Source organism: Lynx canadensis, chromosome F2 (genome assembly GCF_007474595.2).
Source record: "Lynx canadensis isolate LIC74 chromosome F2, mLynCan4.pri.v2, whole genome shotgun sequence".
NCBI lineage: Eukaryota > Metazoa > Chordata > Mammalia > Carnivora > Felidae > Lynx > Lynx canadensis.
In genome coordinates, this window is record NC_044320.2 from 63,411,582 (window position 1) to 63,533,477 (window position 121,896).

General features: G+C 39.8%; 1 protein-coding gene across 1 annotated transcript; it reads left to right on the forward strand.

Annotated features, from left to right (window-relative positions):
- The first annotated feature begins 14,418 nt into the window (after positions 1-14,418).
- Positions 14,419-117,457, forward strand: SLCO5A1 (solute carrier organic anion transporter family member 5A1). Its single transcript, XM_030303899.1, has 9 exons — positions 14,419-14,544; positions 25,704-25,861; positions 38,525-38,742; positions 56,206-56,370; positions 86,679-86,877; positions 105,455-105,614; positions 107,732-107,973; positions 110,175-110,239; positions 112,849-117,457. Exons 1-9 carry the CDS (start codon positions 14,419-14,421, stop codon positions 113,316-113,318), a joined length of 1,803 nt encoding a protein of 600 aa, XP_030159759.1. The 3' UTR covers positions 113,319-117,457.
- Positions 117,458-121,896: the final 4,439 nt, after the last annotated feature.

A 121,896-nucleotide genomic window follows, 5' to 3' on the forward strand; every position in this document is an offset into this window, starting at 1 on the left:
TCTCTCCAGTTCTCAGTCTCCTAGTCACGGACTAGTCTTCCTCAACTGCAGTTATGTTTGTGACACCCTCAGAGTATCAAAGGGCATCCTTCACCAATCCCACTTGCCTGCTGATCTGCACTCTTGCCGTCCTTGACTATTTCCTTGATGACCCTCAAGAGACATAAAACTTACTTGCCTTTCAATATCCAGGCTGATTTTCCTTCTAGATTTTTTTTTTTTTTTTTTGGTCACATGTCCAGCACTATTTCCTGCATACATTTTTTTTGGACAGTATGAGTCAAAATTGTTGACAGAATGCAAAATAAATGGACAAAAGGGAAGCCAACAACTGTGCTGACATATTCCCTCCGGATACTGGTTGAGGGTGATTGTACTATATGGTGCTTAAGGCCCATTGGCCAAGAGGCAGTGTGTGTCCCATAACAATTACTACTGCTTGACAACAAAACACATTTCTTGGGGGATGGACACACACACACACACACACAACTGAAATAGATTATTATATGTGTGCAGATAAATATATATGTTTGAGGATATTTCCGAAGCAGATAGTACTCAGTTGAGTCAGCACCCGGTATGCTACCTCTAAACTCAGTATGTGTGTATTCCAGAATCATACTAAACTACTTGCACTCCTAGGGGAGCTCAAACTAAGACACTTGCTACAGCAAAGTCTTTCATATTTTTGAGAAGATAATTTTAGATTATACCAAGACCGTGATTTTAGTTGGAATGCTTTTCTTGTTCTGTAATTAAGAAGCATGGTAGGGAAGCATCTTATTTAAAGAGTAAAATGATCATACATCACATTGTTACAGTATCTGATTCATTGTTTGAGCTCAATGAATACTAAAAATGATAATTACATGTGTAATCAGTTTATACCAGGGTTATTACAGTGAACTGTTCGCCAGAGGTATAAAGGATTATTATCACCATCACTCTGGTCTCAGATATTATAAGGTTTGTGACTCTTGGAGTCTCATGTTTATGACAATCCCACAAGATATAATGTAGGCTGGCAATTCTGAAGCTGAGCTGGCAGGGTTTGGATGAGAACTAATCCAAGTTACTAGGGTAAACATGGAGTAAACATTGAGGAAGACTGGATCACTTAAGCAGCTTAGGTGACCATGGCTGAGGACAGGTAATGAGATTTGCACAGGTTTCTGTATGTTAGTTTTAGGCTCAGCAACTTATGGTCCAATTTAATATGAACATTTTGAGCCCTTTCATAGCCTTTTTATTATTTATTTATTTATTTAAAAAATTAAAAAAATGTTTATTTGTTTATTTTTCAGAGAGAGGGAGAGAAAGAGAGGTGGGGGGGAGAGGGGCAGAGGGAGAGAGAGAATCCCAAGCAGGCTCCACACTCAGCACAGAGCCCAATGTGGGGCTCGATCCCACAACCCTGGGATCAAGACCTGAGTCAAAATCAAGAGTCAGATGCTTAACTGACTGAATCAACCAGGCACCCCTATTTTTTTTAATCAAGTTTTTCCTTGTAATGGTGGTCAGAATAAACACAAATTTCAGAATTATGAGACGAACATACAGAAATTCACTGAAGGAAGGAAAGCTGCCTTCGAGGGATCACTGTTACCATATAATTTTGGTCAGAGGAGCAGAACTGGTGAATAACCTAAGGGTTGAACCTGTGGCTGTCTGAATGCACTGAAATAACTTGAAATTATGTGATTAAAAAAAAAATCTACCTCTGGACTTGCTATGTAGGCCTCTAATGATATTAAAATCTTATAATCAAAGAGAGGTCGAAGTAATGTTCAAAGAGAAAAGACCAATCAAATAAAAGGCTATAACAATGTTAGGTTTAATCCAGGATTTAGGAGGGTGGTTTTTAATCAGTTTGAGTAAAATACCCTCTTGATAATAAAAGTTGTTGGGGGAGATTAGATGAAAGGATGCATAGCTGGAGCCTGACATCTGTTCTCATAAGCTGTTTTATTTTTCTTAAGATTTTATTTTATTTTATTTATTATTTTTTTTAATGTTTATTTTTGAGAGAGAGAGAGAGAGAGCTAGAGAGCGAGAGTGCAAGCGGAGGAGGAGTAGAATCTGAAGACACAGATTCTGAAACAGGGTCCGGGCTCTGAGCTGCCAGCACAGAGCCCCACGCGGGGCTCAAACTCACAAACCCCGAGATCATGACCTGAGCCAAAGTCAGACACTTAACTGACTGAGCCACCCAGGCACCCCATCTTAAGATTTTTATTTTATTTTTTAAATTTTTTTTACATTTATTTATTTTTGAGAGACAGAGCACTAGTCGCGGAGGGATGGAGAGAGAGGGAGACACAGAATCTGAAGCAGGCTCCAAGCTCTGAGCTGTCAGCACAGAGCCTGATGCTGGGCTTGAACTCACAAACCCGAGATCATGACCTGAGCCGAAGTCAGACACTTAACTGACTGAGCCACCCAGGCACTCCTTAAGACTTTATTTTTAAAGCAACCTCTACCCCCAACGTGGGACTTGAACTCACAACCCCAATATCAAGAGTCGCACACTCTGATGATTGAGCCAGTCAAGCGCCCCTTACACGCCTGTTCTCATAACAGCAATTATGAACATTTCCTACTGCTACTCCTCCTCTCCTACTACTTCTTCATTCTATTAAAAGTTTTGAAATCCAAAAGTTAGTTTTGCAGCCCGTTTCATGGCAGACCTAGGCCTGATCTGATAGGGGACTAGTTTTTAAATCGTACTTAGTGTGAATATTCATTCATTTGGTTGCCAAAATATTAATGTGTCTTGATCTTGGAGCACCTTTCCAGACTCCATGGGTAGGTGGGGGGAGTTGCATAATAGACAGTGTCACTCACCTTTTTATTTTTGTAAAATGTGAAAAATTCTTGATTTCACATCACATCCAGCCTCAAGGGTTGGCTGAGGGATTGTGGGCCCGAATTCATGTTATTCTCCAACGTGGACATTCTTGATTAATTATGGTGGTACATAAACAGGTGCAGATGCTGGTGACTAAGACTGTCTGTGAAGTTAATGGCCTCTTTCAGGTCAGTGACTGGCTATGACTCAATACAATAATCATGAGACATAAAGAAAACATTCAATATTTGAAGCAAGTCTGTGTTAGGGCTCTTCAGAGAAACAGAACCAATAGGAGATAGGTGATGATAGATAGATAGATAGATAGATAGATAGATAGATAGATAGATAAAGTAGGCAGATAGATTTATTATAGAAATTAGCCCACATGGTTATGGAGACCGAGAAGTCCCAGAGTTTGCTGTCTGTGACCTAGAAGCCAGGCAAACTAGTGATGTAATTCAGTTCAAGTGCAAGGGCCTGACACACTGAGGGCTGCTGGTGTAAGTCCTGAAGTTCAAAAAGTTGAGAACCAGGAGCTCTGATGTGTATAGGCAGGGAAAGATGGACATACAAGCTTAAGGAGAGAGATAATTTTTCCTTCCTCCACCTTTTCATAGTATTTGTTGGATGGTGCCCACAAACATTGGTGAGGGTGGACCTTTTACTCAGTCTCCTGACTCAATATCCTGCTAATGTCACGAAAACACGCTCACAGACACACCCAGAAATAATGTTTTACCAGCTCTCTGGGCATCCCTTAGCCTAGTTAAATGGACACATCAGATTAACCATCAAGCTTTGCAGTGAGGGAAGTGATATGTCAATTTAGGGCGTGTGTAAGTTTGAAATTTGATTTATCGGATTGTATCAGAAATTAGAATAATGTTACTCTTCATAAGAAGAAGTTCATGTGTTTAGTGCTAGATGCCATGAATTGAAATGATGTAAGGTTCTTTTTGATTTCATTCTTCTGGTGTTGGTTTGGGAGTCAGCCATGTTAGTGGGGAAGAGATGAGGACATATTCGTGGTGGAGCACTGCTCAGTCCTGGGTCGTGAAGGAGTTCCTGTGCCTCCCGCCATAGAGGCAGCTTTGCAAATTCAATCTAGTAACTTTTTTTTTTTTTAAACTCTATACTTGATGTGGGGCTTGAACTCACTACCCTGAGATCAAGAATCACATGCTCTACTGACAGAGCCGGCCAGATGCCCCCAGTCTATTAACATTTTCAATGAATGTTTACTCTTACTTCCAAAATCATAAATAGTCAAAGAAATGTATTCTTATCTATTCACTATTTTCTTGGACTGAGTTGTCATTTACTTGAGGTTGTCAAGCCTTTTATTTAATTTCTTGTAGGCTATTTGAGTAATCAAAGTATTCCTTTTTTGGGAGGGGGGGAGGGGGGAGGGGAGGAATGAGAATCTTAGGCAGGCTCCAAGCCCAGCATGGAGCCCAAAGTGGGCTCAATCTCATGACTGTGAGATCATGACCTGAGCTGAAATCAGGAGTTGGATGCTCAACCGACGGAGCCAGGCAGGTACCCCTAAAGTATTTTTAGGTCAAATCTTTCCTCAAATATTTGACCTAAACATCATTTTCCCTCAATTATCTGGATACTTCTAGGTAAGATGATTTTCTGAGGGATTCCAGATTACCAGATATGTGCTTTAGCTCTCCATTTCTTTGTTTTGTTTTGTTTTGTTTTGTTTTGTGTGTGTGTGTGTGTGTGTGTGTTAAATAATGAAGAGTTTACTGTCTTGAGGGGAATCAATAATTGATTGTCTCTAAATTTTCTTGCTAATTAATAACATTACCAAAACTCCATTAGCTAAGCTGTAAAGATGCACAACACTTATGAAAACTTGGTATATCATATTAATTAAATGTTGTACTTTAAGCACTGAAACTAGCCAGGCACAGCTTAGAAGTCTTATTTTTAAAAATGCTTTTAGGAAGTATCTGGTTTTTCCTTCGCCATGTTTGCCTATTGGTGAAACTTCCTGAAAGTAGTTGAAAATTGACAGATTGGATGGGTCATGGGGTTTAAAAGATAGTGAAATCATTGAGAATGGGCTAAAATATAAAAAAGAGTTGCCACATATCAAATGATGTTATTTATTCAGGCCATCCCTGATAAAAAATGAAGAAGCCTTAAAAAAGAGTATGAGAGAATTAGAACTCAAAGCAATTTTTGAGGATCACAGTTGACATTTTTATATACTAGTTTCTTTGGTATTTTTAGAAGTATATTAACTTCTCATTTTGAACTATTAAATATTACATAATAGCTATATTATCTCTAGTCAGGTCTCAGAATTAATGCTCTATAAGTGATGAGATTACTCTAGAAATGTCCTTGAGAACTTGATAAAGTGTGTGAGTAAATTTGAAAATTTAACATAGTAAATTCATGAAAACACCTCGAAGGTAACTTTGCTCTGAAAATCATAATAGCTCCAATGACAATTCAGGATTTTCATTTCATTTCATTTCATTTTGTTTTTTATTTTAAAAAATTTTTAATGTTTATTTATTTTGGAAAGAGAGAGCAAGCATGAGCGGGGGGCAGAATTCAAAGCAGTCTCTGTGCTGTCAGAGCAAAGCCCAACGTGGAGCTTGAACCCATGAATCTTGAGATCATGACCTGAGCCGAAGTTGTATGCTCAACTGACCGGGTCACCCAGGTGCCCCAGGGTTTTCATTTTAAAGCTTAAGACTTACTACTGAGGTTTCTTAGGTATTATTTGGCTGATGTATAAATTCATATCTTTCTTCTGGGAGAACACCAATGATGGTTTGATTTTTTTTTTTTTTTTTCATTTTGACATTTGTTGGGTGTAGAGTGAGATTTAATTTGTGGCCCATTTAAATCACATGGGAGGCCATGTGCTGTAGTGTAAGTGTTTGGACTGGAGTCAGAAAGACTTGGCCTTGAATCTTCTCTTTACTGGTTTTATGACTTAGGTATATTTCTTGACATTTTAAAGGTCAGAGTCCTTTTGTAAAGTGGGAACTAATTTATCTTTCAGGTATTTTGTTGGGAGAATTAGCTATTGTGTTTAAAAAGCACAGAGAAACCACTTAAAACTATTAGTTTTCTTCTTCCATTTCTCTCCTTTTCTCAGAGCTCTTACGGAATCACAGTTTAGCACTTATAGAGATGTCTTATGTTGTCAATTGTTTTTTCTTGTTTTGTTTCTCAAGAAAGAGTTCTCCATAAACTTTTTAGGAAGGGGCACGACCCTTTTTATCACTTTAATATTTAGCACGAGTTATTTCATATAGTATAATTTCACTAAGTACCTATGGTACTTAGTTACAATAACTGATTGATTAATGATTAGGGAATAAGGTATTTTGAGTAACGGAATATTCTGATTATCTGATCACAAGATATGGGAAGACTTTGGAAACAATAAAATACACATAATACTAAAATAATACTGAGTAGAACATCACCACGTGGCTCTGAAGATACTTTAAAATCTTATATTGTCTCCGAATCATGATTTTAACAATGAAGTTAGATATAATAATAGGAGTAATAATGATAATTGTTATAGCTGACATTGACTGAGCACTTAGTAAGTGTTAAGGGTTTTATGTGCATTATCTCATTTATCCCCTCAATAACTCTCAGAAGTAGATAAATTATGGTCCCCTATTTATAGATGAGGAAGTGTGTCTAGCAGGATTAAGTATTGTGTCAGTCCCTGATTGAGAACTACACAGACATCTAATGCTGAAGCCAGTGTACTTATGAAACATTCAGATATGGAGTTGAATCATAATTCCCCTCAGGACACTGGGCATCACTTTTTATTTTATTTTATTTTATTTTATTTTATTTTATTTTATTTTATTATTTTATTTTATTTTATTTTATTTTATTTTATTTTAATTTTATTTTAATTTTGAGAGAGAGAGAGAGAGAGAGAGAGAGAGTCAGCGGGGGAGGAGCAAGAGAGAGGGAAAAAGAATCCCAAGCAGGCTCCACACTGTCAGTGCAGAGCTTGATGTGGGACTCAAACCCACGACTGCAAGGTCATGACCTGAGCTGAAATCAGGAGTTGGACGCTCAACCAACGGAGCCACCCAGGCACCCCTAAGTAATTACTTTGTATTTTAAAACGAAATGTTTGATATTAGGTCGGTTATTTGCCATATTTCTTTCATATAAAAGTAGACCATAGGGGCGCCTGGGTGGCGCAGTCGGTTAAGCGTCCGACTTCAGCCAGGTCACGATCTCGCGGTCCGTGAGTTCGAGCCCCGCGTCAGGCTCTGGGCTGACGGCTCGGAGCCTGGAGCCTGTTTCCGATTCTGTGTCTCCCTTTCTCTCTGCCCCTCCCCGTTCATGCTCTGTCTCTCTCTGTCCCAAAAATAAATAAAAAAACGTTGAAAAAAAAAATTTAAAAGTAGACCATAGATTAATTTTCCAAATGAGAATTTATTCTACTACTCTAAATGTTGTGTGATAGAAGAAACATAGAATGTTTCAGCATTAACTTGGTAAAGCTGCTTGTGTTTATAAGTTGTCTTTGTTATTGTTAGATAACAAAGAATTGGGGATTATTTTTTTTTCAGATAACTTGATTGTATTCTTTCATCACTGAGGTGATTACAAAGGAAAATGCCCTAAATTAGGAAAATAATAGTGCCTGCCTGATAAAGTTGCTGTTAATACTGAGAGATACATATAAAGGCACTTAGTGCAGTATCATCCATGTAATAAATGCCCAGTGTTATCTTTTAGGAATTGTTCTGCTGTCAGTGACTGTAGACTTTGACCGTTAACACTTCCTTAAATACATGAATAAGCTTTGCAATGAGCCCTAGTGGAACAGTCTTCCTGTACCAGAACTAATGCCTGTGTATTGATGGGGAAATAGGGGGATAATATTAAAGGTGCCCTAAAACATTTATATCACTCGAATGCCTGTAAAATCCAATAGATGACCATGATGATGCCATGGACTGTGGGAACATTTGCACAAGACATTATTTCACGTGTGCCTAAGTGTTACTTTAGACTTGGATCTTTCCTATGGGAATCATGCTTCTTTGAGTGCCTGGAAAGCAAACTAGAGTGGTGTCATACCTGTGCCTGTTTACCTGGAAAGTGCTTCCTGGCAGTGACTTACCCTTCCCCGGAGACAAATGTAATCTGCTCTTCACAGCTGGTACCCTCTTCTGGGTCTTCACTGTAATTATTGAAGTAAATGTCATACAACATATTTGGAATGTATTTTTCTTTTAATGTGCATTTCTCTGCCATCTGTATGGCAGTCAATTAGTGATGAGACTAGAGATGGAAATATAAATAGTGAGCTTCTCTTTCATTTAGAATGCTTTTAAGGTTGCTGCTACTAACAATTCCAAAAATATTTTGAGAGTTTCAGCTCTTAAGGGATTAATTTCTTCAGTAGTAGAGACCTATATACTTCTTACAATTAAACTTTTACTGCCTTTACAAAAAAATATTTTAGAGACTTGTGTCCATAAATGGAAAAAGGATAGGCTTTGGTCTTAGATAGACCCAAGTTCTAATTTTGGTACTATCACTTACTAATTGCTGATCTCCTTAACTTCTTAGGGACACAGCTTTCTCATCTGTAAATTGGGAATGACAATATTCTTTTTCCAGAAAGCAAAAAAGATTTACAAAAGATATAAAGTACCTAGTGTAGTTTATGAAAGATTGTCAATAAACAATAGTTATGATATCATTTTACTTCTCAGTGAATTATACTTCTACTAAAATATTACTTGGGGATGTACTCTTATCAATGGAATCTCTGAGAAATTGCCAACTCCAGAAAAATTGACTGTAAAAGTGAATTTTTATACAAATAATCCTTACTTTTACATTTATAATTTTTAATCTACATAGATAACTTGTTAAAAATAAAACATTTATTGAGAAGTGGCTTTTCCAGATATTCATTTAAACAAAAACCCACCCATACCTCTGTGAGTTATATCCATAGCTTAGATAATTGTAACAACCTAAGCAATAAAAATTAAAAGACATAGTGAATAAGCCAACATTCAGCTGATACTTGAAACAGAGTAAATATGTAGTAATTATTTATTACAAGGGTCATTATTTATCACAAGGGTCAGCAGACTTGTTCTCACCTAAAGGGCTTGTTGTGGTAAATATTTTAGTCTAAGGACCATACTGTCTTTATAGCAACTACTCTTAACTCTGCTGCTGTGATAAAAGTAGTCACACAAATATGTCAATAAATGCACGTCGCTGTGATCCAATAAAATTTTACTGAATTTAGTGAGTCTTTTGTCAACCCTTAATTTATTATAATTTAGGCTGGGAGGAGTCATCATGACGTACTGGGCAGATCAATCTTAAGAAAAATTGAAGTATTACTTTATAAGTACTGTGTATTTGCTTGCTGGACGTTTGCTGAGAGCTCACTATGTGTTTGGTGCTTCTGGGAGGTGCATAGATACAAGAACAAATAAAACAAGTTTATTAACCTGTAAAGACTTACTTCAAGTTAAAAAAATCTATATTCATCATAAGTTTGCACAAAGATGATATATTTGATGGCTGAGCATTAGTAGCTGAAAGAGATAAAAGTACTAATTCCGAAAGGTATGTTAAGTTTTTTTTTTTTTTGCTTATTAAACTCTATGTTTGAAAAACCTGAAAATATGGAGAGTTACAAAGAAAACACCAAAAACCCATTGTAATTTCACTACCCCAAGCTAACAACTTTCGATAGAGGATATGTTCAATTCTAGTCTTTCTTATGGCTTCTTGTTGTATAATTCACATACCATAAATTTAACCCATTTGAAGTGTATGATTCACTGACTTTTAGTAAATTTATAGAATTATGCAACCATCACCAGAACTCACTTTTAGAACAGTTGTACCTTTATCCTGAGGTAAAATTAACATAAAACAAACTGCATATAATTAAAGTATATGATTTGATAAGGTCTGACACCCACCCCACCATGAAATCATCATCGCAATCAAAACTGAACATATCCAACATCGCCAAATCTTCCTTGAGCCTCTTTGTAATCCCTCCCTTCTGCCTGGTCCCCTCCCACCCCCCAGGTCACCATGGACTGTTTTTTTATTACTTTAGATCAGTTTGCATTTTTTAGAATTTTATAAACTGAACCATACAGTATATACTCTTTTATGTCTGCTTTCTCTTTGAGCATAATTGTTTTGAGGTTTATCATGTTTTAGCATGTATCAGTAGTTCATTTCTTTGTAACGCTAAATAGTATTCCATTGTATGACTACACCACAATTTGTTTATGCGTTTATCTCTTGATGGACATTTTGGTTGTTTCAAGTTTTTTTGCTACTGCAGATAAAGCTGCCAGGAATATTTGCACATAAACCTTTAAATTTTGTTTAATGTTTATTTATTTATTTTGAGAGAGGGAGAGAAAAAATCCCAAGCAGGCTTGGCCCTCTCAGCACAGAGCCCAACGCAGGGCTCGATCTCATGAACCGTGAGATTGTGATCTGAAACGACATCAAGAGTCCAACATTCAACCAATTGAGCCATCCAGGCGCCCCTTTGTACATAACCCTTCATATGGACATATACTTTCATTTCTCTTGTGAAAATACCTGGAAGTGAAATGGCTGAATTGTATGATAGACATATGTTTAACTCCTTCAGACACTATCAAATTGTTTTCCAGAGTGGCTGTAACATATTATATTCCACATTAGCAGTGTCGAAAAGTTCTAGTTGTGTCACATCCTCAGCAATAACCGGTATAATGTGTCTTTTTAATTTTAACCATTTGCACAGCATGTTTGGTGATATCTTATTGTGGTTTTAATTTGCACTTCCCAAATGATTAATGATGCTAACCATCTCTCATGTGCTCATTTGCCATCCATATATCTTCTTGGGTAAAGTATCTGTTGGAAAATAGTTTACTTGATTGTTTTCTCCTGGGTTCATAGTTTTAGGTTTTACATGGATATATGGATATCTAATGGATTTCACCATTTGTTGAAAAAACTCCTTTTTTCATTGAATTATCTTTATACTTTTGTCAAAAGTCACTTGTTCTTACACATGTGTGGGTCTGTTTCTGGACTTCCTTTTTAATTTTTATTTATTAAATTAATTAGTTAATTAATTAGTTTTGGTCTTTTTTTATTGCACTGAGGGCTTTCTTTTTTATTTTTAATTTATTAATTAATTTTTGGACTTTCTTTTTAATATTTATTTATTTATTTATTTATTGACTTTCTTTTTTATTCCACAGATATACTTGTCTACCTTTATTATTATTTTTTTTTACCTTTTTATCTTGAGAGAGAGAGACAGACAGCGTATGAGTGGGGGAGGGGCAGAGAGAGAGAGAGAGAGAGAGAGAGAGAGAGAAAGAGAGAGAAGGAGACACAGAATCTGAAGCAGGCTCCAGGCTCTGGGCTGTCAGCATAGAGCCCGATGCATGGCTCAAACTCATGAACCATGAGATCATGACCTGAGCTGAAGTTGGACGCTTAACCAACTGAGCCACCCAGGTGCCCCTATGTGTCCACCTTTAAACCAGCACTACATTGTGTTGATTACAGCATCTTTATAAGTCTTGAAATCAGATAGTTTTAGTTTTCTAACTTTGCTCTTTTGCAAAATTGCTTTGGCTGATCTATGTCTTCTGCATTTCCATATGTTCTTTGACTTTCAGAATCAGTTTGTCAGTTCTACAAAAAGCCTGCAGGGATTTTGAGTGGAATTGGATTGAATTTATTGATTCTTTTTGGGAAACTTGATATCTTAGCAATATTGTTTTTTTTCACCCAGAAACAGGGCATATCTCTCCATTTATTTAGATCGTCTTTAATTTTTTTGGCAATGTTTTACAATTTTTTTTTTAATTTTTTTTCAACGTTTTTATTTATTTTTGGGACAGACAGAGACAGAGCATGAACGGGGGAGGGGCAGAGAGAGAGGGAGACACAGAATCGGAAACAGGCTCCAGGCTCCGAGCCATCAGCCCAGAGCCTGACGTGGGGCTCGAACTCACAGACCGTGAGATCGTGACCTGGCTGAAGTCTGACGCTTAACCGACTGCGCCACCCAGGCGCCCCTACAATTTTAAGTGTATAGGTGTTTCTTATATTTTGTCAGGTTTATTTCTAAGTATTTTATTTTGTGATTCTATTATAAATGATATTTATTTCTGACTGTTACTTGTACATAGAAATTTAATTGATTTTTAAAATATTAATCTTGTATCATGCAACCTTGTTAAACCCACTTATTGGTTCTAGTAGCTTTTCTGTAGACAGTCTTGTCTTAAAATGTATGTTTTTTGGGGGGGCTCCTGGGAGACTCAGTTGGTTAAGCATCCAACTTCAGCTTAGGTCATGATCTCATGGTTCGTGGGTTCGAATCTTGCCCCCTATCGGGCTCTGCGCTGACAGCTCAGAGTCTGGAGCCTGCTTCAGATTCTGTCTCCCACTCTCTCTGTACCTGCCCTGCTCACACTCTGTCTCTCTGTCTCTCTCAAAAATAAATAAACATTAAAAATTTTTTTAATGTATTTTTTTTTACATAATTATGATCACATGGTTAACAAAATTTTGTGTTCTTCATATTCACTTACATTTTAAAAATAAGTATTTCCTTAAGGTATAAAAACTCTGTCAACATTAAAGTCAATAGCTGCATTATGAATCAAAATGTAGTTAGTTACTATTTTTACTGTTTCTATTTTTCTGTCTACAAAACGCAATGATAAATGTCGTCATGATAGATATGGTGAATTGCTGTCCAAAGCTTATTCCAGTTGTAACTCTGTGCCAGCAATGGATGGGAATAATGAATTCACTGACTTGTATCTGCACTAAGCACTTTCCGTCTTTTTAGTTTATTTTAGTAGAGTGGTATCTCATTGTTTGCAACTTCTGTTGCTTTGATAACTAGTCAAATTAGTTTCTCATGGGTTCATTTAGTATTTTGATTATCCTGTTATGCGTTTTCAGTTTGTGTTCTAAAGGAATCCATTTTTAACTCTTAATAAAACTATTTTTGCCTCAAAATATAATTTTAAAAAATTGACATGATTAAAACAATTTGTAATGTTTTATTTATTTTTGAAAGAGAGAGTCAGAGCATGAGCAGAGGAGGGGCAGCGAGAGAGAGGGAGACACAGAATCTAAAACAGGCCCCAGGCTCTGAGCTATCAGCACAGAGCCCGACACGGGGCTCGAACTCGGGAACAGTGAGATCATGATTTGAGCTGAAGTCGGATGCTAACCAAATGAGCCACCCAGGCACCCCAACATAATTTTTTTTTATGCTTTCATAGTAGCTGTCCTCATGGTCCCTCCTAAGGACTGGACTGAGTTTATAGATAGTGGTCACTCATAGGTGCCCAATTTGATGTTTTAAAGCTATAGCACATTAAACACCCACCATGCCCCAGATGTTAATTAAGTGTAAATGGCTCCTTCTATACGCACTTGGGTGTTCCCTTAAAAAATTTTTTTAATGTTTATTTTTGAGAGAGAGAGAGAGAAAGAGAGAGAGAGAGAGAGAGAGAGAGAGAGAGAGCAAGGGAGGAGCAGAGAGAGAAGGAGACACGGAATCCAAAGCAGGCTCCAGGCTCTGAGCTGTCAGCACAGAGCCTGATGCAGGGCTCGAACCCATGAACTGCAAGATCATGACCTAAGCTGAAGCCAGATGCTTAACCGACTGAGCCACCTAGGCACCCCTTTAATTAAAATTAAAAAAAATATATTAAGCGTGTTCCATTTTAGAAATGAACGACTTTGAAAATATTTCTAAAGGAAGATAGTGAACTTAAACCAACCCTTGCTTGCTATGGTAGCGAGGAAAAAACACTCTGAATCTGCCTAACCCTTTTCCCTTCTCATTTGTGACCTAAGATGCTCTCTAGATGTTTTAGCAAAGTGATAGACTATTCCCTGACTGCTGTGGCAGCTGTTCTTTTACTGTCAGGCCTGTGTCACAATAACTGAATCACTTAAGACAAGACAAATTGCTGCTACATATAACTGAGATCAGAGGTCTCTTATCTGCCTGTGCTTGTGAGTGGAAGGAGCGAGCAAGGGAATATTTTCTTTAAACATGGTGCACTGGTGCTGTTAAGTACCTTGGCTAGTTTTCAAGACATTGTGCAAGTCAAATGCGAGTTGGTGTCATTGCTGTGATACAACAGTGAAGTGTGGATTGCTTCTCACGTCATCTTCCTGTCTGCAACAGCTATGCCACCAAACGTATTCAAAAGGGTGACCTCCTATCACTATGTCCCAGACCGGGTTTAATAGGCATGTGTGCAATACATTTTGCTGTGGGACCATTCTGGGTAAATCCCAGCTCCTGGGACTGAGCCTAAATTATGTTTGTAACCCAAACCCCTGTCATCATTGGTTCTTGGCAGCATTTACTGGCCATGGAGGGCAGCTGAGAAAGTGGGTCCTGTGCCAGAGGGAATGTGGAGAAGTGGTGGACAGTGAGCGGCGAAAAGTGGGAAGTGGGCAGCAACAGAGAGCAGAGGCTGATTAATGAGAACCAAGTTCAAATGAGGGCGCAGCACATCCAGGCCAGTTGCAATGAAGCTCTGAGAACTGGGGGAACCCAGCTGGGGAGGGTGGTGACCTCGGAGAGCCTGGCAGAAGTAAGGGTCAGGCCTGGAGGTGTTTTGGAGGTAGGTGTCAAGGCTCTGTGGCTGTAAACCACAGGAGCCAGCTCTGTCAAACCAAGGATGTTCTGGGGAAGGTGAGTAGGGATGGCTCACAAGGACAGGGCAGCCCCAGGGGTCTAGGGAACAGGAACCAATGGATGTTTCTTCAAGGCAGTGTTGCAAGGACAAATCCACTTCGATTGCTTTTGTTACTTCACTCAAGATTAGAAGTCCATGCCTTCATCCCTTCTTGTTCAACAATATTCATTAGTGCTTAAGGTCAGCGCTGCTCAGGCAATGATAAGGCATCAGTGACAAAAGCGGCTCTTGTTCTCATGGAAGCAACATTCCAGTGGGAGAGACAGAGAATAAGCAAGCGGTCAAATGTAATGCCACATGGTGGAATTGGCCATAATGAAAACCCCAGCAGGGCAAGGTGACAAAGAGTAATGGGGCAGGGGAGGTGGGGGGGCGCCGTGTTTAGATATGTGGTGAACTATAGCTTCTCTGAAGAATGATACTTGAATATAGATCTGGAAGAAGTAAGGGAGTGAGCCACCTGGTGTCTGGGAGAAGAGCATCTGATTGGCCTGCACTGGTCATCTGTCTACCAGTGAATCATGGAGGTCATTGAGACTGTGCAATGGAGGGTCCGTGGTTCCTAAAGAAAAACAAAATAGCGTTTGCCAAAAGAGGGGGGCATAGAAACTGAACAGACAGAAAGGAAAGATATCTATCCAGTTGAATTCTGCCCATAAATGAAGAGAATGAATTAGAAGGGGAGATTTTTATTCTCCCAAGAGCTAGGGACAGCAGAAATGAGGTGGAAGGAGAGGCCTTTGGATGTAACATGGTGGCTCAGACTTCTGGCTACATTCCAGTGACTAATGCAGAAGGAAGGGGGGAGGGAGAGTGAGGGGAGACAATCACGTGCTCAGGAGACCCCAAGGACCAGTGCTCTGACTTCCCGTTCTCCATGTCAGGCCTGACCTCAGTCGCACAGTGGAAGTGACTTGCTCCGCTACTGCTGTGTGGAAAACGACAGCAAAACCATCTCTCAGTGTCACCGATGACACTGATGGGGAAGCTGATGCTCTATGCTGCCGTCCCTCCTCACCGTCCTCAGAGAACAGCAACTGAGCAGCCTGCACACAGCTGGGCACCGAGACCCCTGGATGGGACTAGCACAGAGGCAGTGGTGGTCACTGTCCTCTGAGGCAGTTGTACCTCCAGGGGCACAACCACTTGCGACTCCCCGGGCAGGCCGTATGCTTCCAGACTCGTGTGCTTTTGCCCCTATGGGACCCTTAGTGTCTAGTGTCCTCTTTTGCCCATTTTTGTAGGCTTATGTTAAAAGTCATCTTTTCCAGAAAGGCTTATCTATTCTCTCTCCTCAGCTAGTTACAGTGTGAGTCATTCCTCTCCCCCGGTCCCTGGCCTATTGCTGCTACTTGGCACACTTATTCGCTGAGCCTTGAATCATAGCTGGTTTTACCTGTTCCTCTTCTGGAGGACTGGGCATCAATCTTATTGAACTTTGCGAGGCCCCTTCCTTGTCCTAGGGCCTGGCATCACAGAGCACATGGGTGACTGAGTGACCTCTGATCTGGCAATGTGGAGCCCTACTCACCATTGGGGGTTGAGGCTAGGAAGGAGGTAACTGTAGGGATTTGTGATACTAGAATCTTTGCTGATTTTGATTGGGCCCTCAGTTTCCCAAGTCCAGCAAGGCTCATGGCTGGCTGGTCACTATTAGTAGCTCTGGAATCATTTCTTGTGATTCAGGAGCAGGTTAAGTTACCCAACATAGACTCTGTAGGGTTCAGAGAGCTGTTCCCCTGGTTGCTGCTGACCCCACAGAACAATCCTATTTGGGATAATACCAATGCAGTCAAGTTGGGCTTTTGTGATGAGGAAGGAGGAGTGTCTTTTAAGTCTGCCAGAGATGGAGATGTAGGCTTTAACAAGGGGTGAAATAGGTACAGAATTTTGCAGGGTCCACTTATGCCTTTTCTCTCTCCTGGGTAGCCATTGGGAAGGTCAACCCATGGGACCCTCCCTAGGCCAGACTGGACCTGAATGAGGAAGAACACTCTGGCTTGTTTGTTTCACTCTGTGGGCCTGGCTTGTCTTAGAGTCAGTGCTTATTCATCAGAGACCTGGGATTTAGAACTCACATTTTGTTATTATTGGATCATGGGCGACAGCAGTCATGGGGTCCAGCTAATCAGATATGCCATGGGTAAAGCCTTGAGCCCAGGGGAGAATTAACCCTGAATCTCAGGCTACTGTCCTTAACTGGCTGGAAAAGCCATGCAGGGCAGCTGAACAGGACTACAGAGACAGTGTGGGCAATGGCCAGTCCCAACATCTAATGAACTGTTACCAAAACTGATCACAAAATAAGTAAAACATAAGAGATGATTAAGATAAACGAAGACTCTTAAAAGAATATGTTGTTGAAAGGATACAAAAGGAAAGAGAAAGCCCTAAACATGAAATATAACATAAAAATCAGGGGTATAACAAAGTTTAAAATAAAGACAGTTTATAAAACTGAAAAATTAGCCTAATATAAATGGGGCTAAAAACATATGCAAAGTTACTTAAGGTATGAGAAATAGAAGGCAACAGATAATTTGAAAAAAAAATTGATACTTAATTTTAAATTAAAATTATTGAAAAAAATATTTATTGTTAAAATGTTTATTTTGAGAGAGAGAGAGAGAGCACATGCACACGTGGGTGGGGGAGGGGCAGAGAGCGAGGGAGGGAGAGAGAGAGAGAGAGACTCCCAAAGCAGCCTCAGTGCTGTCAGCACATAGTCCGATGTGGGTGGGGCTCGATCTCACAAACCCTGAGATCATGATCTGAGGTGAAATCAAGAGTCAGATGCTCAACCGACAGCCACCCAGGCGCCCAGAAAAATATTTTTAAAAGATTAAAATGCATTAAGAAGTACAGAAAAAGCAGCAGCTAAAACATTTTATGATGTAAAAGTGAAAAGAGGTATTAAATTAGAATAAAGGTTAAATCTACAGGAGAAAAGTTAAAAATGTGAAGGTAAATGGGATTTAAAGTGGAAGTTATGTGCTTTAATGTCGAAAGGCATAAATGATCACAAAATGGGGTGAAAAATAATTTAAGGAAGGTAAATGGGATTAAAAGTAGAAGTTAATGTGCTTTAATGTAAAAAAGCATAAATGATCACAAAATAGGGTAAACGATAATTTAAGAAGAAAATTAAAACGGAATGTCCAAAAGTAAACAGCTTGGGGAAAGGAAGTGAAGGAAGCAGGTCGGAAGCAGGTGATGAGACAGTTACCAAGTTGTTGGTGGGTCAGCCTTGCCCCAGAGTCGTTTCTTTGTCAAACCAGCCGTAATGTCCAGGATGGAGGCCAAGAACTGGCCCCACCCTGCCGAAGGGCCCTTTCAGGCCCACTTCATTTAATAGTGGCTTCTTAGTTCCACAAAAGCTCACCCAGCTGAGGGTGGTTTGGGGTGGGGGCTGTAGTCCTCAGGCTGGGGTCTAGTTCCGTGGAGCATAGGTAATAACAAAGGGTTGAGATAATCTTCAGAGGAATACCCCCAATCAGACATTTGTGGTAGCAGATAGCTGGCATCGGTAAGGGGTTTTTGTAAAGATTTTTTAAAATGTGTATTTGTTTTTGAGAGAGAGAGAGGGAGAGAGGGAGAGGGGGAGGGGCAAAGAGAGAGGGAGAGAGAAAATCCCAAGCAGGCTTTGTGCTATCAGCGCAGAACCCATGAACTGTGAGATCATGATCTGAGCCGAAATCAAGAGTCGGATGCTTAACTGACTGAGCCACCCAGGCGCCCCAGTGAGGGGTTATTAAAGGACGTATGTGATAGCCGCACGAAGGCTCATCATTTAGCTATGACAAATGTTTTAGAAGAATATTTATCGATGTAAGAAATGTTTGAGATATTACGTGCAAAAAACCATATACTTTTTAGTGTTCATTTTTGAGAGAGAGAGACAGACAGACAGAGTATAAGCAGGGGAGGGGCCAAGAGAGAGGGAGACACAGAATCTGAAGCAAACTCCAGGCTCTGAGCTCTCAGGACAGAGTCCCACGCGGGGCTTGAACTCATGAACCGTGAGATCATGACCTGAGCCAGAGTCAGACACTTATCCTACTGAGCCACTCTGGCACCCCCAAAAAACATAGTGTACAATAATAAGTACTGTATAATTCCAGCTACTTAAAAAATTTATACAGTATATGAATAGTAAAAAGTATTTATTAGTATTATTACTATCATTATCTGGGTAGTATGGATTGTTGGTGATTTAGAAAAAAAATTTTGTGTGTTCTTGAGAGTTTTCTCCATAAGAAATTCGTATTATATTTTGTAATCATTAGGAAAAAAACCTTAAAAGTTATTTAAAAAGAATAATAGACATAGGCAAGCAAGGCACATTCTCAGCTTCGGGAAGATACCCTATACTGACCTTTGTGTGAAGAAAGAAAGGTCCGGATCTTGTCTTTCCCCATTCCCATCTGCCAAGCCCATTATCAAAACTAACTCCTGGATCAAAAGTTATGATTCCAGAAAAGATAATTTATCAAGGTAATGTAAAGAAAAGTGTGTCTTCCGTTAAGTAATATATGTATTTGGCCTATACAAACTTAGTATTTAATAATATTTGTTAGAGGATGAATAAGTGATCATTCAACATATAAAAATACAACTTAATATTTCTTCAGTGTTTATCATAGGCTAAGCACTTCATGTGCATAATGGAAGCAGGGATTCGAACCCGGGAGTTTGGAGTCTGTGATTTAACCACCACACAGTACTGTACACGATACAGCTCCTGCTCTCAAGGATGAAGAGCTACTTCAAAAGATAAGATATAAACATTTGAAGAGAGAAGTAGAAATTAAGAGCAAGGCATACTCAAATTTAAATGAACGGAATGGCCCAGGGTTCTCCCAAAGGGGAATGAAGCTGAATTGTGTACGGCCCAGGAGGGGTGTGATACAGTCCACTGGGGTATAGGAAGAAAATTCTTCAGATGATTCTGATGTTCTAAAAGGACAACAGGCAGCAGCTAAATAAAGGGCATGATTTGAAACCCAAATATAAATAGAGGCACAATCTCTAAAGTTCTTTGTTTTTGGATGCTGTTAACTGGGGTTAACTGTGACATAAATATACGACATGACTGAAATTAGACAACTCTTGAAACTTGGAACTTGTGGTTCTTTCTATTGCTGGTTCACTGGATAGCCTGTACTCCCAGTATAAGCTCCTCATTGGGAGAGAAAACCAATAACAGTATCATCACATCTGATGAAACACAGACAAAAACATGGAACTATCAACCCGACAGTGATTAGCTGATATCTCAAGAGCTGATGTATGCTGAAGAAGGCTCTTATCCCTGACATCTACTGTTGTTAATAACAGCAGAGCGTTCACTGGGAGTGGGAAAGTTAATGAATAATGGGAGCGAAATGAGTTTCATGCCTCCTACACTACTTTTGTCAGTGAATACCACTGGCAAGATCCCTGCCCTTCTGGATCTTATGTTCTAGACGGGGAGGACAGGTGATAAACAAGATGAACAAAGGAAATGTAGAGTGTATTGGGTGCCAACGTACGCTAAGGAGAAAAATAAAGCAGAGAGAGGGTGGGAAGCATTGGGGAAAAGGTTTTTAAAGTTTTAGATAGGATGGCCAAGCAAGGCCTTGGTGGGAAGGAACTATTTGAATTCCTATTTGGAGGAAGTAAGGGAATGTACCGTGTGGCTCTCTGGGAAAGAGACACCTGCACACACTTACACACGTGCACACAGGCACGCACAATCCAAGCGCTAACACCCTCAGGTGGGAATGTGCCTGGGAGGGTGAAGAGAGAGGTCAGTTTGACTGGAGCTGAGTGAACAAGGAAAAGGATAGGAGACGGAGCAGAGAGATCATAGGGGGTGGTGCAAAGGTGTGGGCAGGTCCTTGCAGCCATATAAAAGGATTTTGGCTTTTCTTGCCAGCACGATGGGAAGCCACTGGAGGGTGTGAGCAAAGAAGTGACATGACCTGCCTTATGTTTCTGAAGGATTGTTAGGGCTGCTGTGTTGAAAATTCATTGTAGGGAGGAAGAGAGTAGCAGGAATACCACCAGCTGGAAGGCCTGGAGCCATTTTCCAGATGAGTGACGTTGGTGGCTTGGGCCAAGGTAGAGGCATGGGGAAGAGGCTGTGTGTTTATGTGATGTGATGGTAGAACCAGCGGGGTTTACTGATATATCAGGTGCAAGCTATGAGAGCGAGGCTGATGGTAAGTACACGTTGCTTATACAGAAAAGTACACTGTGGGTAAATGTTTAAAGTTTTTTTTTTAATTTATTGGACTTACATCCAAGTTAGTTAGCATACAGTACAACAATGATTTCAGGTGTAGATCCCTTAATGCCCCTTACCCGTTTAACCCATTCCCCCTCCCACAACCCCTCCCGTAACCCTCAGTTTGTTCTCCATATTTATGAGTCTCTTCTATTCTGTCCCCCTCCCTGTTTTTATATTGTTTTTGTTTCCCTTCCCTTATGTTCATTGGTTTTGTCTCTTAAAGTCCTCCTATGAGTGAAGTGATATGATTTTTGTCTTTCTCTGACTAATTTCACTTAGCGTAATACCCTCTGGTTCCATCCACGTAGTTGCAAATGGCAAGATTTCATTCTTTTTGATTGCCGAGTAACACTCCATTGTATATATATACCACATCTTCTTTATCCATTCATCAGTCGATGGACATTTGGGTTCTTTCCATACTTTGGCTATTGTTGATACCTCTGCTATAAACATTGGGATGTGTGTGCTCCTTCGAAACAGCACACCTGTATCCCTTGGATAAATGCCTAGTAGTGCAATTGCTGGGTCGTAGGGTAATTCTATTTTTAAATTTTTGAGGAACCTCTGTACTGTTTTCCAGAGTGGCTGTACCAGTTTGCCTTCCCACCAGCAGTGCAAAAGAGATCCTCTTTCTCTGCATCCTCACCAATAACTGTTGTTGCCTGAGTTGTTAATGTTACCCATTCTGACAGGTGTGAGGTGGTATCTCATTGTGGTTTTGATTTGTATTTCCCTGATGGTGAGTGATGTTGAGCATTTTTTCATGTGTTGGTTGGCCATCTGGATGTCTTCTTTGGAGAAGTGTCTATTCATGTCTTTTGCCCATTTCTTCACTGGATTATTTGTTTTTTGGGTGTTGAGTTATAAGTTCTATATAAGTTCCATATAAGTTCTATATGGATTTTGGATACTAACCCTTTATCTGATATATCGTTTGCAAAAATCTTCTCCCATTCCCTTTGTTGCCTTTTAGTTTTGCTGATTGTTTCCTTTGCTGTGCAGAAGCTTTTTATTTTGATGAGGTCCCAATAGTTCATTTTTGAAGCTTTTTTTTTTTAATGTTTATTTATTTATTTTGAGAGAGAGAGAGAGAGAGCACAAGCAGGGGAGAGGCAGAGAGAGAGAGAGGGAGAGAGAGAATCCCAAGCACGTTCCATGCTGTCAGCATAGAGCCCACCTGACACAGGTCTCGATCTCATGAACTGTGAGGTGATGATCTGAACTGAAATCTAGAGTCTGGCGCTTAACCCACTGAGTCACCCAGGCACCCCTGTGGTAAATGTTTAAAAACTCTTACCAATAGAGATGGCTGATGAAAAAGTGTGGAGGCCGCTGGAATAGACAGAGGAGGAGGTCTCTGAGGAGACAGAGACCACTCAGGGGAGGACAGGCAGTACTGGACTTGGTTAGGCCTTGAAGAACAGGTAGGATTCAGACAGACAGGGAAGCCTGGGGGCACGGTGGGTCTTCAAGGGAAGAGAGGTGGCTCTGCCCAGGTCTGTCTGAGAGTCAGTCTGCCTGGAGCCCTGAGTGCAGTCAGTAGGTTTGAAGAGTAAAATGGCAGGAGGAGGCCAACTCGTCCCACCCTTGAACTCCAGAGCAGTTTGGACTTTCTTCAAGCAGTGGTGGTTGTTGGGTGGGTGGCGATTGAGAATTTTTGACTGGGAGGGTGAGTGATACGAATTTGTGTCAACAATTTGCCCCTCTAATAAGCTCTGAATGAGTTCTACTGGTTAATCAATTAATAAATGTTAGCTCAGTGGCCAGAAGGATTTATTTACTAAATAGGACCATGTCAACGAGTTATTATATATCTCTATCTCTATCTATAGTGTTATATATTTATTGATTTATAGATATATAGTATAGTCACGACACTATTATAGAGAGCATAATATGTAATACAATTATATAGATATATGTGTATATATATGTTAGTGTGAATGATTCAGTTGGCCTAAGTGTTTGCTAGATATTACAAATAAACTTTTTCTGATTACATAGCTGAATTTTAAAAAGTTTTATCTGTATTTGAAAAAGTAGTTAAGTTTGGGCTCCCGAGTAGCTCAGTCAGTTAAGCCTCCGACTTCGGCTCGGGTCATGATCTCACGGTTCGTGAGTTTGAGCCCCACGTTGGGCTCTGTGCCGACAGTTGAGAGCCTGGAGGCTGCTTCGGATTCTGTGTCTTTCTCTCTCTCTGCCCCTTCCCCCCTTGTGTGTGTGTGTGTGTGTGTGTGTGTGTGTGTGTGTTTGTGCGCGCGTGCACTCTTTCTCTCTCTCAAAAATAAACAAAAATTTAAGAGAAGTTAAAGAGTAGTTAAGTTTTTTTGGAGATGTCATTTAATTGGTGTTCCATTCGCCATGTAATTGCGAGGTCTTGCCAGCACACATCCTGCACCGTGCTGCTTGGCATTCCGAGATGCTGCACTCAAGTGCCCCAGGCATAAACAGGATGGCGGAAATACCCTTTTCCCTGTCTGTGTTTGTAAGACAGTCTCTTTCATGCCAGAAGAACTATTTTGGGAAGATGATTCATGTCACATTTTGGCCTCATTACAGTTTTAAGTTGTAAATGGTGCTGATTTGCCTGGAGGTGTAAACATAAATTTTATCTTCATATGCATATGGGTAAAACTGAAAAAGCATTTTTTATTCTCGAGTTCCGTTTCAGGCTATAAACAGAGAGGTTAACAAGATATTTATCAAAATTCTAATTTTGTTTTATTAAAAGCATGCTTCCAAAGGAATACCAGTTACTTGTGGCTGTGCTTCCATTCTCCATTTCCAAACACAGATGGAGAAGTCGAAGCACCTAATGTCTTTTGTTACAAGCAGACGATTCTGTAAAATAAACACGGCACTTTCTCTTATGAAATAGTGTGAAAAATGGGAGCAGGTGTTAAATTACTGTCTGTAGTGATAAGTAACAGGAGGTACAAGTTTATTCAAAGTTTATTTAGGTGCAGGTGATAAAGTAAGGCGGAGCTAGTCTGATTAGTCAAATTTTCTTTTTGGTAAATATGGTGCTATTTATTTTTTTATTTCTTATTTTTTTAATGTTTTACTTATTTTTAAGACAGAGAGAGACAGAGCATGAGTGGGGATGGGGCAGAGAGAGAAGGAGACACAGAATCTGAAACTCCAGGCTCTGAGCTATGAGCACAGAGCCCGACGTGGGGCTTGAACTCATGAACTTTGAGATCATGACCTGAGCTGAAGTTGGATGCTTGACCAACTGAGCCACCCCAATATGGTGCTATTTAAAGGGTATGGAAAACTAGTTATTTATTTATTCAGTAGCTTAAATGCATGATGGCAACAGAAATGAGAAATATGTAACACCTGAGGGTTTTTTTTTTTGAGGTTTATTCTAGAGAGAGAGAGAGAGAATGAGCAGGGGAGGGGCAGAGGGAGAGGAGAGAGGGAGATACAGAAACCGAAGCAGGCTCCAAGCTCTGAACTGTCAGCACAGAGCCCGACACACGGCTTGAACTCAAGAACCGTGAAATCATGACCTGAGCCAAAGTCGGACGCTTAACCAATGAGCCACCCAGGTGCCTCAACACCTGAGTTTATCATGCCTTGCACCCAAGAGTATCTTAAAAGTGTTTATAGATTTCTCCCCAAATAACTAAATTTTAGCAGGAAAAAAAAATGGGTTTGGAATGTGTGGCTAGATTTTTCTACGATTTTCAAGGAATTTCATATCCTACCTCAAAATTTAAAAATTGACAAAATTATTTTTTTATTTGAAATCACAGCAGTCAAAACAATATAAGGGCATGACAGTGAATTTATTGTTATTTTTTTCTAATGTTTATTTGTTTTTGAGACAGAGAGAGACAGAGCATGAGCAGGGAAGGGGCAGAGAGTGAGGGAGACACAGAATGTGAAGCAGGCTCCAGGCTCCGAGCTGTCAGCACAGAGCCCGTTGCGGAGCTTGAACTGCGAGATCACGACCTGAGCCAAAGTCAGACACTCAACCGACTGAGCCACCCAGGCACCCCTAATTTATTGTTATGTTTTGCTCTAAGCCCATTTTGATGGCCAAATTGTTTTTTGGATAGAATGAAAACCTTTCTGATCTACTGACAGAACCCCTTCCCCTCCTGTTTTGGTCATGTGCTTTAAAAAGTTATTTTTTCATTCAGCTGTGGGTTCCTGCTATCCATTTGGACCTTCTCACTCATGCCATTTAACAAGATTTATGAATCTTTAAGGTTCCTCAATTAACAATAAACCAAATGCATTGGAAGCTCTTCTTTGATTCTAAAGTGGTGGTTTGAAAAATATTCATGATTTGAGGGGGCTTGAGCACCTTTGCCAATTCAATTAAATCCAGCTTCATGGCAGAATCTGGCCTTGGTTCACTCGTTCTGTTAGAATCTTCCAGCTGTGACAAGTGACTTCTACTTTTTTTTCCTTCTTATCTTGAAATGACCTTGTATTTATTTATTTATGTTTATTTATTTATTTTTTAATCTTGATACTACGTTTCATCTTCTCTTGGTTATCCAGTGACTGCTCATTAACTAGCACTTTCAGAAATTTAAATTTAGTGGGGCCGAGCACTTACATTAAAAAAACCAAACAAAAGCAACCGAAAAGCTGTCCAGATGATTCTGATGTTCTAAAAGGACAACAGGCAGCAGCTAAATAAAGGGCATGATTTGAAACCCAAATATAAATAGAGGCACAATCTCTAAGTTCTTTGTTTTTGGATGCTGTTAACTGGGTTTAACTGTGACATATAAATGGAATGACTGAAATTAGACAGCTCTTGAAATTTAAATAACACGTTGCTGTATTTCATGTTTCCCCTTCTGTCTTCTCAGCCATCATGTATGTCATGGGAGCACTTGGTCCTGCAGTGGGATATTTATTAGGTGGACTTCTTATTGGGTTTTATGTCGATCCCAGAAATCCTGTTAACCTTGATCAGAATGACCCTCGTTTCATTGGAAACTGGTAAGAATTGTTTACTAAATTTTTCATTTCACTTATTATTATTTTTTTATAATTTTTTTTAATGTTTCTATTTATTTTTGAGACAGAGACAGAGCATGAGCAGGGGAGGGGCAGAGAGAGAGAGGGAGACACAGAATCTGAAGCAGGCTCCAGGCTCTGAGCTATCAGCACAGAGCCTGATGTGGGGCTTGAACCCACAAACTGTGAGATCATGACTTGAGCCAAAGTTGGACGCTTAACTGACTGAGCCACCCAGGCGCCCCTATTTCACTTATTATTGATAGTTCACGTTGTGGTACTCTTATAGTTAAAATAAAAATTTCCCGCAAGGGAATATGAGAAACAGCTGAAAGTCACCCAGGACGGGGTGGAAGGCAGAATAGTTAATCCTCCAGAGATATCCATGTCCTAATCTCCAGAGCCTATGGATGTGTTGGCTTATATGGCAAGACACTTTGCAGATGTGATTAAGGGGTCTTGAGACAGGGAAACTATCCTCATGGCAGGAATGGGCCCTGTGTAATCACAGGGGTCCCTATAAGGGTAAGAGGGAGACAGGAGGGTCTGAGTGAGAGAAGATGTGGTGATTGAAGCAGAGGTTGGAGCCACATTCTTTGGAGATGGAGGAAGATTCTATGAGCCAAGGAACACACTCAGACTCTAGAAGCTAGGAAACCCAAGGAAATAGGTTTTTTCCCCTAGAGCCTCCGAAAGGAATGCAGCCTTGTCAGCCCACTTGAGACTGTTGATCGCCAGAACTGTAAGATACCACGTTTAAGTAGTTTTAAACCCTAAGGGTGGGGTAGTTATAGCAGCAATGGGAAACTAGTGCTGAGGGCTTGGGAATATTGGCTTAATCCAATCCTTCTTTAGGGTTGAGGCATTTTCTGCTATAAATAGCAGAGTGGAGGAGGAGAAGGTGGCTGTGTTGGGGCTTTCCTGTGTCCTAGCTTTCATTATCTTTGCTGTGTCCTAGCTTTCATTATCTTTGCTGTGCCTTTTAAAAAAATATTTTCCTCCCACTTCCTTATTATATCTGTGTTTCTGCTTTGTCAGCCCTCCCCGACTGCCCCAAACTCCAGCCCCCTCTTTTCCATTGTCACACTGTTAGTGAATCTTTTCACTCAGTAATTGTTTTTCCAATGAGTGCTAGAGATTTAGCTGTTCTCTCACTTGTAGCCCTTAATTGTCTTGCTAAATAAGTAATCTTGAGGACTTAGAATGAGAACTCCAACTTTGGATGTTAGGTTATTCATCCACACAGCCAGGACTGTGTTGAGTTCTTCATTGTCCTCAACTTGCACATAAGTTATTTCTTCATGATAGCAAGCACCAACCAAAAAGTACTGGCTTCCTGAGTTCATTTAACATGGATTAAATGTAATAATAGGTATATAATAATAGGTATATAATAATAGGTATACACTGACAAGAAATGCTCATTTTATAGTAAAGAGAATAGTTCACTATTAGAAATTAGTGTCAACTGATTACTTTCCAAAGAGTTTCTTAGAGCATTTTTGTTACCTATGCATTTCATTATAAGATAATCTCATAACTCTTAAGTACATGAGAATAATGCTTAACACTGTCTATTTTCAAAGCAGTTAAGAAATATCAATTAAGTTACATAACACTTCTCTTTTCACAAGTAATGCTCTTTGAAGATGGATGTGCTAAGATCTAGATGAACTTGGACTGGTAGAATTTTTAAATCATACAAAAGGAAGTTCCCTTGTCAGCATTAGGGGAATAACACAGGAGTTTTAAGTTCTTAACCAATAGTGAAATTTTTGGTCTCTATTACTGTTTTCTTCTGAAATAAATCAGACTAAGGATTTTTTTTTTATTCTCGGAAAAGTGGATTATTAAAATATGTTTATGAACATTCAATGTATATTTTGTGTTCTATTTAGATGTCTGTGAAAAGAGCATGTCAATAAAGGGAACATCTAGAGGGAGGGGGAAAGATGAAGAGGACCAAATTGGGGGCAGGGAGAAGGAAAGAGATACGAGCTTCAGGCTCATAAGTACTTTATGCTGACTTTTAATTTTTCATTTCATTTCATTTCATTTCATTTCATTTCATTTCATTTCATTTCATTTCATTTTTTAATGTTTATTTATTTTTGAGAGAGAGGGAGAGAGAGACAAAGAATGAGCAGGGGAGGAGCAGAGAGGGAGGGAGACACAGAATCTGAAGCAGGCTCCAGGCTCTGAGCTGTTAACACAGAGCCCAACACAGGCCTCGAACTCATGAACTGTGGGACATGACCTGAGCTGAAGTCAGACACTTAATCGACTGAGCCACCCATGTGCCCCATATACTGACTTTTTAAAGTTTTCTAGTAGACATCACTCCAATTGGTAGCAAAGTAGAGTGATTAAGAGCGCAGACTCTGAAGCCATATTCTCCTGGGTTTAAATCTTAGTCTGCCACCTAATAGCTGTGTGACCTTGGAGGAAGTTACTTAACTTCTCTGTGCCTCAGTTGTTGGTTTAATTCTTTAATTTTTATTTATTAAAAATTTTTAAAAATGTTTTATTTATTTTTGAGAGAGAGAGCACAAGCAGGGGAAGGGCAGAGAGAGAGGGGGACAGAGGATCGCAAGCAGGCTCTGTGCTGACAGCAGTGAGCCTGACGCAGGGCTCAGACTCACGAACCACAAGATCAAGACCTGAGCTGAGGTTGGACACTCAAGGGACTGAGTCACCCAGGTGCCCCTCAGTTGTTGGTCTTAAAAAACGCCATAAAATAGAAGTAATTGCAGTAGCTATTTCATAGGGTTGTTATGGGGAATAGAAGGGTCTGTATCTGTGGAGCTTTAAATAATTCTTGCTATGGGTGCCTGGGTGGCTCAATTGGTTAAGCGTCTGACTTTGGCTCAGGTCATGATCTTGCGTTCCAGGGGTCAGGCCCCATGTCCAGCTCTGTGCTAACGATGAGGAGCCTGGAGCCTGCTTCAGATTCCGTGTCTCCCTGTCTCTCTGCCTCTCCTCTGCTCTCAATCTCTCAAAAATAAATAAACATTAAAAATTTTTTTTAAAAAAGAGAAAAAAGAATAGTTCTTGTTACATGGTTTGTGTTAGCTATTTTTCAGTTCTTTGAATTTAATAAATGTTCAGGAACTTTTATTTATTTTATTACAAAATTTTTAAAGAATGTTTTTATTTAGTTTTGAGAGAGAGAGAGAGAGAGAGAGCATGAGTAGGGGAGGGGAAGAGAGAGAGTGGGTGGGAGACACAGAATCTGAAGCAGACTCTAGGTTCTGAGCTGTCAGCACAAAGCCTGACAGAGGGTCCCAACTTATGATCCGTGAGATCATGACCCGAGCCAAAGTCGGACGCTTACCTGGGTGAGCCACCCAAGAGCCCCTATTTATTTTAATGGTCCAATATTAGTTGTATACATGATAAAAGTTGTCAATATAGAACTGTATAATAAAGATCTCTTTAAAAATTGAATTTTGTTTATCAAGTAGCTTAGTTTATAATAGACTTTTACCTTGACCAGAAGCGAGGTATTTGATACAATGTTATTTAATCCAATGCCTAGTAGTAATGATGGATTTTTCAATAACTATATACTGAGAGAGTGAAGGAAGGCATGAATAATGCTAATGTTTATGGGGTGATGACTGTGTGTCAAGCATTGTACTAAGTGCTTCACAGACATTTTTGTTTAAGCCTCATATTTAGGCCTACATACACAACAACCATATGTAGTCACTAATATAATGCCCACTTTACAGATGAGGAAATTGACGCACAGTGATTTGAATAACTTGCCCAAAGCCTTGGAGGCAGTGAGAGCTGGGATAAGAAACAGTCCAAGGCGAAGCTCTTAGTCAGTATACTTAACTGGCTCCACTTTGTGAGTCGTCTCTGAGTAATGCTTCATGAAAGAGACTTAGGGACTCTGGTTTCTCAGTTTTAGCTCTTACTGATGGTCTTTTGCTAACATATAGCACATACTTTCTGTCTTCCTCAGCTTTTCTTGGGGTCTTCTTTGGCTCCATGATTAGATCATGCATTTTGTCAATGCTACTGAAGACCACTGAAGAATATGGGCCAGCTTGCTCTGCTTTGAAAAGACCCCAAACTTTTATACTATTTTTATATTATTTTTGTTTATTTGCTATAATTCTTCCCTTCCTTCTGTTATTTACTCTTGCTCTGGACTACTATAAGTGTATTTTTAAAAAATGTTTATTTACTTATTTGAGAGAGAGAGAGCACAAGCAGGGGAGGGGCAGAGAGAAAAAGAGAGAGAGAATCCCAAGCAGGCTCTGTGCTGTCAGTGCAGAGCCTAACACGGCTCAGTCTCACAAACCATGAGACTTTGACCTGAGTTGAAATCCAGAGGTGGATGCTTAACTGGCTGTGGCCACCCAGGTGCCCCAACTATAAGTCTATCTTAAATGTTTGCATACAATTTTCATTCGATATCTCTGCGTGGAGATGGGTAGTGTTGCTGAATACAGATCTACATAACAAAAACAAAACTAGCTACTTTGAATTGATTGCTGATTTGGGGCAGGCATTTTTTTAGGTCCACCGTATGCATTGTCTTATTAATTCTGATGACGTCAAAAAGCAGTTAGTAGTATTCTTCTTTCAGATGAGAAAGCTGGTTTGGAAAAGTGAAATAATTTCCCCAGGATCTTAGAGCTAGTAAGTGGTAAAAGACAAGACAAAACTCATGTTTGTGTGAAGCCACAGCTCTAGAACTGTCCCTTATGTTGCGCTACCTGTCCTGTTCTGGTCTAGGGAACTGAGGGAGTTCAAGGGACTTGAATGTAGTATGTGCGGAAAGGTGGTAGATAAGGAGGGACGGATCAGCAAAGGCCCCATAAGCAGTGAGGTACTACAGGGCCAGGTAGGATCGTAGCCATGTTCTCTGTAGACAGATGACTTTATTTTTTAAAACCTATCTCATTCAATGTTACTTATTCAGGATTTTCAGTACCTAATCTGTGTCAGGCACTGGGTTCTTGATTGTACACTGAATAATTGAAATTGCTAGAAGTCTGCTCTGAGCAATCTTCTCAAAATAAAGCCTTTTTTTTTTCTGATTGTTTATAAATCTTTATTTGATATAACTTTAAGTATCTTTGAAAATAGCACACTGGATTATTAATGACTGGTTTATGGAATCATTTGGAATTATTCTGTCAGCAAAAGTGTGACCTTTGTAGCAGCTGATAACAGTACTTTAATAGAAACGCTATTTTTGAATGAATTTTTACTTTTCTATTGATCTGTATTCTTTTTTAAATATATATATTTTTAATGTTTATTTATTTATTTTGAGAGAGAGAGGGAGCACAAGCAGGGGAGGGGCAGAGAGAGAGGGAGAGGGAGAATCTCAAGCAGGTTCTGCCCTGTCAGTGCAGAGCTCAGCGTGGGGTTTGATCTCACAAACCATGAGATCATGCCCTGAGCCGAAATCAAGAATCAGACGCTTAACCGACTGAGCCACTCAGATGCCCCGATCTACATTCTTAATGGATGATTAATATTCTTAATGGATGATGATTAATGTTGATTTCAACACCGATGCTTAGAATGCTGCTTGCATCCAGGTTGCAACTATAGGAATGTGCTGATACAGAAGTCAGAGTCTGAGCATTAAGAACCTGAAAGCTTTAAGGACAGAGATTAGAGGCAAGGAGTCAATATGTAAGAAAGTGGCAACCCTGTTAGGTAGGATCAGAAGCCTCTACTTGCTTTGCTAAGAAAGGGTTGACAGGGGACTGAGAGATTGCGCCTGAGGAATTATGCAAGCAAGAAGCCCAAGGCCTTAACTAGAATTTGAGTTCTACTCTCTACATTTGCTTTCTGCTCTTTGCAGCATGGCAACCTCAGATGAGTTCAATGACAGACTCTCAATTCTACATAGCTCAAGGTCTGCTTCTCCAAGGTCTGCTTCTCCTGTGTCTGTTTCTAACACACATTTCCTTTATCTGAATGTTTATAGCATTCATAGTCTATACCACATGATCTAACACTTAATTGTATATATTCGTGCATTCCTTGGAGATTGTTTCTTATATTTTTAGCTCCTTTACAACTAGGTAAGTTCTTGAAGGCAGTGATCAAACATAAGTGTCTTCGGTGGCCCTCATGATTAACTATGGTAAGGGCCAGCTAAGAGACTCAATATATTCTGAAATTCTTGCAGAAAAATATTTGAATGCCATTAGCAATTTAAAATACATTTCAGGGGATTCTGGGAAGATGGCGGCGTAGGAGGACGCTGGGCTCACCGCGCGTCCTGCTGATCACTTAGATTCCACCTACACCTGCCTAAATAACCCAGAAAACCGCCAGAGGATTAGCAGAACAGAGTCACCGGACCCAAGTGCAGACGAGAGGCCCACGGAAGAGGGTAGGAAGGGCGGCGAGGCGGTGCGCGCTCCACGGACTGGCGGGAGGGAGCCGGGGCGGAGGGGCGGCTCGCCGGCCAAGCAGAGCCCCCGAGTCCGGCTTGCAAAAGCGGAGGGGCCTGACGGACTGTGTTCAGACAGCAAGCGCGACTTAGCAAGCGCGACTTAGCGTCTGGGAGGTCATAAGTTAACAGCTCTGCTCGGAAAGCGGGAAGGCTGGAGGACAAAGGGAGGGTGAGCTGCGGAGCCCCCGGACGACAGAGCTCAGTTTGGCGGGGAACAAAGGCGCTAGCCAGCGCCATCTCCCCCGCCCATCCCCCAGCCAAAATCCCAAAGGGAACCGGCTCCGGCCAGGGAAATTGCTCGCTCCGCGCGAACACCCAACTCTGTGCTTCTGCGGAGCCAAACCTCCGGCAGCGATTTGACTCCCTCCGGCTGCCACAGGGCCCCTCCTGAAGTGGATCACCTAAGGAGAAGCGAGCTAAGCCTGCCCCCCCTCCCGCCGTGCACCTTGCCTTCCCACCCCAGCTAATACGCCAGATCCCCAGCATCACAAGCCTGGCAGTGTGCAAGTAGCCCAGACGGGCCACGCCAACCCACAGTGAATCCCGCCCCTAGGAGAGGGGAAGAGAAGGCACACACCAGTCTGACTGTGGCCCCAGCGGTGGGCTGGGGGCAGACATCAGGTCGGACTGCGGCCCCGCCCACCAACTCCAGTTATACACCACAGCACAGGGGAAGTGCCCTGCAGGCCCTCACCACACCAGGGACTATCCAAAATGACCAAGCGGAAGAATTCCCCTCAGAAGAATCTCCAGGAAATAACAACAGCTAATGAGCTGATCAAAAAGGATTTAAATAATATAACAGAAAGTGAATTTAGAATAATAGTCATAAAATTAATCGCTGGGCTGGAAAACAGCATACAGGACAGCAGAGAATCTCTTGCTACAGACATCAGGGGACTAAGGAACAGTCATGAGGAGCTGAAAAACGCTTTAAAGGAAATGGAAAACAAAATGCAAACCACCACGGCTCGGATGGAAGAGGCAGAGGAGAGAATAGGTGAACTAGAAGATAAAGTTATGGAAAAAGAGGAAGCTGAGAAAAAGAGAGATAAAAAAATCCAGGAGTATGAGGGGAAAATTAGAGAACTAAGTGATACACTAAAAAGAAATAATATACGCATAATTGGTATCCCAGAGGAGGAAGAGAGAGGGAAAGGTGCTGAAGGGGTACTTGAAGAAATAATAGCTGAGAACTTCCCTGAACTGGGGAAGGAAAAAGGCATTGAAATCCAAGAGGCACAGAGAACTCCCTTCAGACGTAACTTGAATCGATCTTCTGCACGACATATCATAGTGAAACTGGCAAAATACAAGGATAAAGAGAAAATTCTGAAAGCAGCAAGGGGTAAACGTGCCCTCACATATAAAGGGAGACCTATAAGACTCGTGACTGATCTCTCTTTTGAAACTTGGCAGGCCAGAAAGAATTGGCACGAGATTTTCAGGGTGCTAGATAGCAAAAATATGCAGCCGAGAATCCTTTATCCAGCAAGTCTGTCATTTAGAATAGAAGGAGAGATAAAGGTCTTCCCAAACAAACAAAAACTGAAGGAATTTGTCACCACTAAACCAGCCCTACAAGAGATCCTAAGGGGGACCCTGTGAGACAAAGTACCAGAGACATCACTACAAGCATAAAACATACAGACATCACAATGACTCTAAACCCGTATCTTTCTATAATAACACTGAATGTAAACGGATTAAATGCGCCAACCAAAAGACATAGGGTATCAGAATGGATAAAAAAACAAGACCCATCTATTTGCTGTCTACAAGAGACTCATTTTAGACCTGAGGACACCTTTAGATTCAGAGTGAGGGGATGGAGAACTATTTATCATGCTACTGGAAGCCAGAAGAAAGCTGGAGTAGCTATACTTATATCAGACAAACTAGACTTTAAATTAAAGGCTGTAACAAGAGATGAAGAAGGACATTATATAATAGTTACAGGGTCTATCCATCAGGAAGAGCTAACAATTATAAATGTCTATGCGCCGAATACCGGAGCCCCCAAATATATAAAACAATTACTCATAAACAGAAGCAACCTTATTGATAAGAATGTGGTAATTGCAGGGGACTTTAACACCCCACTTACAGAAATGGATAGATCATCTAGACACACAGTCAATAAAGAAACAAGGGCCCTGAATGAGACACTGGATCAGATGGACTTGACAGATATATTTAGAACTCTGCATCCCAAAGCAACAGAATATACTTTCTTCTCGAGTGCACATGGAACATTCTCCAAGATAGATCATATACTGGGTCACAAAACAGCCCTTCATAAGTTTACAAGAATTGAAATTATACCATGCATACTTTCAGACCACAATGCTATGAAGCTTGAAATCAACCACAGGAAAAAGTCTGGAAAACCTCCAAAAGCATGGAGGTTAAAGAACACCCTACTAACGAATGAGTGGGTCAACCAGGCAATTAGAGAAGAAATCAAAAAATATATGGAAACAAATGAAAATGAAAATACAACAATCCAAACGCTTTGGGACGCAGCGAAGGCAGTCCTGAGAGGAAAATACATTGCAATCCAGGCCTATCTCAAGAAACAAGAAAAATACCAAATACAAAATCTAACAGCACACCTAAAGGAAATAGAAGCAGAACAGCAAAGGCAGCCTAAACCCAGCAGAAGAAGAGAAATAATAAAGATCAGAGCAGAAATAAACAATATAGAATCTAAAAAAACTGTAGAGCAGATCAACGAAACCAAGAGTTGGTTTTTTGAAAAAATAAACAAAATTGACAAACCTCTAGCCAGGCTTCTCAAAAAGAAAAGGGAGATGACCCAAATAGATAAAATCATGAATGAAAATGGAATTATTACAACCAATCCCTCAGAGATACAAACAATTATCAGGGAATACTATGAAAAATTATATGCCAACAAATTGGACAACCTGGAAGAAATGGACAAATTCCTAAACACCCACACTCTTCCAAAACTCAATCAGGAGGAAAGAGAAAGCTTGAACAGACCCATAACCAGCGAAGAAATTGAATCGGTTATCAAAAATCTCCCAACAAATAAGAGTCCAGGACCAGATGGCTTCCCAGGGGAGTTCTACCAGACGTTTAAAGCAGAGATAATACCTATCCTTCTCAAGCTATTCCAAGAAATAGAAAGGGAAGGAAAACTTCCAGACTCCTTCTATGAAGCCAGTATTACTTTGATTCCTAAACCAGACAGAGACCCAGTAAAAAAAGAGAACTACAGGCCAATATCCCTGATGAATATGGATGCAAAAATTCTCAATAAGATACTAGCAAATCGAATTCAACAGCATATAAAAAGAATTATTCACCATGATCAAGTGGGATTCATTCCTGGGATGCAGGGCTGGTTCAACATTCGCAAATCAATCAACGTGATACATCACATTAACAAAAAAAAGAGAAGAACCATATGATCCTGTCAATCGATGCAGAAAAGGCCTTTGACAAAATCCAGCACCCTTTCTTAATAAAAACCCTTGAGAAAGTCGGGATAGAAGGAACATACTTAAAGATCATAAAAGCCATTTATGAAAAGCCCACAGCTAACATCATCCTCAACGGGGAAAAACTGAGAGCTTTTTCCCTGAGATCAGGAACACGACAGGGATGCCCACTCTCACCGTTGTTGTTTAACATAGTGCTGGAAGTTCTAGCATCAGCAATCAGACAACAAAAGGAAATCAAAGGCATCAAAATTGGCAAAGATGAAGTCAAGCTTTCGCTTTTTGCAGATGACATGATATTATACATGGAAAATCCGATAGACTCCACCAAAAGTCTGCTAGAACTGATACATGAATTCAGCAAAGTTGCAGGATACAAAATCAATGTCCAGAAATCAGTTGCATTCTTATACACTAACAATGAAGCAACAGAAAAACAAATAAAGAAACTGATCCCATTTACAATTGCACCAAGAAGCATAAAATACCTAGGAATAAATCTAACCAAAGATGTAAAGGATCTGTATGCTGAAAACTATAGAAAGCTTATGAAGGCAATTGAAGAAGATTTAAAGAAATGGAAAGACATTCCCTGCTCATGGATTGGAAAAATAAATATTGTCAAAATGTCAATACTACCCAAAGCTATCTACACATTCAATGCAATCCCAATCAAAATTGCACCAGCATTCTTCTCGAAACTAGAACAAGCAATCCTAAAATTCATATGGAACCACAAAAGGCCCCGAATAGCCAAAGGAATTTTGAAGAAGAAGACCAAAGCAGGAGGCATCACAATCCCAGACTTTAGCCTCTACTACAAAGCTGTCATCATCAAGACAGCATGGTATTGGCACAAAAACAGACACACAGACCAATGGAATAGAATAGAAACCCCAGAACTAGACCCACAAACATATGGCCAACTCATCTTTGACAAAGCAGGAAAGAACATCCAATGGAAAAAAGACAGCCTCTTTAACAAATGGTGCTGGGAGAACTGGACAGCAACATGCAGAAGGTTGAAACTAGACCACTTTCTCACACCATTTACAAAAATAAACTCAAAATGGATAAAGGACCTAAATGTGAGACAGGAAACCATCAGAACCTTAGAGGAGAAAGCAGGAAAAGACCTCTCTGACCTCAGCCGTAGCAATCTCTTACTCGACACATCCCCAAAGGCAAGGGAATTAAAAGCAAAAGTGAATTACTGGGACCTTATGAAGATAAAAAGCTTCTGCACAGCAAAGGAAACAACCAACAAAACTAAAAGGCAACCAACGGAATGGGAAAAGATATTTGCAAATGACATATCGGACAAAGGGCTAGTATCTAAAATCTATAAAGAGCTCACCAAACTCCACACCCGAAAAACAAATAACCCAGTGAAGAAATGGGCAGAAAACATGAATAGACACTTCTCTAAAGAAGACATCCAGATGGCCAACAGGCACATGAAAAGATGTTCAGCGTCGCTCCTTATCAGGGAAATACAAATCAAAACCACACTCAGGTATCACCTCACGCCAGTCAGAGTGGCCAAAATGAACAAATCAGGAGACTATAGATGCTGGAGAGGATGTGGAGAAACGGGAACCCTCTTGCACTGTTGGTGGGAATGCAAATTGGTGCAGCCGCTCTGGAAAGCAGTGTGGAGGTTCCTCAGAAAATTAAAAATAGACCTACCCTATGACCCAGCAATAGCACTGCTAGGAATCTACCCAAGGGATACAGGAGTACTGATGCATAGGGGCACTTGTACCCCAATGTTCATAGCAGCACTCTCAACAATAGCCAAATTATGGAAAGAGCCTAAATGTCCATCAACTGATGAATGGATAAAGAAATTGTGGTTTATATACACAATGGAATACTACGTGGCAATGAGAAAAAATGAAATATGGCCTTTTGTAGCAACGTGGATGGAACTGGAGAGTGTGATGCTAAGTGAAATAAGCCATACAGAGAAAGACAGATACCATATGGTTTCACTCTTATGTGGATCCTGAGAAACTTAACAGGAACCCATGGGGGAGGGGAAGGAAAAAAAAAAAAAAAAAAAAAAGGACGTTAGAGTGGGAGAGAGCCAAAGCATAAGAGACTGTTAAAAACTGAGAACAAACTGAGGGTTGATGGGGGGTGGGAGGGAGGGGCGGGTGGGTGATGGGTATTGAGGAGGGCACCTTTTGGGATGATCACTGGGTGTTGTATGGAAACCAATTTGTCAATAAACTTCATATAAAAAAAAAAAAAAAAAAAAAAAAAAAAAAAAAAAAAAAAAAAAAAAAAAAAAAAATAAAATACATTTCACATGAGGTAAGGATGGTTTTCTGTAAGAAAAATGTGTCTATTTTGGTCCACAAAGCATGCTGAGAGAGTCTGTGTTATTTTCTTATTATACTTATGAGTTATTGATTTATTTTTTATTTCTTGATTTATTGTAAAATGCACATTATAGCAGAACTAACAAATATTTGAATAAAATTCTAGTCAGGTTGCTAATTATAATGTTCATTATCATACTAGTATAATTATTGGGTAGATTTCTCATTTATAACATAGAAAGGGAGGATTCCTGTGCTGTCTTAGTTTGTCCAACTTCCTATTGCTTTACAGTTGTTGAAGGTAAAAAATTTTCCCTGGAGAATTTTATTACCATGAACTTCTACTTTGCTAATTTGTTCTCACTCATAATACAAAGGCCATAAATGCGATTCACATTTCCCAATTTTTTAGGTGGAGTGGATTCCTCCTTTGTGCCATTGCAATGTTTCTTGTGATATTCCCAATGTTTACTTTTCCAAAAAAGCTTCCTCCTCGACACAAGAAAAAGAAAAAGAAAAAATTTTCTGCTGATGTTGTTAGTGACGATGACGTTATGAAGGAGAAATCAAACAATAGTGAACAAGTGGACAAAAAAGTTTCTTCTATGGGATTTGGAAAGAATGTCAGAGGTAAAGTATATATTTTGAGAAAATATGTGTGCAGTTATTTTATTTTATCTTATTTTTATCTGTGTGTGTTTATTTATTTATTTATTTATTTATTCATTCATTTATTTATTTAGTGCATGGTATTTTAGATCAGTGCTACTCAAACTGTGGTCCAAGGCCAGTGCTACCCACCAACTGCTACTGGCTTGTGATAAGTACTGAAAGTTTGAGTAAGTGTTGAGAAACGTTTAAAGATATTTGACAATAACTTTATGCCTGTTGATAACAAACTTAGTTTGCATTTTGTATGGTAAACATTTTATTTTCTTATAGTTCATCTTTAATATATTTTGCAAAAGTATCAGTATATGACAGCCTGGAAACATCAATTCAAAAATAGTTCTTCATCACAGATTGTTTGAGAAGCACTGATATAGACCCTAAAGATACAGATATTTATGTGTGTCATTTACTGTAAGTAGAGATGTCTGATTTTTAAAATACTGCATTGTATGATGAATGGTTTTTTTTCCAGAGGAACGGTGGGTTTGGTGATGTGTGGCCTGATCCTTACCTAAAAGTAGAATCTAATACTGGGTAGCAATCTCATTTAACAGTGGCTCTGTCAGATGCTTGTAAGTGGCCATAGAATGGGCCTCTAAACATCAGTGTAAAAACATCCAGAAAGTTTCAGAGATGTGTACGGGTCTATTTTTTCATTTTTATTTGTCTTAAAATTAAAGACTAGATTAGGCAATCTCAAACCCAAACAAATTAATTTTAACCAGGCAATATTTGTTCAGTGTTCAGTCTATCTGTTGAGTGACAGTAAGTCCCTCTGAGTCAAGAAAACTATAATACCACATTCCCATTAATTTCAGCCTTTTAATCCCTGAGTTGATTTTTTTTTTTCTTCTTGAAATTATGAAGCATAGGATTTACCAAGTGCTTACATCAGTGAAGATTGTTTTAGGTAAAATTTACCTAGGCACATTATCCTCTCACTTTGATTATATACACACTAAAGTCAAAGAGGAACTTTTTAGGCCTAGAAGGAAGTTACTAATATATTATGGAATAGTCCCTGCAGTCAAAGAAAAATAATAGTTAGATCGGACTTTTTTTAAGACCATATTTTTGCAAAACAAGTGAAGTCACATTTCTTTGAAAATGGTCCTTCCCAGTTAAGTTTTAGACCTGCCTCCTCTACTCCCCTTCCCCCTGCAATTATTTTGTGACAGTGTGTACTTTTGGAACTGCAAAAATTACTCTGCTCTAACACCATCAAGGATTCTTTGGATGCTAGTGTGGCCTGAGCTCTTATCATGTGGGCCAACCCATCATTTTCATGGGTGTATTATGGATCCTGTTGGCTATTACCAAAGGAGTAATTTTTTTTTATAACTTGATAGATAGCAAGACTGATATTAAAGAATTTACAACACAAGAATAGACAGAGTCTTTTTAAAAAAATATTTATGTATTTGAGAGAGAGAGAGAGAGCATTTGAACAGGGGAAGGGCAGAGAGAGAGGGATGGAGAGAATCCCAAGCAGGCTCCATGCTGTCAGCACTGAGCCCCCAGGGCTTGATCTTACAAAACTGTGAGATCATGACATGAGCCGAAATCGAGAGTTGGACACTTGATTGACTGAGCCACCCAGGTGCCCCAACTTAGAGTCTTAATTTATAAAGAATATAAAGTAAAGTCAAAGGGAAAATAAAGACATAGGTAAGCTAAGAGTGTATATTTTATAGCTTAGGGGTAGATGCTTAAATGTGAAATATATGCTGTCTTGGATAGTAGAGAAAAGGAAGAGAAGACTGATATCAAACACCAACAACAGATATGACTGGAGAGGGGGATGGCGTTCCTTTGGAGGATGCAGTGTAGACAATGATGTTCATGTCCCATCTTCCTCTGGGACCTTACCGTCTTTGTGGCGGAGGCCTGCTGGCTGCTGGTACCTTCCTGAAGGTCTGCAGGTCTTTCTTGCCTGAGGATTTTCTTTGTGGGCTGGGAAACCTCTTGGCTCCTACTTGAGTCTGGTATCAAGTGCCAGGGAATTAACACTCTCCCACTCTCCACATAGCAGCCTCCCCCCCCCCCCACCAATGTTTATTTATGTTTGAGAGGGTGGGGGAGGGGCAGAGAGAGGGGACAGAGGATCTGAAGCGGGTTCCGCACTGACAGCAGAGAGCATGATGTCGGGCTTCAACTCATGAATCACAAGATCATGACCAGAGTCCACGTCGGGCACTTAACTGGCTAGGCCACCCAGGTCTCCCCCTCCCCATGGCAGTCTTAACCACTGGCTGATGAACACCCCAGCTTCCCTACTTGATGGGTGAGACAGTTCTAAGGTATATTTCTACATCCCTTGTAGGCGACTCTTGTGTCCTGGGCACTCCTGAACAGCTTTGTCTGAACATCCCCAATAAACTGCTTGGACTTGAATCTTTAACTCAGGGCCTACTTCCGTGGGAAAGGGCACTTAGGCATGTGGGTTCAAAAGTGGAAAAAGTGGTTATGGAATTCTAAGATTGTTTTTCAAAACTGAATCTATATACTATTTTATTGTGGATCATCTTGTACTGCTAGGGATTTCTCCTCTCCGTCTTCTCTATGCTCAATATGATAGATGAGGATATTTTCTTGTAAAGAAAAAAAGTAAGAGGAGTCTTTTAGCAGTGATGGGTAGTTGGTTTATAAAATCTGTTTCCTTTCTGATTTTCTGTCAGTGTTTCTGATACATTCCCAGCTTTTTCATCCTATGCCTTCATTGTGATGACTGATCTCGCTTCTGCAGCTAAACCTGATTGGGATACAGAGCTGGTTCATTTTTACTTTCACTTGTGCTGGGTTCTCTAATTGTATCTGGACTGGGACTTCAGGAAGCACTTTGTCCTTTTAGAAAGGAATTCTGTTTTAATGGGAGTATAAAGTGCAAATGTTTTGCTAAAAATGGTTCACATGATGTTAATGATGTAGGAATCATGTTTGATAGAATATTTACGATTAATTCCTATTTATCTTGTACATAGTGATTTTCTCCAGAATATATAATACCTATCACCTATAGGAAATGACAGTCTAATATTTAATCTGCTTTTCAAAAGGGCAAATTACATCTCTGGGAGTCATTCCACTGTGGACACAGTTTGTGTTATGAAAGGGAGATCCCTCATTGAGGCCTTGAATTAAAGAATGGTTGCTAAGATTTCATTTTGAGTTAAGTCTGAGTGTGATTCTCAGATTCTTTTTTCCCTTGTCCAGCTTTCTACAGGAGGGCTCCTTCAGGTCTTAAAAAAAATTTTTTTTTTAATGTTTATTTATTTTTGGGAGAGAGAGACAGAATGTGAGCAGGTGAGGGGCAGAGAGAGAGAGGGAGACACAGAATCCGAAGCAGGCTGCAGGCTGGTCTGGATGCAGGTCTGGAACCCATGAACTGTGAGATCATGACCTGAGCGAGGTTGGGCACTTAACCAACTGAGCCACCAGGTGCTCCATCCTTCAGGTCTTACTTCATATTTGTTTTTATTTTATTTTATTTATTTATTTTGAGAGAGAGACAGAGAGAGCGAGCAGGGGAGGGGCAGAGAGAGAAGGAGAGGGAGAATCTCAGGCAGGCTCGACAATGTCAGCTTGGAGCCCTATGCGGGCTCAAACTCACAAACCATGAGTTGAGCTGAAACCAAGAGTTGGATGCTTAACCAACTGAGCCACCCAGATGCCCCCAAAGTTTAAAATTTTATTTGAGAGAGAGAGAGCGAGAGAGAGAGCACAAGCGGGGGAGAGGAGCAGAGGGGGAGAAAGAGAGAGAGAGAGACAGACAGACAGAGAGACAGAGAGACTTTTAAGCTGTTCCATGTTCAGTGCAGAGCCCGATCTCACAACTCTGAGATCATGACCTGAGCCAGAATCAAGAGTCAGACACTCAACTGATTGAGCCACCCAGGTGCCCCTTTACTTAATATTTGAAATTTGGATACCAGTGTTTGCTTCTTCAAAGAGGAGGTGACAAGATACCCAAGTTAATAACTTATACTTCCTTAAAAAAAATGATTTGAACCATACAAATCCACTGTCTGCCTCCACATTTTAATGATAGACATTGGGGAAATCTGACTCAGTGTTTCTAGATTCTTGTTATAAATTATGCAGGAATAAGACTGTTTTAAAACACCACAAAGGAGAAAGTAGAATTTTTAGTGTGTCTGCATCACCTTTCCATAAAGAGATTAACATTGATTGCATCAAAATCTTACCAATAAAAATAAACACTTAAAATACTTAACTAGATCAATTTTCCTGAGGTTTGAGGTCCAGCATTTTGGTGTCTTCCAAATTTAGCTGGATATCTTCCTAAATAGAAAACTTTTGGTTACAGTTAATCATAAGAAAAATTTTTTTTATTTTTGTGTCCACTTTTAATCTTTTAACTGCTTAGCATTATTAATTAGCATAAAATATAACAGATTCTTCTCTTCCAGACTTTTGTCTATGGTAGATTGCAATATGTTTATAATCCTAACTAAATAAAATAGTTATTCTGAAATGATGAACTGATTTAAAACGGCTACTGGAGGTTATGGAATTTTGATCACTGAAGGATTGTGTTGGCATCACTTAATTCAATGGCTACTCACTTTGTAGAAGTGCTGTACTCCATGCTGCGGCAGAGATAAAGAGGAGTGAGCCATGGTTTGCCCTTAGGGTGCTTGTAGTCCCTGGAGGGAGACAGGACGAGTACAGATGGAAAGACCGGAAAGGAGGACTGACACGTTGGTGTGAGGTTCAATGGCAGGCAAGGAACATCTGTTTGAGGGTCAGGAATGGTTTCATGGAGGAGGTGGGATTGGTGGAGAACCCCGGCAGGCTGGGAGGGTTTCAGTAGGTGGAGGTTGGATGGTTCCAGTCAGAGACAGCAAAGGCAAGATCAGACTGTGTAGATGTGTTTGAGAATGCGGAGCAAGTGTACTGTGGTTGGTTGTACGTGGAGATACCTGGGAGATGAGGTTGGGCAGGGAAGGCATGGCCACATTGTGTTGTAGAGAGCTTGAGTTCTAGTAACTTAAAAAAAATTTTTTTTTTTAATGTTTATTTATTTTTGAGAAAGAGAGACACCGAGTGCGAGTGGGGGAGGGTCAGAGAGAGAGGGAGACACACAATCCAAAGTGGGCTCCAGGCTCTGAGCTGTCAGCACAGAGCCTGATGTGGGGCTTGAACCCATGAACGGTGAGATCAGAACTGAGCTGTAGTCGGATGCTTAACCGGCTGAGCCACTCAAGTGCCCCAAGTTCTAGTAACTTTTTTTTTTTTAATTTTTTTTTTCAACGTTTATTTATTTTTGGGACAGAGAGGGACAGAGCATGAACGGGGGAGGGGCAGAGAGAGAGGGAGACACAGAATCGGAACCAGGCTCCAGGCTCTGAGCCATCAGCCCAGAGCCTGACGCGGGGCTCGAACTCACGGACCGCGAGATCGTGACCTGGCTGAAGTCGGACGCTTAACCGACTGCGCCACCCAGGCGCCCCCTAGTAACTTTTAATGGAATCTGTCCCTAGGGGGCAGTGGGGAGGTTTGAGCAGACCTTTGATGGCACTCCATTTGGTAGATTAGGGAGGGAAAGGGGTAGAATGGGAGGAGGGGCCCAGTTGGAAAGCTATGGCAGAGTCCCAGGGAGAGGCGATGATAGTTTTGAGTGGCAAACAAGGAAAGGACAGTAGCCTGCCAAACTAGTCCCCCTACTTCTATCCCTGTTCCCTCTTGGTTGCTTTCAACTCTGCAGCCAGAAGGATGCCTCTCCTCTGCCAGCTTCTGCGGTCTCCTGTCTCATTTGCAGAAAAGTCTCCTGCCTCTGTGACCTACCAGGGTTAGTATCTGGTCCCTGCTTGTCTGTTTAACCCCATCTCCCTCCTACAGCCCCATTTGTTTATTCCACTTCAGCCACGTTGGGCTCATCACTGGTCCTCAAACTTGCCAGGCGTGTTCTCACCTCACGGCCTTTGCATTTGCCATCCTTGTACTGGGAATGCTCTTCCCCAGAAGTCCTCACTTCCTGCAGGATATTACTCAAAGTGTCCCTTCTCAGTGAGGCCTTGCTTGGTCACCCTTTTTAAAAATCTCCACCTTCCTCTCCAAAGCTTCTTATCTCCTGCCCTCCTCTATTTTTCTCCTTAGTACTCATCACTATTTAACATACTATATATTTTACTTATTTATCTATCTTATTTGTTGTCTCCACAGCGAGAAAGTAAGCCCCACGAAGGCAAGGATATTTTGTCCGCCACGTACCTTGATGAATTTATACCGCTTAGTAGATAGTCAATATTTGATGACTGAATTATTGAGTGATGAGAAGGGAAAGAGAGGTTGTGTCTATAGGATGTGGCAACTGATATGAGGATAATGGGGATGAAGGGGTCAAAGTTGGTTTCAGGATTTCAACCTCAGATATGGGGAGAGGAGCTGGCTGAGAGGAGCAGAAGGAATAAATCCCAAATCTGAGTTGCCCAAGAACATCGAGAACTATTGCATGTGGCCCTTTGCTACGTGTTTTAAAACTAGTATAGTATGGGATATGTTGGGGTCAATCCTTGACTCAGCAAAGAGGGATCACCAAAGCCTGGTCTATGCTATGTTAGCCCTCTTGCATCCTGCCTTTGTTCCTTTGCTGAATTACAGGTTAGTTTTATGTTTGCAGCTTTTATTGAAAGCTGTTGCTTTTGTTTTTTGTTTTGTTTTGTTTTGTTTTGAAAGCCATTGCTTTTGAATTCCCCATATTTGCCATAGGTGCATTGCCTGCTGCCCTTTCTATAAAACCCTGTGTAGTGAAAACAGTGGTTCTCAAACTTAGGCTCTCTAGGAAGCACCACAAGGGCTTCTTAAAACCCAGAGGGCTGGGTCCTGGCTCAGAGCATTAGAGTCAGGAGGCCTGGGGTATGGCCTGAGAATTTGCATTTGTAACAGCTTCTCAGGTGATGCTGATGCTGGTAGTCCAGGGATCACACTGTGAGAATCACTAGTCTACAACAGAGTGAGGAAAAGCACTCAGATCGTATCTGCAAACGATGATTGTACAACTTTTTGTTTTGGTGGCCGGGAAGAAGAGTCAAATTTGAAGCCCAGCAAGGATCTTATAGACATATTTAATTCCTTTTTTTGTGGTTTTGATGTTCTGCTGTATTTATGTCTTCTCTATCTCTGGTTCCTTGTTTCATTTCTCTTTTGCGTTGATTTTGTTGTACATATGTTATCTTGTGGTAAGCCAGACCTTTAGAGTTAGAGCTTAGGAGGTAAATGGTAACAGGCCTAACAAAGAATTCCTGAAAAAGAAAGCACTTTCTTTATATTCAGTGCAAATTAACTGTGGGATTACTCATCAGAGTAGTATCCACTTAGAAAGTTATATATAAAAATACTCATTGATGCTGGATTTAAACAAGCACAACAGTACTGTGGCCAGTAACCACTAATGATGTATCTTGGGCCTTGACAGCTGCTGTTTCTGTCCACTGTTTGTAGGTAAATGGCCACGGAGCTTCACATGCTGGCCCAGAGGGGATTCTGATATGCAAAGTCACCTAGTTCCTTCTACCCTTTTTTTTTGGCAAGCAGGGAATGCCATTTGCCAGAGTGTTTTGGAGGGGAAGGGAAAACTGCAATATTTTCATGGAGACTTATGATTAGGGAACACAGTGGGGGTCATTAGTTTCAAAGAAGATGAGCAGGAAACAGGGACGCTTGGGTTGTATGTTGGCCGTGTTACACAGGAGAACAACTCCCTCCCAGCCCCGCTCTCTTGCTTGCTTGCTTGCTTGCTTTCTTGCTTTCCTGCTTTCTTGCTTTCTGTCTTTCACAAATATCTTTATTGACCAATTACTATAGAATGAAGAACTAGGAGGTAGAAAGGAAAATACACATAATACAACAGAAGTCTTTAAATGGAGGTATGTACATTCTAAGGAAAGTTGAAGGAGCAGGAGGAAAGAATTCCTAAGTCAGCTGCCTGAGTCAGGGAAGACTTGTTCTGGAAGAGGACATATTGTTGCATCCTTTTAAAATTGCAGTTTTTTGTTTGTTTCATTGTTTTTTTTAGAATATAAGAGCAATACATACCCATAGTAGAAAATTTAGAAAGTGCATAAAGTTATAAAGAATAAAATGAAAGTGAGTTCCAATATCATTCCTGAACATAAATGCTTACATTATTTTTATAATAAAATAGTATATTTTGAAACTAGATAGATGTGGTGGTTGCACACCATTGTAAACGTACCAAATACTACTGAATCGTTTACTTTAAAATAGTTAATTATATGTTATGTGAATTTTACGTCAATAAATTGTTTCTGAAAAGATATTTATTTTATTTGAATTTAGACATGGGCTGTAAACTTTAGATAAATCTTTGTTTTTTCCACAAGAAGATATATTATGCCCAAAAATATCTATGTCAGAAAAATTACAAAAAGCATTAACAAGGGTCAGTATGTTTGTTTGGTATTTGATGTTTATCATTTATATCTGGGATTAATGTTAATTTCCAGGTAATAGAATTCAGTCGACAACTTCATAGTATTTCATAGTATTCATCTATTTTATTTATTTATTTATTTATTTATTTATTTATTTATTTATTTATTTATTTATGAGTATAGAATGTATTGTTGAATCGCTATGTTGTACATCTGGAGTAGATTCCTTAGTGCCCCTTACCCATGTAGCCCATCCCCCCTCCCACAATCCCTCCCGTAACCCTCAGTTTGTTCTCCATATTTATGAGTCTCTTCTGTTCTGTCCTCCTCCCTGTTTTTATATTTTTTTTTGTTTCCCTTCCCTTATGTTCATTGGTTTTGTCTCTTAAAGTCCTCATATGAGTGAAGTCATATGATTTTTGTCTTTCTCTGACTAATTTCACTTAGTGTAATACTCTCCGGTTCCATCCACGTAGTTGCAAATGGCAAGATTTCCTTCTTTTTGATTGCCGAATAATATATATATATCCATTGTATATATATATACCACATCTTCTTTATCCATTCATCCATCGATGGACATTTGGGCTCTTTCCATACTTTGGCTATTGTTGATAGTGCTGCTATAAACATGGTGCATGTGTCCCTTCGAAACAGCACACCTGTATCCTGTGGATAAATGCCTAGTAGTGCAATTGCTGGGTCGTAGGATAGTTCTATTTTTAGTTTTTTGAGGAACCTCCATACTGTTTTCCAGAGTGGCTGCACCAGTTTGCATTCCCATCATCCATTTTATATAATAATAAAACCACTCCCCTCATCCTATCTCCAGTTTAAATTAAAAAAAAAAATAGATGTCAAAAGAACAAAATTGAAATCTATATCTACCTAATAAAGGTCCTTAGAAGAACGTAACAGAGAAAAGCTTATGTGGAAGTAGAATGTCAGCAGACAAAAACAGACACCATGACATATCATAGGGAAGGAATGTTCCTGCAACCAAAAAAGATCAGAAAATAAATAGAAGGATTAAAAATATATTAAAACAAATTAGCATATAGATATTATCATTCATAATTGTGACTTTGAATCTTAAAGAAACTGTCAAATTATGCTATAGATTTTCCAGTAATACCAGTTAATTCATAGAAAAAAATGTTTACAGCTTTGTTGCTTTAAGAGGCAAAATGCCAGTTATCTGAAAAATTCAAGCATACCAAACACCTCTTTCCCAGATATGCTGGATGAATGAATACTGTATATTTCCTCCTTCTTCTCTTGTTAGCATTTTATTGTTTTCTTTAATGGAATCTTTAGTTTATAATTTGATCTAAATTCTTTTAGGTTTCTTTAGCTCTCAAAAGCCATACTTTGAAAAGGATTATATATTTGGTCCTTCACTTTTTTCTGTGGTTTTGGTAAGTCTACCACTATATGGACCAACGTTTATCTTATACTTTCTTAAAAACTAGCTCACTCCTCAGGAGGAAATTAGGCATCTTTGGAATAGACTTTATTTTCTTACAAGTATGTGGATATTGTTTTAGTACAAATTGTTGCTATGATCTTATAATGAATATTAATAAACACATTCCAAATATGTTTTTGAGTACCTACTAAATGCCAGATATATGCTAGGAGATGAAGCTATACAGATGTACCACAGTCCTACTTTTGTAGCATTTACACTCTCTTGAAACAGGTAAACACACACAGCTATGGAAGACTTGATGAGTAGCAGTATGAATGGCACGCTGTGGATGCACGGAGGAGGAGCACTTGTCTGTCCGGAGGGGCTGTCTCTTATAGACTAGATGGATGAACTTGACATTTGCTGAGCAGACTGGTGAGGGATACAGTTAATAGTAGAGACAAGAAAGACCATGGCCATGTAGGGAGCTTATGGTGGGCAATCACAGTACTTCAGAACTGGAAGGGTGGAGAGCAACCCTGTCTTAAGGGTCTTGCAAGTGAGGTCAAGTTCATGGCAGCCAAGCCTTCTTATTTTCTTGGTCATTCTCTCTGTTAGTATATCTTTTTCAAATTTATCATTATGTAAGAAAGTCTGTTTCAGTAGTTTAAGACAAAAAGGCGTGATGTGCGCTTTCAGTTTGTAAAGGACAGAAGCAAGTTCATGCCCCCTAAGATAGTGGGGTTCTAGTGTAAGGCTCTCTCAAGGGCCCCTGGCAGTTCTGGGAATGTGGTCCCTGCTTCTGGACCCACAGCCACTCTGCATACTCAACTGCAGGTTGAGGCTCAGTTCCTTTTCCTTACTTATGTTCTCACTCAAATCTTCATACTCACTGCCTAGTTCACTCTCTGTCTCAGGTGCCAACACTAAGGGGCGTGAAATAAAGGGCGTGGCCAGCATGTGGTTCACATGGGGTGTCCCAGGCCTGTTGGCTGCAGGGCTACCTTCCAGAAGCACCTTTGAGTCCAGCCTCTTTGCCTGGCCCAATCGGCTGGTTTTGGGATATCAGGTCACATGCTACAAACCTTGCTACATCAGCATAAAGAACCACTGAAAAGGGGTCTTTCAGCATGGTAGTGCCCCACAGACCTATCTCCAGAATGGGATCCATTTCACACCAGACTAAATGTATTCCCAGTGAGTTTCTCCCTCTGCTCACTTTAAAAGATGCCTGCCACCTTTTGGTTCCTATGAAACCCAGGCTCACTTAAAGCTTTACTCTTCAAAAACAAAAAACAAAACAAAACAAAAAACCCACTTTATTCTAAGTAGATACTTCAAGTTGTAGGCTTATTTTATGATTGAGCACAAAATATTCACACATATTGGGGCACACTTACCTGATGGTCAAAAACTTACACAGATATCAACACCTGCTGCCTCATTTTATGCTGTGAGCTGCGAGGCCTCGGAGAACAAGAAGCTATTGCCTCTGCCCTTAATCAGCTTCCACAGGAACCCAGCCACACCACACATCTCAGATTTTCTGAAACAAGGTCAGTGGGGGACTCCATCAAATTTACTGTAGCAGAGCACCATTATGATCACCATGCAACTCAACACGCGGTCCAGGTGCACATGCTGGCTGGTTGCCTGCACTACTGTGGATGTGCACGTGGGAACAAGCAAAGGATTTTCCAATGACAGTTAACAGGTTTTGTTTTTTTTTAAGTTTTTATTTAAATTCCAGCTAGCCAACAGACAATGCAATATTAGTTTCAGGTGTCCAACCCAGTGATTCAACATTTACATACAACACCTGGTGCTCATTACAAGCGCACTCCTTAAGTAACACTTCTGCTAAAAGTGATTTCTATGTATAGCTTATATTACATGCTATTGAATTCTGGTGCTTTGTATTGAATTTTATTCCTCATTTACTAGTGTTTAAGGCATTTCTGGTTTTAGTGTCAGCTTGCCCTTCCAATAGAATTTGTAACATTTTGTAACATTAAACAATAAAAAAATGAGAATCACTATCATGATCTCATCTCTCTTTCATCAGGCTTTTTATTGCATTTTGAATTTTTAAAAAGTTTATTTATTTATGCACTCATTCATTTATTTTTTAAGAGAAAAGGAAAGAGAAAGCACACACGTGCATGTGGGCAAGAGGCAGGGAGGGGTAGACGGAGGGGGAGTGGAGAGAGACAGAGAGAGAGAATCTAAAGCAGGCTCCATGCCTATTTCTGAGCCCGATGCAGGGCTCTACCTCATAGTGAGATCATGACCTGAGTGGAAATCAAGAGTTCAATGCTTAACCGATTGAGTCACCCAGGCGCCCCCTACTGCTGCATTTTTAATTTTACGATGACTGTTATAAACGACACTAATAAACTTATCTAAAATATATTGTACAGCATAAAAATCAGGTATTTGACAGCATATGTATGGATTTAGCTTATGTTTTTAAACTTCGTGTTTTTTAAACTATTTTAAATTTATGTAAAAGCCACAGAAGTAGCACATGGAGCTGTACTCCAGTTCTCCAATTGTCAATGTTTTGGACCCATCTGAGAAGCTGCGGACATGATGCTCTGCTGTCCTGTACTACTTCAGTGTGTGATTTCTAGATACAAGGACACCCTCCTACATGACCACTGGGCAGCCATCAAAATCAGGAAATGAACATTGATCCAGTGCTACCACCTAGACCACAAGCTCTATTCGAACTTTGTCAGTTATTTCAACAATGCCCTTTATAAATGTCCAAATCCAATTCACAGATCACATGTTGTATTTAGTTATGGTGTATTTTAGTCTTCCTCAATCTGGATCAGTTTCTCATATATCTTTATCTTTTATGACCTTGATCTTTTTAAAAAGTACAAGCTGATAACTTTATAGAATGACCCTCAATTTGGGTTTGATAGGCATACAACTGAGATGATGCTGTGCTCAGTGCCTTAAAACAGAAGGTATATAATGCCAATTCCTAGTGAACTTTTATCTCTTGGGTAAGATTGTATCTACCAGATTTCTCTAAGGTTAATATATATTGCAGTTATAAATCAATACGTAATTTGTAAATATTTTGTGGGGAGGTACTTTGAAACTATGCAAATCCAGTTGAGTCTCATTCGTGGTGGTTATATTTCATAAAATAACATGAACATTCAGTCAGCGAATACGGAAGCATTGCTCTAGGGGAAATACAGGGGTGGATTCCTGTCACAACATAATCGTCAACCAGTCAATACATAACCTTGGTTTATGTGTGTTTCTGTTCAAAGACACCTTGTTTAATATGAAGTAAAACCTTGGTTTGGATGCAGAATTCATTCCAGAAACATGCTTGTAATCCAAAGCACTTGTATATCAAAGTGAATTTCCCCACAAGAAATAATGGAAACTCAGATGATTCATTCCACAACCCAAATATATTCATGTAAAAATGATGACAATACTGTAATATAACACAAAATAATAAAAAGTAAAGAAAAATAAACAAATTAACCTGCACTTACCCTTGGGAGACAAGACAGAGGAGGGTTATTGTGTAGGATGACTTTCATTACCAATAACAGAATGACTGCTATCTATTGGTTCAATGGAATCTTTTTCTTTTTATGCAACTTTAACAAGAAACCTATTCAATGACATTTGCTTTTGCCTCCTTTTGAGGATTTCACAGAAATGTGACATTGCCTTGACGATCACCCACAGTCCTGCAGTGAGCAAGTGAGAGAAAGGGAGAAAGAGGGAGAGAGAGAGAAGAACCATTGGCTCAGTTGTGATCATGTGACATTTGGCGTATTGCAAGACATCGCTCGTTTATCAAGTTAAAGTTTATTAAAAATCTTTGCTTGTCTTGCGGAACACTCATAGAACAAGTTACTCGCAATCCAAAGTTTTACTGTATATTGTTGATTCATTAACATTGAGCCCGTGGCCAACAGCATTATGACTTATGCCTGAAGGAAGTGTATCTAACACATGTATTTTCTCCATAAGACACATGAAAGCCTCTTAGGAACACTAGACAGCACTTCAGCACTATGCTTGGAGGCCATTTGAAAAAGGGAGATCGCCAAAGGCACAAAAATGCTAAAAATGTGACAATATCTTGTGAAAAGGACATTTGTTTGTAGCATGAAAGCTGACCCGAGAAGGCAAAGTGAGAGGCCTCATGCAGCCTTAGCCAAGAATGTGTGTGTCCTGCAACTCTGTGCATGTCCTTGAATGAGACCCCCCCCACCCCATCACTGGCGAGTACTGATTTGGGAGTTACAAATAAATTTTAGTGAGTGGGTGAATTTGCAAATACTAAATTTATGAATAATGAGGACTGACTGTGTCTTATTTCTATTAAACTTTCACTTACCACTTTTAGCATCCATTGACCTCAAATTGCTTCCAGTTTGCCTATTGAGGATCCTTCAAACTGTCTTTGGTATCCTTCTGGCAAGTCTCCATCATTCTTTGAGCACTTTACTTTCTTGTTTAACAAGATTTTCCAGGCTCATGTTGTATTTTCTCTGCCTCAGCTCTGAAGTTAGACATTTCTCCAAGGAGCTTTGGTTCCTTTTAGTGGAAGATGGCCTTTAAAAACCAAGCACTGGTGCTAGATGGGCTCATTGCTCCTAGGGTGTTATACTACTTCTAAACCCTGTAGAACAGAGAATTAGGAAATATATGTATGTACACACATACACAAATCTATCATCTATCATCTTTATCTGTCTATCCATCTATTGTCTATCATCTTATCTATCAACTATCTATCTATCTGTCTGTCTGTCTGTCTATCTATCTATCCATCCATCCATCCATCCCATGAATTCACACCATTACCTTCAGTTCCAACCTGATATGTAACTATCCCCTGTCCATATTTGTAACTCCCTTCTCTGGCCATTAGAAACTGATTGAAATTAGTCTCAATGTACTTACCTAACCCACTCTTCCTATATTTGAACAAATTCCCTGTCCCAGCAGCAAAAGACACAACCCTGGATATCTGGTCCCCCTGCTTCTGTGGGACATGTATGCTGAAGGTTTAGCTCCAATAAACAGAAGGAGGAACATGGAAGAAAGGAGGAAGCTAACTTGAAGTTGTTGAAAGTCAACTTTTGCTAAATCCTTCTTGAATAACACTTTTTTTTTCTTTAATGAAAGAGAAGACAGAAATGTCACACATAGTTTTTTTAAAGTTTATTTATTTTGAGAGAGAGAGACTGAGCAAGCAAGGAAAGGGCAGAGAGAGAAGGAGAGAGAGAGAATTCCAAGGAGGCTCCATGCTGTCAGCGCAGAACCCGATGCGGGCCTTGAACTCATGAACCATGAGATCATGACCCGAGCAGAAATCGAGTCTGATGCTTAGCCGACTGCGTTGCCCAGGCGCCCCAACATCACATATATTTTTAGTTAGCTTTGAAATTAGTGGGCTATTTTATCATACCAAATGAGTATAAAAGAAAATTCAGTTTTCTATAACTAGTATCTTAAAACATTCATGTGATGCATATGTTATCTTCTTGGATTAAAAAATGTACAATTTCACCAGATGTTTTAGATTAAACACATTGCCTTTTAATATACCAAATAAACTTAGTTTGCATCTCCAAATGTTGATAGAAAATCTTCTTTAAAAAAAAGAAAATCTTGGGGCGCCTGGGTGGCGCAGTCGGTTAAGCGTCCGACTTCAGCCAGGTCACGATCTCGCGGTCCGTGAGTTCGAGCCCCGCGTCGGTCTCTGGGCTGATGGCTCAGAGCCTGGATCCTGTTTCCGATTCTGTGTCTCCCTCTCTCTCTGCCCCTCCCCCGTTCATGCTCTGTCTCTCTCTGTCCCAAAAATAAATAAATGTTGAAAAAAAAAATTAAAAAAAAAAAAGAAAATCTTAATTTTCTAATTTAAAAATTTTAGATATAACCTTTTTATTTGCATATTTATAAAGTATGCATATTTATAAAGTATTTTATGAAGTAGTGTAATTATTTTTTTTCTGGTGTGTTTATCCATGTTAAAAAGTGAAGAATGCATCTTAAATTTTATTTTAAAATGTTCATTGAAACTTTAAACAATTAACTTAAGATATAGAACATTAAAATTAATTTGCATTTTAAAATGATAATAGCAGATAGTCTTGACTTCCTAAGTTTTAAATTCTAGTGAATAGCCTATGAATTATAACTTTAATAACAAGTTTTGCTTAATTTTTTGAAATGATTTTATTATGTTGTAGAATAAGGAGATAACTGTTCTCATAACTGAGATGCTGCATATGTCAGAAACAATACAGCTTCTCTTTTCCATGATACATTCCAAGATATATAAATAAAGATCACATACATGTGAGTTAATTCACATTATAAACATGCAAAAATACAAAAGTATATGCACAAGTATCTCCTTTATTCCTCTTTCCCAATCTTATTCCTACTTACAGAATTTCTTGGTGTTGTATATATTGGGAAGTATATATTCAACCACATATAAATGCATTGTTTTGGTTTGTGTGATTTTTACTTAGATATTATATATATATATATATACATGTAAATACATGTATATATATATACATACACATGTATATGTATATTTCTGCAGCAGTTTGTTTTCTTCATTAATAAAAATACTTCTTGGAGTTCCTTTTATGCCAGTACATCTAGCCCTACATCATTTTTTAACTACTACATAGTATTTCATTATTTGGCTGTGCCATAACTTATTTAAACATTTTCCAGTGATGGACATTTAGTTTTTTTCCTTAAATTTTTGCTATTACAAATAATGCTGCAGTGAAGACACCTGGACATACATTTTAGAGCATATATATGGCAAGTTTTATGAAATAAACGCCAAGACTTGAGGATGAGACTACTGTCTCTCCCTTGAGAGGCACCTGGGCAGGTGCTGAGCCCCCACCTCTGGGCTGTCCTTTGGAGATCATTTCTCTTCCTTCCCCAGTCCAGAGTCCCTTGGAGGATCTGACCTGGTGACCTGTCCCTTAAGCCCCTTTAGCTGCATCATTTCCTGTTTCATAATGAGGCTGGAGGATCAGATGTCCAAAGTCATGTACCAGTTCCCCTGCTGTGGGTGTCTGCAGTGCCGGGTCAGGAACATGACAACTGAGAAGTTCATTTTCTCGGGGAAGTGCCTGGTGAATGAAGGGGAAACTGTAATGTAGGACTGTATTGCAGGTACTTTGCACATGTAGTATATTTTTGGGTCTTAACAAAGAATAACATTGTTTTAATTAATAAAAATGTAAATGATTTGTTTTAAACAGTTTTTAAAACAGAAGTCCTAGGTTGGATACCTCCTATAAGGTTATTTGTGTATGGATATGTTTTTTGCTACTGTATCAAATTTCTTTATCCTAGTTGAAAAATTAAAAAAAAGAACACCCAAATCTGTTTAATAAAGGGGCTGGTTTCTAATCAGTCATCAAGTTTTTCTTTTATTCTCTATTCAATAGTCTCAAATATTGCTGAATGGCTATTTCCAGTTCATTTCAAAAACAATTCAATTTTACTTTACTTTCCATCCCTTATTTATAACATTCATTTGTCATTTTTGTCATTTTGTAGACCTACCAAGAGCAGCTGTCAGGATCTTAAGCAACATGACATTCCTTTTTGTGAGTTTGTCATACACAGCTGAGAGTGCCATTGTAACTGCTTTCATTACCTTCATTCCCAAGTTCATCGAGTCACAGTTTGGTATCCCAGCTTCCAATGCCAGCATCTACACTGGTAAGGCACTGCCTTTAGAGCTCCTTGAAAACATGATCATTTTTGACCACTAAACTAAAATGCAATGAGTTGAAGAGAAAGTTCATTCTAACATCAAAGTGTTTAATAAATTCATTAACAGCTACCTGCCTCCCCCCCGCCCCAGACTCCACCCCCATTTTAGGAGGAAGGGGTCCTTGACTGTTTTCTCATTGACTCAGATTGTGTTACTGTGTGACGTTTTTACCGACTGTATTTTGGAAAGGGATAACTTTGCATAATTATGTTTTTAGTGGTTCTCAGTTAAAAAGAATGTTACAGGCAGTGGCTTTCAAATTTAAATATGAATATATCTTTTTATGGGTTGACATGAGTTAAATTTTGAAAAATTAATGAAAACATTTTTTGAATGGATAATATGAAAAGTAGATCAGGTCCATGGTACCGGGATATCCTCTTGATGAATATAAATGGATCTTGATCAAATTACTGGAGATACTGGAACTTATAAAGGAAATCTATGAATTTTGTTTTAGAAGATGTTTTATGTCTGGGAAAATGATTTTTGGAGGCTATGATACATGTACCCATTGTACATAGTACTCAGGTCTTTTTTCATAGTATATTAGGTGCTCAGAAATATGGGGACATTAACTCTCAGATATGGGGGGAATTTTCAGTGCATTATATCATAATATTTTGGATATTTCCTTAGTGGTTTCAAAGATGGTCAAATGACTATATCTTTCTAAGGCTCAATTTGTTATTAAAGTATTACTTAAACAGTTTAGTGGAGACTTATGATACCTTTTCTGATGACTTTGGCTCCCACTTTATCCTCCATGTCTGGATTCAAACTTGGCAAGTTAGAATTATCTGGAAGTTAACAGGCAAAATTATATGATTGTAGAAAGAGAGTTTGGCTTGAAATATTTAGGTGATCACTTTGTTTTCTTATTTCATTTTCCACATGAAAAGACCTACATACTGGGTGGTGGGGCCCTGGTAGCAAATATTTTTGTAAAGGGTATACTGCTTTGGACCATTGTAATTGTCAAAATATTTTTTCCCCATTTGTTTCTCAAAATATGTTTTCCTTACATATTTACTTATACATGTATAAAATAGAATTTACAGATCAAAATCTGAATGATGCATTTCTAATTTAATTTTTACACTAATCCTTTGAGCAACAATTCTTGGTCAGGGAAACAAGTGTTGTCTCGTAGCTAGATCTGACGCCACACAGCTGATAAATGCAGAGTAGTCTCAAGCATTTCCCTAACTAAGTTTCAGTATTAGAAAGTGTTACTGGCACGGAGATTCACAGTCAAATAAATTGGGGACCTGCTGAGTTGAACAATGTATTACAGTTGTTTGCCACAGGACTCTTCATTACCCTTAATATGCCAATCTGTGTGGTGAAACTCCCAGACGAAGGCTCAAGGGTACTGTCTTTCCCAAATACATTTGACTATGAAATCCAACTTTTTAATGGCATCTCTCCCATGAACAGTTTTCTTCAGGACCCACATCGAGAAACACTGCTATTCTATCCTATGTACCCCTGTCCCAGCCAGACTAGGGGAACAGAGCTGTCTGGATCATCCCATTTCCATCCAGAAGTGCCATTTTGACCCCTATAGTTATAGGGGCATTAGTACAGTGCTGAGCCAGGTAGGAATTGATGCATATTGAATCATATTGGCTATCTGTTGGACACTGCTGGAGGCATAGGCTAGACATAAAACTACTTGTGGAAAAATAAAGGTTTCAGTTGGACCTGGGGTGTTTCACTATGGAATCCCACAGCGGTGTGGTCAATGCTGTAGTCACTGAACATGGCACCCTCAGTGAAGGACGGTGCAGGATTAGATAAAGCTAGCTCACGGAATTAGTTCGTCCCCTGTTCTAACATCAGGATTAAAAAAGCAACATCACCCAGTGACAATTCCATTCTGGTTTTGTCATCAGTAGTTTTTGTTTTGTTTTGCTTTGTTTTAATAATCATTGTGAATGCAATGTATATTATGTTTAATAGTCTCCTGTGTTCTGATAAAAGGCTTTTTATTCCCAGCTCATATTCTTTTTCCTTCCTTTCCAGATAGATAACAAATAATAATAGTCAAAAGGTATTCAGACTAATTAAGAGTGGAAGATTGCTTGTCATATAACAATAAGATGAACAAGGATGATAATCCTTTATAAAGCTTACCTTGATTTTTTGAATTTTTGTTAATTGAATCCTTCTTCTTACCCTCTGAGCAGAGATTTATATATTTAAAGAACTTATTTAGTTTAATTTAATCTTTTATTCTCTTTATATGCATGTAAGTGACATGGAGAATTAAGAAATGTATCTGAACAAGAATGTTAAAAATAGTTGTAATCTCATCTGACAAGACTTTCAAGCCAAGGTTCTCTTAAAAAAAAAAAAAATATTTAAGAGGATTATTTGGATAAATACTTTGGCCTTTCCAGAGCCATTTGCTTTTGTTGTGTTATATGGTAGAGATGAAGTTCCATACATGTATCTGTCTCCTATAGTCCTTGAGTACCAGCTCTGTGCACAGCACTGTTCTCTGTGTATGTATGGCTGGGATGTGGGGGGTGGAGGGGGAGGTAGGGTATGGTGGCGTGTCTATAAAGACTCAAACCAGAGCCATAAGATATGTATAGAGCGGCCTGTATTTGTATCTACACAATGGCAGTGAATCCGGGTTCATGTTTCATTCTTCTCGTTTGTGGTCTTTCTGCTAACCCATTTAGGGTCACATTTGTTGATTCAAATGAACTATTATGAGGTTGCTGTTTTAGGAAAGGCTGAAAGAAGGGAAAGAGCCCTGAAGGAGGAGGTAGAGCAGCTTTGAATCCTGCCGCTGCTGGTTATTAGCTGTGTTACTTTTGGCAAATCGCTTTGCTTCCTACACTTCAGCTAAAATTGAAGTTTACCTGTATAATGAAGACAATAGCTCCCCTGTTTCTAGATGTCGATGTTGTGAGGATTTAATGAAGTGGTGACTAGTGATTTGTGCTGAATCTTCCCTAACTTCAAATGGGCACAATATAAATTGAAAAATACAACTTAATCATATATTTTTAAAAAAATTTTTTTAACGTTTATTTATTTTTGAGACAGAGAGATGTCACTGAGCCATGGTCAACAACATTCATTTTCAGAGCATCGGTGTCCTTTAGCATCACCTTTGCTTTTCTGGGGTCCTGCCCTTTTGTGTGCAGAATTATAAAGGGTTAGACAGTTGGTCTTTGCAAGAGAAATGGCCATGGAGAACTCTATTTTGCTTTTCATTGGAGAATAGTCAAAATACTTATTTCTTTGGTAAGGAGATTAGGATGGGGTGTGTTTTTTTTTTTTTTTAATGTCTGTCATTTTTATTGTTGTCAAATTAACCAAATAATTGTCATCTGTCTTTAGCTACTGATTCAAAGTTTTGTCGATGAGATTCAAAGCAGTACCACTGAACTCAGATTGCAGCCTTTGGGAATCCCTGCATCCTTAGAAGCCAGAGAGACGTGCACATGCTTTGATTTGCTTCATTCTTCTGAGGGCATCTACAGCTTTTCTATACCATTTCTTTAATTTTATAAGAATAGTTTAATAGGAGCACCTGGGTGGCTTAGTTGGTTAAGCGTACGACTTCGGCTCAGGTCATGATCTCACAGTTTGTGGGTTTGAGCCCTGCGTCGGGCTCTGTGCTGACAGCTCAGAGCCTGGAGCCTGCTTCAGATTCTGTGTCTCCCTCTCTCTCTCCCTCTGCTCACACTCTGTCTCTCTCTCTCAAAAATGAATAAACATTAAAAAATAGTTTCTTTAAAAATACATTTTATACTAATTTTATAAATGTATACATAGATTTTTTTTAACATTAACATTAAACTTTTAAGTGCAAATGGACCATATTAAGAATGGATGCACTTAGCAGCACTGCCCATTTCCAAGGTCAGGCAATGACACTAGATTCCACAAGATGTGGGTGGACGCTCGAACACGCTGTGCTCTGGGAAAGGAGAGGAAGGTCCCTGCAAACCAACATCCTGCTGCAGTTGCTAGAGTCTTCTCACTTCCATACTTTTAAACAATCTTGAGATAAATAGAGGCTATTAGGACCTAAGAGTGGCAATTACAGGATCTTTGTCTTTTGGGTAGAAAGGTATTTATTACACTAAATTACATGTGTTTTTCTTCAGTGCTAATTAGGACTTTTGTAGAACATAATGATGGACAGTAAGTTAAGATACTCAGATTCTTTTTATTTGTTGATTAGCCAGTTAATTTAAGACATGTTTGAGTGCCTACCATGTGGCAGATCGTTAGCCAATGCACTAATGGTGGTGGTTACACAGAGTTCAGTTGCTTAAGATTCAGAGGACTTAGGATGAGGATGTTTACACATGAATACTCCATGGCAACGGCACTGAAATAAGAGTGTCCTTGTCAGTCACAGACCATCTCTGGGTGGCATGGCAGGACCAGTTTTCTCTCTTATATCTGGCACCACTGACATATAGTTGAAACACCCAGGAAGCAGAGCCCCAGATGGAAGCTCAGCTGGTGTTATATTTTCGTAATACTTTTTATAGATTTCAAAAAAATTTTTAAAGTTTATTTATTTATTTTTGAGAAAGAGATAGTGTGAATGGGGGAGGGGCAGAGAGAGAGGGAGAGAGAAAATCCCAAACAGGCTCCATGCTGTCAGCGCAGAGCCCAACGCGGGGATTGGACTCACAAAACCGTGAGATTATGACCTGAGCTGAAACCAAGAGTTGGATTTTTAACCGAATGAGCCACCCAGGCGCCCCCTATAATACTTTTTATATTTCAAAATATTTTTTTTATTAAAAAAAATTTTTTTTTTTACATTTATTTATTTTTGAGACAGAGAGAGACAGAGCATGAACGGGGGAGGGGCAGAGAGAGGGAGACACAGAATCGGAAGCAGGCTCCAGGCTCTGAGCCATCAGCCCAGAGCCTGACGTGGGGCTCGAACTCACGGACCGCGAGATCGTAACCTGAGCTGAAGTCGGACGCTCAACCGACTGAACCACCCAGGCGCCCCTCAAAATATTTTTTATATATTTTTCTTTTCTGTATTTTGCTGGCCCCGTGAGTTCCTGCTCCATAACCAACCTTAGCATTGGAACTCTCCAGGTGGTCTTAGCGAGACCAGGTACAAATCTTCACGCTCAGTTTTATCAATAAACAGTGCTAAAAGCTGGTACAAATCATCCCCAAACTCCTCAGATCCAGGTTGGGATCAATGATATTAATCTGTGTGTTTCACGTCTTGACTAGGAGTCAGTGCCCTGATTCAGCAGGCAGCCCAGGCGGGTCTCAGGCCTGTGAAGTTACCCCTCAGAGCTAGTCCAGGGTACGTTAGTACATAAGGTGGATGGCATCTTGGCCCATTGTGTAACTGTTAAGTTTATCAGTTTTTCTTTATCAGAGAATAGTTTTTCTTTTTTTTAAAAAATTTTTTTTTTCAACGTTTTTATTTATTTTTGGGACAGAGAGAGACAGAGCATGAACGGGGGAGGGGCAGAGAGAGAGGGAGACACAGAATCGGAAACAGGCTCCAGGCTCTGAGCGATCAGCCCAGAGCCTGACGCGGGGCTCGAACTCACGCACCGCGAGATCGTGACCTGGCTGAAGTCGGACGCTTAACCGACTGTCCACCCAGGCGCCCCGAGAATAGTTTTTCTAATCTAGAAAATCATAGTTTGGACTGGAGTGAACTCTGATTTCTTCCTTTTTGCAAATCTTAGATTAAATAATTTTCCTAAGGCCACACGTACCAAATCAATTTATTCTTAACCATATAACCGATAGAATTATTTTCTTACAAGGGGATTAGTTATTAAGCAAGTCATCATTTCCGTGGTATTTTTAGTAATTTGCATCGCCACCAACTTTGGCCATGTCTGACATCCACATGATCTGTTTTTCTTTCTGTGGGCAGCCTGATGCAATCCACAGACCTCTCTTTGAATCCCAGATCTGTCATTTAACTAAATGCATGATTTTAGCCAAGTCACTTAACCACTTTGTTTCTCATTTGTAAAATGTGAGTGTTCATATCCCAGGGCTACTGAAAAAATGAAATGAAATAAATATATCTTAAAGCATTTCATACCTAGTATGAAAAGCTGCTCAGTAAAAATTAGTTTTTCCCCCTTTATATGTTGTGAAACTGTGGGGGGTTTTCTTTTCTTTTTTTTTTTTTCAAATTTTATTTAAATTCTAGTTAGTTAATATATAATGTAATACTGGTTTCAGGAGTAGAATTTAGTGATTTATTTAGTGATTTACATACAACACCTGGGCTCATCATAACAAGTGCCCTCTTTAATATCCATCACCCATTTAGCTCATCCCACACCCACCTCCCTCTGTAAGAAACTGTTAAATTTAAATTCCTATTAAAAAGTTATCTTAGGTTCTCTGATTTATTTATTTTCTAAAGTTTTATTTTTTACTTATTTATTTTTTCAAGTATATTGTTTTATTTTGAGAGAGAGAGACAGAGAGAGAGCGTGCATGGGCAAGAGAAGGGCAGAGAAGAGAGAGAGAGAATCCCAAGTAGGCTCCATGCTGTCAGTGCAGAGCCCAATGCGGGGCTCGATTTTATGAACCATGAGATCATGACCTGAGCCAAAATCAAGAGTCGGATTCTTAGCCGACTGAGACAACCAGGCACCCCAGGTTTTCTGATTTAAAACAAACTTTGTATTAGTCTGATTTAGAGTGGCAATTTGAAGGCATTTTGTTAAATTCCGCCTGTTAGGCAAAGTAATACATTCAAATGAAATTGTAAGGAGGGATTTTTTTAGTCTCGATCATAGGAGTAAAGCAGCAGAAACCTCCTGGGGCAGGAGACAGACAGAAGTTGCTGGGAGGGTTATTCATATCAGTGTATCATGGATCTCCATCTGTCTGTCTGTCTCTCGAAATTAATTAATTCACCAACTGACCAGCTTCCTGTTTGGCCAGTTCTCCAAATGCCCTTATTTCTTTTTATTCTTTCCCTTTGTTTACCAATTTCCAGAGTAACAATTTATATTCTAGCAGATTTGTATAGTCACCGATAAATTTGAAAATATAATGAACTCATGGTTATTTATAAGCTTGATGTGCTTTAATCCGTAGTGGTCATTGTTCTGTTTGATGCTCCATTTGTCCAGTCTGTGGTCATTGGGTGCCCTTTCAAGTTAGCACCTGTATCCTTTGGCACTGGCTCAGTAGTCTTTCAGTTTCTGGCATGATAAAAAATGACTTGCTTATATTATGTTTCCTGCCCTAGACTTGGGATCAGTCATATTTCTGCAAGGAGCTGTGGTTCCTTTTAGAGGCAAATGATATTTGGAGATCACCATCTGGACAGTAGGGTTGCCCATTGGTACCAGGTTGTCATTGTTGTTAGGCCTTTTTAAAAAAAAATTTTTTTTAATAAAGAGAGAAAAATAGATCATGAAGTTATACTGATATTTTTGCTTCAAACTTAAGAGCAGGTTATTAATTAACTTCTTTGATATTATATTGTATCTCTTTGCTCTAATTCTGAAAGTCTTTTTTTTTCCTAGTGACTTTAGAATAATTTATCCAAGTGTGTATACATGTGTGTGTGTAATAGTTTGACATGTATATACATGTGTGTATGTGTGTGTATAATAGCTTCAAACCAAATATCAGTATTGTTACCAACCATGAAATATGAAATGCAGTTTTAGACTTCTTTGTGGTTCTCTTATCTTTAGGCTATCTCTTAACGGCTGTGTAAAATACTGTGACCTAAAGTTATTTGAAATGATTCTTCTCTGGTTATGCCACTAACTCGATATACTGGGGAGTTTATTGGCTTTAGTTTGTTTTCAGTTTTTAGGGATTATTTTATTTTTATATTTTTAAGTTAATTTTAAAAAGTTATGTAATACATTTTGCAGGATTGGGAAGTCAAAACCGTAAAACAAAGGACATTCAGAGAGACCTTGCTTGCATCCTTGTCCCAGTTCTCTCTCTCCCTATAAAGGTAGCATTTTATTAGTTTATCCCTCTTGCTTCTTTTTGAATAGGTAAGTGTAAATATGCGTATTAAGTACGCAATATATATAATATATGCATGAGCATTTTATATTAGCATCTTTCCCCCTTCTTACCCCAGAATTGGTATACCATACACTCTGTTCAGTACCTCAGAGACCTCGCTCATTTCTTTTACAGACAAATAGTACAGTATGCTATTGTGCGGATAGTCTATTTGCTCCCTGATTTGAGGACATTGGGTTTTTTCCATTCTTTTGCTATAATGACACATATAGTGAAGTAATTTCATACTAAACAGCCCATTTGTCTAAAATAGTTCTTTCTTTTTAACTATTTAATTTACTCATCCAGCTTTCAGTTAACCTTTATTCCAGCAAAAAAAGGCGGATTCCACACAGGGGAGGGAAACGGCGAGCTCAGGGATATATTTGTCGTATAATACTCAGTCCTTACCCCCCTCCCCCAACAAGGCTTAGCATTTTCCCTCAGAGTGCTGTAATGATCAAAAGAGGGAATCTTTCTGAAAGCTCTTTGAAAAATCCATATAGCTTTTGGGAATCCAGATCAAAATGGAGTCTTTCCTTTAGTATGAGTCTGCGCTGTGATGGTAAAAGCAGGTGACCTTCGTTAGGCTTCCACTCTTAGCTAGGTGCAATGATAGACAGGGGCCCTTCTAGGCATCATTTGCTGCCTTTGTTGCAATGCTGCAGTGGAGGGCCTACTCTCTCTAGTTTACAGTGGATAAAACAGGTGTAAAGAGCAGTTTTTGCAAGCTGTACATCAGCAGTCCATAATACAGGTCCATAATATATACATTGGGCTGGTCCCCAGGGAAGCTGCTTATGTTTTAGAATTTCTATTGCACAAATGATTTCTCCTCCCAACTTTTTATGCATTGAGTAAGAGGATCAGTTTTGGAAGGAGACAGGTCTTGTTGAAATTCTTGCTCATCCTTTTTATCCATCCATCCATCGATCCATCCTTCTTTCCATCCACCTATCCATCCATCTTGCACAAATACTTATAGAACTTCTCCTATGGGCCTGGCACTGTGCAAGTTCTAGGAAAACCATGATGAGAATATAGAGCGATCCCATCCTCAAGAACTTTGTAGTATAATGACCCTATACTGCTTCCTGTGTTCTTGGACAAGTTCATTAAGTTTTGTGAGTGGTAGAGATTGTGAGGATTAAATGAGGGAATGTAGATTGTGTGCTTGGCACAGTGTTTGGGAAGTAGCCATTAAGAATAACTGCGATACCCACTTTATGAGATACTCTTGGGAAAAGACATCTAAAGCAGAAAGAAGAGTGAAGGCAGGACTTAGGGCATGGGGAAACATTAATAGCAAAGATGATCTGGGGGAAATGGATTTGAGGAGTAAAAAGAGAGATGAAAGGTGACTAACAGCGGGAAAATGAAAGAGGAGACAAGAGACTTGACACTAATGTGAAAGGCTGAGGGATTATTTTATCTGAACTGAGGGAGGCTTAGAGATGCAATATAAATTATAAAGTGCATTGCTTTACAAGTGTAATACATTGTACGTGAAACTGATTTCAGTTAAATCAGTGTTGAGGTAGGGTTAGATCTTGATATCTCAGTTTGATTTATTCTCCACTTATTGTTCAACTTTCCAATATGTCTGTTTTGCATAACTCTTAGTGGGTAAAAAGACATTTTAAGTATTTTAATTTCATATATTCGAGCACTGTGCAGTGAAATGCCAGATGACTAAATCTCTCAATTAAATGAAATGTTTTTGTTCCACTCATCTTTGATGATTACTAGTCCTTATGTCTGGGATTTGTTTCCCATGCACACCCATGTGTGTATGCGTGCACAGAGAAAAATGAGGACAGGCATCACTTATAAGGGATTTTCTGGGCTCAGAGGACATTCAGACCAGTTTTCTCCAGATTTCTACATCTACATTCATTGCCCCTTGATGATCATTGATGTCCAGAATGGCCCAGAGGCCCCTTGAGAGCCTTAGCCATCAAAAAGAATACATTTTGTTCACAGAGCAGGATTTATTTATGTATAAAAGTTGAGTTGAGAAAGATTAGGGAGCTTTTGAAAAGGACTGAAAACCCAAGGGAGAGAATGAAATGTCCGGCACAGAAGTAAGAGGCTGCTAAGTGCATCGTATCCTTGGTTAAGTCAGCATTGACGTGCACCCAATAGATTTGATGAATGAATGACTGTAAATATTAATCTCTTTGGCTCTCAGTCTGCTCTTTGAATGAAGGATTGAATTAGACAACCTTTCTTCAAAGATCAGCTAGCAAACATCCCACCATTACCCCCCGACCCCCTGCCAACCCTGCAAAATTTTCTGATTTTTGCAAGCAATTTCTTTTTCTAGGCATTCAAGTTAGTCAATGTCTTAATATTTTGCTTTGGTATATGTAAGGTATATATAAGGTGTATGTAATACCTTTTCCTGGCAGTTCAAATTAGACATATTAAATATATATTTTTTCTTTTTCTTTTTCTCTTTTGTTGTATGTGATGGAACTGAAGTAGTTCCTCAGTAGTGAATTGCTACTTTTTTGGGGGTGGGGTGGGGAGGAATTAGCAAGGATTAAGGTAGTTTGGTGATTAACTATACTCCTTTTGAGAGCTCAAGAACGTTTTACCGAGCATGATCCCATTTTGGCAGGTCCGTACCCTGCTAAAGTGAGGTGATCCCCACATGCTTTGTAGTGAGCCAATATGTTATAAGCTGATAAGTTGTAAGGATATGGATTTTGGAGTTAGAATGTCTGGGTTTAAGATCTGCCTCTGCCACTTATTAGCTGTGTAACTTTGGGTGAGTTAACTAATTTCTTTGGCCTCCACTTTACTAGTTGTGAATGATGTAATCATATCCATTTTATAGGGCTGTTGAAGTTTTTAACTGCTTCAAAATCACTTATTAAATAAAAGACAGAGACTAAGGAATATGTCAATGATATAACGATGTAATGGGACAGATGGTGGCTACACTTGGGGCGAACATAGCATGACATATAAACTTGCCAAATCACTAGGTTGTACACTTAAAACTAATGTCACATCATGTCTCAACTATACTGAAATAAAATTTTTTAAAAAAATTTATTAAATGTAAATAAATATTAATTATTAATGGGAATGACCTTGGCTTTCCTCTCTACTCATCAAATATTCCATCATCTGTAATAGGACAGGAGAGTCAGGACTGTTATGGAAGGAGATGAGGAAGAGGGGGCTCAGAGTATAACATTATCCCAGTTTTGTGGATAGATAAGTAGAGGTATAGGCTCTAACTGAAGGATTCTTGGCTGCACAGGTAGTGGCATCCTGGAGAGCTAGAGACGAACTCTTCTGACTCCCAGCTTGTGCCACCATTCCTCCTTTCCTCAGAAATGCTTTCTGAAGATCTTGCCCCTGAGCATGGCCGGTTTATTACCACATAGACAAGGGAATACCTTACTCTTTTCAACTAAACAATAAAACATGGGCTTAAACATTATTAGAAGTGGAAACAATGTCCTTTTGTAACCTGAACCATCTAATGATGGACCACAGAAAATTTCCCTTGCTGTCAGGCTCAACTTGATGTCTTCTTTTCATTGGCCAGAAAGCAAAACATGGGGTTATTTAAATTTGTTACCAACAGTTAATGTTTCCAAGCCATGGTACTGAAAAAATTTTATATCTCTATTTACAATAAAAATGAGTGTAATTCATGTTGGTGTTTTGACTAAAGTGGATGTTTAGAGACATTATAGGTGCATGCTTCTCTTACCTGTGCCAGGAACAATTAATGTACCATTGTTGTGTATTGAGTAGTTCAATAATGTTTTGTAACATCTTCCTGCAGTTCATTTGAAATATATTCTATATAAATACATCTCTTTTGGAAATGCAATTGAGATTGGTGGAATTACCCAGAAATGGACAGCTGTAGGACAGCTGTATAAATGTCCATAGATTTTCCAATAGAACATCTGTCTTCATGACATTACAAGTTCTTTTTGTCCTATGTCAGCCTTGCTCTCTGAGATAGTTGCTCATGTAACCAATGTGTTGGTAGTTATAGCTACAAGAATATGTATGTGTGTATGTTTGTATCTATAAAACACAACATATATAAATACGTATATATAATGTACATATACACTGTATATAAGTACAAGTTGACAGTTTGGTTTTATATATGTATTATGTGTACTTGTATGTCAATTTGTACTTAAAACTTTTCTTTATTTAAATAGTCATTGGCCTTAACTTTGCTAAGCAAAGCATTATGCACATTAATTGAAAAATTTTAGGGAGAATGATTAAAATACTTAAGCAAAACAACTTTTTAAGTTTACCCAAGTACTGTAGAGCATTAAGGGCATTTTCAGTGCTGACAACTAATAATAGATAAATCTTATTTGTCTTTAGATCAGATTCCCAAGAATCTCAGAACAAGGTGCCAGGAAATTTCATGTTAATACAGAATATCTGCCCTTGGGAGAATTTTGCTTTATGGTACGTGCTCCCAGCCTCTCTTAGGCTCATAATCTAGGGATAGGATAGTAGGTCCATTCCCTGAATTCACTGAGTAGTTTCTGAGTGTCTGTCATTTAGCAAACTACTCTGATGCATGTGAAGATGAATAAATGAGGAAATAATATAATTAATAGAGGAAATAGAAGAAATAATGTGCAATGGTCTCATATTATAAAAACTTTTGGGGGTGCCTGGGTGGCTCAGTCGGTTGAGCGTCTGACTTCGGCTCAGGTCATGATCTCGTGGTTTGTGAGTTCAAGCCCCGCATCAGGCTCTGTGCTGACAGCTCAGAGCCTGGAGCCTGCTTCAGATTCTGTGTCCCCCTCTCTCTCCACCCCACCCCTGCTTGTGCTCTCTCTCTCTCTCTTTCACAAATGAATAAACATAAAAAAAAACCCAAAAACCTTTGAATCTCTGGTGGAGGAATTTTTAGATCAACCAGCAATTAGAAAATACTAGAACTATTTTTTTTTAAAGAAGAGAACTAATTTTTTTAGTTTTAATGGGATCATTATTTTATGGAGTTCCACTTAATTGTGTAGATACTCCCATATTGTGATTTTTTTTTTAGCTGCTGTTTTTAAAAAGCCTACTGAAATTTTCCTAAACAAATTAGCGTCTATCTCATGGTTTTTTTTTGGGGGGAGGGCATTAAGAAGAAGATTATATAATTCTTTTTAGTTATCTTTTCATAATCTTGTTCATATGTTTTAAAAATATCAGCTTCTCATGTCAGATCATTTTTTAAGGGATGCAAGGAAAAAGTGAATAAAATGTTGACTATTAGAAATACTTCAGGGGCGCCTGGGTGGCTCGGTCGGTTGAGCGTCCGACTTCGACTCAGGTCATGATCTCACGGTCTGTGAGTTCAAGCCCCGAGTCAGGCTCTGTACTGACAGCCTGGAGCCTGTTTCGGATTCTGTGTCTCCCTCTCTCTCTGCCCCTCCCCTGTTCATGCTCTGTCTCTCTCTGTCTCAAAAATAAATAAACGTTAAAAAAAAAATTAAAAAAAATACCTTTAAAAAAAGAAATACTTCAGAAATGTTTAATTTGTATTCACACACTTGTTATGTACATTACATCTATTAATAAAAATTGCTTTGTAGGTAGAACAAAACAGTTTTAATGTCATGTAAGAACAAATATATCTTTTTTTTTTCAATACATGAAATTTATTATCAAATTGGTTTCCATACAACACCCATTGCTCATCCCAAAAGTTGCCCTCCTCAATACCCATCACCCACCCTCCCCTCCCTCCCACCCCCCATCAACCCTCAGTTTGTTCTAGGTTTTTAAGAGTCTCTTATGCTTTGGCTCCCTCCCTCTCTAGCCTCTTTTTTTTTTTTTTTTTTTTACCTTCCCCTCCCCCATGGGTTTCTGGTAAGTTTCTCAGGATCCACCTAAGAGTGAAACCATATGGTATCTGTCCTTCTCTGTATGACTTATTTCACTTAGCATAACACTCTCCAGTTCCATCCACATTGCTACAAAAGGCCATATTTCATTCTTTCTCATTGCCACGTAGTACTCCATTGTGTATATAAACCACAATTTCTTTATCCATTCATCAGTTGATGGACATTTAGGCTCTTTCCATAATTTGGCTGTTGTTGAGAGTGCTGCTATAAACATTGGGGTACAAGTGCCCCTATGCATCAGTACTCCTGTATCCCTTGGGTAAATTCCTAGCAGTGCTATTGAGGAACCTCCACACTGTTTTTTTGAGGAACCTCCACACTGTTTTCCAGAGTGGCTGCACCAATTTGCATTCCCACCAACAGTGCAAGAGGGTTCCTGTTTCTCCACATCCTCTCCAGCATCTATAGTCTCCTGATTTGAAGAACAAATATATCTTTACAAATAGTCCACCAGAGCTGAAGTCAAGGTTCTGGTCTTGTGCTGTGCTTTTGGTATTGTGGTGAACCTAGTAGGTAGGTTCTTCTGTGAATATCATTTATTGTTTCTTTTTTTTTAAAATTTTTTTTCAACGTTTATTTATTTTTGAGACAGAGAGAGACAGAACATGAACGGGAGAGGGTCAGAGAGAGAGGGAGACACAGAATCGGAAGCAGGGTCCAGGCTCTGAGCCATCAGCCCAGAGCCCGACGCGGGGCTCGAACTCACGGACCGTGAGATCGTGACCTGAGCCGAAGTTGGACGCTTAACTGACTGAGCCACCCAGGTGCCCCTGTTGTTTCTTATTATATTATATGATTAAACTTCAAATGTGAATAATTTGCCAAATAGTATATATTTAACATACATTGAGGACAAATTATAAAGACTCATCACTATCTGCCTCAACCAAATTCATTCATATATGCACACACATGTGTATATACACACATCTATATGCTTTCACACACACATCTATACACATACACAATACATACACACACTTGTATGCACACAGGGATATATTTACACACACACACACACACACACACACACCGCAAATGTTAACAGATTTGATCCTTTTTGTATTGAAGGCTTGAATTTGTTTTAGGAGACAGTGAAATGAATTGAAACAAAGAAAAGTAGGAGTTAAGAGACTAGGTTTCAGTTTTAGAAGGAACAATGGATTTGGAATTCAGATAGTAGCTTTCTCCTCTCAGACTTGAAAGGACTCTGGCTTGGAAATCAGATTTGTGTCCTGGCTGTGCTCTATGAGCCTGCTGACATCATTTGTGTGACTTTCTTTCCTGAATGTTTAATTTTACGGAAAATGAGGATAAATAGTAACCCATCTCATGGGATAAGATTAAGTGTAAATGCTTTAAGGCTTAAAGTACTCTACAAATTTATCATGATGATTATATTGTCATTTCATTTTCCCAAAGTCTGTTTCCTTATGTGTTATGAGGAGATAATACCTGTTCATAGAGCCATTATATTGATCCATTAAATGATTGATATGAATGTGCTTTGAAAACACTATGAAAGTTTATTTGCCTCATATGATTTTAGGTTGTTTCTGCTAATGTTGGTTAAAGTTGAAGACCGCTTGCTCCTACATTTAACCTTTAATCATAGTATTTATTTTTTGATGTGTACCTTATGATTCAAGACAATAATAGGTAAGATTTTTTTAAAGGAATTTTGAGGAATTTTGCTGCTTTAGGTGAGAAATTAGTCTAAAACACTTCCCTTCCTGAAATATACAATTTGGAAAAATTAACCATAAAGCAAGTTTCTAGAAATAAAAATATTTTTTCTTTCACTTTTAGAAAAAACCAAACACCCATTCTTAGGGAAAACAAGTGACTTAAATGGTTGAGAAAGATCTCACAAAGAAAATAACAAATGTTTGTAATTTAAATGTATGTCTATGGGAGTGTTAGCCTCAAACAAAATTTAGAAAAGTTTTTGGATTTAGAATCAAACATTTACAGTCTAGCCCTTGTTTTGACATTAACAAGCTATTGATCCAAATTAAGTCATACATCTCTCTCTCTCTGTCCTTTGTCGTCTATAAAATGAGGAAGTTGAAGAAATGATCTCTGATCTCCTGTGTTACGTTAGGATTACACTTTTCTGAGAATATTGGAGACTCAAAATAACAGAGGACAAAGGAAAATAGATGTTTATTTCACCCTCACAAAAAAATCTGGACATAGGAAGCTCAGGATTGGTATAGTGACTGCAGTAACTGAGACAATTTCCAATTTCTGCTTCATCTGGACTCTTGTCCTCATGGTCCAAAGGAGAGGTGTAGCTGTCAACCCAGCATTCATAGCAGCAGGGTGGTAGGAGAGGGGAAGAAAGGCGTAAATGGATGTACTGCCTTTGCTTGCATCACATTGACCAGAACTTATTTCATGGCCATATCCAGTTGCAAGGGAGTCTCGGAAATGTAGTCTGCATTTCAGACAACCATAATCCACACTACTACTTTAGAATAGGAGCCTTGGGTCAAATGTAGCCTGCTACCTGTTTTGTTTTGTTTTGTTTTGTTTTGTTTGGTGTGTGAATAAAATTTTATTGAAACACAGCTATACTTACTTGTTTACACAAGACTGACTACTTTAGCACTATAACAGTAGTTGTAAGAGGCACTGTCAGGCACACTGAGTGGAAAATATTCGCTGTCTGGTCTTTTATAAAAACAAACAAACAAACAAATAAATAAAACTTGCCACCAGTAGGAGACTATTGGTGTTTCTAGAAGAAAGAAGGGTAGTCATCAGGGGATAAGTAACACTCCCCATCATAGCTCCCAAATTCTGTGATTCTATGATAACAAATAAGAAACTCAAACAATTAATTTCATATAATGTAGGAATGATTTTGAAAATGTTAGTAAAGGCTAAAATATAATAGTAAATACTAAAACACAAAGTCCTTTCTTGCTTTAACAGCTTGCAACTTGAGTCACACCTATTAAATTGCCTTCTTTTTTATTCTGTCCACTTCCCCATCTTGCAATGGTTGCTTTCATTTCCAGCCCAGTTGTCTAAGATGTTGGCTATTCCTCTCCAGCTTTGAATAAAAATCTATTTTATTTGGCAGGTGCCTTGCATGTCCTTCATTTGGTGAAAATAAAAATGTGAAAAGATACAGGGCTACCTTTGATTCTGGTGAAGCCCCCTCAGTGTAATATCTGGGTCTGGTAGTGAACCAGTAACCACAACAGTATGAGAGGCACCCATGGCTATTAGTTGGGAGGTACATTGCATTGACTGTTGCTACACTGTCATTTTTTCTTTTGCTGGTTCACATGTCATTTGGGCTGAAATTTAAAATATTTATTGCATTTTCTTATTTTTGTATCTTTTCAAGATACTTTAGTGTCTTCCTAAAAGAAGTTTTATTTGCAAATGTGTGATTTTATTATTCAAAACAGAGAGTAGATAAGATCAGAACAATAAGGGAAAGAGGCTATTGGTATTTTTGCTGCGAGATTTAAATATGGATCAGTTGGTGGTGCTCGTCATCGCATTGAGAAGTCAGGTGAGACCCATGTCATTTGTTTCTTTTCTAGTGCTTTCTACCCACTGCCTCTTTTTAAAAAGTTGGTTAATTAGTAGATTTTTTTTTTAGTAGATTTCTGAAACCTAAGTTCTGATAGTTGGTTTGGTGTCCTCCAGAGTTGCTCAGACCATTAGATTACTAGAGTATGTTTCTATCTGTAAAACTTATTTTGTGAATATTATTACCTGTTGGAATTATGCATGTCTTTTGAAACACAACAAAGTCTTTAGGTATAAAGTGCAGAATGTATCATACTGGTTAAGATTCCCATTTCACGTGTCACTGCTTTGCTGAGTTCTTAGTTTTCTAGCTTAAGCTTTCTCTTTCAGAAGGCAAGGAAGGTTGATCATTTTTTGAATTTTCTTCTAGTTATAAAATGTTGTGACCTTTAATAATAATCTTGGCTCTCAGTAAACTTACTTCAGTGGATAGATGAACACAGTGTATAATTAGGATATCATGTATTCCCTGTGCATGCTGCACTCTCTGTCCTCCAGGTTTTTGCTCAAATGGCCCCCCATGTCAGTGAGACCAGCATCCCCCATTAAAAAATGCAACTCTTCTCCCAGAAGTCTTGATTTTCCTTGCTAGTCTCAACCTTTTTCTCTGGACTGCTTTCACCTTCTAACATTCAGTAAGAATTGCTTAGTTCTTGATTTATTGTTTATTATCTGGTTTTCCTACAGTATATTGTAAACTCAATGTGGGCAGGGATTTTTGTCAGTTTTATGCACTATTTATCTCCAGAGTCTAGTACAAAATCCCATATACAGTAGGTGCTCAATAAGTGTTTTCTGTTAAGGTAAAAAAAAAAAAAGCTTTTGAAAAAAGTTTATTTATTTTGAGAGAGAGAGAAAGAGAGAGGGAGGGAGTGCATGTGCAAGGGAGAGGCAGAGAAGGAGAGAGAGTCCCAAGCAGGTTCCGCACTGTCAGTACAGAGACTGATGCGGGGCTCAATCTAACAAACCATGAGATCAAGACCTGAGTTGAAATCAAGAGTCAGACACTCAATGTACTGAGCCACCCAGGTGCCCTGATGTGTCTTAAAAATTGTATACTTTATGAGTTTTCTGAAGGTTATACTTAGCAACACATTTTTAAGTAACAACAAAAATGAATTTTGGTTTGACTACTATTTAAATGATTGAAGATTAAGACAAGATGAATTAAAAGGCATCTGCAAGAAACCCACAGCTGACATCATACTTACGAAAAACTGATACTTTCCCCCTAAGATCAGGAAGAAGACAAAGATATCTGTTCTTGCCACTTGCATTCACCATTGCACTGGAGATTCTAGCCAGGGCAATTAACTAAGAGACTGAAATAAAAGACATTTGGATTGAAAACAAAGATGTAAAACTATCTCTATTGAGATTATATGATCTTATGTAGAGAACATCCTAAGGAATCCACTAGAAAATTGTTAGAACTAGTAAACGAATTCAGTGAAGTTGGAAAATAAAAGAGTCACATGCAAAAATCAATAGTATTTCTAGACACTAGCAATGAACAATTTTAAAAGTGAAATTAAGGAAAAAATTCTATTTACACTAGCATGAAAGAATTTAATACTTAAGAATAAATTTAATAAAAGAAGTACAAAACTTATATTCTGAAAAACTGTAAAATATTGCTTAAAAAAAGAAAACCTAAATAAACAGAAAGACGTCTCATGTTCATGAATTGGAGCACTTAATGTTATTAAGATGACTGTATTCCCTAGATAGATTCAGCATAATCCCCATCAAAATTCCAGCTGGCTTCTTTACAGAATTTGACACATTCATTTGGAATGCAAGCAACCCAGAACAGCCAAAACAATCTTGATAAAGACAAAAGTTGGAGGACCTAGACCTTTTGATTCCAAACTTAATAAAAAGCAACAATAATCAAGACAATATGGCACTGACTTGAAATAAACATAAATATCAATTGAATAGAATTGAAAGTCCAGAAACAAACCCATACATCTATGATCAACTTATTTTCAACAAGGATGCCAAGACCATTCAATGAGAAAAGAATAGTCTTTTCAAAAAATGGTGCTGGGACAATTGAATCTTCATATGCAAAAGAATGAGGCTGGACCCATACCTCACACCATGTGTAAAAACTAACACAAAATGGATCCAAGGCCTTAATGTAAAAGCTAAAATTATGATACCCTTGGAAATAAAAATAGGCATAAATCTTTGTAACCTTGGATTAGATAATACAACCAAAGAAAAAAATACATAAATTGGATTTCATCAAAATTAAAAACTTTTGTAAATCAAAGGACACCATCAGAAAAGTAAAACAAAATAAAATAAAACCCCAAAACCCAATAAAATTCCAAAACAACAACAAAAAAGTAAAAAGCAACCCACAGAAAGGGGGAAAATATTTGGAAAATATATATCTGATAAAAGACTTGTATCTAGAATGTATCAAGAGGGCTGCCTGGGTGGCTCCGTTGGTTAAGCGTCCGACTTCGGCTCAGGTCATGATCTCATGGCCTGTGGGTTTGAGCCCTGGGTAGGGCTCTGTGCTGACAGCTCAGGGCTTGGAGCCTGCTTTGGATTTTGTGTCTCCCTCTCTCTGCCCCTTCCCCACTCGTGCTCTGTCTCTCCCTCTCTCAAAAATAAATACACATTAAAAAAAATTTTAAATAGAATATATAAAGTATCCTTAGAACTCAATAGTAAAAAGAAAAATAAAGTAATTAAAAATTGGGCAAAGGATCTGAACAGACATTTCTCCAAAGAAGATATACAAATGGCCACACGAAGATACTCAACCTCATTAGTTATCAGGGAAGTGAAAATCAAAACCACAATGAGATACGAGTTTAAACCCACTGAGATGACAATAATCAAATGTTATCTGTGATATTAGCAATTAAAGATTGGAAGAAATTGGCACCCTCACGCACTGCTGGTAGAAATGTCAAATGGTGCACCCACTTTGGAAAACAGTTTGGCACTTCCTCAAACATAGAGTCACCGTATGATCCAGAAATTCCATTTCTAGGCATGCATCCAGAGAAATGAAACATATGTCCACATAGAAACTTGAACGTGAACATTCATCGCAACATTATTCATAATAGCCACAAATAGGAACAGCCCAAATACCCACTGATGAATGAATGGATAAATCGAACGTGGTATATCAGTGCAATGGGTTGTTTGGCCATAAATAGGAATGAAGAACTGATACATGCTACAGTATGAATGAACCTTATATACATTATGCTAAATGACAGAAGCAAGACAGACATAGTGTATGACTCCATTTATATGAAATGGCTATGATGGGTAAATCCATAGAGCCTGAAAGTAGACTAGAGTTTGTCTAGGGCTGAGGGAGACAGTTTGAAGGAAATGGGGTGATAGCTAATGGATACAGAATTTCTTTTGGGGGTGATGAAAATGTTCGAACAATGATTGTGGGATTGGTTGTGTATGTCTGGGAGTATACTGAAAATTACTGGATTGTACACTTAAGTAGATGAATTTAATGGTATGTTAATTATAGCTCAATGAAGCTGTAAATTAAAAAAAAAAAGAAAAAGAGGCACAGAACATTTGGATTAGTGCGTTGACTGTATTTATTAAATGGGTGCTCTGGTCCACCTCATGAAATTAGAATTAGAATTAATTTGGTAGAATTCATATGGTATCTAATGAGCAAATCTGCACTTGGCCCCAGGAGGGGGGGGCAAAGACATTGTAACAGGTATAGTTAGGTGTTTAGAAGTGTGTCTCAAAATTTCAGATAAATAGGGTTTTAAAAATCTGCTTACTTCTCCCAGGGGGAGGGTAGCTTTGTCGGGTTTTTGTGGCTCAGCTATTAGTGGGCGTAATGACGATTAACCTCCTCCATGGGAAAGCTCTGAGAGCGGCTGGATTTGGACAACAATGGAAAGGGGAGAAGTTGAAAACTGCTGCGAGAGAAAGTGGATCTTGCCCAAAGGGCCTCCAAAGAGGGTTTTGCATTTGGCACTGGCCCACATCTGTAGCCCTTGCCTCTATGAACGGAAGCAAAGTGCAGTAACTTAACACCAAGGGCTTTGCTGGAGGCTTATTATAAAAACCAAAAAAGTTACTAAGACGCCATTATTCTTCTGTGAAATTTCCTCTGCAAGGCTTTTTCCTTTTTTGCAGTAATTTGGTTCAAGCTTTCGCTGTTTTGCCTGAAGTTGTCCAGAGCTGGTGAAAAATGTAAGGCAACACTCTGATTTTTGTATCTCATCATTCCGAGTTGTTCTTGCCCTCTGTGGTTTTATTGCCTACATGCAGAAAACGCTTAGGTTTCTAAGCCATAAAAGATGAAATATTAATTTGATTTGATTTTTGAATCCCTTTCCTGACGCAGCTTGGCATTTGCCGTTATGTATTATCGTAGCCGGGCCTTTGCAAAAACCTGAAATGAAAAGTGTGGTTGTTTTCTTTGCTGAATGTACCTTTCTATTACCTTTCCTTCAGTGCTCCCGAGACCTTGGATCCCCGAGATTGGGAATCTCATGTTTCCCTTCTCCTGTACAGTGTCTCCCTGTGTTGGCAGAGTTGAAGAAAGTGTTATTGTAGGCGAATGAGCCCCCTTTGCCTTAGTAGGGGTTAAATATGAGCTTTATATTGTATCTCCATGATGAAGTCACGGAGGCTGAGGCTTCTAGAAGTGTGTCTTCCATTGAAAGCCTTTATTAGTAATTTTAGCAAGGCCAGGCGAGAAATTTCAGAGCATTCTCTCTTGGTTAGCTGGAAGTGGTCCCATCTGAGCCACACTGTGGCTGTTGCCGGGCACTCGGAGAGGAAGCTGTGGTCGGAGAGGTCTGCTTCTCGCACTGTGTCCTCTAACAGGAGCTACAGAGGGGCAAAACTTGAGACAGGCTGTCTGCAGCAGCCTTGTGTGAGGCGAGCCACCCTGCCGGCGTATCCGCCTCAGGAGGATTCTTAAAAGAACTTCCTATAAATTCTTCCATTTGGCCCATAGGCTTCCCTTTAGAACTGGTAGCTTTGATAGTGGCACACGCTGTTCCCTTCAATACACATGGGCTGCTTCTCCTAATCCAAACAAGGCGTGGTTCTGGGCTTTGCTGCCCCTGCTTTAGAATGTGACTAGATGTTATGCCATGAGATATTGTGGATTTAAAGAAACTCTCTGTTCTCTGTCTTACGACAGCCACTGAATTATAAAAGGGATACCAGACATTCACCCCGATACACCGAATCATAGTTTGTGAAAGGATTTGAGCTTTTTCACAAGGGTGATACTGAGATATGAAGGAGGAAGAGATATGTTGTGCTTCTTGTGACACTTTGTGGATTTATGTATTGTTTGTGAAAATGTATGCTTACTATGCTGTCTATTCTCGGAGCACTTAAAATTTGCTAGCTTTAAGATTTGGATTTTTTAAATATTCTCTTTTATTCCCCTTTTATTCTTTTATTCCTTGTGATTAACTTCCTATAGAAAATGTTGCAAGGAAAAGTAGAAGCTGAAAAGGGTAAACTCATTTACCCTGGATGATAGGAAAAACATTTGTTTTGTATTATAAGATTAGAAGCACAGTCTTTGGAAAAGTTAAGTAAATTTGAGTTCGTTTCCCTGCTCTATCACATCGTTAGATGTTTCCTCATCTGTGATGTGGAAAGAGGCTATCTTTCTTCCAGCCTAAGACACCATTAATTGTACGATGCTGCATGATTTGGAGTCTATGAAAGGAAAATGCTTTTAATTCGATTATGCCACGAGGCTAAGATACTTTTGATTGTAAGACACATTCTGATTTCAGAGCAACTCAAAATCCACACAATTCTGGGAATGAGATGAGATACTATATGTCACTGTACGTGGTATATAGTCTACACCTGTGCGTGTGTATGTGTATGTGTGTGTAAAAAGAGAGGGAGAAATAGAGAACGAATGAATGAGAACAAACTGGACTTCCTTCTTTTCCAGATGCCCATCCTGTTCTTTCCCCTCCTTCCCTGTGCCCAGCTCCCTTCCCCTCCCCCCTTCCCCGTGCCCAGCTCCCTTCCCCCAAGGCAGCAGCAGAACCTCAAAGTCATAATGGCTTATTTCTTACTGACTTACGTTTGCAAACCATTTATTTTTCAACGTAACTAAAGAAAACTTTGGATGTGAAACACATAGGATCAGTGAATTTAGAGAAAAGCGCATGAGGACATCTGAGATTCTGAGTATCTGTTAACTTAGTTCACACCACAGTGGGACATTTTGCACCATTGTGATTTCGTGATAGAAAAGAGGTATCAGAGGGCTGCGGACATCATAGGCATCACGTGCCTTGTCACCTTCAGTGGCTTGCCAGTTACATTTTTGCTAATAACGCTCAACTCAGAATTTTGATAACAGCGAAATTTTTCAGGCATCATTTAGTGCCTGCCAGGTTTAAACTGATCTTTAGCAGCTTATTTTGGTCCCGAATGAGGTCTTAGATTTCCTACTTGTAAAATAGGATATAGCCTAGTTTAGGAATAATTAGAAAATGGAAATGAATAAGCCATTTGAAGTTTTTGTATAATAAATTCTAAATAACAAAGCTTGTTCTTTCATCCCTACATTTCCAGGTCCTGGTAAGTGCTAGAAAGGTATGAAGATCATAAAGATAAAGTCCCTGCCATGTATAAAGACCTGAGAGTCTAGCAGGAAAGAAAGAGGTAAACACAACAGACAGTGGAAGGCCTCCTGACAGGAGTTAGCCCTGGGTACCATGAAAGTAAATTATTGTTCAATAGCAGTAGTGGCACAATTCAGGTTCCCTGAGCCTGGAACATTCTTGATGATGAGTGGGTCACCTAATCTTTTCCTCTTCCTTTTCAGTTTAAGGTTTTTTTGCATCCCAAATCATGCATTAAGCGTAGGTATGTTTTATGTGTCTATTTGCAATACAGATAATTTCTACATATAGACAAAAACTAGAGGGGAGGGGAAAAATTCCACCAGTAGCTTTAATATTTGGCAATTCAGTGAATATCATTTTTCATAAAGACCTTTGGGCTCCATGAAGTTACACTTTATAAGGGCAAGCAATGTTGTGACTCAGAGTAAAAACTTCAAAATTGAATATTACGGGATAGTGCTTGATATAAGAGAAAGAAAGGAAGTAGGACAATTAACATGTTGACTTGCTTGGATAAGTAAGTAGATAAAAGATTTCCAACTGGAAAACAGCAGGATGTTCACAGACCTTTTATGAAGTAAAACAGGATCCTCTGCTTTGTTGACAATTAATGTAGCTATGAGGTCTTTAAATTCAGACATATACACACAGTACTAAATAGCTAACAGAGATGTATGTGTTTAAAACACATAGTAGTGGGGCGCCTGGGTGGCTCAGTCGGTTGAGCGTCCAACTTTGGCTCAGGTCATGATATCGTGGTCTGTGAGTTCGAGCCCTGCCTTGGGCTCTGTGCTGACAGCTCAGAGCCTGGAGCCTGTTTCAGATTCTGTATCTCCCTCTCTCTGTCCCTCCCCTGCTCATGCTCTGTCTCTCTCCGTCTCTCAAGAATAAATAAATGTTAAAAAAAACTACATAGTAGCTAAACCTCAAAGTCTTATATATTAAAGAACACATAAAAGTTTAGTGTTCAATCTTACAGATTCAATCCTATAGATAAAATAGCATATAGAGATTTTTGCCTAATTATAATTTCAATATGTTGATTTGTGCAAATGTTAAACTCATTAATATTAGGTAGATAATAATGATGTTCATATTTATGATGATGATGATCACCAACATTTATTAAGTCCTGACTCATACACTATGAGTCAGACACTGTCTTAAGCACTTTATATCTCTTAACTCACTTAAAGCTAACAACCTATGAGGAAGATACTATTCTTAGCCACATTTTACAGATGAGAAAATCGGAGGCCTGGGAATATTCAGAAATTTGCCCAAGGACACACAGTTTGTAGGTGGCAGAGCTGAGATTTGAACTCCGGGAATGTGTCCATGTGGCCTGTACTCTTACCTGCATTTGTCTCTTAGACATCTGCAAATGCACTGGCTTCTATCCTCTACCGCTACCTTAGGCTGGGTCCCTGAGTTCAGACCTCCACCGTCTCCCCTCATACGCACAGACTTGATGCTTTTTTCCCTTGCCCACTCTCTTGTACCCCTGGGTCCCAGCCATGTCTTGGCCACTAGAGGGCGTGAGGAGCAGAAACTCGGGGACTGCACAGCCATCCCACCAGGGCTGGGAAAGGGGCTGATAGGGAGCAGAGGCTCTGAGGAGCCAGGAGGCAGTTGGAAGAGGGCTCTCTGGGTTCTGAGGACAAAGGGAAGGGGTGAGCACCAGCCAGTGAGGTGGATTTGAACGCAGACACGGTGCGTGGCAGGCGGGCAGCTTCTGCTGGGAGATCCCATCTTATATATTTACATCTTATAATATTTATTTATTGCTATCTGAAAGTTGAGTGTTCCAATGAAGCCTTTCATAAGCCAGAAGGGCATAAAGCGGAGAAGCAGTTATAGTTAATTTATATGGAAAAAATGTTGAGCATTACCAGGCTCAAAATACAACCCCTCTTAGGCTCTTCTGATACCTTAGGAACCTCTTCCTGATGATGCACAAAACAAATGGAGATAAAGCACAGATGCTCGCAGACACTTGAAAGCTGCGGGGCCTGATGCTGAGATGCTGAGTGTGGTTCCCAGGGAAGGGGCTTGGCGGGGCCGCTCTCAGTGCCTTTATAACCCCTTGTTGCCAAACAAATGCTGAATGCTATTTTCACTCTTCGCCTTTTTTTCCCCCCCATTAAAGTGAAAATCCTCTTTGGATTTCTTTTGGTCAGCGAAAGCAGAAGATGCCTGTAATTTCCCCTCCCTACAAGGCAGTGGGGGAGTTGGCCAGGCCTAGGATGCAGTGTGGTGCTGGGTGGGAAACCAACTTCCAGCCCCTCCAGGCTCTGCACAATCTGCTTTCCCCAGAACCAGGCTTTCAGAAGGGGCAGCGAGGAGGCTCTGCTGTTACCCCCGTTCTCCCCAGCACCAAATCTGCCCTATTTATCCCCTGTGCCTGATATTCTAACAAGGAGACGTTTGGGTCTCTTACTTAAGCTGGAGATCTGAATGATGTACAGATTACCATGAACCTATGGTCAGAATTTCTGTTTGGATAGTGCAGTGAGATTTAGATGAGACGGGGACATCAGGAGAAAATTTTAAGGCGTCCTCACTCTGTTCAATATAACCTCATATTTACCGATGACAAATTTGCTGTTTTGAAGAGTTGAATACTAATTAGAACGCGTAGTCAAATAAATGATATTACTTTTATTTTTATTTATTTATTTATTTTATTATTTATTTTTGAGACAGGAGAGACAGAGCATGAACAGGGGAGGGTCAGAGAGAGGGAGACACAGAATCCGAAACAGGCTCCAGGCTCTGAGCTGTCAGCACAGAGCCCGACGCGGGGCTCGAACTCAAACTCACGGACCGCAAGATCATGACCTGAGCCAAAGTCGGCTGCCTAACCGACTGAGTCACCCAGGCTCCCCAATTATATTACTTTTAAATTGTGACTTGAGCTATGAGCATGGAGGTTTGTTTTGTTTGTTATCCTGGGGGTCTAGAACAGTATAAATTATTTAATTGAAATAAAGATTTCATGAATGTGTCATTTTCACTTTAAAGAGAAAGTCTTGCCTATTTATTTGTGTAGATAAAATGCGTACTCTTCCTTAACGATGATGATATTTTATTAAGCAGCTTATTTAAGCCCAAAGCTCTGGTCAATTTACCTAGAAGATTCCAGGGACCTGTTAACTCTCAGAGACCTCTGTGGTGATGTGGACAGAGTGCTGGGCTGCGAATCAGAGACCTCACTTTTCCTTGTGAGACACTCTCTCCCTTGTGTGCACTGTGGGATCAATCACTCGTCTGAGCTGTCAGTTTCCTCATCTGTAAAAAGGTCATTACTGATTTTGCAAAATCAGGGCTGTCGTGGGGATTACAAGATGAACACTGGTTGCCAGGCAAAGCTCAGGTTTTAGATTAATCTAATCCTTCTCTGCTCCTTTATGTGGGTTGCTGAACATGCTGGAGCAAAAACCATCCAACCGTGTGCACTGCTGGAGACTACAGACTTCTGAAAGCCAATCTCATCTGGACCCGTTGGGCTCTCCACTTGCAAAGCCTATTGCATATTCTCATTTTACTCTCCTACAACAATTATTCTAATCCTTGGCAGTATTTAAAATTCTCACTATCCCTGGGGCTCCTGGGTGGCTCGGTTGGTTGGGCAACCGACTTCGGCTCAGGTCATGATCTCGAGGTCTGTGAGTTCGAGCCCCGCATCGGGCTTTGTGCTGACAGCTCAGAGCCTGGAGCCTGTTTCAGATTCTGTGTCTCCCTCTCTCTCTCTCTGCCCCTTCCCCGCTCATGTTCTGTCTCTATCAAAAAATGAATAAACAAAAAAAAATTCTTTTAATAAAAATAAAAGAAATTTCTCAATATCCCTTTCCTCTAAGAGTTAGTTTTGTTTTCAATTATACAGAAAAAACAAACACACCCGGAAATAAAAAACCAAAACCATGTAAAAAAAGAATCTATAGCATGTTACCAATTCTTAAAGAAAAAAAGCATGGAAAAAAGACTGGAGTGAAATATGCCAGGATGTAATCAATGGAGTTTGTTCTTTCATACTTCTCTATGCTTTTCAAGTGTTCTGTTGTAACACGTATTACATTATGTCTGCAAAATAATGGAAAAATTATGAAACAGAAAAGCTACAGTTTGAGGAGCTACCACCCACCTGTTGACTTCTCCCCCACCCCCTTCTCCCCTATCCTGTTCCTAGCTGGAATTAAGGGGTCTCTCTCTCTCCCCATCTAGTGCTAATGTGATCATCTATGCTGTTAATTCCATATTCTCTTGACTTCTCAAGGATCGTGCATTGGTGTCAGATAAACCTTTCCCTCCACATTTAACCTTCCCTTCCTTTTTAGTCTGTTTTTGTCAGTATATAAATATGCTTAGTCCCCTCCAGTCTTAGCAAATGCATGACATTCTCCAAGTCCAAACTCTACCTTAATCCCACTCTTACCCTAGACCCACACCCATTTTTCCTTTTGTAGCCCAGGTTCTGGAAAGAGTCTGAATCTGGCTTCTTCCTTCACAACACCCTTAACATTGCTCTTGCCAATATCTCTCGTGACATATTTGTCTCATTTCAGTCTTCACCTTACTCTCTTCTTCATACTTGGCTCAAATACAAATACTGCCGCTTCTGTGAAGCCCTCCCTGATTTCTCCCAGAGAAGGCTCACATGCTTCTTTTCCAGTATTCTTCCTGCCTTTTGTCTAATTGTTTTATTGTAGTCTAATTTGTTTATTTTTATTTTAGATTATGAGGTTCTTGGGGCAGGCAATATAGCTTTTCTCTTAGCTTTTAAAAAAGCTGTGAAACATAATGCACACAGAAATATGTGAATCAAAATTGAGAGATAATGAATAATCATAAAGTGAACATTTGTGTCACTATTACCCAGGGCATGGAATGGCATGTTTTCAGTACTCCAGGAGCACCCTGTATCCTTTCCTGACCCCACCTGTTCCCCCTACTATCTTGGATTTATGACCCTTACTTTCTCGGTTTTCTTCATAGTGGCGCTGCCTATGTATGTATTCCTAAACAAAGCATTCAGTTCTATCTGCACTTGAACTTTTTACAGATGCCTTCATGTCATGTGTTCTGTTTTGTTTCTTTTATCGAACATTGCATTTGTATGATCCATCCTCATAGTTGAGCATTGTCATGACCTTCACTTTTGTTGCTGTAGAGTGGCATTTCATTATATGAATTTATAACATGAAATGTATCTATTAATGGACATTTGGTTTATTTCCAGTTTTTGGCTATTATGATGCATCAGATTTCTTGTACGCTTCTTTTTTTAAATGTGTATTTATTTATTTTTGAGAGAGAGAGAGAGAGAGAGAGAGAGAGAGAGAGAGAGAGAGAGAATGTGTACACAAACAGGGGAGGGGCAGAGAGGGAGGGAGAGAGAGAATCCCAAGCAGTTTCTGTGCTGTCAGCGCAGAGCCTGATGAGGGGCCCAATTCCATGAACTGTGAGATCATGATCTGAGCCGAAATCAAGAGTCAGAGCTTAACTGACCGAGCCACTCAGGCTCTCCTCTGGTACACTTCTTTTGATCCCCATGTGCCTGAGTTTCCTTAGGGTATAGATCCAGGATTGTCACAGGATGGGTGTATCTTCAATTCTACCAGATAATGGTGAACTGTTCTCAAAGTAGCTGTCACAGTTTACATCCCACCAGCTGTGCAGAGAGTGACCACTGCTCTATGACTTCGCCAACATGTGGTAGCATCGGCCTTTTAAATTTTTATCGACACAATTGGTGCAGAGTAGTATTTTACTATGGTTTTAACTTGTATTTCCCTCTTGGCAATGAGGGTGAGCACCTTCATGTGTTTGTTGGTCAGCTGGATTTCCTCTTTAGTGAGGGGCCTGTTCACGTTTCGTTCACTTTTTCAGTGGGTTGCTTGTCTTTATTTTATTGATTTGTAAAAGTTATTTTACATTCTGGATATGTGTCCTTTGTTGGTTGTATGTGTTGAAAACAAATTATACTATAAAATCATACACATTGAAGATTTATTGATTACGGGATTTTTTTTTTCCTCAGTGCTAATCAGTAAGTAGGAGCAGGAGTAATTAGAAAACAAATTACAGTGTACGTTAACCTTCAGAGTAATCCTGTCCTTCCCTTCTTCTCTCTAGGTGTTATTATTGTCCCCAGTGCCGGTGTGGGGATTGTCCTGGGAGGCTACATTATAAAAAAACTGAAACTTGGTGCCAGAGAATCTGCGAAACTAGCCATGATCTGCAGTGGTGTATCTTTACTGTGTTTTTCCACCTTGTTTATCGTTGGATGTGAAAGTATTAATCTAGGGGGCATAAACATCCCATATACAACAGGGTAAGTATCCTGAAAGAGCCATTTTGTATCGTCCTGATCATGAGTTGAGTGCAAAGCCCTGTAGTGTTGGTACCCAGGGCTGGACCGTCTCCCCGCTCTAGGCGGGTCTCCTGTGCACGTTCCGTCTCCCCGGGGGGGCGGGGCATGCGATCGTGGAGGGCAGTGGCCGTGGTCCCTCCTTGGTCCATGCCCCTTTTGACCCTCACAGAGTGTCTCCTAGTATTTTGGTTATAACAGATGAGGAGGAGATGCTTGTTGGGTTAAAGGAAATGATTCTTCTTTATAATGCAATGTTTTGAGTTGCTAATATGTTCACGTAGTCGAAGAACATAAAGCTCAGTGGCAATGTAACGGGAATGAAAAGTCTTGCTCTTACCCAAGTCCTCCACCTCATCCCCCCCCCGTCAGAGACAAACGAGGCAGGCACTTTAATTCATTTCTTACGTGTCCTGCCAAGGCTTCTTTATCGAAGAGACTATGAACATGTATTTAAAGTTTTACCTGTGTTATAGCCAAAAGGTAGCATTCTATATATGCTTTCCCAGCTTTAAAAAATATATGACAATATAGCTTGGAGATCTTTCTGTGCCAGTAATAATAATACAGAGCCTAGCCTACCCTTATATCGACACTCTCCGATGCTTTACTCATTAATCCTCATGACAACCCTATCAGGTAGGTTCTATGATTATCTTGGTTTTACAGATGGCAAAACTGAGGTACAGAACACACGTACTGGGGGTAATGCTGATAATATGTAACACACAGCTAAGAAAAAGTTCCAACCTGTAGCATTTGCCGATTTCGGAGATTTGACTATCCCCACTGACGCTGATTTCAAGCTAACGGCGTGAAGATACTGAACACCAAGCTGGGAGGAGATGCCCAGTCACGTACCATTATATAATATTTCTATCAAAGAGGTATTTAGACTTAAAGAGCCTGGTGAAGACATAGAGAGTAGTATAATAAAATAATTAGGAGGCAATGAATTGAGTATTTATTATCTTTGTATTATTTATTTAACTGTAAGTTTATATAACTTAACTTTAAAAAAAATTTTTTTTAACGTTTATTTATTTTTGAGACAGAGAGAATGGGGGAAGCATGAATGGGGCAAGGTCAGAGAGAGAGAGGGAGACACAGATTCTGAAACAGGCTCCAGGCTCTGAGCTGTCAGCACAGGGCCCGACGCGGGGCTCGAACTCACGGACCGTGAGATCATGACCTGAGCCGAAGTCGGACGCTTAACCAACTGAGCCACCCAGGCGCCCCTATATAACTTAACTTTTAATAATGGCTACGCTAAACAAGCAGATGACTAAATCCTTGAAAATTGAAGATTTTATGACCCAGGGTGGCTGTGCTGGATGTTACATCAAACTTAATTCAGACTTCACCCCAGAGAATTCAGAGTCCGTGCCGTTAGCACTCCTTTTGACTGCTATGTAACATTCCATTTAATTCTGTTTTGTAATTTAACCAGTCCCCATTTGACAGGCGGTTTCCAATCTTTAGTCATTAAAAATAATGCTGCAAAAAATAATCTCATGCCTATATCACTTCTCCTGTGTGCCATGTATTTGTAGGATAGATTCCCAGAAATGAGATTGCACTGAATATTGCCTCCCCTGGTGTTGTATAAATTTGTACCCTTACCAGCAATGGATCTGAGGGTCAGTTTCCCACACCCTGTCCAAAGGAAGGTGGAAAATTCTTCTTTGAGAGTTATGAAAACCATAACTTACATTTCTTGAGCACATTGGGGTTATTAGAATCTACTCATTGTACAGAATTTCAGTGCCTAGATTTTGGTGCTTGGTACCAACGAGCACCATATCCTTTTGATTTTCAGTGGAGTTTTATCTTATAAAATGTTCCACTTGAACTTTGAACAAGAAGAGCTTTAATTTCACTTAGCCAACCTAGAATATCAGAAAGAAAAAAGGCGGAACTGCCAATCAGAGCTTATTTGGATGACAGAATATGGTCACTTGTCTCAGGAGTCTTTTTTTCACCAAGAGATGTGGGTCTGGGCAATGCACGTACTGATACACAACTTCTTTTCCATGCCTATTACAATGGCGTAGGAAATAAAGTCTTCAAAAATTTAAGGGCAGTTTAGAATAGGAGCCCAGATTCTTGAGTTAAATCTGAATTTGTATCTTCACTCTGCTTGGCCAGTTGCTTAACTGTAAGCCTCAGTATCCTTATCTGTAAAATAGGGTGATGATAATAATGCCTTAGTTCCTTTAGGTGTAACAGAGTATCATAGACTGGGTGGTTTAGAAACAACAGAAATTTATTGCTCACAGTTCTGGAGGCCGGGAAGTCCGTGATCAAGGTGCCAGCAGATTCGGTGTCTTATGAGGCTCCGCTCCTTGATTCATGAATGGCGGTCTTTTCTCTGTGTCCTCATATGGTGGAAGGGGTAGGGCATCTCTCTAGAGTCCTTTTCATAAGGGCACTCATCCCATTCATGAGGGCTCCAACCTCATGGCCTAATCACCTCCCCAAGGCCCAACCTCCAAATATCATCACACTGGGGGTTAGTTTTCAACCTATGAATGCTGCGGGCACCCAGACATTTCATCTACAGCAATAAGAATCACCTTAGAGGCTGCAGGCGGGGACAGCATGAGTAGCACGTGTAAAGCTCTCACCTTGGTGCCTGGCACACAGTAAGCGCTCACTGGAAGTTAGCTATTGTTAATCAGTCATCACAAATACTCTTCTGGTGTTTACCTCTGTATTTTCAAGACATAATGTGTAAATTAACCAAATTGAGACATTATGTATGACTTCCTATCTTGATAAATGAGGAGTTCAGTTTTCCATTCATATATTGTGGTCAAATCCTTCTTGGATATTCTTATGCTTGATCCTGCCAGTATTACTAACTGCTGAGGCACAAGCAGTATGTCATGATTAGATTTCTTCTTGTGTACAACGTTGATTTTCCTGGAATTCATAATTGTTTTATTTTCATTTCCTTTGTTCTCTCTGAATGTGTGTCTGGCTTCCTACATTCTCTAAGGGCTCAAAATATCTCGCTGTGATTTTTCTCCTGTCTGATAATCTCGTGATTCCATTTCCCACCCCTTGGAGTCATCTAATCAAAGTCCTAGCTGCGCCCAGCCGGCTCCCTGGAATCCCGTTTGCCTCTGTATGGATCCTTTGTTCCTCTGAGCTCACATGCCTCTTCCTTGGCTCGTCCCTCATTTTGTGAGAGCACATCCCTCAGTAGCTACAGGAAGGCTATAAAGGCTATAACTTTTTTTTTTCCTGAATATTGTTCATGAAATAGCTTTTTAAAAAAAAGCTGTTATATTTGATTGCCAAGTTGGCTGGGTAAAGAATTTTAGATTGGATGAATCATTTTCACTCAATTTTATTACTCCATTGTCATCTAATTTCTCATGCTATTGTGGAAAATCTGGCCTTTCTTTTTCCCAGTCTTTTACCCTATTTTTTCTTTCTAGGAGCTTTCAGTTTACTCCTGGTGTTCCTGAATTTCATCATGATATACTTTGGAGTGGGTTTCCACCCCTCCCACCCCCTGCTCCGAGCACTTAAGTGAGCTTTTAATGTCTGGAAACTGTGTCCTTCAGTTTTGTTTTTATTTTTACTTAAATTTTGATATTTTTTCTCACCATTTTTTCTCTTCTCTCTCCTTCATTGATTCTCTACTATTCTTTATCACCTATATTGTATAAAACACGTTTTTTCTCCTACTTTTGGAAAGATTTCTTCAGCTCTATTTTTTTCAGTCTTCTGCTAAATCTTTATTTTGAATATTGTATTTTTTCAAAAGTTATTTATTTATTTTTGAGAGAGAGAGAGAGTGCACAAGAGGGGCAGAGAGAGAGAGAAAATCCCAAGCAGGCTCCATACTGTCAGCAGAGCCCAATGTGAGGCTTGAACTCAAGAACTCACGAACTGCAGGATTATCACCTAAGCTGAACCAATTGAGCCACCCAGGTGCCCCTGTATTTTTAACATCCAAATTTTTGATTGTTTTTTTTTGCTTCTAGTCCTCTTGCTTCATAGGTGGAATCCCTTCTTTTACTTCTCCAGCATTATTTAGAGTTTGTTTTCCTTCCTGAATTGTCTGTGTCCTCTGAGTGCCTGCTTTCTATTTATTTTGCTGTCCTGATTATGTTGGAAGCTTCCCTTACATTTCTGGTGATCCTTAGCTTTCTCTTAGTATTGAAGAACATGCGTTTAAAAAGCTAGGTCAGTGCTCTGGTCTGACAGTAGAGCTTGTCATTTGGTGGATCTCACCGTAGGTAATGGGAGATGGGGAGCTGGCATTTTCATTGGGGTAATGCATGTCAGAACTTGAGGCCTTACCTCTGGAGTGCTTTGGCTGCTCAGGAGACGGATTCTCCTGTTTCTTGGCTGGAGCTGTGTTGGGATAGATTCAGGGTTGTAAGCCTAGCTTCTGGTGTTCTAGAGCTGGGAGTGGGATGGTGGTGGGAAGGGGCCTGGGTCCTTCTGTTCATTCTGTAGACTTTTACCTAATTCCCCTGCCATCATTCTAGCATCTCACCAAAGGTCTTCTTTATATGTGATGCTCTTATGTCCGTAGACTTTGGTTTATTTTCTCCAGAAAATAAAGGCATGAGGGAAGAAGTAGTCATCCACTAACTAGAGTGGGGATGGAAATCTGCTTAAAATTGTACATTTAGACCACAGCTTACTTGTGTTGTCTGTCCTTGAGTTCTTTTTTTTTTTTTTAAGTTTATTTATTTTGAGAGCAAGAGAGAGAGGCAGAGAGAGAATCTCAAGTAGGCTTCTTGCTGTCAGCAGATCTTGACACGGGGCTCGATCTCGTGAACCACAGGATCATGATCTGAACCAAAATGAAGAGTTGGACACTCAACTGACTGAGCCAGCCAGGTGTCCCCTGTCCTTGAGTTCTAAAGGCCTATTCTTCTTTCCCCGACTACTAGCCTTTACCATGCTCATATTATTTTTTAAGTTCTCAACATACTTTGTTTTATTGAATTCTTGTTTTTCTGTAATCTTATTTCAGTTGGACTAGTTGCTTTCTAGGCGTAATTTATATTCTGGAAACTTCCTTTCATGTATCTCAGTTGTATCCACTTTTTTAGTTGTTTGTGTATTTATTTATTTGTTAACTCCTTGTTTTGCTGGAGAAAAATACCCAGATACATCCCTAGGAAAGAGCCCGTGGGAAGAAAAACTTTTTGATCCTGTAAATGTATTAAAGCATCTTTATTCTTTCTCTCACATTTAAAGATAGTTTGAGTGGGTATGGAATTATAAGTTATAAATTGCTTTTCGGAGAACTTTGAAACCACTGCTTTGTCATCTAGCATCTAACGTTGCTGGTAAGAAATTTAACTCCAGGCCTAGCTCTCATTTCTCTGTAGCCAACTTTATTTGGACGATTTTAGGAAATTTTTTATCCAAGGTGTTCTGAAATTTCATAAGGAATGCTTTACCATCCAATTTTGTCTTGGCTAGACCCTTCCAATGTCACTTTCTCAGAGAGGCTCTCCCTCTCTGCCCAACCTAAGGGAACCCATTCTCCCCTTTATTGCATTACTCCTCCTTAATTTCCTCGTAGCACTTGCCACTAGCTGAAGTTATCTTGTTTAAGTACGTGCTCTGCTCTTGTCTTCTGTTTCTAAACTATGAGCTCCTTGAGAACAGTTACTACAGCTGTCTATTTCATAACCGCATCCCCACCATCTGAAGCAATGCACAGCGTTTGTTGCATGAAGGAATGAACAGATGAATGAATGTTTTGGCCTAGGGCTTTGTTCGTTCACTACATTAGGCACTCTCTGAACCGTCTTAATCTCACATGTATGTCTTAAACTCCAGGGAGGTTTTCTTCTGCTATAGATTTACGACTCTCTCCATTTCCCATGCTCTCTCCAGGATTCCTGCTAATCTGTTGTTGGAACTTATGGACTGGTTGCCTGTATGTTTCATTTGTTCTCTTGTATTTCCTATGTCCTTTGCTCTGAGAGATTCTTCCATGCTTTGTTTTCTATTCTTTAAATTGTCTTTTTATTTTGAGAATAACTTTTTTCTTTGTTGTATTCTGAGTGTTCCCTTTTCATAACATCCTGATGTCTTTTTTGAAAAAAATTTTTAATGTGTATTTACTTTTGAGAGAGAGAGAGAGAGAGAGAGAGAGAGAGAGAGAGACAGGGCACGAGTGGGGAGGGAGGGGGGGAGGAGAGACAGAATCCGAAGCAGTCTCCAGGCTCTGAGCTGTCAGCACAGAGCCTGACATGGAGCTCGAACTCATGAACTATGAGACTGTGACCTGAGCCAAAGTTGGATGCTCAACCGACTGAGCCACTCAGGCGCCGCGTTCCTGATGACTTTTTATGTAGTAATATCTTCTCAGATCTGTGTATATAATTAGATTTTTTTTTTTTTTTTACTTTGTTTCTATGCCTCACATTTTGCCGTTTGATTTTAAGGGTTAGTTTTTCTGTTCGTTTATTCTGGGCTTTACAGGCTGACAAGACTCAGTCTAGCACCTTTCAGGTTATGTGCTCCACCCTCACCGCCATACAAACATGGTGGGGGGGTTAGTCTCCGTTGTCAAAATCTAGAGTAGAAGCTTAGCTTTTTGAATTTCTTCCAATTTCTTTAGAGGAGAACGTTCTGGAGAATGTCTGGGCTCTGACGTGGGGGTGGAGGTGAGTGAATATGAGAATGGAAGGATCCACTGGTACAATTTTCTCTCCCTCAAACCTCAGCTTCGTCCTCACCTCGGGCTTCTGCCGCATCTGATGAGTTCGAGCTCACAACCTTGTGGAGCCTCATGGAGGGTCCATGGGGCAGGTTGGCTCTTCTCCAAGGTGGTATCTGCTCATCTGCTCATAATATGCGTATTATGCGTATCCACTTTGCTCTTTTCATGAAGTTTGGTGTTAGTCTTTCCATTCCTCTTTGCTGGCATTATTCCTTTTAATTTTGCTCGCTTTAATTTTAAGTGCATTCTCAGAGGTGGGGTGGGGACACACACACACACACACACACACACACACACCCCCGCCTGCCATCTTACTTGCTTTCAAACTGCAGGTCCCCTCAAGAATTTAAAGCCCTTGCTTAGCACCACATCAGTCTTGCCAATCCTGAATCAACGGACTCTGGACTCTCCAGCACTATGGGCAAAAATTACATAATTGTGCTGATTGGCCCCATTACAAATTTATGAGTTCCAATCTTAGCAGGCCCTCGTCTTTGCTGAGCAATCCATTTCCTTGGCCCTACTCAGCTTCCTTTCCTGTGCCCCAGCATGGTTGCATTTTTTAAAATTCTTTTCTTCAAGTATTTTGTCTTACTCTCATCTTGTTTTTCTTGTTGGACATCCCAGATTCTGTGTTAGTGAGAAAACAGGGGTCCCAACAATGAACTTCTTGGCCTTCTCTCCCCTCTCCCCTCAAACTCCTTTGTCAAAGATGGTGTTATTTTCAAAGAAAAGTACCAGAGCCATCAAGTTTCTAACTGTGTGACCTTGGGAAAGAAAAAAAAAAAAAGCTAATATTGAGTTTTGGTTTCCTCATGGTAAAATTGGTGATAATGTCAGTCAAATCTGGTTACAAATGTAATTACATAAAACACATGTGGTTGAAAAAACAAAATACTGCAGACGGGTTAAAAAATGGGAAGCCAGTGTCTCTTTCCTCCGTCCTCAGTCTCCAGTTTGAAGCTTTCCAATATTTTGTGTTTGTAGTTTTGATTTTGAGGACTGTATTAGGGAAGTTTTCTCATATTTCCTACCACGGAGTCCAGCACTTAGTATACGTTGAAAAAGTCAGTTTCTTGTCTCTTCTCCTTTCCCTTCTAGATCATACAAAGCAACTGCCTTTTCTTCTTTACAAGATGAATGAATGTCTGGCATCTATGTCTGTGTAGGGATGTTATTCATCTAGTGATGTTGAACTTTTAAGAACTTGATGAAAATAAGCATCTTAATTACCCAATTCCATGATTTATGGTACACTTCTTCTCATTCAATTGTATCCAACAGAGAAAAACTCGGTAAGGCATGCTGGAGGCTACTTCAGGTTTCCATTCATTCCAGTAGTTGCAGCCTGACTTCATCCAAGTTCATAAATTAGCAACATAAAAACCCAGTTTCCTTGGAGAATTCGTCTGGCTTCCCAAATACTTCTAGGAAGGTAGTCTAAAATTGAATTAGTGTAAACACTTTTGGGGGGGTGCAGCTGCAAAGGCTTGGCACTTTTTTTTTTGAGAGACAGAGAGAGAGAGAGAGCGAGCACGAGCATGGGCAGGCAGGGGATGAGCAGAGAGAGAGAGAGAGGGAGACACAGAATTCAAAACAGGCTTCAGGTTCTGAGCTATCAGCACAGAACCCAATGCTGGGCTCATGACAGCTCAGAGCCCGATGTGGGGCTTGAACTCACAGACTGCAAGATCATGCATGACCTGAGCCGAAGTTGGACACTTAACCGACTGAGCCACCCGGGCACCCCTAGGCTGGGCACTTTAAGAACAGCAGTTATGTTTGTGTGAAGAGTAAGAGGGTCCTTTCTCCAAGCAGGGTGTGGACTACATTTCAGTCTCTCCTTACTCCTTTGGCTGGGTGCTCTTGTGCAGTGTACAACCTGCTTATCGATCTGGCTTGGCCTGTTAAGTAAAAGCTGTTCTGCGTGATTTTGAGGCTTGCATGTGGGACTTTTTTTTTTCTCCTTTAATTCCAATAGAGAGATGAAGGGAGTGGCAGTGAAGAGAGGAGTCTTTGTTCAGTGTCTGTTTGATTCGGGTCTGGTGATAGGCACTTGCTCGTGTATATCTTTTATATATCATGCTTGCAACACCACTCTACTGTGTGTACTATTACCTGCATGTTTTAATTAAAGAAACTGGGCTTACAGATGAAGTGATTTGCCCAAAGTCCTCAGTTAACAAGGAGCAGAACCAAATGAAACCCAGATTATCTATTTCAGAGTTTGTTCTTTCCAAGCACCACGGTCAGTTGCTGCTTTATTTCATGTAGGGAAACACTGAAGCATACTCACCACCTCCTTAGGAAGAGAGCTGGAGAGATTGTATCTGTTTCTGTCAGTGGCGCATTGTTTCTTCATTTTTTTCATACAGCTGGGTTACAGGCATAAAGCTGTGTCTACACAGTGCTGTAGCTCAGAGGCTCTCAAGTTAACCAGCCTAGAATTTCACCCCAGCCTTGCCACATACTAGCCATGTAAGGATGGGGAGATTCTTCAACCTTTCTGTGTTTGGTTTCCACACCTTCAAGGTGAAGATGCTGATAGATACTATGTTGCTGAATTGCCCTGAGGATTGAATAAAATACTTTGCAAATTCCTTAATCTCTCTGTGCGTCAGTTTCCTCATCATTAAGCTGCATCAATAACAGTACCAATCTCTTAGAATTATAGAAAGATGAAATAGGATAAAACCCATACATGCTAAGCAATTGATAACTATTTAATGGCATTTTTTCTCATTTGAAATTTAAGAAAGAAGCTCAGAAAGATTGAATAACTTGCTCAGTCACAGAAAATGATAGAACTAGAATTTGAACCCAGGTTTCTCTGATTCTGAATGCAATGCTTTTAATTATTAAAATGTTCTGAAAGAAGGGGCGCCTGCGTGGCTCAGTTGGTTGAGCATCCGACCTCGGCTTAGGTCATGATCTCCCAGTTCGTGAGTTCGAGCCCCACATCAGACTCTGTGCTGACAGCTCGGAGCCTGGAGCCTGCTTCAGATTCTGTGTCTCCCCCTCCCTTTCTCTGCCCTCCTCTGCCCATGCTCTGTCTCTCTCTGTCTCTCAAAAAAAAAATAAATGTTAAAAAAAATTAAAAAAATAAATAAAATAAAAAGTTCCAAAAGAAGAAAAAAGCACAAAGAAGCAAGCACAACCTATGAGCTACCTCCATTTATTAAAGCCTGTAAGTAAAGCCCCAGGTTCACCAGCAGGATGAATCTTCTTATATTAAAGGACCTGATAACTGATCCATCTTTGAATTTGTATCAAATGCTCAAGAGGTACCTCAATGCCTTATACGGGGTTGAGATGTTTTAGAAAGATGAACTTTTCCTGTTGAGCCAAAATGGAGTCACAGTCTTTTTGCAGAATGAACCTGACATGTTACTGGTGGTTCCCCTAGAAAATTCAGATTTCATAGCCAAGGTGTGGAAACAACCTAAGTGTCCATCAACAGATGGATGGATAAAGAGAATGTGGCATATACATACAATGGAAGACTACTCAGCCTTAAAAAAGAAAGAAATTTTGCAGTATGTGACACAATGAATGAGCCCCGAAGACATCATGCTAAGTGAAATAAGCCAGTTACAGAATGACAAATACTGACTGATTCCATTTATATGAGATAGCTAAAATATTAAATTCATGGAATCAGAGGTGGAACGATGGCTTGAGGAAGTGGGAGATGGGGAGTTGCCAATCAATGGGCATCAAGTGTCAGTCAATCGGGCTCTAGAGATCTGCTGTACATCATTGTACCTATAGTCAACTATACTGTGTAATACACTTAATGTTTGGCAAGAGAGCACGAGCTCATGTTAAGTGTTCCAGCCACAATATACTAAAATAAGAAAAAATTCAGACTTGAGAATTGGATGATTTTTCATTATGAAAGATGCTAGTGCTCCAGTTGAATATCCTGGCCCATTTCCAACCCAAGTAATTACATTCCCAGCACCCACTATGTCCCTGCAGTTTTAATTAGGAAATGTGTTTTGCTTCCCCTCTGTGTCTGTGTTTCACACAGGTATGCCGTAATCATCTCGTTGCCATAAGAGTCAGGATTTACTGTGAACACAGTGGCTTAAATAACACTTTATATAAACACACTACATAATGTGAGTTCTTTCCTCTTTGCCACTTCTTCTTGAAAAGTAATTTTTAAAAAGGGGTTAGATCTGATTCCCATGTACAGAATTGTTCAATAGTACTGGGTCTTGATAAATCATTTCATAATGCTAGCTTTATTATCTTTCATTTATCAAGTGTCATCTCTTTGAACTCAACACTAAGATCTATTATATCATCCTCTGGTTTTGTGACTTGACTTACTGCACCAGAATGTTTCCAGGGGTGATTTCTTGAGCTGTGAGGGGGAATCATTTTCTCAGTTTTCTGTGTTCGGCAGTGACTTGGATGGAGTGGTCCACCAGGTTCAACCAAGTTCAAAATCTCAGAGGTTGGGAATTTTCCCTGAAGTGGCCTCTCTCAGTATAGTTTTATTGACCCAACGTACTGAAACTATGGAAATTGAATACAGCCTGCTAATTCCTACCTTCTCTGAAACTTTTCCCAATTCATGTCATTCTCTTTGTCACCACTTCTTCCCCTGCCGCAGGGTGTATTTGATACTCTATTACCAGCCCTCTGCGTGGCTATCATTTCTGGCCACATCACTTCTAAATTCTCTAATGAAACCATTCATCTCCTCATCTGTGTCTTCAGCTTAACCTACTGAAGTTTTCTCCCATTGTTTAAATCTTTTGGTGACATTCAAGATCTTTTATTTGTTATAGACATTAATAATTTTCAGAGAAATTCCTGAAAAGTAGAGGACAAATAATTTACTTAAAAGATCTTAGGTATGTGTGTCTATGGATTATCCTAGCTACTTTAATTCATAGGCTTACAATTCATGTCTAGCTATATGTATATGATTTGATCTATTCTTGGCTCTGTTTGGGAGATACAAACAAAATTTGCTTTGCTTCACTTTGAGAGTACCAAGGAGATACTAAATATAAGCAAATTTTCCTTCCAATGAGTTTTAAACTTTGTAACAGAGATCTAAACAAATAACATGAAATCTATAAAACTATGGAATACCTATTTAAATATAATAAGCCTTTTTATTTCAAAAATACCTATGAATATTAATAAACCCACGACCAAATTTACCATTTTATAATGTCATATTAGCATAGTCAATAAGAAACGTTCATCATTTAATGCTAGCAGAAAAAATAGAACCATACAAAATCTTGGTAACAATATGTTATCAATGTTATTGTATATGCATATTGAAAAAAAGACCAGAAAGTGATAGACTAAAAGCATAATATGGTGGATATTTCTGGGTGGTAGAATTACGTGTGAGTTTAATTTTTCAGTCTTTTTGTATTGTCCAAATTTTGTACAAAGAGTATGTATTACTTTAGTAATAAATAAAGGTGTTTCAAAAACTATGTAATAGATGAAGGAGATTAAGAGGTACAAACTTCCAGCTATAAATTAAGTAAGTCATGGAGATGAAAAGTACAGCACAGGGAATATAGTCAATAATACTGTTATAACCATTGTAAGGTGACAGATGGTAAGACTACACTTACCATGGTGAGCACTGAATAATGTATAAAGTTGTGAAGTCAATATATTGTACACCTGAAACTAGTATAACATTGTATGTCAACTACACTTCAATAATACGTTTTAAAAAGTAATTCTGGATTTATTTATTTTTAAAAAAATTTTTTTTATGTTTATTTATTTTTGAGGGAGAGAGACAGAACGTGAGTGGGGGAGGGGCAGAGAGACGGAGATACAGAATCCGAAGCAGGCTCCAGGCTTCGAGCTGTCAGCACAGAGCTCGACACGGGGCTCGAACTCACAGACCATGAGAACATGACCTGAGCCGAAACCGGACGCTCAACTGACTGGGCCACCCAGGCGCCCCTTTTTTCTTTTTTTTCTTTTCTTTTCTTTTCTTTTTTTTTTTAAAGTAATTCTGGATTTAAAAAGATGGTTTAGTACCTGGCTGGCTCAGTTGGTGGATCATGTGACTCTTGATCTTGAGGTTGTGAGTTTGAGCCCCACATGGAGCCCCCCATTGGGGCTCAAACCAAAGAGATGGTTTGTATAAGTTGTAGGTCATTATATATAAATTTCAAGTTAAAACTGGTGCGAATTTATTTGTTGACTACAAAGCTCAAGGAAACTTTAACAATAAAAATCATGATTGGAAATAGTAATTATAACTTTCATGAATGTAGTCCTCTAGTAAACCTGTTCTATTACCTATATTATGTAATGTATGATTCCTTGGTTACACTTGCTCTCCTCATACAGGCAGGAGGGGCATTAATAGCCATAGACTTAGATTTGGCCCCAGGTCATATGGCTACAAAACGGTAGGCCTGAAACTAGATCCCAGTTTAGTTCTTTTTCCCAAATCATCTGTAGGAGTAACTTCGAAAATGACTTACTCCTTTATTTATTTATTTATTTTTACTTTTTTTAAACGTTTACTTATTTTTGAGACGGAGAGAGACAGAGCATGAACGGGGGAGGGTCAGAGAGAGGGAGACACAGAATCTGAAACAGTCTCCAGGCTCTGAGCTGTCAGCACAGAGCCCGACGTGGGGCTCGAACTCACAGCCCGTGAGATCATGACCTGAGCCGAAGTCTGACGCTTAACCGACTGAGCCACCCAGGCGCCCTGACTTACTCCTTTTTGAAAAGAAAAACGTCATTGAAGGCCTATTGTGCTTGTGATTGTATTACTTTAATTCATTTATACTTCTTTCATGTGTAGATAAAGACCACACACCAGTATCTTAGTGCCTGTTATGTTCGAGGAACAATGCTGGACACTGGCTGTGCATTTACTCACCTAATCCTCTCATCAGCCACGTGATAGAGACATTATGATCTCTGTTTCACAAGTGTGAAATCTCTTTAGATTGGTTCACAGCACTTGTGAGCTGTAGGTATGGAATTGAACCTGCTCCTTCTGACTCTAATGCTCAGTCACGGTGAAAGGTGAGTGCCAGAAAAGCTGCATGAGGTGAAGAGGAAGGAAATGGGATGAGGTGCCTGGAAGACTCATGCTAGAGAAAGTGAAAATACGGACAGTTACGGAAAGCTGCCCGCCAAGTATAGGGGTTTCAGGGTGTAGGCCACGGACACAGAGATAACTGGGTTTAAACCCATCTTTGATTCTTGTGAACTTTGACAGTATCTATCCTCTCAATTTCCTCATCTAAAAGATGAAGGCACAGTCATAACAACTTTAATTCTTGTGAGGAATAAATGAGGTAATTTATATAGAGATTTCAGTGCACAATTCCTGGGGTAAAAATTGGGCTCTTTACTCATTTAGTTTTAAATGATAACGATGATTATGATTATAACAATAATCACTATAAACCTGAAGTTGCATAGCTCTATACAGCCAGGGAAGCATTTTAATATGAAGCCAAGAATTTAAGTGGAATAAAAAAAAACACATTCTAATTGAAGTCTTCTTGAATTCAGTTAGACTTGAATATATAGTGACTTGAGAGAGATATCACTTTTTTCTAGGTGATTGGTATTTTTTCCTAAAAAGGTACCTGCTATGTTAATCATATTCTTTTAATCCATGTGACTTGGGCATAAGAAGCATGGATTCCCTCTTTTCGTATTTCTTAATAGAGAGCCACTTAAGAGGAGGCAGAAGGATGGTTGGGGAGTTCCTTTTTGATTTATGGGGACCTGTAGAAATATGTCAGATGGGGAAGTCCAAGTATTCTTAGGTCTTGGGGTGGCATAATTTGACATACTCTGTGGGGTGTGTGTGTGTGTGTGTGTGTGTGTGTGTGTGTGTGTGAGAGAGAGACAGAGAGAGAGACAGAGACAGAGACAGAGAGAGATTTGAGAACAACTGTCTTCTTATTTACCCAGCTGTGCTAGCCCCATGGTGGATGTTATTACCTATGTTAAACCATAATCTGTTTTATTATTGTATATTATTTTAAATAAATATTGATCCTTAAGCAATTTATTTAAAAAACATTAGGCAGCAAGCTTGTTCTTTTTTTCCTTTTTTGTTCATTTAGTCTCCCTGTGGCTGGTTTTCTCGAAGCCTCAGTGATTATGGAACACATCATTGCACTTTTTATAGTTTCTTATTTTTTAAGATCCGCAAACTGTACTAGATAATCTCAGAGACTGATCCCATCTCTCTAGTTCTAGAATTCTGCCATTTTTATTTTTTTATTTTATTTTATTTTTTTTTTAATTTTTTTTTTAACGTTTATTTTACTTTTGAGACAGAGACAGAGCATGAATGGGGGAGGGTCAGAGAGAGAGGGAGACACAGAATAGGAAGCAGGCTCCAGGCTCTGAGCCATCAGCCCAGAGCCCGACGCGGGGCTCGAATTCACGGACCGTGAGATCGTGACCTGAGCTGAAGTCGGACGCTTAACCGACTGAGCCACCCAGGCGCCCCTCTGCCATTTTTGTGATAAGATATCAGGTGTGACTCTCAGGCTTGCAACTTGGACCAAACGGTTATTTGTTAGTCCGTTTGTTAGTGAGGCCTTTTTCTTCACTTGGAATTAACACTTACATTGATTCAGAGCTAGCATGAGCCTGATCTGCAAAGCTAACTTGTCAGAAATGCTTTAGTTCATTGGAAGGGGACGCACAGTCCCTTCGCACAACGTGGACGTGGTACACTGTAGCCTGTACGTTTAGTACTCCCACGATGGGCTCACTGCAGGCCGGTGAGTGGTGCTTAGTACTATTCAGGCTTACACGCTTATGCCATTATTACAATCCAGCCTGTTTTCTGAAAAGTGAGTGTCAAGCAAGACATTATTATTCCTAAAATTTATTTTATTTTATTTTTAAAATGAGCGCAGTGTAAAGCATTAACCATGTTGGTATCTTTCCCTTTTTTGTGCCACTGTCGCCTTTTCCCCAGTGACTTTTTTGTGAATACCCACTTCTTTTCACTGCTATTTATTTTTGTTGCCTGTCTTCATTTTCTGAGAGCTTTATTGTATCATTTCTTTGTTTCAGACACCGTGTTCTCATGAGAAAAGCAAACATACCCAGTGGTGACCTAGGAATGTGCCTCTGTTTCTGGAACTTAGGAAAGCTTGTGCTTCCTGTCATCAGGGGGTTTTAAGCATCTGTTTATATTCTCTCTAGATTCATTTTTCTCTCTTTTAGTTCTCGGGTGAGAGGAGGGTACAGAGGGAGAGGGAGAGAGAGAATCTTAAGCAGGTTCCACACCCAGCACGGAGCCTGATGCAGGACTGGAGCTCGTAAACCGTGAGATTGTGACCTGAGCCGAAATCAACAGTTGGATGCTTAACAGACTGAGCCACCCAGGCACCCCTAGCTTCCTTTCTCTTGAGTGGACATACCCATAAAAGAGAGGTGTTTGGAATCTGTGGTGCTCATAAATGAATATGAATCGTGATCTTCATAAGAAATTCTTTGTAACTTCTAAATAACAATAGTAGTAATTATATTGTATGGATTTGAAGCCTGTTGTTTTTAGTGACTTATGCATGCAAACATATAAAAACCCTTTTATCGGGTCATGGCTTGAAATGTCGCTCTTGAGGAACTAGTGAAGACAGTGGCAAGGTACAGAGCAGTTTTCAGATGTACCAGTTAAATGGCACTAATTAGCGTTATAGTGAATCATTTGACCTCCCTGGACATCTATGTCATTGTCTGTGGAATGTAGTAAGAGGTCTAGAATGGGCTTTCTCACCGTCACCCTCAGGACTACTAAGACTTGGGCAGGTTAATTTGTTACTGTGTGTGTGTGTGTGTGTGTGTGTGTGTGTGTGTGTGTAAGGGGTGTTGTTCTGTGTATTGTAGGATGTTTAGAAGCTTCCCTGGTCTCTGCCCACTGGATACCAGTAGCACTCCTGTAGTTATGACAAACAAAACTGTTGCCTAGGAAACAAAATTGCCCCTCAGGAGCATTACTGGCCTAGGACTGCATTTCCTGAAATATACAACAAAATGATAGGAATCCACGAGTTTGTGGACATAATTGTCAGAGTCTTGTGACCAAATTTCTTCTGTGGAATGACATAAATGAAGAACAGAGTTTATTTTACATTTGCCTCTTTAGAAGAGTTTCTTGATAAGGTTTAAATACTGCCATGAATTTGTTCCTTCCTTTAAAATTTGAGGACTCAGTTATCAAAGTGTGAAAGAGGACACAGGAAAGAGCCCTTTGAACAAATAATGCCTTATGTCTATAGATTAACACATATAGTTGGCGTGGGCTATGCTACTGGAGGGGTAGGTAGTCAACATAGGCATTAAAGGTAAGTTCTAGCATTAAGCAGACATTCCAAAATATTTGTTGAATGGATGGATGATGAATAGATGGATGGATGAATGATATAGATCTGCTATTTCTTTTTTTTTTAATTTTTTAATGTTTATTTTATTTCTGAGGGAGAGAGAGAGAGACAGAGAGAGACAGAGTACAAGCGGGGGAGGGGCAGAAAGAGAGGGAGATAATCCAAAGCAGGCTCCAGGCTCTGAGCTGTCGGCACAGACCCCGAGGCGGGGCTCGAACTCACAAACTGTGAGATCATGACCTGAGTCAAAGTCGGACGCTTAACCAACTGAGCCACCCAGGCGCCCCTGGATCTGCTATTTCTAACTCATGTTGCTTTAGGAACAGTATTTCATCAGTAACAGAAAATGGTGGTCACGGGGCACCGGGGTGGCTTAGTCGGTTAAGCATCCGACTCTTGATATTGGTTCATGTCGTGATTTTGGGTCATGGGATAGAGCCCTGCATGGGATTCTCTCTCTCCCTCTCTCTCTGCCCCTCCCCCTTCAAAATAAATAAATAAATAAATAAATAAATAAATAAATAAATAAATAAATATTTAAAAAATTGGTCTCAGAGAAGCCAAGGAAAGAGGTTGTTGTTGAGTATAAGCACTACAGAGCCCCTTTCATTGCCCCTTTCATTCTTCCATGAGCCCCTCCTGGGTACCTGCCTCTGCTCTTCCAAAGCATTTCTTTCTATTTCTCTCCCCAACCCTATATCCTGACTTGCCTTTTTTTTTTTTCCTTTTTATATTTGTTGCCTGAATTGATTGTATCAGAGCTTTTCATATTGTATCGTTTCTTTGAATCAGACATCATAGTCTACGAGAAAACCCACCACGTTGACCGTGAATCCACATCTGGGCATCCTGAAGGAAGGACTGAATCGTTCTTCTCTGACTGTGTGAATCAAACTAGTGATAGGATTCCTGATCTTCTTTGGAAATCACTTCCGATTCATTTTCTAGAGTCCCATGTCTTTCTTAGATAATTTATTCCAGAACAATTAAAGTTTTTGGTCAAAGCGATCTGCGTCGACAACCCCGATGGATGCATTTTGTGTTTGCGCCCTCCTAGTGATGTTGTTGATCTGGCACAGAGTTAAAGAAATTGAGGTCTGGATTTGTTAAAACGTAGAGCTTCGTGTCTACAATAAGTGAGTAGTTAAACAAGGGTTAGAACTGCTGAGCCCAGATCTGTAGCACCAAGATCCAAGATGGAAGGTAGAATTGAGGCAAGATAGATAATTTGATACAAAGATAATGAATTTACAGCCCCAGAAGATTGAAACATTTTTCTTCATGCTTTGTTTCAAAGTCATAATAATTATCGAGGGTGGCTATTTCCGGTATTATAGCTTTGATTTATGGGAACTAGCTTCTCTAAAATGGACAAATTACTTAACGTTGAGAATTTTTTCTTTATAACATTTTAGTAAATGTTGCTCATGACCTGCTTTTTTCTCTCTAGACCTTCTCTCACCATGCCTCACAGGAACCTGACAGGAAGCTGCAATGTTAATTGTGGTTGTAAAATACACGAGTATGAGCCAGTCTGTGGATCAGATGGAATTACATACTTTAACCCTTGTCTGGCTGGCTGTGTTAACAGCGGTAATCTTAGCACTGGGGTGAGTATATTTCCCAAGTTCCTGTACTGTTAATCCAACATCCTGTGACAGGGATGTGTTAGGACTCATATGCTAACACGTGGCTTTGGTCCCTCTTTTCAAGAAACTTCAAATAACCTCCAAAATACTTCCTGACAAAAACCCAGAGGAATGAAAATTATGCAATGCTATCATTTTTTTTTTTCCCAAGGACGATTGGAACATGTGGGTGTAGTGACTTGGTTTCATATCAGCCCTCTCCCACTTTACATTCTATGCCAACTCAGTGAAACATGATAAGGATGAATGCTGGGCTTCCCATTTATTACTCAGCCAGGGCCCTTGTGATGCATTTGAAGGTCAAGATGACCACATTTTGTGCCCATAGAAGAGGACAGGAGAGCACCTTCCCTGATCAGAGTCTGTGAAGATGCGTGATGGATTTTTCATAGACTTATCAGTTCAAACTTTTTTTTTTTTTTTTTTTAACATTCAGAGTAAAGATATTTCTGTCAGTTCAAGAATAGGCTATTTTGAGAATTCCCTTCCCCGTGAATTATAAATAGGCTGTAATACTGTGGGAGGTTTTCATATTCTACTCAGTTCCTTACTGAGCCTGGTTTCATTCTTTGCTTAAGAACGGATTGTAGGAGGCTGCTTTAATCAAAAAGGTTAAGGTGCATTTGCCTGTACTGTGTAGGTGTTAAGGGATTATACTATTGACTGTATGTTTTGGGATCATCAGATTTGATTTCGGAGTTTTAAGCCAGAGTGATAAATTGAGAAATCCTGTGGCTGGCTCCCCAGTATATAATTGGTGAGCTCCAGTGTGTAACCAAGTTGAAAGAGACAATGAGAAGTGTTCTCGGTGGCTAAGTCCTGGGAGTGAGCGAGTGAGTCCTCTAATGCACAGTCCTTATTCTTAAAAAGAGGCCAGCAGTCCCCAGAGCACAGAGGGCCAAACGGTGCCCCATCCTCATATTTGTTGCTACTGCTTTTCTAAGTGGCTGAGAGGTGACAATGGCAGTGAGTTCAGCTTATGTGGCACGGTGAAAACAACATAATAGGCAGAAAGATTAATTGGCTGTTTTTATTTGAAATGGGTTTAAAAGAATTTTTTTTAATGTTTATTTGTTTTTGAGAGAGACAGGCAGAATGTGAGCAGGGGAGGGGTAGGGAGAGAGGGAGACACAGAATCTGAAGCAGGCTCCAGGCTCTGAGCTGTCAGCACAGAGCCCGATGCAGGGTGCAGGACTTGAACTCACGAACCGTGAGATTATGACCTGAGCCGAAGTCGGATGCTTAACCGACTGAGCCACTCAGGTGCCCCTACTTGAAATGGCTTTTTAGTTCCTTGAATTAGCTGGTTTCAAATGAAACAGCCGGTGGTATGTTCACTGGTCCTGGCCCTGAAGTCATCACTATCGCATCATGAAATCTCTGCCTTTATGTAACAAATATTTACTTTGGGTCCTACGCAGTGTTCTGGCTTATGCTAGGTGCTCTGGTGGGCATAAATAAACATAAGGCTTGGTTGTGTTCGGGGGGCTTCTCCAATCAGGGAGTCCACGAATTAAACAGCAGTTGAAGTAGCATATAATTGTGACCAAAAATGAGCATATGGAATGTGAATACTATAGAACTGAGTGTCGAAAGCTCCTAATAAAGGTTTAGGTTAAAACAGTTTGACCAGCAGACATTGTTAGATGCACGCTTTGGATATTTACTGTTAGCAATGAGGATGCATTTTCTTTCTTCTTCTTCTTCTTCTTCTTCTTCTTCTTCTTCTTCTTCCAATTTTTTTTTTAACTTTTTTTAATGTTTACTTATTTTTGAGAGACAGAGCGCAAGCAGGGGAGGGGCAGAGAGAGAGGGAGACACAGAATCCGAAGCTGGCTCCAGGCTCTGAGCTGTCAGCACAGACCCCGATGCGGGGCTCGAACCCATGAACCATAAGATCATGACCTGAGCCAAAGTCAGATGCTCAACCTACTGAGCCACCCAGGTGCCCCAATGAGGATGTATTTTCAATTAAATATGATGCATATTTAAATACGAGAGTTATTTTAGAGCTTTTAACCTTGTCTTGATTTTCCTATGCTTTTGTTGGCTTACAGTCGATCTTTGTTATCCCTCAGATAAGGAATTACACAGAATGCACGTGTGTCCAAAGCCGGCAGGTGATCACCCCGCCCACAGTGGGCCAGCGCAGTCAGCTTCGCGTCGTTATTGTCAAAACCTATCTCAACGAGAACGGCTATGCTGTGTCCGGGAAGTGTAAACGGGCCTGCAATACCCTTATCCCGTTCTTAATTTTCCTTTTCATAGTCACCTTCATCACAGCATGTGCCCAGCCATCAGCCATCATAGTAACACTCAGGTGAGAACCGCACTTGGCTCCCAGGTGGGTTGTACGCTCTGAATTTGCCAGAATACACGTTCCAGACTGGACTGGTGTGGTAAAGCGGAGCGGAAAGCAAAGGTAGATTGTGCAGGAAAGCATTCAGACGTTTGCTTGTTGAACTTAAGGAAGTGTTTACCCAGGTTAGGAAAGGAGAGGAAGGTTGCAACATTTCGTACCCCAGAACGTTCTTTATTCCTGTAGTTTGGTGAAACTTCTTGTGAGTGTCTTTTCTTCCTACAGTCTGTGCCCGATAAGGTTCAAGTTTCAGGAGCTGAAAGCTGTCACCATGTTAGCCACAAGAAGCCTGACTCCAGCGGGGGCAGGAAGTCATTTGGTGAAGTTGCTAAATCTCGCCTATGGCAAAGAATACTATCTCCAACCTTGTAGATAGTTAGTACCTCCGCGGTCAGTGACAGTTCATGCTGGGCCTGCAGTTCAAAATGCTGATTTCATGAGTTTTACTAGCATATACAGTTTGGGAGTTGAGGACAGACTGGGAGATGTGTCTTCTCAGTTGTTCATGCTGTGCTTTATTATATACCCTGTTTGTGCTTTTTTTGTTTGTAAGGGAACACGGACGTTACTTTAATGGAAGTCCTATTCAAAATGTTGACGCGGACACATTCAGATCAGGGTGTTGGCACTTGCAGTAAAGGCTGCAGCAGGCAGAGAAGGACGGGGACGGTATGGGGAAGGAACACAGCCCAGCAGGTTTAGGGGGACGGGGTGGGGGAGGCAGTGCAGTGAAGGAGTGAGGAGGAGAGGGAATCCCGTCTCATTTTTCCTTCACCTCCTCCCTGGCTCCTCAGTACCCCACACTGCTGGGCACCTGGTGGCCACACCTGCTGGGACATCATTCCCTTGGGCTGTTTGCTGCTTATTCTGCATATTTTGGCTTCTCTTCTATGGGATGCTGAGTTAGACATTTCCCAGCCAATTCATTCCTCAACAGTAAGATAACGGCACCCAGTGGGAAGGCCCATTGGTTTATTCACTCACTGCCTCCATCAGCAGATACTTATGGGGTAACAGCAGTGCGTGCCTCTTTGGGGAAGTGGCTAGGGAACGATAAGGAAGATGGGGAAAAGATGGCAAGTGTACTGGTCCTTGGGAATTTGACATGCTATACCTAGAAGTCGATGCGTATGGGACAGAAAGGATGAGGTGCTTCAGCATTTAAAACAAAATGAATCATTAATAATCTAATTCTTTGGACTTTAGTCCTGCAAGAGATGTTAAATAACCCAGAAATGGGCTGCCCATGTTATATTGCTCGAACGAGGCAGATCACCAGCTGGCTTTTAACCCAACACATCAGAAAAGGAGCCCTTTAATCTTTTCTAATTAGAAATCAATAGATTCCAATCTTCCTGCCATGTGGGAATTACTCGGAGCATACATTTCAGGAAAGGAAGAAAAAAAAATGATGTGGTGGGAGGGATTCATTCTTTTTCTAACATTTGATTTGCTTTTTTAATACCTTTTTTTTTTTTTTTTTACTCTATTTCTTTCTTTAACTTTTTTTCCTCTATACTTTTCCTTGAGAAAATATGGGAGTAACTTTCGGTCTACACACCTAACCTCTGGAAAGTGTAAGCAAATAGAAAAAAGGAATGCAGTAGATAGGATAAAACACTATATATGTTTTTTCACAGAACCGGTTTTGGAAGCTCAGAGCTACTTCTGTACCTTAACCATGACCCTTTGGCCCTCTACCAGTATTTACACAGAAACAGAGGTCATCAGAGTTTCTTCGGGGTCTTCACTGGGGAGAACTTATTCACAGATTTAGCTGTATCAGCAGTCTTGTTTGGCTGTTGTTAATAAATCCTAGTAAATAGGAGTGCCTGGGTGGCTCCGTGGGTTAAGCGTCCGACTCTTGATATTGGCTCAGGTCGTGATCCCAGGGTTGTGGGATTGAGCCCCGGGTTGGGCCCCATGCTGATTGTGGAGCCTGCTTCGGATTCTTTCTCCCTTTCCCTCTGCCTCTCTCCCCAGCCTGCTCGCCCTCTCTGTCTCAAAAAAAAAAAAAAAAAAAAAAAAAAAAAATCCTAGTAAATTAATATTTTGGCACAGCAGCTCTTTGGTCCCCAGCTCTGCTCTAAGCGGGCTTGATGTGATGTTCGTTTTCTTGAGGCCAGTGTTTTGAAACATTTCTTTCTTTCCCTTCACCATAGGTCGGTAGAGGATGAGGAGAGACCTTTCGCGCTGGGGATGCAGTTTGTTCTATTGCGAACACTTGGTATGTTCCTGAATTTCCGCACGTGCTTCTTAGTTCCTCTTTACAGATGGCAAATTCTCACTGTCCTTTAAAAATCGCAAGTCAATCATTTGTTACCATTAGTGGTAGCTAGGATTTTATAGGGCACGTCGTCTTTACTCTCTGATTTGAACTAGAAGCTACTCAGTTCTGTCGTTTGATGAAACAGAACAAAACTGACTTTAGAACAGTTTCTTTTTCACAATGAGCATAATAAACTCGGACTAAATTCCCCAGAAAATTTTGAACAGTAAGAAATATTGAACCAAGCAGTTGCGATGGACTCATGGTCTTGGCGTTCTTGTCCCTTTATGCCTTTTTAACAGGAAAGTGATGGCACTCATATTATTTGTGAACATTTTAATTCCTTACTTTTTTACAATAATTTTATTGGACTGGGCAAAAAGTATACCTGTCAAGTTTTCTGAGGAAAAGAAATGAAAAATTCTGAAAAGAACAAAGAGAGATTCCCAAATTGAAGAGAAGCTTGTTAGCACTGTCCATATGTCACAGAGTCCACTGGCGCACGAAGAATATCGTCCTGATTTTGACAAACACCATATCACTCTGTGGTGTTTTGGGACGATGCATGGGAAATACTGTGTGAAATAGCCCACTCCCTGGATCAAAAGGAATGTATTTTTAATTGACTTCCTCATTATCAAGCATATTTTTTTCTTTTGTAAGTGGCAGTCTGTCATTTTCTTCAGCTGTTACTTCCCCCAGTAATCAGTATCATTGTTCACAGGACCAAAAAAAAAAAAAAAGAAAAAAAAAGTTTTTTTTAAAATTTAAATGTTTAATTTCCATCTTGAAGGATAAAATGGTATCCCCTGACCCTTTGAAACATTAATCTTCTCCGGAACTCTCGATTTGTCATTATGTTGTGGTTGATAGCCACGTCTGAGGGTAAGGACTTTCCAGTGACCCTCAAAGGCCTCTAGTTGCATTGAATGGGTAGCATTTTGGTACCAATAAAACTTTGAAGGTCCCGTTTTTCAAAACCAACTGGTTAAAGGAAATTCTGACATCCTTTGATGTAGTTAAGAAGTTTGCCTTATACTTCTCGTGGGCAACTATAAATTTGTTTTCAAAGAAGGAAATTTGTTGAGCAAAGAGTCAGTTAAATAGGAAAAGAAAAAAAAAAAAGTTCCTCCTTTTTGCTCCGCCAGAGGGATGTCACAGCGTCAGTAGCAAGTGGAAGGCATTTGGAACTGAATTTATAATTTGACCATCACTTAAGTTCTGCTGATTATGAAAAACTATAGTTGGGCCAACAACCAATTTCCATTTCCCCCAATTTCAAAGCAAAAAGAGAGTTTTAGGTATTTTAATAATGTTAAATTTTAATTGTAGCGATCAGACCTCATTTTAAATGAATACAACATATTTAAAGATACATCACGTGCAGCCTCCTGGGCTGTTAGCTCACCATCTTCCCTTCCTTCTTCTCTCTTTTCTTCTTCCCTTTCTCCCTTGTTCCTTCCTATCACTTCCTTTTATAAACTCATATTGAGGATCCACGGGCTGCCCTGATAAGTCCTTGGGATACAAAGAATAAAAGGCATGCCCTCTGCCATTGAGGAGCTTATGGATGACAATTCTGCAAACAGTTTAAATGCTGCATCAAAGTTGGTAAAATGGAGACGTATACAAAATTCAGTGTGAATATGGTGGCTCTGAATAAGGAATTTAAAGGAGGGTAGATAATTACAAGGTGAACATTTGGAGACTGTGTGGTGAAGGAAGTGTCCCTGGGTAGACTTTCTCTCTCATGGTGGTAAAGAAATGTCTATCTCCTGGCCCAAACAATGAAGCTGTACTCATGATAGATGTTTCACAAGCTTCAGAGATGAATTTTATGCCTTAATTATTTCTATACCCCAAGTGCCTTTATACAGTTTGCCATTTGATGTGGTTTTTGACTTCTGGGGACACTGTTTTCCTCTTACTCTCCCCGTACCCGAGGATGAGAGTCCAACCCATAAAAACTAAGTGTACTGAATTTTAGTGGATAATAAAGGGCTTTAGTATGGCCTCTTGAGTATTTAATGACAGAATCTGAAGGATGCCTGGATGGCTCAGTCGGTTAGGCGTCCGACGTCGGCTCAGGTCATGATCTCACGGTTCGTGGGTTCGAGCCCCGTGTCGGGCTCTGTTCTGACAGCTCAGAGCCCAGAGCCCGCCTCAGATTCTGTGTCTCCTCCTCTCTCTGCCCTTTCCCCACTCGTCTGTCTCTTTCTGTCTCAAAAATAAATAGAACATTAAATTTCTTTAATGACAATCTGATTGTTAAGTTTAAGAGGATTCTGTAACCGAACTTTTAGCAATAGACATTTTTACGGTCTTAAAAATCAGTAACGCTCTGACTGAGTTGCAAACTGGAAGATTTAAGGTATTTGTGACTTAGTGAACATTTCTATAATAAACATATTATGGTAAGATGTGACGTATTTGAAACAGTCAAGAGACACAAGAAAACCGCCCCGCTCCACTGGTTTTAGAGAAGAGAAGCACGTTGCTAATTTACAACTCGGTGGTCTCTTGCAAGACAGGCTAAATGTTCTTTTTCTCTTTCTCTACAACTCTAGCATACATTCCTACTCCAATTTACTTTGGAGCAGTCATTGACACCACCTGCATGCTCTGGCAACAGGAATGTGGGGTACAAGGCTCTTGCTGGGAGTACAATGTGACCTCATTCCGTTTCGTCTATTTCGGTTTGGCCGCCGGCCTCAAATTTGTTGGCTTTATTTTCATTTTTCTGGCCTGGTACTCCATTAAATACAAGGAGGACGAGTTGCAGAGGCAGAGGTGGAGAGAGTTCCCTCTGAGCACCGTGAGCGAGATGGTGGGCCACTCGGACCATGCCCACAAGGAGGCCCGGACTAGATCCTGCCCAGCTCTCGGCAGCCAGGGGGGCTTCTGCGAAGAGACTGGCCTGCGGAAAGGCGTCCACTGCACAGCACAGACCTACCCGGGGCCCTTCCCCGAAGCAATAAGCCCGGCCCCGGCCCTGGGGCTCGAAGAAAGCCCAACTGCCACGGAGCCTCCCTCCTGAAGCTTGAAAACGGAAGACTTTAGTTTTGTTGGTTGAGTCGAATATGGCAACTTGAGAAACACCCGTGCCTTCTTTTCTTTCTTTCTTTTTTTAACCTCTAAAGACACGATCCTCAGACCAACGAAACTCAGTATACACAGCCACTGTTGATTGAGGGCTGGATACCTCAACAAGACTGACAGCCTTCTCCCCCCTCTTCTCTCCAAGAAGGAGGAGTTTAGATAGAGTTGTTACCATTTCTGCTATGTTAATTTAATGCTCATGTTCCGTTGTGGTATAAGGCTGAGAGGTGCCTGGTTATAACAAAATCACGGGAAGTGTAATGGCGGAGCATATCATTAGCATACACTCCAAACCGAGGTGAGCTTGACCATGACTTTGCATTTACAAATCAAGGTTTTTAGATATGAACACCTACTGTGAGTCCCGCTACAAAGCACAAATGAATTTGCCTCAACTATGCAATTTTGATGGGGAAAATGTAAGTGCAGCATGTTACTTTTGCTTTCAGAGACTTAAAGCAGGTACGTTTTTGAGAAGAGGACAAGAAACTTTCCCTAAAGTACTGTTAATAGCATTTTAAGCCATAGCAGAGTTATAAATCAGGTAGAATTTTTCAAATGCTTCAAAGGAATCATACGCATAGTGTGATAAAAGGAACTGCTACTTTCTTCCATAAGACACGTTCTCTGCCCCATTATAAGGTAAAGAGTCTGCTGGATCATAAATCTGAGAGCTTGAATAGAAACTCCAGTATTCTTTTTGCCAGGGGCTTTAAAACTAGTGTGCTAAACAATGTGGCTAGAGATGAACTCGAGACGTATCGCAAGGAGAGAAACTGATGGCTTTCTCCTCCAAAGAAAAATGCTACAGAAATCCTTTCGGCTCTTACGGGCCCACACAAGGGTAGTTAAGAACTGTAACCTTGACACTCAAAATAGGTGGAAAAAGAAATTCCACAAAGGTACAGTTGAGTCCCATCTGATCATTTTAGTTATATGTCCAGAAGCCCAGCAAGTCTGCCCTGTTTTCTTTTTTATGCACAGAAAATTGCTATGGTTGCCCCCTGAAACTGAGTAGTTAAATCAGGAAAGCTACACCTGTGATATGAAAATCACTTTGAATACAGGAGGAGGGCGATCGGTGACCTGGGCCCAGAGTATGATCCTAAATAATGATCGGAAGTTACTTAAAATCAGCTTGTCTGTCATCCTGAATTATACTTTATCAGAGTTCGAATGATTTTACGCCTCCCTTTGATTCCTTCCTCCTGTAATCTTCCTGAAGCAATTCTGAGAGAAGATTTTTCTGTTCCTAAATGCACTTTGGATTCTTACCCATCATCTTTTTCAGTTCCTCTCAGCACATCACTTTGACTTAGGCACCACACAGAATGCTTTCTACATGGCTCTTAAGGTAGATGCTTCCTGCCAGCACTACGGGCTGATAGCAAGTTAACTCTTGGGATCTGGCGGCTCAGAAAAAGAATCCTGGCAATCCAGATTTAGGAGGGACTGTGGTCCAAATACCAACATAATCGTGAGCAGTTTCTGCCAAGGAGCCTATGCTTATGTAGGGGCTGAGTTGGGAAATGATTTCCTTGGCTGGCTTACACTCTTCCACGGAGGGCAAGTGATTGACAGAATTGTCCCATGATTCAGGCTTTTGCCCTTCATCCTTGGCTGCGCTGGTGGAGTTGTGTGAACGTTCCTGGGGCCAAGATTGTTTTCCCCTCTACCTAAGAACGGCATTGTCAGGTGGTTCTCTTGGTTGCACGCAGTTTGTGGACAGAGTTATCACTCTTAGACTGAATAATGTGTACAAGGGGGGGAGCCGGTGGTCTCGGGTGACAAGGACTTCCCTTTGAGCAGTCTCGTTGGCTGAGTCCTAAGTCCTAAGTTGCCTGGAATTGCACTGTTGTCTGTCAACCTTCGGTCAGTATAGCGTGTATCGAACGTCTTCAGAGAATGTTGCTGATTAACTTAGTGTCCTCTCTGGTGCTTCGGGGCTCCCGTTTACTCTCTGTGGGAGATCTTTGCTCCTTTAGAAGGGAAAGTTTCCTTTTGTGTTGGAGCTAAAGATACACAGGTTGGGGAGAGGCGGTGTTTTCTTACTTTTCCTCTAATTGCTAAGGAACTACATGGAGAGAATTTGGATGGGAGTAGCACTTTTTTTTTCTTTTTCCTTAAAGCCAAGATTGTATGATCCAACACTCTTAGAATCTGTTTCTTCTTGGTAGTATATTTTGAAAAGGAGCTGCTGTCAGAACTCCCAGGTGACAAGTGATAGACTCTTTGGGTACGACTCGAGAGCCCTCTTTCTCTACCTTGAACAGTCATCCAGTTCAGCAACCTCGACCAGGTGCCACTTCTCTATTGGGCACAATTTTAGCCAATTACCATCTGCCGCTCAGTGAAATTGTTAGGTTGACTAGGCCAGAATTCAAAGAAATTGGCCCAAATTATACACCACAATGTTAATATTGTACTTCCTCAAGTATGTGATACTTATAAATAGCAGGTGTATCATTAGTGTGTTGTTGGTAAGTGTAGAGTAAGTAGTGAAAATCATGGAAGACTGAAATTTTGAAATATGTACCAATTAAGAATTGTCCCCAAAATGCTTTGGATCCCGGTAGCATCCTTGGAATATTGCATAATCAACTAACGTGACTATTTTATAAATGGCACCATTTCATTGTAGATACGAGGTTCTTCTCTGCTTGCTGCTTTATAGTTACGGCTTCTATTATAAGTTTAATTCCCACTTTCCATGAGCTTAGATTCTAATCGCCTGTTTTGGAAAAAGGTCACCTTGTTCTTTTATCAACTCTGTAGATTACTGTATTATTTGGCTTTAATATGCAAATATAATATCCATGAGTCTAGCCTATTAATTTAGAAACTCCCAGGGGGAGGGTGGGTGGTTGGAGCACATTTTTTTTTTTCAGTTCTCTCCATTAGTATGGAATCCTTATCCTTTGTAGGTGGATTTAATTCTTGAAAATAGTAAGAAGTCATTCAGAACGAAGGTTGGGTGGGAAGGAGAGCACAGAAGAAACAAATTAGCTTTTGTTGAGGGTTGACCATTTCAGAGAATTCTGTCAGACACCTAATATACATCATTTATTTTAATACTCTTAATAACTTTGCAAGATAACTATTTTCATTCTGTGTTGTTGTTGTTTCTTTTTAAACAGATCATGAAAACTGAGACACAGAGAGGTAAAGAGACTTGTTTAGGATTCTAGAGAATGGCCAAGTCAGGGTTCAGAAGCAGCTTTCTGTCTCCACCACCTGCTTCTTATGTTTTATGATGCCCACAATAGCGTTGGTTAACAAAGACAAGCGCGGCTCTAATTTAGCGAGGTAAAGCATTTCATTTTTTGATGTGTTACTGTTCCTGAAGAGTAGGGAAGTTATTATTTCTTTGTGTAGGATAGAAAACAAAAATCTGTAGGACACCTCAAAATTTAATGTTTAGATTTTCAAGGTAAATTTACATTGATTTTTAGCGAAGTGTTATACTCAAAATTGTCACAACATACCTCACTTATTTATTTATGGTTCATATTTAATATAGAACAAATCCAATGTTGATGTTAGCATTGAGTCCCAGTAGAGTTTCTGAAATGAAACATGAGGAAATGTGGTTCAGAATTTTTGAATCTGAACTTTGGGGAACTTTAAGTGTATGCTTGCTTTCTTTCTTTCTTTCTTTTTTCCTTCTCTTTAAGAATGTTAACATTTCCATTAATTTTTAGTGAATATGGGATTTGAGTTTCCTAATAAAAGTTTTCAATGAATGCATACGAAGTGTTACACAATGCTCCATGTTATACACCAGACAACTGACAGGATTGTTCCCGTTAGTAGCTGCCCTAACAAACGGGGAGCATGCGCTTGGAAATCAGAGAAGGAGGAAGTACATTTTCACCAACTACCAGGAAAATTCTTCCTCAGTCTGCAATACCAGCTTGCATTCTTCGGTGGGCTTGGAGCCAGAAAGTTTCTTTTTGGAACCTGTTTGGCATCAACCTAAGCGCACCAGAGAGCAGCTGTGTGGTTTGAATGGACCCGAAGCGTTTGTGGAAATTCTCGGGTGTGCCCAGGAGCAGCAGGAGAGCCTGACTCGGGGTTGGGGGGCGGGGAGAGCCAAGTATACTTTCCGTGTGTGTGGACTGAAAACATCCTAAATGGCACAGAAACATGAGTAGAAGTATTGATATAGGTGCATATGGAGTATTCTAAGTAGCAGATAGATACCAAAATACTGTATAATCCCAGAATTGCCTAGATGGCAGTTGGCTAATTCTGTTACACAGACCAGTAGGTAGCCTTTACACGTATTCGTATTTCCACTTTCCTGGCGTGGGAGGGAGTGCCATGGCTGGCCGCGAAGGTAGCAGCCTTGTGCACTTTATCTTTTCTGTTTTCTCTCCTTTTCTCACAGTCCAGGATGCTGCTGGCTGTATCCGCCTCAGACTTCCTGCTACATTGGAATCAGATCTGTGTATGTTTGAACGGGTTATTTTAAGCACTTCATTTTTACTCAGCTCTGCGAAGGGTCAAGTATGTTGAAAACCCTCCCTGGGTATTTGCTTTTGCAACATTAAAAAAAAAAAAAAAAAAAAAAAAAAAAACAACAAAAAATGCCTCAGTGCTAAAAGTATTTGATGCATGCTCACCACAAAATGTGCCGCTGAATTTACAGTATTTCACTGGTAAGGGACTGCATGTGCTTTGCTTTTGGAAATCTAGAGAGCTTCCCAGAACACAAGCATTCGTTACGCTCATTACTACAGTTAATCCGTGAACGTTACCCTGCAAAATGAAGAGTGTTAAGGGGAATACCTTTTCTACGGAAAACTCAGTGCTTTTGATATTTCTTTTAGCAAGAATAATAAGATGCTTAAAATAATTTCAGAGAGAGGGCAAAAATATTTCCGATAATCTTTTCCTATTTCTTCTCCCAAAAAACTGACACTCATGTAAAGTGTTTTTAATAATGGGTTTTGAAGATGTTGTCTTTTTCTTGAATTCTATTACCTGTTAAAATCAGAGGAGAAGATATTGAAAACTAAAGTAGTTGCAGGGACATATTAAACCAAAGGGGTGAACAAAAAAGAGTTTAAACTTTGTATCTAGAAACGAAAAATAAGCATAATTGATAAAACTTTATAGTGGGCATTTTTCTTAAAATACATACCTCTACCCCAAACCCCAAGTGTTAATTTAGAAGCACGAAACAGGCAGGTCGGCCTCTAACTCTTTAGTTCAAGGAGATGTAATACTGTGTCAAATAAACTGGCATTAGGATCCTAATGGAGCATGTGTTCAGTGTGTGTGTTTTGTGTGAAAGTGTGTTGGTGACGAAAGCCTGTTTTGAGTTGTTGCCTAAAGGAGTTTGATTTTGCGATTTTTAAAATGAGTATTTATTTGGAGACCTCTTAGGGTAATTTGAAAGATGTATACTTTCCTTGTGTTTAATGAAATCTATTGTCAATGTACTAATAAACCTTGGTTTACAACATCTTGAATACTTGATCATTGAATATTAAGAAAAAAGTAAAGAGAAAATAAAGTGTGTGGATTGAAATTAGTCTCGGAGGTCTCTTCTGACGGGCAGCCGAGTTTTCTAAGGCATCTAAAACTTTTGGGTGAGAGGCGGAAGGAGGCAAAGGAACTACTGAAATAACAGTATGACTCATGGACTGAAGCACAAAGTGGTTATTTTTAGAACCTTGCCTTGAGCACTCCATAGGTGTGAAGCAGGGCAATTGATTTCCATTTCTCACTCAGTCACCCCTCCTGCACAGCTGAACCAAAAAGGGTCACAATGGCCCAAGACACAGGAGTTATTGCGGGCGGGGGTGGGGGGGAGGTGTGGGGAGGAGTGTGTGTGTCTGTGCTACCTTCTGGATAAACATTTATTTTCCTCCTTGGCTGTGTGCATTCATCATGCGAGCCATTTATACAAAAGGTGAAGAGTACCCTCTTCCCCAGTCTACCTTCTTTTCAACAATGTGTGCAATTTAGGCAATTTAGAGATTTCTCTTAAATTTCTTAAATGCCCCACACTTTGAAGGGAGAGGCAAAGCCTTTCTGGATATTGGGCTTTTTCGAAATAGACACACAAGAATGTTTCTCTTCAAGAAATGAGGCGAAAGGAAAGGTTATGAACGTGGCCACTCGTCTTTCTTGCATTAGCCCCAGACTTGGTACAACCTCAGCATTTTAAAAGCTGTTAAAAAGCATCCAATTCTTTTTAAACTTGCCAGCTGAGCAGAGATGGCCTCTGTAGCTTTGGCGAAAGGGGGCCGAAAGACATATTTAATTGCACAAAGTCATTGGAAAGCAAGGAGATCAATATTTGCTGCTCACTTTTGTATTTAAATGTCAAAGTTTGATGCAGTTCCAACTTATAATAACAATATAAATCAGTAGAAAGCTAAAACCATTCTTTAGTCTTCTGGAATGGCTAAGATCCTAGGTACCGTAGAAAGAGGGAGCCTGCCACGGATCAAGTTGTTCTGGATGTGTTCTTGTCAAAATGGTAGTGCTGCTACTTTAGAAATCAATGAAGTGGCCACTTTGCCAGGGGCAGATCCTGGCTGGAAGTAAAGAGGTCATTAGTTGCACTTGAGTGACACCTAGTGGTCATTGTGGGAATCACATACTAATTTCCCTTCCGGTTCCTGGGCTTGAGTTGTACGGGGCTTTTTGTGGCCAGATTCATATTAGGGTGGCAATGACATCTCTTGTGCTGAAACCTATTAGTAATTGGGTTGGTTCTACTCTGGCTCTGGGTCACCTGTGCTATGGGCTGGAGGTGGGGTAATGGGGAAGAGGACTGGTGGATAGAAAGACGCAGATTCTGAATTCCTGAGTCCTGAGAGGCACACAGGTGTAGGGGCTAGAAGTTAAAAACAGAAGGTAGATCCCTTTGTCCACCGCTTGCATTTGCTAGCAGAAAAGTGAGGCAATGCTCAGCACAAAAGACCTCAACGTTTGCAGCTCCCTTTGTCACCCACCCCCGCTGCGGTGCTTTCTGGGACATCAGGGAGCAGGGGCTTCCCTAGGTCTCAACAGGAAATGTCTGCTATTTGAAAGTCATTTTCTCTACTTCTTTTAGTGGGCCCCCTATAAGGCCCTCGGTACTGTGCTGGTAAAGTCCTCAGTATCGACGACACAACTCAGAGGAAGGTGAGTTAATTAGACCAATATGAACGATGGTTGCATTAGATAGGCTTCTTGGTTAGAAATGGGGCAAATAGCAAAGTTATGAATGTGGCCACTCTCCCTCCATTGGCTCGAGACTTGGTACAACATCAGTGTTTTCTTATTTGGCGTAAAGTAAAAATGGTAGAGATACCATATCCAAGGGGTGGAAGAGTCAAGGAGAGTTTGCATGGAAAGAAAAGGTAAACTTTGATAAGGTAAAAGGGAAAACAAAATATGGGAATTGAAGAATGGATGAAATTTTTGCCAGTTGAGATAAGAAATGAAGATATACCCCAAGAGGGTAGATGGGGAATTGGAGAAAAATTCAGACCTGGGAGGGTGGCTAATCCAGGGGAAGCTGGTAGTGACGGGTGAGGTGGAAGGAGAACAGATGGGTGGGTGGAAGGCTGGAGCTTCTGGGGGCGTGTGCACGCATACATCCATGCTTGTGTGTGTGTGTGTGTGTGTGTGTGTGTGTGTGTTAAAAACCACTGAAGATACCTGAGCAGGAGGCCGAGATCTGAGCCATGTGATGACAGACAGTGACTGTGGGATGTGGTAGAGTTGGAGGTGGAGGGGAAGGGGCTCAGGGTGCTATTACAGCTTTTCCAGCAGCTTCTATAAGAGGTCATGAGGGCTTAAATGAACCAGGGTGGTGGACCATATTGAGGAATGAATTGCTCTAAGATCTTTTGTTTTCTGTTAAAATAAAATTTGAAAATATCACAAATATTTTCTAAATAACAATTTGAAAGCTTCAAAAATATTTTCCAAATAAGTTTTGGAAATATCGGGCAACTAATATCAAGCAGCATTGGATTAATTTGGGGAATTGAGGACTTTCTTATATGTGAGATCATATCAGCTCTAAGCTAGTTCTGAACAATAGGCATTTAAAAATCTTTTTAGGGGCGCCTGGGTGGCGCAGTCGGTTAAGCGTCCGACTTCAGCCAGGTCACGATCTCGCGGTCCACGAGTTCGAGCCCCGCGTCAGGCTCTGGGCTGATGGCTCAGAGCCTGGAGCCTGTTTCCGATTCTGTGTCTCCCTCTCTCTCTGTCCCTCCCCCGTTCATGCTCTGTCTCTCTCTGTCCCAAAAATAAATAAACGTTTAAAAAAAAAATCTTTTTAGAAGGCCAACATGTGTTGGTACATGTGGCATGAGGTGTTAAGTATTCATGTCTTCTCTCCTAACCCAGAACCCTGCAGATAGTGACCATAGGGATTTTTATTTGAATTTTTTAAAGACAGGTGAGAGGAGCTTCAGATACTGTGGATAGTTTGGATATGGCAAATTGGTTTCTGTCTCACATTCCAGTACCAACTCAACGGTGTTGACAGGAGCTGTCTGCATTGA

What these genes read in the sequence shown, in the direction of transcription:
- SLCO5A1 (XM_030303899.1), top strand. Translation starts at nt 14,419, where the DNA reads ATGAGGGCGCAGCACATCCAGGCCAGTTGCAATGAAGCTCTGAGAACT. An exon ending in CAATGCCAGCATCTACACTG is followed by an intron (nt 56,371 to 86,678) that starts GTAAGGCACTGC and finishes TCTTCTCTCTAG; the next exon opens with GTGTTATTATTGTCCCCAGT. An exon ending in GCCATCATAGTAACACTCAG is followed by an intron (nt 107,974 to 110,174) that starts GTGAGAACCGCA and finishes CCTTCACCATAG; the next exon opens with GTCGGTAGAGGATGAGGAGA.